Source organism: Carya illinoinensis, chromosome 3, assembly GCF_018687715.1.
Source record: "Carya illinoinensis cultivar Pawnee chromosome 3, C.illinoinensisPawnee_v1, whole genome shotgun sequence".
Classification (NCBI taxonomy): Eukaryota; Viridiplantae; Streptophyta; class Magnoliopsida; order Fagales; family Juglandaceae; genus Carya; species Carya illinoinensis.
Window position 1 is genome coordinate 32,341,055 of NC_056754.1, and position 144,179 is coordinate 32,485,233.

General features: G+C 37.0%; 1 protein-coding gene, 1 long non-coding RNA gene and 1 other non-coding gene across 7 annotated transcripts in view; 1 reads left to right on the plus strand and 2 right to left on the minus strand.

Annotated features, from left to right (window-relative positions):
* The first annotated feature begins 30,273 nt into the window (after positions 1-30,273).
* LOC122305866 lies at positions 30,274-30,378 on the plus strand. The gene has a single exon (XR_006241292.1). It is a non-coding gene; the product is annotated as a small nucleolar RNA R71 (small nucleolar RNA).
* A 14,576-nt stretch (positions 30,379-44,954) lies between these two features.
* LOC122304130 (5'-3' exoribonuclease 4-like) lies at positions 44,955-87,204 on the minus strand. 5 transcript variants are annotated; one of them, XM_043116212.1, is made up of 23 exons: positions 86,709-87,204; positions 86,212-86,288; positions 85,948-86,130; positions 85,750-85,869; positions 85,595-85,657; positions 85,319-85,468; positions 84,704-84,868; positions 83,790-83,867; positions 79,721-79,798; positions 70,287-70,379; positions 70,119-70,187; positions 69,934-70,029; positions 68,347-68,417; positions 61,822-61,950; positions 61,649-61,725; positions 61,521-61,561; positions 60,793-60,867; positions 50,116-50,273; positions 47,633-47,737; positions 47,463-47,538; positions 46,899-46,981; positions 45,993-46,389; positions 44,955-45,854 (listed from the first exon to the last, which is right to left on the minus strand). In XM_043116212.1, the coding sequence occupies exons 1-23, from the start codon at positions 86,992-86,994 to the stop codon at positions 45,522-45,524; spliced, it is 3,003 nt and encodes a 1,000-aa protein (XP_042972146.1). In that variant the 5' UTR covers positions 86,995-87,204; the 3' UTR covers positions 44,955-45,521. The 5 variants fall into 5 exon arrangements, 4 of the variants coding, with proteins under 4 accessions (XP_042972146.1, XP_042972147.1, XP_042972145.1 ...); XM_043116213.1 differs by having other exon boundaries at positions 44,955-45,772; positions 45,911-46,389; XM_043116211.1 differs by having other exon boundaries at positions 44,955-46,389.
* Positions 87,205-142,985: 55,781 nt separating this feature from the next.
* LOC122304131 overlaps positions 142,986-144,179 on the minus strand; it is a 2,382-nt gene continuing 1,188 nt past the window's right edge. Inside the window, exon 2 of the long non-coding RNA XR_006240923.1 lies at positions 142,986-143,291. This is a non-coding gene — a long non-coding RNA (uncharacterized LOC122304131). The remainder of the gene's footprint in view (positions 143,292-144,179) is intronic.

Here is a 144,179-nt window from a genome sequence, read left to right on the forward strand (position 1 = left end):
TATGTATGTTATCATATATGCCATGCCATGCTATGTTATTACATATGATTTATTCTGTCATGAAATATTTATCTATTACACAATCTATTATGTCACTATGACAACCACGATTAACCTAAGGCTCTTAGTTTATTTTGGTGTATTATTGTGACACTCATCACTAGTAGAGAAGGGTTTCTAGAAGGAAAATGATGAGGTTATGCAAAGTGGTGCCCAGGAAAGACCAAGGGACAAAGGCACGGCAATTATGGAGAGAGAGGGTTTTGATTTCTAAAGGAGGTTGCCATGTGTCATGCATGCAAGATGGAAGATGAAGGGTTTTGCTTTGGGAAGGGGCGAAATCTACAAAGAAGATGGAGAGCCATGCCTCGGGTTTCTCAATCACACTTTCTCTAAGGCTTTAGGAAGATGAAAGATCACCTTGGGAGTTGAAGGGGTTTCAGTAGCCACCTACACACACACACACACCTCATTTGCCACTTGGTACGCATGCATACAAGTAGAGCTTCAAGAATGGTTTAGGGTATTAAGATTGACCCTTTTGCCACTAGATACAATGGACTTAGACACTTGAAGAAGGGCTTAAGAGGGATTAGGGTTTCAATTTCAGTAGCCTACATGCCACTTGTCCAAAAGTTGGGTTTTGTTCCCAACACAATCTAATGATGGGGGAAGGGGAAGAGACACACACAGTGGTGATTCCATTTGGCATCCATGCACCAAGTTTCCGATTTTCTAGAGTGAAATCATGCCTATAAAAAGGGGGAGCCAAAAAACTACAAGTCTTTTTGGGTCTTTTTGAAGAAAAGCTTAGATATTTTTGTTTAGTCACTTTCTCTCTACTCTCTACCATTTTCTTTTCACCCAATCACCATTCATGCCACCCTCCATCCACTTAAGCATTCTTCTAGGTGTTTACAAGATTAGAGTCATCTTTCACTAAAGGGAAAGCCACGAGGTAAGGAAAAACCAAACACTTCTTTTCTTGTTTCTCACACACAGCCAATAGAGGGAATGCTTTGAATTCCACAAGTTCTTCATGAACAAGTGATCAAGACACACACACACACATGAACAAGAGAAGAAAAGAGAAATACTTTCAGTTTTGATGAGAAATTTCCACACAAGCACACACACACACACACACACACACACACACACACACACACACACACACACTCGAATACTTAAGGTTTTCTTCTTCAAAGAGTGAAAATCCAAACTATCTTTTGGTTAAGTTTTGAGGATGAATACTTTTAAGAGAAAGGGAGGCCACGGCCTAAGCATTCATTTGAAAATTGGGGTTTTTATCCTTTAGAGTTTTGGATCTATGGAAGAACCTTGAAGATTAGGGATTTATTGTCTTGAAGAAAAACCTAGGGCACACTCACTCACCCACTCATGCACGGATTAGGGTTTATGAGGAGTTGATTCTTATGAGTATATTTTTCAGCTTGTTTATTTTATTGAACATTGGATTTTTGTAAGTCGGCCTCTAACTTACTCTCAGATATTCTATGTATATGTTATGTAAACTTGTTTGCTTGTTTGTTTATATGTTTGTGTTGAAGAGATGTTACTGCACCATGTCTTACGTTCGGTTCTTTAAGGGTTTAATTGCCATGTTATTTGATTGGTTGTTGTTACTTGATTTACATCATGAAAATGAGATGTGATGCCATGTTATTTAATGTGTTTATGAATACTTGATACCTAACTGAATCCATTAGAGATTTGAGTCCATGAAATACTTGCTTTTCCATATGTATATTCACGTGCATGATTCAGCTATACATGTATATTTATTAGTGATACTTCACCAAATGCATTAGAAGATTCTAAGTTCATGAAAAGATTGTGTATCGTGCATTTCAATTGTTGACATGTTTTGGCCATGACTATGAGTAATGTGTTACCAATGTATGTTTGAAGTTTTAAGTGCATAAAATGAATATCCATGCAAATTAGGGTTTTCATGTTTCGGCCAATCATAGTATATGTGAAAATATAAGGGCTTTGTTCCTTATTTGTTGTTCAAATGCCTTGGAATTATTGATTAAGAACATAGTCGCATGTTCTAATATATTCAAGCTATAATGCAGAATGTATATGGTTGTGCATGATTACATGATATGTGTTTTGTGTTAAGTCTCGGCATGCATTAGTACATGTCTCATGAAAATACATGTCACATACATTAGGTGTTATAGTCCATGTCACATACATTAGGTTTGTGAAATTATTTCTAAAAGGAACAGAGTCGTTTAAAGTTTTGTCATGACGCCAAATACTAGGATGGAAGAATGCACTAGTAGAACTCCTTTGTTCACTCAGGAGTGATTAAAATAGAATGGTAGCCTCTGGGTCGATGAAGTACAGTCGATGGGTCTCGAATGATTCCTAAAAGGAAAGGATACAAGAGCGGAATTGTACCTAAAGCTAGTGGGTAGCATATAGTGAAGGGGAAAAGGCAAACTGCCATACTAAGTATGATTAAGAATAAGACATAATCACCTTAGTCAAAGTGGGCTAACGGTTGATGCGGTCACTAGCGGGAAACACACGGTGCATAAGGGAACTGTGAGGTATACAATCATATGTTTAAAGTCAAGAATAAGGCCTTGACCTCAAAGACATGTTAGGCTATGATATATGAGTGAGAACCCAAGCTCATATGTATGTCTAATGTTAAAGAAAGAAAAGATGAAAAGATGTTTTTTGAAAAAGTTATAAAAGCTCCGTTACACATTGTGTTTTTAAAGGTCAAAGTGCATAAGTAAAAGTTCATGTCCATGCATTAAATTTAGTTTGTTCTCATAGGCTTATGATATCTATTTTACGTTATTTGTTTATTTATTGAGATTTTTCAAAATCTCACTGTGGTAGTTTCCACTACCATTCCCCAGAATGGTAGGAGTTATAACAGGATCCCAAAAAGAAAACCATAGGGAAGCACAAGAGACCAGCTCCCCCCATACTTAGGGAGACCCTAAAGAGCCCCATAGGCTCATTGGAGCCCACCATTTTGGAGATGTTGGAAGCCACCTATCAGTTCATTACCAAAGTTTTGTAGCTCTTTGAGGAGCTAAGAAGGATTTTGAACTACGATAAGGCTAAGTAGGAATGGCCTAGCAAAAAGACGTTTTGCAATGGACCATTAATGTTTAGGAAAAGGAACAATGTTTTTGCTACCTAAAAATGATGGTCCCATGTTTTGGAAGTCTTTTTGAAACAATCATGCTTGTTAGAAGATTTTATGAAATTTGATCTTTTGGGATTTTGTACTTCAGTACCATGATAATTACTTTACCATCTGACCTAAGTAGAATTTTTCTCTACAATTTACTGCATACTGTTAGATTAATAGGTGCATTGCATCTTAACTGTCATGTACGAGCGGTATGTCTTGTGTTACATGGCCCGATGCTTTAGTCACCGTCCAATTCCAAACGGGGGCTGGGAGCGTCAAAGTCACGTATTGTTATCTATTACAAGTATGTCATGTTATGTTATGCCAAATGTTACAAGTATGTCATGGCACATAATATTCATTGTTACATGTTATGTAGTATTATGAAATTTTGTTTGTTACATATTATGTCATGTTATAAAATATTGTCAGTTACATGCTATGTCATACTATAAAATATTTTCTGTTTCAAAGTACATCATGTCTTTCATCTTACATTCATGTCATGTTATGTTCACGTCAAGACTTCTGTCCTTTTGTTTCATATCACGTTTCATCTCCAGTACAATTTGTTTATCTTGTGAACAACCTTTCAAGTCATGTCAAGTCTATTTATATCTATCACGACCCTAAGTGCTAGGATGAGATAATATCCTAGTGGAACTCCTTTGTTCATACTAGAGTGTCTAAATTAGTATAAAATTCTTTGGGTTGAAAAAGTACAGTTAACAAGTTGCAAATGGGGCCTAATTAACTGATCACAGAAGCACACTAGGCACTAACACTGATGGCGCCATATTTCATTTCATGTTTTGCATACTCGTGTGAGTGTAGATACCTGACACGGGATACATACAGTATGTGTGTCCACAGCAAGTACAAATACTTGTAAATTGGCACATACTATATGTGTATCCATAACAGGTGTAGATACCTATGAACTGGCACATATGTTAAAACACTCACAATTGGTGCAGACACCTATATTGTGATGCGGTAATCGATAGAGACACATGGTTCAAGGGGACCCATGTAGCATCTACATTTCAGTTTTATTAATCATGCTTATTTATTGAACAAGATTTCAAGTTCATGTATTTCATGTTCACGTCACGTTTCAAGTTCACGTTCATGTCCAAGTCATTTCATGTTCAGTCATTTTCAAGTTTACATTCAATCATGTTCAAGTTCACGTTTAGTCATGTTCCAAGTTCACGTTCATGTCATGTTTCAAGTTCATGTTATTCAGATTAAGTCCAAGTCATGTCAAGTTTCAAGTTCAGTTCATGTTTCAGTTTAAATTATATCAATTCATGTCATGTTACATGTCAAGTTATGTTATGCTTACTTATGATTTTGATTGTGCATTCGTGGATTTGTTGCTATGCATGCATCATTAATCTATGTGGAAGTTCTCCATTAACTTGCTGAGATTTGTACTCAAATCTCACATTAGTAGTCACAATTACCATTCTCACCAAATAGTAAGAGATGTATTAGGATTAAGACAGGGAGTGGAGCCTAGCAAATTGGAGGATGTTGATTAGACACCGCCGATGCAACGTAGAACTTACGACCTCTATAGTTAGATTCTTAGATAGTATTATGGCATCACTAGTCAAGTTACATGAGTTACTCAATAAACTAGCCTAGTAGTATATTTGATGTTGTAATTGTAGAGCTTGGTCTCCCATACTTTTGACATTACAGTCTTTTGAGACTCACATTGTGATCATGTATGTTTATTTCTCCAAGCATGTATCAATTATATTTTAAATATTTGGGATATCATCAGTTTGGTGCATAGTGTTGTTTAGAGAAAAACATTATCCGCTGTGATTATTGCATAAGGTTAGATGCTTGTTAGGAATATTGCATCTTATATGTCATGAATAGGGGCAAATAATCTTGTGTTGCATGTCTCGATGTTTCAAATGTCCTTTTAGTCCCAAGCAGAATTTGAGGGCGGTCACAGCACGAACTCTGATTTGGATCAATGATGCCTAAGACCTCCTCTAGTCGGGCAGGCTCTACTCAATCTCTTGATTCTTGCTCACTGCTTAGTATTCGGGAGAATTGTAGTTAGAACAATATTGGTAAAATTTGAATATAAATCTCATCAAGTTAACAGAAAACTTTGACATATGCATACATGGCAGTGAAAGCATGAATGCATAATCATAATCACAAATAAGTATGACGTAACTTGATATAACATGACATAAACTTACATGACTTGAACGAGCATATAGACTGAACTTGATATAACATGAACTTGAATATATATTGACTTGAACATGAACTTAACATAATCTAGGTAACTCGTCAGCCAAAATTTCATAAAAGTCTTCAACTATAGGTATCCCACGGACTTCTTCACTCCCAACTATTTTCTCCATAGTCACTAGTAGAAATGTTGAGACTTCATCCTTGATACACTTCTTGGCCTGTAAAGCCAAAATCACTGGAGGGGTGGCCTAAACCAGTGCTCCTGCATAACTCGTCTTGTCTTCAATTGGGGGTTCGAACACAACTTCTCACTTCCAACAATCTATCTTCGCAGTGCTTGAATACCCAATCCATCCCCAAGATTAGATCAAACTCCATCTGGCTTAATACTAGCAAGTCAACCTTCAACGTTCTTCCTTCCAACTCCAGGGAACAATCCTTAACTAAATGGGTACAAGCTATTATATTCTCGTTAGGAATAATCACTACAACCCTTTGAGGTAATAGCTCAGTTCGCAAACTACAAATTCGTGCAAACTTTACAGACACAAAGGATTGCAACGCATCCAAATTGAATAGTGCACAAGCCATGAACCTTAATAGGTTGACGTTTCCTAATAATATATAATGCAATACTTTTATTAATATTGATCCTATCATTCAAGCTAACAAGATTGCACAAATAATTAAGGAAATACTAGTGATGACACTAGCCTCCTCAACCTCTGATGCATCAGCATTGATATCACCCGAGGTTACTACATACACGGGCACTTGGAAGTGGGGCCTTGGCTTATTATCATCAGCTTCACTACCTTGTGTGGTGTTGGGACAATCTCAAATCAAGTGTTTAGGCTTCTTACATCAGAATAAAACTACATATCCATAGTGGCATTCTCCGGGATGATACTTTCCACATTTGGGCACTGCGAGTGAAAAGATGGCATCTGTCTTCCTATTGCTATTCCCTTGCCTTTAGCCGGGTTGGGAAAAAGATCTTTTCTTCTCAACACTACTACTTAAAGCAAACAGCTTAGTCCTCTTCCATTCAAAATTGATCTAGATCACCAAACCTATCTGTTCTACTTCTACTATTGAGGCTAAGTACAGCAACTCCTGGTAGGTCTCTATTTTGTGGCAAGCTACTTAGCTATGGATCCTAGGCTGAAGTAGTGCTTGAAAATTATGTGCATACATCCTTTCTATAGAGATTAAGTGTGGTGCGAAACTTCACAATGCCATAAATTTGGCAGCATACTACTCCTGCTGTTAGACTGCTTGAATTAAATACACAAACTTTGACGACTTCTATTATTTAACAGAATCTAAGAAGAATCTGTTGTGAAACTCCTCCTTGAATCTCCCTCATGTCAGACTCCTGTGCCTTCAAGTTCTCTTATTAGAAGCTACCTCTGGTATCCCAGCATATTCCAACTTTTCCTTGGAATAGGTATCCAGCATATATTACCTTATGGTCTTCAATGTGACCACATATCTTGTACATCCTTTCGTGATTTGTAATCCACTTTTCTTACCCCAAGGGCCCTTCATTACCAAAACATTTTGGGTAACAATGGATCAGAGAAATCTCACATGAACAAACCCTAACTTTGAGTCTAAGTGCACACACTTGCTACTGTTGCCGATGTTTAACTACGTTAGCCAACAGACATATTGCTTTAGTGAATCCTTGTTCCCTATCCATCGTGGGATTCTAATTCTCTTACTTGATATCTCCTCCAAGGTTCTAAGGTATCCTATCACAAGTCATGTGTTACTTCTTGAAATACACAGGCACACATATCAAAACCATGTACTAGCTCTTATACTTCAAGAAATTCAAGCATAAAAAAGACTAAAATTTCAAGCCTAATATTTGGTGCAATTCCTAAAGACATGTAGTTTTAACCAAGAGACGTATTGCTCTAATACAAACATGTGACACCCCTAGATTCTATTTCAGATTGGATGAACATTTAAAACATCAGGATATGTAATACAAGGTTACTTGCCCCCCCCCCCCCCCCGGCGCGGGTGGGGGTTCATGAAAGTTAAAGATACAATACACCCAGCATGCATTTAGCAACATTCAATATTTTCAACGGATAATTTTTTTTAGCAATATTATACACCAAACTAATAACATCATAAATAATTCTAAAATGTATTACATAAAACATGAAAGTGATACATAACCATTGTTACAGCACAAGTCCAAAACATATGTAATCTTAGAGGTACAAGAGATAGAGCATAAGTACATTCACCAAAATAAAACTACTAGGCTAGTCCATCAAGCAACTTGTGCAACTCGACTAGGGACTTCATAATGCTATCTATAAACCTAATCATGGAGACCCCGAGCTCTGCATCACATCGACATTGCCTAATCAACCTCCTCCAATTAGCCAAGCTTCACTCCATCTCTTGATCCTGATACATTGCCTACCATTTGGGAGAAATGGTAGTTGGAAGTCATGGTGAGATTTGAGTACATCAACAAGTTAACAGGAAACTTTAACATGCAGTTTACTGGTGCATGCATGGCAATGAAGGCATGAATGTATAATCATAATCACAAAAGCATGACATGACTTGACATATAACATGCATAAACTGACATGACTTAAACTTAAACATAGACTAATTTTAGAACTGAACTTGACATGATGTGAACTTAAACGTGAACTGGCTTGAACATGAACTTGAAATGAATGTGAATTAATTGAAATTAAACATGAACTGAACTGAACATTAAATAACATGAACATGAATGTGAAATACATAAATTTAGAATCTTGCTCAATAAATAGGCATGATTAATAAAATTGAACATATGGGTGCTACACGGTTCTGCTTAATCCGTGTGTCCCTACCGATTATCACATCACAATACATGTATTTTCACCAGCTATGAGTGTGTTAACATGCATGCCAGTTCACAGGTATATGCACCTGTTATAGAACACCTAACGTACGTATCCCATGTCAGGTATCTGCACCAGCATAAGTATGTATAACATGAAATTAAAATATAGGTGTCACCATTAGAGTTAGTGCTTGACTTTACTCTGGTGACCTATTAATTAGGCCTCATTCGAAGCTTATTGATCTTTTACCTTGTCAACCAAAGGAATTTCACATTAGTTTAGATACTCCAGCATGAACAAGAAATTTTCACTACATATTACCTCATCCTAGTATTTAGGTTCGTGTTAAACATAAACAAACTTGACTTAGAAAAACTGTTCTCAAGTTATACAAGTTGTACTCGAGACATAATGTGAAATCAAACAAAATGACAGATACTTGACGTAACGTAACATGACATGTACGTGAGCTATATATATAACATGATGTAACATGAAATAGACAAACATTTTATGACATGGCATAACATGTAACAAACAAATGTCTCATCACATGGCATAACGTATAACATATAATCCTTATGTGACATAGCATAACACATAATAGAATAACATTGAGTGACAGATTATATTATGTAACAGATAAATATTAGATGACCAAATAGATCTAAGCATTATACTCAAGATCATATGGCCATATTTATATCAAAACATCCATATACCCAAAAACCTCAAATTGTGACCTAATTGAGTCTCTCCATGCATAAAAAATCATTTCTTTAAAACCAACATAAAAAATCTTCAAACTAATATCCTAACATGTAGATCAAAGACTTAGGGATCATCATATAAAAATATCAAAGCTATTGGAGCATGATTTTACTACAACAGATCCAAGTTTTGGCAAAATAGAAACTGTTTTTCTCCTTCCAATTTTCAACTTTTTAGATTTAAGAAAAAATTTCAACAAAAGCTTATAACATGCAAAAACTCCTCATCCAAATTTCATATAACTGTCAAATATATTCCATAAAAAAAACCAAGCCAAGATTTTTCCAGTAGCTTGGTCAAAAAACACCAAAATAACAAGCATTGTCCAGTTTGCCACTCAGAATGACCTTTATAAGCTTAAAATAACTTTTGACTAATCAAATGACCATTAAAATTGACACAAAAGATATTCACAAAAATGATATGCAAAAAGTAACAACTTATGGAAGTGAACTTAGTGATAAAATACTTACAAAAACTTCAGAAAGGTTGTGTAGAGTGACTCAAGAAAACTATCTAACAGAACCTTTAGGTTTCTCTCCAAGTAAAGTATTGGAAATGGATGAAATGAAAGGGAATGGACTTGGATGCCTTCTTACAAAACTAAGGGGTGATTAAAGGGCTGTGAATGATACTTGAGTGATGGTTGTGTAAGCTAAAATGAGGGGCAAAACCAGTCCCTAGTTTTCTACCATTGGACTACTGAGTGAGGGGGTGGTGATGAGGTGTGGCCTTGGCCATCAAATCAAGTATAACTTGGTGTTGCTTTGGTCAGTGTTTGGTCAACCATGGTAGGGGGAAAATTTCTCTACAAGCCTTGCAAAGGTGGCTTAATTTCGTGGGCCTTAATCTAATGGGCCTCAATTTGGGGTTTAAATAGGGTTTTGCTAGGATTGGGTTGCTATTAAGCCCAAATCTAATTTTTCTCATCCCAATAAAATTTTTAAGGTTTAAAGGATTTAATAAAGATGTCATAACATGAAGTTTAGTGGTTAATAGCATGTGGAAGTAATTTAATCAAGTGATTAAACACTAAACTAGAAACTAGATCCAATTAGGGTTTGGAAGCAAATTTTGGAGTTTGGGGTAACCATTTAGGGTTTTGGTTTCAACCAAGCTTTTGGAGTTTGATTTCAAATTTTTAGGGTTTCTCTAGGGTTGAAACCCTCTTTCGTTTGGCATAAATTCGATGGTGTAATGGAATAGTATTTTACTTAGATGGCATAATCTCAATGTTTGATTTCCTACTCATTTCCATCTTATCACACTTCCGGCACCATAGTGAGTGGCAACACTGACTATATTGACAGACTAAAACCTAAGCGATTCGGGTTTTCATGTGTTTTTGTTTGAGAGGGTGATTCCTTGATATGCACTAACAAATGCATCCACCCATTTTGTTACATGAAACTTTTTATTGCATATTCACGAGCATTGTTTTTCATTAGCGGTCTTATCATAGCTGCTTAACCTACCTATGGTTTTGATATTGGAATCATAAGTTTTGATGTAGAGGTAGATCTAGGATTGATACCCAAGGAGGAAGAGCCAACCTAGCTTGAGCAATAGCCGTGTAGTCTTGTTCCTATTGTCTAACCAGTCCACTAATGAGAGTTATATTTATAATTATCAGTCCAGGTGACCTTATGCATTCAGTTGTCCTTATTTTGGGTGTACAAATCAAACAAGTAGATATGTATATAATTATTTAAGGATGAAGTCACTTGTAGATATTGTAAGAATGTATCCACGATTTTTAGACTTCTGGTACTATAACGTTTAGCCTTCAGACTAAACCTTTACTTTTTCACTACAAACCAGATATTTATTTCCTTACACATGTATTTCCTAGTGAACATTCCATGCCTAATCCAATTTGAATCTTGGGTGTTGCTGACTAGCTAGCAACCTTAGCACTATATCCTCACTAGGTCCTTTATCGAGTAATGAGACACCACACGTTTCCCCAATGTAACATGTACATTTCTGTGTGTGTTTGATTGTTTGAAACAGGCAAATCAACTTGCATGTTGGTCGGGGGAGAGTGATTCCCTGAGTCGAATGGTGAAATGATTTCCCTTGCTTAACATTTTATGCGATGAGATTTTATGAGATGAGATTTTATGTGATGAGGTTCTATATGATGTGATATGATGGGATTTTACATGCTTGAGAGGAGGGTGATTTATCACCACACTTATTTACTTGTGTTTTAATCAGAGAGTGATTCCTTGACATAATTATGAATGCATGTGTTTTGTTTCCCAAATCTTGTCCATGAAATTGTGCTTTGTCTCATCATGCAGATAGTCTCTCATTAGTAGTTTTGCCATAATTATTTAACTTACCTATGACTTTAATTATCAAAATTGTAGGCTTTGATGCAGAGGTAGATGAGAGGTATCTGAGGAAGAAGGATACCAGAGCAATAGATGTGGAGGCTTGTCTCCGTTGTTAGTAACTATATTGTTTCTTTGGTGTTTTATTCTTTAGGTCGGCGACCACTCATGTTCAGTTCGTCATATTTGGATACAAGGAACAAACAAATGGTTATGTATACTATTGTACGTGTCAGCTGCCAATATTTACAATAGAAAAAAAAATATGGGATTAAATAATTTGCTCAAAATGACTTGGAGCCTGTTCCGAATTTTCCAAAACCAATATCCGTCTAGAAAGGAAAAATGAAAAATGAAACAGGGTAGTAAAAAATAAAAACAAAAAAAGTTAATATCGGATTAACTAGATATTTCTGGGATTCGATCTTTCACATTTTGGAGACAAACTTCTTCTAGACTTTTCTAGGGAAAAAATAATTCAAAATCAATTATTATCAATGACCGTAGTGTGTTCTTTATGTTACGTTCCAATGATGAGATGGATTTTTAAAACTTTTCATAATTTTTTTTTTCAAAAATTACTTAAACACAAAATATTTTTCAATGCAAAATTTTCATCTAATTATTACAACTTTAACAAATTTCAAAACAAAGCACAAAAAATCAGTACAACTTTTTCAAACTTCAAAATAAAAATCATAGTGTATAGCAACACTGACTATGCTAACAGATTAAAACTATGCGATTGAATCGATTCGTGAAAAATTTTGGGTTTTGATCACAAGTTCCCTAAAGCCTAAAGAAATTCATTCCTTGAATTTCTGGCAAACTATTACAATGATTCATCACCATGTTTACGAATACATGTGTTTTTCCTTAAGAGGATGATTCCTCGATATGCACTAACATTTGCATTCACCCATTTTATTACATGAAACTTTTTTATTGCATATTCAAGAGCATTGTTTCTCATTAGCAATCTTGTCATAGCTGCCTAACCTACCTATGGTTTCGATGTTGGAATCATAGACTTTGATGTAGAGGTAGATCTAGGAGTGATACTCGAGGAGGAAGAGCCAACCAAGCCTAAGCAATAGGCATGTAGGCTTGTTCTTGCTGTAGAGCCTATCGACTTATGGGAGTTATATTTTTAATTATTAGTCCAAGCAACCTTATGCATTCATTTGGCCTTATTTTGGGTGTACAAATCAAATACCTAGATATGTATATAATTATTTAAGGAATGAAGTGACTTGTGGATATTGTAAGAATGTATCTACAGTTTTTAGACTTTTGGTACTATAATGTTTAGCCTTCAGACTAAACCTTTACTTTACCACTGCAAACCAGATATATCTTTCCTTACACATGCACTTCTTAGTGAACATTGCATGCCTAACTTGATTTGAACCTTGGGTGTTACCGACTGGCTAGTACCCCCTTAGCACTATATCCTCACCAAGTCTTTTATTGAGTAACGAGGCACCACATGTTTCCCCAATGCAACATGTATATTTCGGTGTGTATTTAATGATTTGAAACAAACGAATTAGCTTGCATGTTCGTCAGGTTTGAGTGATTCCACGAATTGAACAGTGAAGTGATTTCCCCTGCTTAGCATTTTATGTAATGATATCTTATGAGATGAGATTCTATATGATGTGATATTATAAGATTTTACATGCTTGAGAAGAGGATAATTCATCACCATAATTATTTACTTGTGTTTTACTTAGAGGGTGATTCCTTGCCATAATTATGGATGCCTATGTTTTGTTTCACAAATCTTGTACATGAAATTGTGCATTGTTTCATCTTGTACATTATCTCTAATTAGCAGTTTTGCCATAATTGTTTAACCTACCTATGGCTTTATTTATCAAAATTGTAGGCTTTGATGTAGAGGTAGATCTAGGATAGGTACCCGAGGAAGAAGGACCAACCCTGCCAGAGCAATAGATATGGAGATATGTCTTCATTTTTAGTAATTGTATTGTTTCTTTGGTGTTTTATTATTTAGGTTGGTGACCACTCATGTTTGGTTCGTCATATTTGGACATGGAACAAACAAATGGTTATATATACTATTTGGGAAATTAAGTGCCATACGGATATTTGGGAGATTAATGAATGAACCTATTTATGGTTTACACTCTGGTACAAATAGTACTTGGGCTTGGTTTGAATAGTGAGATGAGATGAAATAATTTATGAATAGTAGTGAAATAGTTTGAATTAAAATTTTTATAGGTTTTGGGAAAGGAGAGAGAAAAAGTGTTGAATTAAAATATTATAAAGTTAAAATATTGTTATGATATTATTATTTTTTATCTGTAAAAGTTGAATTGTCTTGTGTGTTTCATTTGAAAGTTTGGAAAAATTATAATCATCAAAATCATAAAAATTTTGAAAATTTGAAATTGAAAATTTTTTATGTTTGTGGTGTTTGGATATTGAGATTGGATGGGATGACATGAGATGAGAGTATCTTGGTATCCAAACCAGGCCTTAACCTTTACTTATTCTGTTGCAGTCTAAACGTCTATTTACTTACATGTGCACTTCTTTATGAACATTACACACCTATTCTCAACCTAAATCCTAGGTGTTGCTGACTAGCTGGCACCCTTGGCACCATGGGTCCTCCCCCTCCTTTACTGAGAAATGGGGTACCATGTACACCCTATACAAGCCTAAAATAATACAAGAGATGAAAAAGCAAGTCAAGCCCATACCAAAAAAAAAATGGCAATGGAGCAAAGTAGGTAGAAATAGGGTACCATGTACACCCTATACGAAGCCTTGTGTGGAAGTGTAGATTGCCTCTATGTTGAGATTAAGTTGGAGAGGGCACTCATCGAGCCTAAAATAATACAAGAGATTAAAAAGCAAGTCAAGCCCATACCAAAAAAATGGCAATGGAGCAAAGTAGGTAGAAAAGTCATGCCGATATAAGACGAAGGGAATTGACCTTCAAAGAGGGTGATTGGATATACCTTAAAGTATCGCCCATGAAAGGAATAACAAAGTTTGAGGAAGGAAACCTAAGCCCAAGATATGTTGGGCCCTATCAAATATGGAGAATTTGGGGTAAATGTTTGTGAGTATATTCAAATTTTATGTCTATTCTGTATTTCACATCCTTCTTACTTAAAAGTGCCTTCTTTCTCCACTATACTTATTAGCTATCTTTATGTTGTGATTTTGAGATGATTTAAGATGTGATTTGTGACTATGTTATTCCAAGTATTATGTCTTATCATGTGCCTAATAATTCTTGATGGGTTGAGCAGTCCCTGTGTCATTCCTACGGTTTGTTGCCATGAGTTCCATATAGGTAGATAGATTTTCCATGATAATCGGGATGAAATGCCTTCGTATTGGCCTCACTTGATAACACGAGTAGTTAGAGTTTCTGGGTTGATCATGCGTGGTGTCATTTGCTATGTGTTGATCGAGTAGAGTGATTCCCCTTGTCAGATGAGTAGAGTGACTCCCCTTGTTAGATGAGTAGTGATTCTCCATGTTGAATTGATGGAGTGACTCCCCATTGGTACTTATACGATGAGATGTTGTGATTTTAAAAGTTTTGATAAAAGGATGATTCCTCATCATCCTTGCCATAACTAAGAGTACATAAGTTTTCCCAAAGGGTGGTTCCTCGGCATGCATGATATGTGTGTTCTTAGTTTTATTTACATGAAATGGTGCATGCATATTCATCTCCATTGTCTATTATTGTTAGTACTATCATGGATTTCAACTTATTAAAATTTCTTAAAAATCTCACTATAGTGGTCCCACCTGCTGTTTCATTTATCAAAATCATAGATCATGATACATATTTAGTCCAAGAGAATTACCACAAGAAAGAAAGACCATTTCAGCCCAAGTAATAGATACGGAGGTCTATCTTTGAGTAATAATCATTTGTATTATGCGATATTTATTTTAGTTTGGTGACAAATGTTTTATGGTTCATTATGTTTTGATGTGATGAACTGATAATGGTGTACAATATCGTTTGAGTGAAGTGATGGTGACTTATGGACACTATACTATTAATGAAGATTTTTCATTTGTATACATATCCATTGTACTTAACATTAGTCTCAGACTAATCTTCTCATAGAAGAAAGCACCATGCATGTTCTGTGGAATTGCGAGGTAGCAAAGGATGTTTGGGGCTTATGTTCCAAAAAATTATAGAAAAGCAGCATCTCTCACCTATCTATGCTAGTTTTCTTTTGAAGCCTCGATCGAAGTACTTAATGCAGAAGAACTATAAGAATTTGTGGTGGTAGCAAGACAACTTTGGCTAAGAAGGAATTCCTACATTTTCAACAAACACTTCTGCCTCCTAACTGTTTGCTCAGAGAGTCAAGACTGAGATTGGAAATAATGTTTGAAGAGGGCCAACCTCAGATACAAAGCAAAAACCATCAGACATGCTCTTCAACTGAAGTATGGTAGGCTCCACCGTTGACTCGGTTCAAAGTCAACTGGGATGGGGCAGTGGATCAAGCTAAGGGAATCATTGGTATAGGGGCAATTATAAGAGATGACAAAAGTCAGACCATAGCAACCATGAGGCAAAAGAAAATCTTCTTTCCTGACTCCCATTTAGCTGAATCCTATGGAGCATAAGTAGCATCTCAATTTGCTAGGGACCCGAGTCTGTCTCAAATTGTTTTGGAGGGGAACTCTTTACAAACAACAAAGGCTTTTCAAGAAGAAATGGAAGCTTGGAGTAGCTCTAGTATGTTCTTATGTGAGACTCGATTTTGCCTCAAATTTTTTGCTAAGTGAAATGTTTTTCATGTTAAGAGAAATGACAACACCTTAACCCACTTACTAACAAAAAATACTCTTATCATTTATGATCTTATTGTAATTATGGAAGAACTTCATTCTTATATCTCTTCTTTAGTTCAATGAAATGACCCATGGATTTTCCTGAAAAAAAAAAAAAAAAAAACAGACTAATCTTCTCACATATTTATTATGCCTGTCACATATATATAAATATATATATATATATATAGTACGAACACACGCTTTTTTCCGATAGTGAGTAGGGAGTTGCCGACCGGATGGCATTCCTGACACTGCTATCCCTCGTCGGGTACGTTAAAGACGACACCACACTTGGAAATTGTACATGTCAACCGCCAATATTTGCAGGAGAAAAAATAAATATTGAATTATATGATTTGCTCAAATTGACTCGGCGCCCGTTTAGGATGTTCCAAAAACAATGAAACAGGGTAGTAAAAAATAAAAGCAAAAAAATTAATGTCGGATTTAACTAGATATTTCTGAGATTCGGTCGTTCATATTCTGGTGACAAACTTGTTCTAGACTTTTCTGGAAAAAAAAAAAAAATTAAATCAATTATTATCAATGAGAGTAGTTTGTTCTTTGGGTTACGTTCCGATGAGATGGAAAATTTTTAAAACGTTTCAGAATTATTAATTTTTAAAATGTTTAAAAATTATTTAAACATAAAATATTTTTTAATTTCAAGTCTATAATTTTTTTATCTAATTATTACAACTTTAATAAATTTCAAAATAAAACAAAAAAAATCAATATAATTTTTTCAAACTTCATAATAAAAATTGTATTTAAGATTTTTTTTAACTTTATAATATTTTTATTCAATTTTTTTTTTATATTTTCTTAAAGCTTAATAAAACATCCTAAGTTAAACTATTTGATTTTTATTTGTAAATCATTTCACTATTATTTATAAAATTATGAGATATTTCAAATGTCAGAATGAGCCTTTCCTCTATTAAAATATAAGATAGCTTTCGGATCGGAGTTTTAGATTCAGGTGAACTTATTAGTCCAAGTAAAACTTTGAATTAAGCTTATTTTATGTATGATTCTTTTCTCCAGTTTTATCATACAACGTCGTACGTGCAAATATAGAGCAACAAATTAATAATGTATAAGAGCAAATTATATTTGTTTTCTGGGGACCGGCCCGACAGTAATTAAACAATGTAGATGTAAAGTGGGACGTAAACTTTTCCTTACACGTTACTGCACAAGATCGACGCTACAAAAAAAATAAATATTTATAATGAATAATTTGGATAATAACTATTTGAAATAAAAACATATTTATTTTCATAGAAAATATTCATTTTTCGTAATAAATAATTAGTTACAAATAAACAGTTTTCTTATACCAATGATCACGTGTTTCAAATATAAAAATTGGTGCAAAACCAATGACGCGGCTTTCAAAATGATCAGGTACATAGAGTATAAAAATGTATGATTTTGAAAGAGAGGGGCAACTGCGATTAGTAATGGCCAAACAAATTAGTTTCAAGTCAACCATCTAAAGGAAAGGAATCTTTCCTTGATTGCTACTCTATTAAGAAATGCTAAAAAGCAAACCTTCATTGAGTATATAAATAAAGAAAAAGTCAGATTCCTTGATAAGAAGAAAATTCTCAAAGTCTTTTAGAACCATCTTCCCAGAGACAAATTAACAAAGATCAATCAGACAAATTAACAAAGAGACAAACTAAGCTGGAAACCAGGATCGATGCGTGGAACCTGGTGATGGCAACCATGTAAGAGTTATACTACAGTTGGCAGATTTTTTTGCGAGGTAAGGGGAGGAGGGGATAATTAAATTGTACATATGATGGATCCGATGAGTTACCTTGCTGAGTGTGTGGTTTACTCCGTTTGAATTTTCTTGGTTTACCTAGTACTCGGTTTTAATGATAGTTAATAGTTATTTTATTTTGTTTCAAGAAAATTAAATAGGCATGTTTAGCTTTATTTATTCTCGTTATTTAGTTTATTGCTTTATTTGTTTAGATTATTGTATAGGTTGGTTTTTTATTCAGTTGTTTTTTATGTTTGCGATGGTTTTTATTGAATACGATTTAGTCTCAAGTGTTCTGCATGTTACCACAGTATTCCTCTACCATAAACGAGGGCAATCAATAAAATTGAGATACCGTTCTCTTCTATAAAAATATATATATTATGGTAAAATGAAAGAATTATATATATAAGCAAGCATGCATGCGTTGAACATGATTCATGTAAAGAAAAAAACAGAAGAACGTGGGAGAAATTAAACACATACATTGTTTGGCAATAGGTGGAAGAATTTTGTATGTTTGACTGGAAATAAAAAATAAAATAAAATAAAAGAACGAAAGTCTTATATATAACGTCCAAAATAATAAGTAATTATAACTCCATGCAGCAGCTTGTATATGGAGAATAACCAAACCGTGGAAAGGGCGGTCCCTCGCAATATTAGTGAGTTTGGCCGTAATTAATATAATACGATCGATAATAAGTGCTCGTATCTCTCTCTCTCTCTTCTAAATTCATCGTCAAAACAAAACACCTCGTGTCTATACAATGACTTTCAACGAATAACGAGAAAGACGTGGTTTTATATTCTACTTTTTTCACTTTCAATTCCTAGATCCTGTGTGCTAAATTATGCTTGTTTTGGCTGTGTTTCGCACTCTACTTGTAGCGCCCACCACAAACTTGCAATACGTTGATCGAGAAAGGTTTGAAGGGTATTGAAACATTTCCAATGTCTAAGTCGGACGACTTGAGTTAAATAAAGAATAGAAGTTCCATTCAATTTGCTAGTTCGTCTCTTCTCGTATATAGAGGTCAGGAAGAGTCTGCTGTTCTCATCTTTGTAACAATCTTATCTCTTACTCAAATTAAGTTAGTGATTTGAATCTTCCTCCTTATCTGATCTTGTTCGATTGCCAAGGATTGATGTATTTGAATTCATCCTGATGATGTAGAATCTGTTGGATCCCTTTTATGTAGGTGACATGTGGATCTTGAGTGGGTGGCCCACACGACATTTGGAGCTTGTCCTGAGTTCTTTACTTTGTACCTGGGATCTTTAAGCTGCATAGGTGGGCCTAGAGGCCCGGGGGAGACTTTGGTCTCTCCAATGTTAATAACAAAGAAAACTACACTCAGCACTTGGGGTAAGCCAAAACCCTTTATACCCTCGATCCTATCAAAAGCTACCACATCATTATTTCTTACATCACAAACTAAAAACACTTATGTGCACATGATCAAGACTTACAAAATGGATGGTGTCTCCGAAGAAGAAACTAATAAAAAGATGGACCTAGAAATCTCACCACACCTTTCACTGTGGGAGTCATATTGTATTTATATAGAAAACTGTATACAAGATTGATTTGAGCAATCACTGTGTTGAGCTATACAAGGCAATGAACAACCTGTGTATTCTATACAAGGTAACAAGTAGTAAATTACAAGGAGTAAAATTAGCACTATAAATCAGCCCTATGACTTTTGATGAAATTCAAATAAATCGGCATGTAATCTCTTTGCTAATCCTTCGACTTCCATATCTTCTGTTTCCATTTCAGAATTCTTATCAATTGAATGTTGAATGTTATCATTCCACCCCCCCCCCCCCCAAAAAAAATCATGCATGGTAACAAGGCAGAGTTTGTGCTTGAGCTTTTCCAAATCAATTATGGTTTATGGCTTGGTGAAGACATATGCGATTTGAGATGAAGTTGACACATGTCGAGTAACCAATAACCCAAGTGAGACTCTCTCCCTAATATAGTGATAATTTAGTTCAATGTGTTTGCTTCTAACATGAAACACAGGATTTACAATCATGAATAATGAACTTAAATTATCGCAAAATAAAACTGGTGGTGTTGATAATGGAACTTGAAGGTCACGAAGTATAAATGCAAGCCAAGTAATTTCTGTTGCAGTTTGTGCCATGGCCCTATACTCAGCTTCTAAGCTTGAGCGAGAAATCATAGGTTACTGCCAAGATAAGTGCAGAAACTAGTGGTGGAACACCTGGTTTGAGTACACCCAGCCCAATTGGCATCTAGGAAGGCATACAAATCCAAGGTACTTGACTTTTGGATATGCAGGCCATGGTGGACAATCCCTTTTATATATCTCAGTATTCTCCTCACCATTGTAAAATGGTCTTGTGTTGGAGCATGCATGAATTGAGAAACATAATTAACACTCATGGAAATGTCAGGTCATGTTAAGGTTAAATACTGTAATGCACCAACTAAGGAACGATAACGATGAGGATCACAAGGTATAGTAGAAGCCATGATTGTTTTAAACTTCTGAGTCATTGTAGTATGAATGGGTTTGTAGTCTGTCATCAAGGCACATTCCAAAAGATCAATAGCATATTTGGACTGATGTAGAACAAGACCATTTGAGACATGAGAGACTTCGATGCCCAGAAAATAGTGAAGTGTGCCTAGATCCTTCATTGCAAATTCAGTGTGTAACACATTAATAAACTGAATTGATCTGATGAACCTGTAAGGATGATATCATCTACATAGAGAAGTAGGACTAAGGTGCCACAAGCAAAATGATTAATGAAAAGACTTGGATCTTTTGTATTGCAAAAAAAAAAATCAGTTTCAAGTAAGAATAAGCTAAATCTATCAAACCAAGCTCTTGGAGCTTGTTTTAATCCGTAGATTGCCTTATGAAGTAAACACACATGATCAGGTATATCAGTGTTTACAAAGTCAGGTGGTTGATCCATGAATATCTTCTCTGACAAAAGGTCATGGAGGAATACATTTTTCACATCTAATTGTCTAATACTCCAGTTTCGAACCACTGACAGTGAGAGAATTATCTGAATAGTTGCTTGCTTAAAACTAGTGAGTAAGTTTCTGTGAAGTCTATCCCATCCATTTGATGGAAGCCTGTAGCCACCAACCATGCTTTTAGGCACTGCAAAGACCCATCAGGATTGAGTTTTGGTGTGAACACCCATTCTGACCCAAACACATTCATTGTCCAGCGTCTGGGAACAAGGGACCAGGTATTATTCTGCTGCAATGCCTCTAGTTCCTCTTCCATAGCTTTCCTCCATCCTAGATGTTTAATAGCTGATTGAATTGTCCTTGGTTGCTTTGAAATAGCACCATAATCATGGAGAAGAGCATACTTAGGATTAGGCTTATGGATTCTAGATTTTGCTCGAGTTTGCATGATATGAGATGGAGTAAGCTGTAGAGAAGTTCTTCATGAATTGGCATGAGCAGGTCAGATGCCTCAAGAGTTACTGAATTTTATAAGTCAGCAAGAATAGATGGACTGTTAGGCAGTAAATCTGGAACTGAAGAAGGTTGATGTCCTGCACGACAAACTAAATCAAATAGAGTTAATCGCTTATTCAAGGGTGCATTGGGAGTTGGGTTCTCTTGTGGTTGATTTGTTGAGGTAGAGGAATATGGACTTGGAGACGATGCAAGAGAATCCCATTCTGTAAATGTAGAGACCATAAGTTCTGATTGAGACTTGTGATTCGAGATAGAGGATTTAAAATGGAGAACTCCCTCATCAAATGCTACATGACATGAAATGAAAGTCCGTCGTGTAGGTGGATAGTAACACACATATCCTTTATGTCGATGACTATAGCCCAAAAATACACAAGGCAGTGACTTAGGATCAAATTTGTTTGTTTTTGGGTCCAAAATATATGGGTAACACCTCGAACCAAATACACGAAATGATCCATAATCTAGTTTTCTGTGGTAAAGCATATAATAAGGTGACTCCCATCCTAGTGTAACAGCTGGATTAATTTTTATTCACCAACCAACACGGAGGGGCTTGCCCTACTAACAGAGAGTTTGTGAATACTGCCCTAATGTTGGCAGAAGCAGCTTGACAACTAGACGAGGCCATGGGCGGGATCCTTCAACATAGAGATTGTGAGGAACCTAGAGGGTGCTCTTTTGAAGATTTTTGCATGCATCATTATCCCTCATTTGATGGGTAGTTAGGGCACCAGCTGTAGAGAGTTGGGTATCTAACATTCAACGATTGTTCAAATTGAAAAACTGTATAGAGGAGCAAAGAATATTGTATGCAAGTTGCAAGTTCTCTAGAAAGGTTGGAAGATGGTGGCAAGCAAAGAGAGAAGGCCAATTTTTGAATTAGGTGTATTGGCAATTGTCATTTGGGAACGATTCAAGAAGGAATCTTATGATAGATTCTTTCAAAAGGCCCAATAGCAAAAGTGGTCTTGGGAATTTCTAGACTTTGGTTAGGACCACATTAAATTGAGGGAAGCAATCCCCTCACGCAAGGAGAATGATAGTGGAAAGGATGAAGTTAGATAGGTAGTGTTCAACCAAGGACACTGTAAGACAATTAGAACAAAGAGAACAACGATGACTAAGAGGTTCACTTTACATCGAATGAGCAACATGCAAAGGTAAGCCCGATCTGAAGATTGGGAGCACTTCAAGATAACACGGAGGAGCTTAGATGGTAGCAGGTGATGTACCAAGGCCTATGCTTCATCAATGACAACACAACATAAGCATGATTGGGGAAGGAGGAATACGAACCTACAGACTATACGTATAACCTCAAAAGTAAGGCCTACTACCACATGGGCATGTCTTATAAGGAGAAGGATTACAAGCTTGGTTCCAAAGCAAGCTACAAAGACGTGCACACCTTGTCCCATCAGTGCACTTTGTCTTTACCATTCTTCAATGCGAAGGACACATGAAAGATCAAGATTCAAGATCACCCTTTCAGTCAATCAGAGGTCACGATCCATCAGGACTATGACTAACAATCATGTCATATAAAAGATATTGGACAATAGTCAACATCTCAGTTTTGAGATTGTGAAGTGCTTCAACACACTTTCTTTTCTCCAAGGACTTCAATGAGGCCAAGAGCTTAGAGTTTTCATCAACAAGGAGACCGAGAATTTCAACACAACCTCTTCACGTCCCACCAAACCTTTTCTTCTCCTTGAAATAAGTAGCTAGCGTATAGCATGCTCCTCCATGCATATGCATATTTCAAAGGCTCTCTCAATGTCTTTAATCCATTTTCCTACCTTCATCAACCCTTCATTCCCAAAGAATCCCGGATATCGATATGCTAAGACTCGTTCGTATCTACAACATCTTTGCTCCACGTATTGGTGGTTAACTTGTTGTAGTTATAGTTGTTGTTGAAAGCATTCCTGCTAAAGCTACAACATGTTTGTCATACAGTTGATCACTTGGGTCATTATGTGCTTTTCATCATTATAAGGTTAATACTCTTTGTGGCGCCCTCGACCCCCATATATGATTTGGGGGGAGTGGCGATGTTGAGGTGCTAACTGCACGAATCACACATCCCCAACATAGTGTGCAAATGTGTGAGCACATGTAATATATATATAGTTATAAAAGCAACGGAAAATAATAAGGTAGTCTAGATTAAGTGATGGGCACCATGGTGGACCAAGCCTTAAAAATCACTTGCATGTTTCAGATGGGCCAATCACTAGGTCAAGGGCTAAGAAAATCAAGGAAGTAATGCAAGACTTGGTGCAATCCACTTGGGATTAGTTTGCAAATTCACCTAGCAAGATCCCAACATTCAAGATGGGCTTGAAAGAAGAAGAACCAGTTTTAATCAATGTGATACAAGCTATGGAAGGTGGCGACATGCCTTAGGGATTTAGTGTAGATTTTTATTTCAATAAGTATAGGTTTGTGAGCCTATTGTTATGTTTCTATGGTTGAAGGCTTTGGACCTATTTAATTCATTAAAGGGACCACTATTATTAATTATAGGAGTGTAGTCTAGGTTATTTGGGTTTTAAGATGCTCGGCCCATAGATTTTATTTTGTTAAAGGCCTTATTTGGCCTAGGGTTTTGGGGAAGGGATTTTATAAAACATTGTAGCCACACATGGCATTTCAATTAACATGATTAAGGTATTTCCAGAGAGAATTTCAATTTTCTCCACTTGTTCTTTTTTTTTTTTTTTTTTTTTTTGATAGGAAAACATACTTCATTATCATTAAATAAAACTTACAAGGTACTTGAATCACTCCAAAGAATATTAGAAATTACATCAGGATAACCTCCCCACCATAAACTAATATTCTGAACACTTAAACCAAACTTGGCAAGTGAATGTGCTGCTGAATTGCAGCTTCTAATAACATGTTGAACCTGACAGGTACTAAAACATGTCATCAACTCCTTAGCTTCGCTAACCACATTACCAAAGGTTGCCTGTGAAGATCCTTGTCTATTGAACTCGTTAACCACCAGCAAGGAGTCACTCTCAATCACAAGATTTTGAATATTAAGATGAATGCAGAACTGTAAGCCTCTGAGAATAGCTAGAGCCTCCACCTCAACAGCTGTCATAATAGAAACTTCTCTCTTTGCAGCAGACATTATAACCTCACCCTTTGAATCCCTGACAATAGCTCCAATTCCAGCCAATGAACCCGTAGAAGAAAAAGCACCATCTATATTGAGTTTAAACACACCAGCTTGTGGGGCTTCCCATCTACACTGCTGTCTAACTACTGAAACAGATTTAATTCTTAATTCCTTATAGGACTTCTGCATTGCTAATGCATTTCCAACAATGGCCTCGACTCTAACATCCTTTGCCTCAAACTTCTTCATATTTCTTCTATACCAGCAGCTCCAGCATATCAGAAAGAACAGTTCAAGCATATCAGGACCCAGATTTAGTTGCATTCTCTGCACTAAGTCAAGAAAAGTATCATGCTCTCTTATCTCTACTCGTGATGGGAAATAGAGAGACCATACCTCTTTGATGGAAGGACAAGAACAAAGTGCATGTACAATATTTTCTGTTTTTGCATTACAGCAGTCACAACCCTCCTCTGTTAATACCTTCCTCCTCAGTAAATTGGATTTAGTTGGTAGAATCCCAACTAAGAACTTATCAAAGGAAAAAATCTTTGTGGTGTTCTCACCAAATCTAGATTCTTAAAACAAGATTTCAACAGATCTAGATCTCATTGGCTTGATATTGGCTTTCTTGGGTAAGTTTTCAACTTGATTGTGGGTTCAAAGGATTTCGATCCCACGTGTTCACATCACTAAGTACCAGAAAATCTAAAATACAATCCAACAAAGTTCTCAAAAGATTATTATAATTATCTAGCTAAAACAATAAAATAAGAATCCAATCAGCTACAATGGGGATAAACCCTAGATTACCACTCCTCAAGTAGGGTTAGTCCTCCTCATAAACGTCATCTGCATCAAAATCTACGGTTCCATGAAACAGAAATGCAAGTGAAAACACCATAATGAGATTTTGCAATCTCAACAAATAAATCTACAGATCAACCACCAAGAAATACAAATGATGGAAAATAGACAACCACACGCACATACAGGCATAAAGGTTATTCCCAAAATTTACTTTACCTTTACCTTTACTAGAAAATTTTTAGACAACCCACTCACACCAAAATCCCATTTTATATGCAGAAACAATATTTATTTCTTACGATATACATCATGGTCTCACCTAGGGACCACCCACACACTTTGGCTCCCTTCGTCACACCACGGGTAAAGACTGTATGTGTGACTTCGTAATGAGCAATGCCCAGCTCCATGCCCAATGCATACGTTGTTAGGCATCCTCTAGCCTCCGTCAGCAGAGAGGCCACGGAGTCGGCATAAGAGCATTATCGTCTCGTCTAAGCTCATTGTCGCCCAATGACAACCTAGGGGATGTCACTCAGTTTTACACGTAACCGAGTGAGAAGATAAGCTCCATCGAGATAATGCCCCATCTCGACTTGGGATCGTGATACGCACCTACCCACGAAACACTTTTTTAGACCTTCGACACCAAAATCACAATTTTTCCCAGTTTACAGCACAAACACATAACATAGTTAAATGTAAATATGCAAATATGCAACAGGTCTATATTGGATGACATGGCACAACATAGTTCAGCATACAACACAATGTAGCACACAGTTCACGATTTTACAATTTCACAACGACCCTAGATTCCCAACACTTCACCCGGCCCTCGACCAACAATAATCCACCAACTATTGTTATGATCCCAATGCTCCCCAGGGCCTCTGGCCACTTCTCATTAAAAACTAGATTACGCCTCTTAGTGGTGGGTCACAGCACCAATGCAAACCTTAGAAGAGAGAATTTGCAAATGGAAGAAATAGGGGATCTAAGAAGAGAAGAAAGCTAGACCTCAATGTAAAGGGAGAGATTGATTGAGAGGGAGAGGAAAGGTTAAGGTTGTGAAGGAGGTGTAGACAACAGCAGATCTCGGAGAGAGAAGGAAGAAGAAAAGGGTAGGGTTGTTAACCCTCATACCCCTAAATGACGTGTATAGGGTATGGGGCTAGGATTTGGTTCTTGCTATGGGCTTCTAATTAGGCCAACTCACAATAAAGTTAAAGCTGAACTTAGGTTTAGGGATGGGCTTCACACTCTTCATGATCGCCACCAGGTTTTCCATAACTAGGGACTCTCAGTCGCACTATATTGTGTTCTTACAAAGTAAACTCAAGCCTATCACACTCACACTCGATCCAAAACTACCAAGCTTCAAACTTACTTACTAATAGATCAAAATTATGATATTTAGTGATTCAAGACTAACATGCTAAAGATCGTAGCCTAAAACTCTGGCACTATACCTAAGTGACGTTATGGATTTACCCAGAGCCGTAAAGCCCTAATACCAAGTTGTGGCACCCCATGCTCCACTTTCGATCATTACGAGGGAACGATGTCCCTAGGATGCAAGCCAGGTAGCTAAATCTCTTGAATGCTCATGTATATCGAAATTGTAGAGGAATCAATAAAGCGTATTAGTTAGAGACAACACTAGTGCTACAACAAAAATTGTACAACACTCATTCGTTAATGAAAATATCCATACGTTACTATTTCTTCATCCCAAATATAGTTACATACTAACATTAGTTCATTGCCCAAATCAAAATATAAAACACCATAAATTTTTTGTTGCCTAAGTATAATAAACATCTTCCAAAAATTTACAAAAATATTAAACTTAATGGGGATAGACCTCCATGGCTATTCCTTAGGCCAAACTAGTTCTTCTTCCTTGAGGTAACCCCCCTAAGCTACATCTGTATCAAGTCTATAGTTCTAAGGAGTGTAACCATAGTGAGACTACCATAGTGAGATGACTCACTCAAAAATGAGTAGCACTAAAGCTATCCCAAGTGCAGGAGGATGTAGTGTAATAATTAGGAATAAATTCCTAAATCGTCTCCTCAGGGAAAGTTACTTAAAAATCAAACTCGTTGAAAAGGGTGAAAAAATTCACAAAGAGAAAAAAAATTATGGTATGTGCAATGGATGGAAAAGGGTACTAGTCATGGACTAGATTCATGTTTTTAGATTTTTATTGTCGGATTGGAATGTAAAGGACTAATAGATTAAACTCAGAAATTAATAAAAACTAAATTAAGAATTAAACTAAATTAGGAAGTAATTGACAAAACATGCACTGAAAATTGAAAAGCCCCAAATTCAATGTTCTAGGGTTCATCATTATATTCAAATCACAAATTCTCAAATTAAACCACCATAATTGTAATCAATATTAAAATGAAAGCTTAACGAAATGATAAAAATAAATAACATGACTTAAATGAATAACAAATAAATTACTCAAGCATCTAAATCAAAATTCTCCAAAATAATTCAGAAGCTCAAAACTGAAATGAAATAGCAAGTAGGGAATTGAAAAGATCAAGCCAATTGAATAGAGATAAAGATTCGAAGCGATGGAGGAGGCTGAGCTGCAGTGACAATTGGACCCCTCAAGGAGTTCTTCAATCTGCTGCAATGTGAGTGAATGATCTAGTGGAAATTGTGTAGCTGCGTGAATGATCGATTGTATGAATCCTCCTCTCCGAATCTGAATGAAAATCAATGAAAAAAATGAATTCTAAGTGTTTCTCTACTCAAAACCGAGTTTTCCAGCCAAAGGTTATCCATAAGATGTAAAAAATCATTTATATACTCTAACGGCGGAATAAACCCTGATCTATAAAATACGATATTCGCTCGAGCGGAGTGTCGAGCGAACATCAAGCGTTCAATTCTGCCTAAGTTTACTCGAGTGGCCTGTCGAGCGAACATCGAGCGTTCGACTCTGCCTAAATTCGCTCGAGCAGCCAAATGCCTCCGCTCGAGCGATCTCTTTTCCCGCAACTCGCTCGAGCCCACTGTCGAGTGGAAGTCGAGCATTTGAATCTGCCTGAATTCGCTTGAGCGGCCAAAAGCCTCCGCTCGAGCGATATGTACCATAAACCATATTAATCAACAGTTGATAAAATTAGAGCAGAAATTCATGTTTTTAATCAATTAAAATCACAACTTTGATTTATTCATTTTTCCATATAAAACCAATGATAAAGTAATGAAAGAATTAATATATATTGGTTCCAAAAACATTAAAAATGCAATAATTCAGCTCAATCATGAGATTTCAACAAAACCTCAATAAGTTAAAACATATACTTCACTATGAGAGACAATGGCAATAAATGTGAATACTAACAAGATAATAAAACCAACAGGATAATAAAATTTGTCAATTTGAATCAAAACATCCCTAACTATCCCTCTCGATTTCTTAACTGAACGATCAACTAACTGAAGCACAACAAAAGTAGGCTTAATTTCACCCAAACCAAGCTGCAAATAAAATGGAATAAGGCATCAAATTAACACTAGCTCCTAAATCTAGCAAGGCTTGCCCAAATTCATGATTCCCAATACTACATGCAATCGTTGGACAACTAGGATCCTTGTACTTAGGAGGAATTCGCTAATCAATTAGAGCACTAACTTGCTTTGTCAGAAATGCTGCATTCTTAACATGGTGCTTTCTCTTAACTGTACACAAATCTTTAAGAACTTTTGCATAAATGGGAACTTGTTTAATAACATGCAAAAGAGGAAGGTTAATCTTTACCTGCTTGAAGTTCTCCAAGATTTCATTACTATAATCCAAAGTTTGCATACCAGATTTTAAAGCTTGAAAAAATGGTACCTTAATTGGTCTCTTTATTACTTCAGCTTCCTTGGGGAACACGATACTATCCTTTGCTTTATCAGTTGTTAAGATGTGTAAGGACTTACCACTTCTTGTCACAATGGCATTGACCTCTTTAAAATTTCCTTGCGCCATATGTTGACCTTGGGGTGTGGATTGAGGTTGAGAAGGGAACTTGCCACACTCATTCACACTCGAGTAGCTCATCATCTTGGATACATGGCTCTTTATCCCCTTGTTTTTTTCAACAATCTACGTAATCAAAAATTCAAAATTTTGATTAGTTTTACCATGTACCTTAATAAAAGCATGTAAAGTATCTTCTAAGGAGTTCCTAAAAGAAGAAGAAGCATGATATGGTGTAGGATATGATCTAGGGGGTTGTGCAAGTGGCTGGTTTTCAGACTTCCAGCAAAAGTTTGGGTGATTTCTCCAGCCAGAACTGTATGTATCTAAGTAGGGTGAAAATGGTTTTTTATACATGCCAAGAGGAATGCAATGTTCCTCATACACTACTCTCATCTCATTAAGTGTTAGGCAATCTTGTGCAAGATGATCTATTCCCTGACAAATAAAACAAAGTTTAGAGGGATCAACTTGGGGAATAATACGAGCTACCGTAGTTTCCTTCATCTTCATTGTCTCTAACGCTCTGGTTAGGCCCTCCATCCTTGCCTGCAAGTTATCTTCTTCTTTGAGATGATAGATGCCTCCACTAGAATGAGTTTGATTGGAGCGTGCTCGATTGGTACCGACAAAAGCATTTGGTTCTGTCCAAATGTGAGCTTTTTCTGCAAGCTTATTCAAATACTCTATTGCCTCATCCAGGTCCTTCTGCAAAAACTCACCATTACACTTCATTTCAACAAATTGACGCTCTCTAGGAACAAGACCTTCATAAAAATAACAAACTAGATGCCAGCTTTCATAAACATGATGGGGACACAAGCTAAGTAACTCTTTAAAACATTCCCATGCTTGATACAAAGTCTCACTGTCATTTTGTGTAAAAGTTAAGATTTGCCTTTTCAAAATATTAGTCTTATGATGAGGAAAGTATTTATTGAAAAAAATTTGGGTCATCTCAGCCCATGACCCAATCGACCGTGGTTTCAATGAATATATCCAACTCTTTTCCTTATCCTTTAGTGAGAAAGGAAAGAACTTAAGTCGAACAACATCTGCAGTGCCATGTTGACCATGAAATGTAGCAACAACCTCTTCAAACTCTCTAATATGCACATATAGATTTTCACTCTCTAAACCATGAAAAGTAGGGAGAAGTTGTATTATACCTGGTTTGAAATCCATTGGAGGAATATTTGGTGGAAATATAATGCATGATGGTGTTGCTATACGTGTAGGGTAAATGTACTCATGTAGAATCCTAGGTTGATCTTCGTGCACACTCATTTTTTCAGGACTAGATGGATTATCAAACAAATTATTAGAAAAATTAGACTCTGACTCTAACTCTAATACATGTCTACAAGCAAACCGATCCAAGGTGTCTCTATACCTATGCATGCAAGGTAGAGAAAAATGCAACACTAAAAAAAACTACAAAAAGAAAATAAAATAAAATAAAGATGCAGCAAGCTAAAAGAGAGAATGAAGTTACCATTTTTATAAACTGCTAAAAAGAAAAACTATCTAGCAATTCTTCATTGTCTCCCCGACAACGGCACCAAAATTTGATTACGCCCAAAGAATAAGACAATAGTTGTAACATAGCTTTGGGTGTCGATTTCACATGGAGACAAATTAAAAGAATTGTAGAAGGAACAAAAAAACTAAAGAAAAATATTAAATTATTAATAGAGAACAAAGATTGATTTTAAAGGCAAATTAAAGTGAAGAAAATTTACTAACAAAAGAAGCAATCAAATTGACGCACAATAGAGCGTCGGGAATCCCTTGAACAAATTCGGTATTTTAATTATTCTTAATTCATTAAATACTTAATTGGGAACTCAATTTTCAAAATTTCCAATCGAAAAGTATAGATTTATAAACTAAAATTAAACCAAATGTAAACATTTGAAAAATCATTCACCACTTTTAAAATACGTAAATTATTATCCCTATTGAGAAAATCTAACGACGACAATATACTCAGGAAGTGATATTGTAGTAAAGAATTAAATCAATATAGATAAATAATTGATCCAAACATAATAAAAAAACCAATCTATTCAATATAAAAAGCATGATTGAATCCATAAATAGAATAAATTCTATAATTATTTCGAGAAGAAAACATCAACAATGAATTGAGAATGATAAAATAAAAGAGTTTTAGTAATTGAAAATCAAATATATAAATTAAAAATAAATAAAAAATACCATCTAATGTGCAAGTTCATCCCTAACTCCACTTGAGTATTTAGTTACCCATAAATATAATGGACAACAAAAATTTTCGTAGAAAAATAAAGTAAATGACAGCCATGGAAGTGATTTTTTCGTCTCTTCAAATCTGCCTATTGTGACTCTCCTCTCCTTGATGTGAACCCCAATCGACTCGCTTTGAGACCCAACAACAATATTGGAAAAAACAAACCCAAGAACGCCAAACTCAAGTCTATGGATGGAGAATTTAGACCCGTTAAGATCTCGTTTCAAGAACCTAGATTATATTAAAATCTAGACCCAATAAAATCTCATCTCAAGAACCCAAATTACAAGGAGGAACGCCACAAAGGTTGTGATTTACCTTTGATAAGTTCATGAGTTCAATTAAGAACAAGAGGAGAAAACTCACTCACAATGAAAATTCAATAAAAAATGTCTTACCCCCTCATATGAGGCTACAAGTGGTTTAAATAAACAATCCCCAAAATCCTAAAGTGAGGTGTGGGTACTGTAGCGTGAACAGTGTCCGGGCTACAGTACTTCTAAAACCCTAGTTCATTTTAATTTATAACTTTCCAAATATGCCCTTGGCCAAAATACAAGGCCTTCCCAAAAACCTAGTTCATTAGAAATAAGACATATGTGTGGGCTAACATCCTCAAGCCCACTTATTCTAAACTAATAAGATAAGCTCTTTTAATGAAATAAATAAATTCATGGTCTTCATTAACAGTAGGCCCAAGTCGTGTCTTCCATAACTTGGATCAAGTGGATCAAAACTAGTTCTGGCTCTTGCTAGCTTTATCCCAATTGGATTGTACCAATCCTTGCATTGCTTCTTTGATCTTCATGGCTCTTAATCTTGTAATTGATCCTTAAGACTTGGTCCATCTTGGGGCCCATCATTCCCCCTCTCCTCAAAAGGATTCGACCTCGAATCTCCACTTGGATTAAAGGGAAAAAGATCAGTAACAATGAAAATAGCAAACACGTGATACATACCTGGAAGATCCACTAGGTATGAAATATCATTAATTTTATCAAGAATTTGGAAATGTCCACCCAAGCTACTTCTGTCATCCACAAACAAAAGTATTAGAGTTAAATGAGTAAGTGGATTAAAATCATAAACAACTTCAAAAGGAGAATATGAAGTAGTAGTATGCAAGGTCCTATTATATACAAACTCTTTAAATGGCAAACAATCCTCCCAAGTTTTTAAATTCTTATGAAGAACAGTGCATAAGAGCTGGGTATTAGAAACAATCCTCTTAGGTACACCATGAAGTCGCACTATCCCCCTGAAAAATAAGTTAGCTATGTTTGTGGTATCATCAATTTTATGACATGGAATGAAATGTGACATTTTGCTAAATCTATGCACAACCACAAAAATAGAATCACTACCCCTTTTAGTTGTACGCAGCCCCAAAACAAAGTCCATAGATATGCCTACCAATGGTTTACTAGGAACGGGTAAGGGTGTATACAACCAATGTGGCAAAACCTTAGACTTGGCCTTCCTACATGTAATGCACATGCCACAAATGCAATTGACGTCTCTTTTCATTTTAGGCCAAAAGAAATGTTCATCCAACAATTCAATGAATGGCAAATGATACTCCCACAAATGTTCATGAAACACATCTAAAGTTTTCTTTGTACCCAAATGACCATTCCAATTATATGCAAATTGAATGAATGGTAAGTAGTACTCCCACCAATGGTCATCCAACACGTATAAAATCCTCTTTATATCAAAATTTCCCAACAGACCACATCTATGCACAAGCAACTCACGCATAAGACTAGTAGGCACACAAAATCTTTTCTCTCTAAACAAGTACCAATCTAGTCTATATAAATGAGAAAACGATGTTTTCTTACGTACTCCATACACACTAGCCATGCCATCATCATTATTAACAAACAAGTTCTTATCATATTCAAGTCTCAATAACTTTGCATCTATAATGATGACAAGGACGTACCTTCTTGCATAAGCATCAACCACAAAATTTTCTTTACCTCGTGTGTACTTACATAAGGAAATGTCTCAATGAGTTGCACCCACTTGTCATGCATTCTATTCAACTTACAGTGTCCTTTCAAGTGCGTCAAGGACTCATGTTCTTCAAAGAAAAGTCGAGTAGGTATTGTCGCACTTGGCATAAAATCAATGTAATGCTCTATCTCTCTAATAGATGACAATCCACTAAATACTCCGCTAGGAATTACGACCTTATATCCCTGCAACAAAGAGATAACAATACTAGGCAAAGATTCATTAAATCTGTTAGTAGTAAAATTCGCCTTAGCATAAAAACTCATTTCTCTCTTTGTTTTTCTCTCACTTTCTTCACTCCAGCTTTTCTTTTCACTCTCATTTTTCTTTTCACTCTCTTTTTTTCTTTCACTCTCTTTTTCCTTTTCACTCTTTTTTTTCTTTTCACTCTCTCTCTTTGCTTCAGTCTCTTTATTTTTTTCACTCTCTATTTTTTCTTCACTCTCTTTGTTCTTTTCACTCTCTCCTTCTCTTGAGGTTTTGGCCTCACTATTTCTTTTTTGATCAACCTCACTTTTCAACTTCAGTTGGTCCTCATGGACCTGTGTTGGAGTTAAAGGAGCAAGTTTGATTCTTTTTCCATCCTTTTCAAAACTGTACATGTTTCTAAACCCATCATAGATCACTCTCCTATCACACTGCCACGGCCTCCCCAACAAAATATGGTCAGCATGCATAGACACAACATCACAAAGTACATCATCCTTGTACCTCCCAATTGAAAAAGAAACTAGCACTTGCTTATTTATCCTAACCTCCCCACAATCATTCAACCACTGCAACTTGTATGGTCTAGGGTGTTTCAAAGTAGGTAAATTCAATTTCTCAACTAAAGTAGTGCTAGCAACATTAGTACAACTCCCTCCATCAATAATCATACTACATACCTTGTTGTTGATGTGGCATCTAGTACGAAAAATGTTCTCTCTTTGCTGCTCTATACCATCCATCTTAAATTCTGTATTGGAGCACGCTTAACAAGAGACTCGCCATACTCTTCATTCTTATTGTACCTATTCTCAATACTAGGCTCACATCTCCTCCTATCTCTCCCACTTTGCAAATTTCTAATCAATGCACCTTGTTGTTCCATCTTATCCATCACTTCCCCCAACTTCAAATTTAACCTTTCAAACTTTTGTTGCATGGACTGCAACAAAAAGAATGAATTGTCTGACATCCCCTTTGGTTATGAGTCACTTTAATGAGACATTGTATGTGCTACACAAAAAAGAATGTTAGTGGAAAAAGACCTCACACGCTCTCCCTCACGTGTTTACACTCAAATAATGGCACTCCACTCGTGTTTCACTCTTAATTGGCTTTTTCCCGATAATGATCTCACACTCTCTTGTCTTTTACCTCAAGAGTTTTCCCACTCAAGTTCTTTCAAAACTAATTGAACTAAATCAAGGCAATACAACCTTGTTTTATCCCAACTAATAATTAGATCCAAGAAACAAGAACAAGAGAAACACGGAATGAATAAAATGACAAGGGAATCAAGGAAATTATTGGAATGGTAGGGTAACTATAAGACAAGATACCAACTAGAAAGAGGTAACAAGAGGTAATTCAGCCCTTTTAAGGACAAGACCCAATCAACAAATTTCTTTCTTTCTCTTTTATTGTAACTATATAGCAACCACTGAATATGCTATCTCTACTTTCCTTCTCTCTCCTTTTTTTTTTTGAATTTTTTTTTTTTGAATTTTTTTTTCTTTTCTTTTCTTTTCCTTTCCTTTCTTTTCTTTTCTTTTCTTTTCTTTTCCTTTCTTTTCCTTTCCTTTCTTTTCTTTTTCTTTTCTTTTCTCAAAAATTCAACCACAAACAGGAATATTCAATTGTGATAATCAAACAATTGAATTCAAACACATACAAATTGACAAAGAAATGGAAGGAAATCAATGAAATCGTAGAAATTTCAAACCCTAGATGGTGCAAATTTTGGCAGCCCTAGGAAAAACGAATTTTTGTGCTTTGTTTTTTTTTTGGGCAATTCTAGAACATTGAATCTCTAGAATTAACGATACAATAAATAAAGACAGAATCAGACCTGATTGGAAACCTTACTCTGATTACCAAATGATGTGAACCCCAATCGACTCGCTTTGAGATTCAACAACAATATTGAAAAAAACAAACCCAAGAACGCCAAACTCAAGTCTATGGATGGAGAATTTAGACCCGTTGAGATCTCGTTTCAAGAACCTAGATTATATTAAAATCTAGACCCAATGAAATCTCGTCTCAAGAACCCAAATTACAAGGAGGAACGCCACAAAGGTTGTGATTTACCTTTGATAAGTTCATGAGTTCAATTAAGAACAAGAGGAGAAAACTCACTCACAATGAAAATTCAATAAAAAAATATCTTACCCCCTCATATGAGGCTACAAGTGGTTTAAATAAACAATCCCCAAAACCCTAAAGTGAGCCGCGGGTACTGTAGCGTGAACAGTGCCCGGGCTACAGTACTTCTAAAACCCTAGTTCACTTTAATTTATAACTTTTCAAATATGCCCTTGGCCAAAATACAAGGCCTTCCCAAAAACCTAGTTCATTAGAAATAAGACATATGTGTGGGCTAACATCCTCAAGCCCACTTATTCTAAACTAATAAGATAAGTTCTTTTAATGAAATAAATAAGTTCATGGTCTTCATTAACAGTAGGCCCAAGTCGTGTCTTCCATAACTTGGATCAAGTGGATCAAAATTGGTTCTGGCTCTTGCTAGCTTTATCCCAATTGGATTGTACCAATCCTTACATTGCTTCTTTGATCTTCATGGCTCTTAATCTTGTAATTGATCCTTAAGACTTGGTCCACCTTGGGGCCCATCACTCCTCCTCTTTCGTGTTAATGATATGCTTATATAGAGTATGAAAGAAATCCTAATGCTTTCATAATTCTCGCATTAAAAAAAAAAAAAAATTGCCTAAAATTTAGGACTAATCTTGGAAGCCACGTATGCACTTCATCATTTCGAATTTGGAAATCCTTATTAGAGACCAATTTATAGCCCTTTAAGTTATATTACTAACGCAGTAAGAATCGTATCAATCCAATATACGAGTAGAAAGTTACGGTCAAAATACTAAAATATATCCAAACTGTCTCTAGCAAATTTCGGACTTGGACTTCTTGTAGTTTCATTTTGTGATTTTTTCTCTTTTTTTTCTTGATCCAAATTGCCCTCAAACCCCATGAGAGTCCTCCTTTGAATTTGACTGGGTTTTAACTTGCTCTTTTATAAACTCTAAAATTAAACATAAAAAACTGTTTAGAAATATCCCAATGTAAATAGAAACTCAATTCAAGAATACACATTAATTTTTATGATTTTTATTCTCATTTTAGCATTTTAATCTAATAATATGATATTTAGAGTGCACTTCCGTTTGCTCATTAGTGATGTTGGCCTTTGAGAGGGAGCCTACGCCTGCTGTCTTGTTTGTAGTCCAGGAGACTGAGCAGGCTGTCGTGGTACTGGAAGATGAGCCAGATGAGAAGTAGTCAATTTTGGTTGACATTGCTTCCGAACCGGAGCCAGATTTACGCCCTGAAGTTTTTCCACAAGATAAAGAGTACTTAACAGAATCTGAGGCCAATGAAGGTAAAAGAAAATATAAGAAAAATATGTTTGTTAAAATGAGAAGTTCTTCTTAGGTTCTTGCTCAAGTCTCTAACCCTCTCAATGATTGATTCCATTTTAGTATGGAACGTTAGGGGAGTTGGGACCTCGAAAGGTAGATTAAAAAAGTTGCTTAGTAAGTTGAGGCTGAAAATTGTTGCTCTTTTGGAGCCTTTTCAAACTCTTGATGTTGCTAGGAGATTGGGACGTGTTTTGAAATTTGATAACTTCATTTCAAATGAGGTTGAGAGGGGGAAAATTTAGATTTTTTGGGATAGTATTCTAGAGGTGAGTTTGGTTCGAATGAGAGGGCAATATGTTTCTCTCCAAGTAGGCAAAGGGGCTAAAAAGTTTCTGCTTACAACTATTTATGCAAAATGTACCATGGCTAAACGGCGTATATTGTGGGATGCTCTTAGTATTTAGAATTTGGGCTCAGACCCGTGTATTTTTTTGGTGATTTTAATATTATCTAGAATGATTCAGAGAGACGAAGAGGTAGGCCTCGGCCTCTTACAGCTATGGAGGATTTTAATAATTGGATTCAATAGGGGGTTTGATTGAAATGGCACCGAATGGGAGTGCTTTTTCTTGGGGCAATGGGCAATTTGGCCTTGCTCGTTCTTGGGCACAGTTGGACCGTGTTCTGATGGATGTCTCTTTTCTTTCAGTATTTCCTAATGCTATTTGTTCTTATTTGCCACGATCTACTTTGGATCACCCTTTCTCTTATGGTCTAGCCCCTTTTCGTTTCCAATAGATGTGGGTGGAACATCAAAATTTTCTGGATTGTGTTCGACATGCTTGGTCATCTCGAAAGGGTGGTTCAGACATTAAGCATTTGGTTATGAAGTTAAAACGAACTAAGGTCACCTTGCGGGAATGATTAAAGGGTATTTGGTCATACGTTGGGCCGGATTACTGCTCTCAAAAATCAAGTTGAGAAGCTTGAACTATAGCTTCAATTAAACTAGGATGAAAATCTGTATAGAGAGTTACAGGTAGCAAATGTGAATTTGGCGACTTAGCGGTGTCGGCAAGAAACTCGTTCGAATCAAATGGCAAAGCTAAAATGGCTAGTGGATGGTGACCAGAATTCCAAATTTTTCATGCTTTCTTAGCCAATAAAAGGCATAAGCGGGTACTAGATATGTGGTCAAATGTGTTTGAGTCCCTGGAGAGCATGCAAATTTTCTAATAAAGGTCAGGTTGAGGTTTGGTTTCTCATCTCAATTTTGTGACTTGATCTTCATTTGTATTTCTAGTCCCTAGTATTCGGTTATGATGAATGAGACAATAAAAGGTTTCTTCCCGGGAGGTCGTGGCCTTCGACAAGGTGATCTCCTATCTCCTTATTTTTTTATTATCCAGCAGGAGATCCTCTCCCTGATGATTCACCAGAGTGTGGCTAAAAATAGATTTGGACACTTTCATTAGGCCAAAGGTACACCTATTATTTCTCATTTAATGTAAACTGATGATGTGGTTATTTTCTCTAATGACAGCCAAAGGTTGGTTCGAGTGCTTCTAAGTATTCTAGGCCAATATGAAAGATGGTCGGGACAGGCAATCAATAAACAAAAGTCTGCATTGTATTGTTCGAATATAATCTCCCCTACTCGTAAGCGGCTTGTTCTCCGTAGCACCGATTTCATGGGAGGACATTTTTCGTTCCAATACCTTGGAGTGCCCATTATCCTCGGTTGTCTTAAGCAATTACATCTTGAAGGCATGGTGAATAAAGTGAGGCAAAAATTCAGTGATTCAAAAATACGACTATTGTCTTCTTGAGGGAAACTGGTTTTGTTACGTCATGTTATTTCGAGTATGGCCTTCACCTATTTGCTGTTTTATAGGTCTCTCAAGTAGTAATCAATAAGATCCATCAGCTAATGAGCTCTTTCTTTTGGAGCAATTCAAATGGGAAAGATAAAAAGAAATGGATAGCTTGGAAACATATTTGTAGGCCTGTGGCATAATGCGGTCTCAGGTTGAGACATCTCCAGGACAGTTAGACAGCCTTGCACATGAGGTTTGTTTGGAATCTTCTACAAGGTAACTCTCTCTAGGAAAAAAATTTTAAGGCTAAATAGTGGGATTGAAACCTTTGTTCCTGATAGACATTGATAAAGACTCGAGATTTTGGAAAATGATTGCTCATTGTATCCCTTTGATGTTGAATAATTCCAAATTGAGAGTTACAGGATGAGATACTTTTTTTTTTTTTGGTATGATAAATGGAGGGAGAATGGCCCCTTGATTAATGACTTGCCATTTGTGGGTCAGCCTTTGTTGAAAATTAAAGAATGTCAATTGTCAGACAGTTGGGACATGAATCTGCTAGAGAACTTGGTTGGTTTGGAGAATGTTGATGATATTTTAATCTCTTTATCTGGGCATAATTCGAGTAGGATGTTCTTGTCTAGACCCAAATAGAGACTGGTATGTTTTCCACTAAATCTGTATGCCATTGAATTAGAGTCCAAGGCTCCTCTCTTGATTGGCATTCTTGGATTTGGCATAAAAGTCTTTCCTTAAAAATGTCTATTCAGTTTTGGAAGGCTTGGCACAAGGCTTTGAGTGTGGATGATCAGTTGCATCGTATTGGCATTCTAATTGTTTCGAAATGTAAGTGTTGTGTTGCAAGTCAATATGAAGTTATTAATCATGTTCTCTTTGAGGGAGATTTTCCAAAAGAAATCTAGTCATTTTATGGAAATCTCTTTGGACTTTCACTTGGTAGTAATTGGAAACACTAAGCTTCCTCTTGGTTCCGGCGTGCTATTCTCAGGTGGGTGCTATAATTGGTCTTATGCCTATCATAGTTACTTAGAGAGTTCGGAGGAGAAGATGTCTAGCTCCAATGGAGGGCACCTTGGAATCGCATGAAGCTATTGTCAAATCTATTTGAATATGGATTGGTTCCCATTGTCAGATGATTGATAATTCTTATAGCTTGTCCCATTTTTATAGCATGATTCTTGAGACCTTATAGATCAAACCCGCTCCTTTAAAAGAGAGGCGCTGCAAAGTAGTCAAATGGCATAAACCTCCATCAGGGTGGTTTAAATTGAATACAGATGGTAGCAGTTTTGGTAACTCGGGTTCTAGCGGTATTGGTGGTGTTATTCGAAATGACCTGGGACGGCTTGTGCAAGCGTTTGCCTCTCCCATTGGTTTTGGTTCAAATAATAAAGCAAAACTTCTTGCACTTCTTAATGGCATGCGGCTGTGCAAGGCACTTCAGCTCTTCAATGTGATTGTTGAGGTTGACTTGATGGTAATTATGTCTTGGGGCATAGAGAGCGGTGTGGGGTCTGGTACCTGAAGGATTTTTAGGAAGTGATTGTTGGCTTGGCTCAATCTATTAATTGTTGTTTTCAGCATGTATTACGTAAAGGAAAAAGGTGGCAGATTGGTTGGCAAAGGATGGTGCCAATGGTGTTGATTTGGTCAACACAAATAGTTCTATATTGTCTCGAGTCCTTAGAGGTTTGCTTTGGTTGGATTTATCTGGTCTTCCTTCCTTAAGATGTCAATAATTTTGTTTCTATTTTTTACTTTTCATTGCCATCTTTTTCACTATTTTCATAGGCTTGTCTAGGGTCTTTTCCGGGCTTGGGCTTTTTGAGGTTTGTTCTCAAGGGCCTTGTTTTGTTTCCACAATTTTCCTAAAGGTTTTATTAATAAATTTGGGAGGGCGTCACTATTGGACAAGTGATTGCCCACTCTTTATTTTAAAAAAAAATGACAATGCAATATGAATGATAAGCTTTCCTCAACATCTTTGTTCCCTTTTCCCCCGATTTATCCTCATTAACTATATGCCACAGTTCCCTTTAATAGTTGAGCACATGTTCTATTTCTCTTTATCACCTCCATGTAACACACGTCAGTGTGACTTTGTCTCAAGAACACTTAAAGCTTCACGTGATCATCCTTCACATAATCCTCTCTAGTGTCCACCAGCAAGAAGGCGAACCCTTTGACCCAAGACTATTACATCTCATCCAAAGTCATTAATAGCCCAGAGTCAATCCAAGAGGACACCAATCCATTCTTAAAGAATCTGAAGTGGCTAGAAGAGTTCTACTTGGATAATTTCTCATCCGAGCCTTGGGGTCGTGATTTTCCCACCAAAATATTTTCAAAAAAAGAGTCAATAGTTTATGCACATGCTTATTATGGAAACACCTCAATAAGGAAAAATTATGGCAATTGATACAAAGGGCATAAAAATTTAACTTTAATCATATTAATAAACCATACGACCTATAAGTATAGTCGAGAGGCAACTGTCTAGAAATGCTAAATCGAGCAAGGTGTTGTATGGTTCGTTGTTTAGGAGGAAATAGGGTTCAGTTAAACTACAGTGTAAGGTGACAACTTATTTGAAGATTGAATCAAGTAAAACAAGAAATAGACTACAACTTTGGCATTGCAACTAAACCCTCAAGGAAAGTCAAATTCACATTGAGCCCTAGGTTTTGCTTAAATTGTAATTTGTCCCCAATTCTTTCTAGACGCTGCCTACTGTCCTAAAACTTCAAGATGAACTCACCTTTGGACCTACTTCTATTTAACACTAGGAAAACCACTATCTTTCCCAATTGACTGAGACACTCCTTAACCACGACTAGACTAACTTCTCCAAATCTTGAACCCTCCTTCAGAAGCCTTCCTTACGAGGTATGTCCTATAATTGGTCCTTTTAACAACAAAAATTCTCCCTTACTGGGACTTGCTCAAAACCCCTTACATTAAGGTTCAAAATGACTTCATTTCAAAATCCTAATTTTTACTTTGTCAAATTGCCCCCTTAAAGAAATTTGAAACATTCATTTTTTGTACTAAAAACGTAAACATCAAGGATTCGAAACAGGATAACCTAATAGCCTCAAGGGCTATTCCATCCGAGTTTTGCACTTAATGTTATACTCAATCTTAAACAAATGCCACCCTTAATTTATTGGAAGTGTTGTATGAATTGAACCAGGCCTAGCCCACTCTATGACAATCCTCAAATGCAGAAGGAAAGGAAGGAAGAGAAGGAAAAGACAAAAGCTCAAGGAGGTGAAAAGCAATAGAAGTTAAGCCGGACACATAAAGGAAAAATGTGAAAGGGACGTAAAGCTAACAAGAGATCAACCACTCCCAAGAGGCCTAGAGAAAAGGAGATTTCCCTATCAAAAAGACGTCATCGCCTTCGGGCTCCAAAGACATCTTCTCTATGAGGAAAAGGGGGTCTTATTCGAACTCCATTGTACTAAGAGACAGGAGAGTCATGAGAGACTATAAAAATCATTAAGCATAGTGGATTTGCCCCCAAACATCTCATGGACATAAATGTTTATGCCGAATCACATAAATTTGTGTCTCCCTCATCCATATTTCTTACATAAAATGAAACTCATCTGAGTTGTTTTATATCATTCAATCACACAGGTAATTTTGGATCATAAAACAACCCTGGCTCCACGAAAATCAATACCCCAATTTCATCCAACTTAATCATGATCCAACTCACATTTCATACATTTAACAGATAAATAAAGAGCTTCCATCTTACAATTTCCCTCAAGGGTCTCGGGTTCATAAGTAATAATTAAAGACCGAACCCCTTTCTTGGTTACTACATAGACCTCCTTTTTAGCATAAACACATTTTCATCATATTCCAAAACTTCAAAGATGGTCCAAACAAGATTCAATTTACATACAAATAAACTTATGTGTATATCTACAAATTAAACCCAAGATTGTCATTATCACCATCTCACATCAGGCTCATGATTTTCCCAAAATATCAAAGCACTTATTCGTACATAGAGAAGCTGACGCCATCAACCAACTAAGACCAACTTTAATTTAACAAGTCTATATGCATCACCTTTTAACACAAATCATACATCCAACACAAGGACTATTTCATTCAAGCCCTTAGTAACATTCTTGCAATTACACTTATGCATATATAAATAAACATAGAAACCAAGACTATCATCAACCCAAGAACCCAATTTTTAATTTGCAAAGTCATAATCTACCTAGGACATGATATATACACATAATCCAAATCATGATTTTTATTCATAATATTTCAACCCATAGCTCATTATTCGAGCCATTATACTAAGCTCTAGTAACCTATACTTCAACATAAAGAATTTGAGATTTCGTCTCAACCAAGCAACCATGAAAGCTTTAACTTTCTAACATCAAATTTTATGAAACACCTAACACATTCCTCAAGAGGATTAGTTCTCATGCAACCCAAACCAACACTTCGAATCCCAAAACCCCCAAGTTCAACCGAAAAGATCTTATTGAAGGCACAACCATTACGAAGCATCTAAAAGCACAAAGATCAAGGTTAGGGAAAGGGCTTATACCTCTTCAAAACTTCTTAGGAGGAGCTCTTTCTTGTCCTACCAAGGTGTTGTGAGGATTCAGAGTTTGATAGTGATATGGATACTTGATGATGATGGAAGCTATTGCTGCCGAGAAAATGAGAGAGATGAAAAAGAAAGAGAGTGGTCAACAGACGAGATAGATGGAGATAGAAGGGTTTGAGTGATGTTTGCATTAGTTCTAATTGGGTCTAAAATAGGCACCAATCCAAGTGTACAAGTGTACTGTGTGTCTATGTGCTTAAGACAAAGATCAATAAACAATGGGGCTGCAAGGCAAGCCTAGGGACATTAGGCTAAGGAGCTTAGAGAGATTGGTGCTTAATGCCATGAATCTCATGCCTTGAGGACTTGGCATGTGGCTAAATGGGGTCTAAAAATGGTCAGACTTGGCCGACATGGGCATGACCTGCACTGTGTAGTTGTTGGGGACCGCATGACAATGCTGATGTCGGAAGTTAGAATAAATCAAGTAGGTGTACAAAACAATCTTCCAGAACGCAGTCAGTATTTTCCATATGTTGAGTTAGATCGAAGAAATAGAGGGTGAGGATTTGGATGATCTTTTTGCATCACAACGTTGAGTTAGATGAGGATATAGAGCTAGAAGAAAGTCTATACACTACAACAAATTAACATTTTTCCTGCGAGCGTTATTGTCACAATTAGTACATATTTTTGTAATGACTTTTTCCTACCACTTCAAGTCGTAGCTAAGTCCCTAGAAATGCATGCCAACACACAGTACTTTCACCCCGAATGAAGCGTATACCGGAAACTCTTTTTTTTGGCAATTTTCGCCATCGCAGAAGTGTGAAAATTCGTCGCAAAAAAGTGTGCCAACCATGGTTAACTGGAGAAGCAAACTTGTTTAGCAGCAATTTTTTTCTCGTTGGAAAAAGTAAGTAATAAGGTTGAGTTCGAAGAAACCTATTTGCTAAAATCGGCTCAAATCTATATGCATTTGCCACTAAAACTTAATTATGGTCTCAAATGTTATATGTCGTGCTTAAAATTGACATCAATAGACTTTTGCGACCAAAAGGTAATTATTTCTGGTGATTAAGGCTCACCGAAAATAATCTTTTGTGAAATTTTTTTTTAAAAAAAAAAAGAGTAAAATAGGAGCAATATTTTATGCAACAGCATTTAGCAACATTTCTACCAACATTAAGCAAATACACAATAGCAATACCCAATATAACAGCAGTAGTAGCGGTAGCTAACATTCAGCAAATACACAATAGTAGTACCCACCAACATGTTTAACCGATTTTGCAAAAACACTTCACTATCATAACTACCCACCACTGGCTCCTTTCCAGTTGGGACAACAAAGCTCCTACAAATTACAATAAAATTATAGTAAGAGTAACACAAATCAGACATGCTAACTAGCCAATATGATAAGCTTACATCCTTTATTGAGATTTGAATTGAAGCCACTTGTTCAATAGTCAATCTATATGCTGTGATTGTTTTTGTGAGGAGAAAAGGCCCCAGGCCCAATGACCTGATCTAGAACCCCCAGTAATCCTGGACCAAAGTAAGTTGTGGAATCAATAGCGACTCAGGGTCGAAGCCCGCTTGACAATGATAATGGGGACTCGAGGTAGGAAGGACTCAGCACACCCCCATAATCTTCCTACCCATTAGAAGGGCCCTCAGATCGGGGCCCTAAGTTGGGCGAGAGGCCCATTACGGGCCTAGATCACTCAAGGCCACGTCGGATAGCCAAGACTTGACAGAATGTACACAACCAGGTAACCGAGTAGGGCATTGGAAATGAGACATGCCCTGTTATCTGGGATTACAGCGGCACATGCCAATCCATGTGCTCCTGTCTCACCAACATGTGTATCTGGAACTCCATTACAACCAGAAATGTTATCAGCTTCAATCCGCAGCATGCTAGCTGCCGGTTCCAAATTCGAAGGCCATGCCAATTTCTCAGCAGCTACATTATTTTCCAAGGTGTTTCTCACTTTGCTCCGTTTTCGTCTACGTTTTCTAGATCTAGCATTAATGCAAATTTTATCATTTCCAGCCTCGCAAACCGGTTCCAAATTCGAAGGCCATGCCAATTTCTCAGCATCTACATCATTTTCCAAGGTGTTTCTCACTTTGCTCCGTTTTCGTCTACGTTTTCTAGATCTAGCATTAATGCAAATTTTATCATTTCCAGCCTCGCAAACAGCAACTGTTTCCTCTAAATTTGAACATGTCAATCCAGCATTAACTATATGGTTATCTGCCAGGCCAGGCATACCATCCAAGCATTTTTTATCACCTTCAGCCCTGTGCATACAAACCATTTCTTCTAAGTTCAAATGGCACGCCAATTGATCTCCACCTAAATGGTTTGTTGGGATGCTACCATCAATGCGGTTTTCACTGCCTCCAGTCTCTCCCACATGATGAGTTTGTTCCAAATTCAAATGGGATGTCAATCCATGTGTATCTATGGGTTCACCCAGTTGCAAGGAGCCCCAAGACTTTTCGCTCTTTAGATGATAACATTTAGACAGGAGTTTATGAGATAATTCTGCTAGACGATGGCCTGAGATTGACTTGTGAATGGACCTGACAAAAGGTTGAACTCAGTTTTATACAACATATTCAAACCAACAAAGATATTTGTCTAACTAAATAGAAAGCATAGCAAGCATAAGCAATGATCCTGACATCATTGTTCATCATAACATAAGATTATGTAGGATTTCTGCAAAATATGAATCTGAATCATGCTTATGTAGGACTTCAGAGTCGAGGTTACTCGGCCACAGATTATCATTTGTTTTAGTAACTTCTTTATTGTCCATGAAGCAGGTTCCCAATGCTATGACACAGACAAATCATATAATTCATTAAATTTATGAAAACTGCACGTTCAAATCCATGCAAGCCGTAACTGATAAAAAAGCAAAGCCTGATGTAGTGCAGGTAATGCTTGTTATTTTTGGATATGGGCTGTTACTTACCTTGTCAGGATCATTGTGATCGGGAAAGGTTCAGGACAGGCATAGTAGAAAAGATTTAATTAGAGTTGCAATTTTCAAAACCGGAAAAAGATAACTGGTTGAAATATTCACCTTTCAGAAAATATTCGACCAAGGACAGCTGACTTCTCATGCCACAGAATGGGCGAAGGCAAAATGTCCTGCTTCCTGACAGACTGAAATGAAAAAGTACGGAAATACATTATTCAGAAAAAGAAACCTCAATTTGGCATCTGGAACGTCAACAGAGGAACATAATGATTTGGCTTTTTCTTTTCAAATGGTCAAGTGGATACTCTTTAAATGCAGAAAATAAATTGAAAAGCAATATGAGCAAATGATTCTAACTTACTTTTTCTTAAACTCAATGCGAAGATTGTCTCCAAAAGAAATATATCAAACTATCAATAACCCCCATATCTTCTTGCACCTAAAATTCCTTCTATTTTTTCAAATCAAATTTATCGAATGAAGAAATCCCACATACGACTCGACCAGTGGCATTTAAATAGATAAATCAACTATTCCAAGCGTAAACATTAAGCTGCTAAGAAGCAAAGGTAAGGTCCTCTGCAACTAAGACTCAGGCCTATTGAGGTTGGCATAAGAAAATGACTGATTAAAAAATGTGCCAAAATTAAGCGAATCACTAAGTACCTTGAGAGGCAATTTTACTCCATTTAATAGCCTGGGTATGTGAGAATGGAAGGGTGGGCATCTGAACAAAACAGATCTGAAGAAGACAGAAAACCTTATAAGTAAATATGAAAAACGTGTTACCATATCAGTCAAATTATCCTACATATGAAACCAATCTATGAACATACAATACATCATTATTTGCAATCATCTCCATGCCCTCAATTGGTGAATATATTTCCGCAGGTTGCACAGGTTGTTCAGAAAGGTACATATACCCATTCATTCCACCACTGAAAATTACAGAAGATACCTTCTGATTAGCAATAAAATTACGGAAGGCATTAAGCTGGGACCTGAAGAGCAAATATATATTACTGAATGTAACAAGAAGAGAAATAAAAATATCTGGAGTCCATTCAGGATTATATAGGAACTTCTATATTATATTTTTAAAAATGAAAATATTCCTATATAGTACTCATTATTAGAACATATCAACCCATTATTTCTCATCATGAAGGCATTTAGCAGAATGATGCCTGCTGGGGTTGGTGGCAGCATTATGTCAGGTTTTTCAGTTGGTGACACTAATCGGGGAAGTGGGAACCCATAACATTTCCCATTTGTTGTTTGCAGATGAAACTTCGATCTTTTGTCATGCAGACAAAGTCAGATTCGTTCACTGAGGGCACTTCTACACTTCGAAGCTGTTTCTGGTTTGAAAGTGAACTTATCAAAGTCGGAATTGGTTCCAGTTGGAAATGTTCATAAACTCCGGACATTGGCTAACACTTTTTTTATCGGTGACATTGACTAACACTTTGGGATGCAAGGTAGACTCCCTTCCCATGATATACCAAGGCCTTCCTTTGAGTGCCACTTTGTCAAGGCTAAGGGCTTGTTTGGACACACACAGAATTCTCAAAACTCTCAAAACTTCTCATAATTTCATTCACAACCATCACTGAAGGACAAATTACTTTTTAAATTCAAATTTTCAACTTTTTCATCTAATCATGGCCTAATCATTATTCAAACATTGGAATCAATACAACCTTTACAAACTTCAAAACAAAACACAAAATCAAGAAAACTTATACAAACTTCAAACAAAAATAATATTAAAAAATTATATTCAAACATTTTTTAACTCTAATATTTTTGTTCAACTTTTTTTCTCTCTTTTCCCAAAACCCAATCAAATATCTTCACTCAAATATTGTTAGAATATAATTTTTTAATATTGTTTTTGTTTTGGGATTTGAAAAGGTTGAATTGTTTATTGTATTTTGTGTCAGAGTTTAGAAAAGTTGTAATGATTAGATGAGATGATTGGATAAGGTATACTCTCAATCTATGCTGGTGGTTTGGGGATCAGAAACTCAAGGGTGTTCAATCAGGCTCTTCTTGGTATCCTACGGTTTTCAGGATACCGCAAGACCAAGAGGCATCAGTGGCTGACCAAATGGAGATGTCAGATGGCTCACTTCAAGGAAATTTGAACGTTAATAGGGCGGCCCAAGATTGGAAGTCAGTACTTCATGAGTTTGAGGCTCAAGGGTAGACAAGATGTGGTCGAATCCCCCTAAAAAAAGTAATATTTTCCGTTCATTCCTTCTATAAGACCCTGAACCAGGACAATGGTAATTTTCCATGGAAAAGCATTAGGAGAAATAAAGCACCTTCAAAGGCTGCATTCTTTACATGAACAGCTTCAATGGGGAAGATTTTGACCATGCACAACCTACAGAAATGCCGAATAATTGTTGTTAATTGGTGTTTTATGTGCAGGAAAAGTGGTGAAACTGTGTATCACTGTTACTCCATTCTGAGGTTGCCAGGCTTTATGGGATGATTTCTTTGTTAGAATGGGTCGCCAAGCCAGCTGGAGAAGCATTTGCGGTATTCCACAAATTGCAAGTGTGTGGAAGATGGTTCCTGTTTGCATTCTTTGGTGCATATGGAAGGAATGAAATGATTGGAATTTTGAAGATAGGGAGTGCTCACTGGAGGAGATTATATTATTCTTTTAAAATATGTTATTCCTATGGGCTAAAGCTATTGGGTTTGATGGGCTCATTTTCATGGTTTCCTTGCATCTATTTCTTCCTCTTAATTAGGTGTCTCTTCTTGTATACTTTTTGTGCACTTGAGCTATCCCTGCTTTTCCACTATGATTAAAATATTTTACTTACAAAATGTAAATATTACGGTCATTTACACTAATGATAGTCATATACATCAATAAGAATAGAGAGAGAAAATTATCTAGGCAATTCGTATGTAAAATAATTTTAAAAGAAAAAAGTTATTTAGTCAACGTTTTGTGCGGATTGGTTTACTTCCTCTTTGCTTTACTCTTAAAAGCCTCCTGCCAAATAAACAAGACAACTAGAGCTCCATGCTGGTTCTATTATTTTTACAGAGAACAACGACAAAAGTTCAAAACCCAAAATGTATGTCCAGAAAAAAATGGCATGAAAGCTTTTACAAAGTCAAAATATTTCCATCAAAATGTTTTTGCTTCTCTAGGAAGAACTCCAGAAACTTTAGCCCAAGCATCTAGAAATTTCAAAGAAATTTATAATCTAACAGTGTCATTCCCAAAAATGGTATTATTGCAAAATAGCTAATCTCAACTACACTTTGTGATGTTTCAATTACACACCTGAATTTCGGATTAATTTTCCGCTTGACCTTGGCATTAGACAACTTTGGATGACCGACTTTTCTTTTGCAGAATGCCAGTATCTTCACCGCCAAAGGATGTGATGTGTGGACAAATAGTGCATCCAGACTAAAACTATTCCTTTGTCTCTCTTCATCCTAAATAAATATATTATGTAAGAAACACTGGAAGAGGAAAATTGAAACAGTAATAAACATCTAAAGAAGTCATTGAAATGCATCTTTGATCTCAGTATGCAACTGTCTGTAGGTCTGTAAGAAACTCTTGAAGCAGGGAAATGAAGCAGTAACAAATATTTAAAAAATATTATAAATTTTTTCCTTAGCAAGGAGTTTCCTGCAACTGCATCCAGGTAATTCAAGAAGAATTCTCCCAATCTAATAGCCCCAACGGTGAAAAACATATAGAATTATTTGCTTCACAAACCACCCAAAAAAATATATCCATCCACCCGACCATATTTTCTACATGCCCAACCACTACTATAAAACTAAAAACCCAATTCATCTCAGAAAATCTTCATGGTGATTTTCTTAAAACACAAAACTTTCTTAGTGATTGCAGAAATTTTCAGGAAAAAAAAATACCATCTTCAATCCAAATAAGGCTTCTAACTTCCCTAATTAAGGACTAGTTTTCTAATCTAGGAAAATATGATCTTCGTCATTTGAGACTAGATTCCTAACATAGGACAACATCCTTTCCTTCCGTTGTACATGATAGATCTTTCAAAGAAACATTGCCTGATATGGTTAAATGACTTTCTAAGGGTCTTACATCAGGAATTGAAATTTTTCAGCCAATCTCGTCAACCAATCTGGCAAGGATGTGTCAAGAGGAATCACCTCTTAACTAACCAGTCAAGGTGCCTAACTGCCTCAACAATGAGGGGTGTGTGATTATCTTTTCAGGAGTGTTGCTCTCAGCCATTAAGCTTGCTAGCATGTCAACTGAAGTTCGGAATGTGAACAGTGCAAGTCACAACAGGTTGGGGATGGGGTGGTCATTGCCCCAAAGTCATTGGAAGCTTCAATGATCCTGATGCCACTCTGAACACTTACCACATCATCAATGTTGGCTTGTATCATGAATGATTTTCATAAATTAAAGCTGCTGATCCTTGCCAGATAATTTTGTAGACAATAATGCCTTGGATGTCTAGTGCCTCACAGAGGCTTCTAGAGTTTGTTTTATTTCCGTGCTTTCTGTGTTTGCAGACAGCGAGGAAGACAGAGGTAATGTAGAATGGGAGAGAGAGGCATAGAGACTGAGAAGGGGGGCCAAGAGGATGAAAGATTGGTCAGCTAACACTCAGCGTAAATTTTCTAAGACTTTAATTTAAACTCAGAAAGGTTACCACTTAGTTACACAGACAAATATTAGTAGTCATCAAAATAAACTCAGAAAGGTTACTACTTAGTTACACAGACAAATATTAGTAGTCATCAAAATAAAAGGGTTTCCCATGAGATAAAAATAATAATAACAAAAAAAAAATACAAAAAATAAAATAAAATAAAATAAGAAAAGAAAAAAAGGAAGTCTTAAAACTACTATGTAACAACACAAAGAAAACTCAAGCCACGGTTAAGACATTCTCCGAAAGGACTGGTTAAGGTTACAATTGTAGACCTCTGAAATCACTATGAATGGCAAGAACTCCTTCCCTCTCGAGAATGTGGCATCTCTTTCACCAACCTCTTATAGTAAGAAGATATTAATTTCTCCCCTCCCCTCCCATCCCAAGCAGTGCAGGAATCCTATTATACCTTTTTTCTTTTTTTAATATGAAAAGTATACCATCTTACACTAAATCCGGGATACACCACAATAAGCAACACAAAGTCAAATTCCACAAAACTCCACGATGATCACTACTTAATGGGTGTTTCCACCATGTAAGAAGATCCAAAACTCTTAGGGATGACTTAATTTTCCCAAAAAAGGCAGTTAATTCTACAAAGCCCCAACTAGGTCACAATGAAGTCAGAGAGATGGCCCAATCTACTACAAAAGTCTCAAACTTAGGCCAGGCCATGTTTGGTTCATTCCAATTTTAAGATTTCTCAAAATGAAAAAATCAACTTCAAACCAAACATCTTCCAATCTAAAAAATAAAATAAAATTATTATTTCAGCTTTTCAACTTTTTATCCAACCATTTGCCTAGATTTCAGTGAAACGTCAAAAACACAAAAAACCAAAATAACTTCTACAAAAACCCAAACAAATTTTTAACTCTACCCATCTACTTTCACAAAATCTCAATACAAAGCATATTTCAAAAAAGATTTTATTCAAATTTTCTAAACTGCCTTCACAAAACCCAACAAAATTTACATCTCAAAATTTCATTAACTAAACATGGCCTTATATTCTACAAAGCCCCAGCTAGATCAGAATGAACTTATTAGAAAGTCAATAGATTCTCCGCTATTTTTATGCATACAACACCAATCAACCCCAAATACACGAGGCTTCCTTAGAATATCCAGAGTGAATTATTCCCTAAAATATCAAATAATCTTCCAAGGATAAGTAGTTCTAGCAAGAGGATAAATGGTGTTACTTCTAACTTCAAATACCCTAGGCTTGGGAGGAACCCACCAAATCTTTTCTTTGCCACCTTCTCGATCTCTCATAACATAAGGAATAAAAAAAGAACTGAAAGATCCACATCCCAATTATGGGCCACCCTCATAAAAGAGATTCCAATGATGAGTCACTACAAAGTTGTAAATTATCCTAATCAAAAACACCAAAACGAAAGTTGCAAATTATCCTTAACAAACGTCCTTAAATCAAACAGTGCATAATAACAATGGAAAAGCCTCATTTAGAAACCTATCTCCACAGCACACATCATGCCAAAAACAAATTGTTCTACCATCTCCCATCTTGAAGCTACAAAGCTAGGGAAATCCTTCCACATTGTGACACCCCAGCCCAAGCTGGGTCCTTAAGGTTTAGAATTACTTTTGTTTGAGCCTAAGTGAATATAGTCCCAAGGGCCATAGAAATTAGAACCTTAAGAGGTGAGATTAATCTGTCTTTCGATGGTTAGTGAGTAGGCGCCCAAGGACAAGGGAAGGCCCTAGGCCCAATGAATTTTGGCCACCAAGAGGAAAAGGGCATGAGAAAGCCCATTAGGGTTTCTAGAACATGGTGGAGGCACCACTTGGTGCCAAGCAAGAGGGAAACCTCTGGGTTTCCAAGAGCCAATCATTAGGCATATGGGAAATGAGGATTTCGGTTTTGCCAAGGGACATGCCACTTGGCAAACATACGAAAGGCATTAAGGTTTTAAATTCAAGGAGGCACACCACCACCTCCTCCACTCTTGCCACATGGCATTCATGCATAGGGATCTTAGGACTTCGAGAAGGTGCAATCATGAGGAAAGATGAACAAAGCTTGGATTCCTCAGGGTGCACGCCACTTGGCAAGCACGCAAGATGGCTTTTGAAGTTTCTAGAAGAAAAATGATGAGGGAAGGAAGAGTCAATTTCAGCAAAGACAAGGGATCCCAATTGGTAACCATGCACTTGTGTATTGGAGTTTCAAGAAAAGCAATAATGGAGGGAAGAAGAAGAGTGGTCGGTTTGGGGCAAGGAACACGCCACTCGTCACCCATGTATGAGAATTTTAGGGTTTCAGACATGCAATCATGAGGAAACAGAGGGGTTTCGTTTTTCTATGATGAACACACCACTTGTCCCTCATGCAAGCTAGATTGGGGTCCTAGAAGAATCTGATAGTGGGAAGGAGAGTTAGGGTTTTGGCCAACAAGCAAGAGGCGCCACTTCACTTGTCCTCCATGCAATGCAATTTGTGAGTTCCAATACAGACAATGATTGAATAGGGTAGCTGGAGGGATTTTCAGCTAGAGCAAGAAGGGCCACTTGGCATCCATGTGGGTAGGTTCTTGAGGCTCTTCATTTTTCCAGAAATAAGTGATGATAGAAGAGAGAATAAGTGGGAGCAAGAGAGGGTATATTTTTGTTTATTGACACCGGGTGTCCAAGAACGTCATCCAAACTAATCCCGGGATGCATATGCCCTCGGCAAGAAGTTTCCCGCAAGTGCACCTCGAGTAATTCAATGAGAAAATCCCTCAATTCGATGGCCCATAAAGATTGTTTTGCACCCAAGGGAATTTATACCTTAGACCTGGGAGGGAGCATACCCCGAAACCCAAGGCTTTTACCACTTGAGCCAACCCCTAGGGTTCAAGAGAGGGTATATATAAGGCCATTAATGGTCGTCACCTATACACATGAGAGAAGGGAGATCAAAGGTCATTGTTGCAATTTTAAATTTCTCTCCTCCTCTCCTCCTCTCCTCTCTTTCTCACCCACCCTAGGAGAACCAAACACCATTTTCTCCAAACACCAATCTCATGAATCTAAAGGAAGAAAGGATTCAAGAAGTCTCAAGTGGAGATCAGCACGGTAAGAAAGCTCGACCCTAGTCTTCACCAAGTGCACATCATTTCTTATTAGTCTCTTGTAATCTGATTCCATATAATAATCTAGGTGGACACCTAAAGGCTACCCCTAGGAATCGTGGGCTCCCTGCTAGTTACCGCATCACATTGCCATGAGTACGTCTTATACAATATGATACGGCTGCTCGTAATTCACCTTCACCATATTTATAATGTGTTGCGCCCACTAGTTTTAGGCAAGGCATTGCATTGAGGACAAGTTGCGTCTCTTGCTTGTTTGCTGAAACCCTATGTCTCCTTCAGATTCTTCTAGAACTCTAATCTAGTTTGCATGAGGGACAAGTGGCGTGTTCATCATTATAAACTGAAACCTCTCTATCTTCCTCATGTTTGCATGTCTAAAATCCTAAAATCCTCATGCATGGGTAACAAGTGGCATGTTCCTTTCCCCAAACCAACCAGTCTTCTTCTTCCCTCCATTATTGTTTTTCTTGAAACTCCAATACTGTAACGCTCCAAAGGAAGATCAAAACCATATGATTTATACTTCAAAAAGACTAGCCAATGATACAATTGGTGCTTCATTAGAACATTATAAAGAGCAAAAACTTTTCCTTTCCAAGCAATTTGGGATCTCATACACCACACTCTTATCCTTATCATATGAGGTATCACAATCTACCCTCATTAAATCCCAAGTCCGTCGTAGGTGGCATAACTCAAGTCCCACATTTATGGTTGGGATAAGATCTGATACCATGAGTAACACCCCAATGGAAGGCCCAAACCAGATTGCCTATACTCCAAAAAAACTAGTCAATGATACAATTAGAGATACATTGAAACATTATAAAGAGCAAGAACTTCTCTTTCCGAAGCAATGTGAGATCCAATGCATTGCATACCATTATCCTTATCATATGGGGTATCACAAATACACAAGTGCATGGTTGCCAAGTGGCATCCCTTATCTTTGCCGAAAATGACTCTCCCTTTCCTCATCATTTTTCTTCTAGAAACTTCAAAAGCCATCTTGCATGCTTGCCAAGTGGCATGCACCCTTAGGAATTCGAGCTCCGTTCATCTTTCCTCATGATTGCACCTTCTAGAAGTCCTAAGATCGCTATGCATGAATGCCATGTGGCCAGAGTGGAGGAGGCAGCGTGTGCCTCCTTGAATCTGAAACCCTAATGCCTTTTGCATGTTTGCCAAATGGTGCGTCCCTTGACAAAACTGAAATTCTCATTTCCCATATGCCAAATGATTGTCTCTTGGAAACCCAAAGGTCTCCCTCTTGCTTGGCACCAAGTGTCACCTCCACCATGTTCTAGAACTCCTAATGGGCTTTCTCAAGCCCTCTTTCCTCTTGGTGGCCGAAAATCATTGGGACTAAGGCCTTTCCATGGCCTTGGGGTGCCTACTCACTAACCATCAAAAGTAAAAGATTAATCTCACCTCACAAGGTTCTAGTTTCTATGGCCCTTGGGCGGCCTATATTCACTTAGATCCAAATAGAACTAATTTTAAACCTCCTTTGTATACGTCTTGTGTACTTGGGCTTATACCTATTTCTTGGGAATAAAATATTTTATTACTTATAAAAAAATAAAAAATAAAAATAAAAGAACTAATTTTAAACCTTATGGACCTAGCTTGGGCTAGGGTGTCACACCTAGTCAAAGCACCACCCACCATAGGTTCTCTCATTTATTTGCATAATGGCACAACAATTTTCTCAAAAAATCTCGATTGAACAAGAGTAACTTTCAGACAACCAATCTACTTACAAAAATCAAGGACCTACCTCTGACAAATTACAAGGCAAAACTTCAAGTACTCACCCACACCGGCCCACAACAAATCCCTTTGAAACGTCTCTTAACAAAATCAAAACACTGATAAGGGAAAAGAGAGAAGAAAAATAAGTAGATAAATTGAACAAAGTGCTCTTAATCACCATGATCCGACCACCTTTGGTAGTTACATTCACTTCCAATCAGCACACCGATACTCCTTGTTAGGGGTGTACAGGAACCGCCGAAACCGGCCAAGAACCAATCAGACCAGCCACCGAAGCACAGAACCGGTCAACAGGCGAGAGGATTTGAGGGGAAACCGATGTCAGCAGTTCAGCACCGGTTTGAACCCCTGGAAAATAGCTGAACCAGCCAATCCTTTATATTTATTTATTTATTTTTATATATGTATATAAAATAGCGCCGTTTCACTTAAATGAGTAAATGTCGTCGTTTAGCCAAGTGGAAGTTAAAAAAATACATATAGAACGGCGCCATTTGGCTTTTTAATTAGGTTTAATTAACCTCCCCCCCCCCCCTCCCCCCCAATCTTCTTCTTATTCTTCCTTGCGTCTTCTTCTTCACGTACAGACTATTTCCTCTACAACCCTAAAGCCTTGTACTCTCATTCTACAATGGACGCGGCATCCCTCTTTTGTCACAGAGACGCCGACAAAAAACCGAAAAACCGAACCGCTTCGCGTCGAGATCAATTGTAACATCCTACTTCTTTCTCTCATAGTTATGAGCCTCATTCTGCATGCCGAGCTTCGATGGCGTGTTTCAAAAGATATCAAGTGATTTTTAAAGCACGCCCAGTATTTTAAAGTTTACGAATATTTTAAATGACCTAGAAATATTTATATAGGATATTTCTAGTATTATTGGACTAAGCTTGATTTTAAATAGAATAATTATAATATTTTTGAAGAGCTCTAAAAATATTATAATTGTGAAAAATTATTTAATTTAAATGATCTAGTCATTTAAAAATATTCTGAGATTTAAATTATGTTGAAAACTCTAAATTAATTTAAATAGTTTTATTCTCTTCAAGTAATTAACAAAACTTCATCATTTTAATTAATAATGAAGGAATATTATTTTATGAACTTAGTTTATAAAATAATATTCTATCTTAATTCCTCTTAGTGTTTTAAATTAAATAAGTGTTTTAATCTTTACCGTTAGATCGTTTTGTAGATCCTGAGACTAAGGGCCTGGATTAGATACTCAAGCCCCTACCCTTTTCCCCTCACTTTTCCCTTTCCCTTCTCTCTCCTCTCTCCACTTGAGCCCGACTGGTAGCAGCTCTCCCCCTAGCCGAGCTTGCTCTTCTCCTCCCAGCTCAGCCACCGCCGACCACCATTAGCCACGGCCACCACTGGAGAATTCCCCAGCACCTCCTCCCTACTCCATGCCAGTTTCCTTCCCTCGAAAGTCTCTCTCTTCACCACGGTAGCACAACCCAAAAATGGGTATAGGACACAAGTTCTTCACCCATATACCGCTGTACACCGCTGCTCAAGCCACCATACCTCACCAACGGCCTCCTTCCCTCACCGGCGACCAACCCCACTAAACCCAGCTCCTCTCTCTCTCCATCGCGCACACGCACACAACCCAGAAATACCCATTTTTGCCCACTATAGCGCCACCGTATATGGCCAACTGGGCCACCGAGCACCTCCAGCCGCTCCACCACCTCACTGGCTCCACCTCCATGGCCTCCCTCTCCATGGCCTCCCTTTCCCCCAACTCTCTCCCTCCGTTGGACCACCTCACACACGCACACACGGCATGCACGAGCTCTCCACCCACGGCCTCCAGCTGCCACCAGTAGCTTCCCCTGGCCACCGGGAGTTCAACAGACTATAAGTTGATCTTAGGTGATAAAGGAGTAAGGTACATGTGCATTTGGTGAGACGTGTACCGGACGGATTTGCTATATATAATGGGTAATCTGTCCTAATTATGGCTACATGATGTTTAAGCCTCAGAGTTGGCTTAAAGTCGTGGCATGTATGGATGGGAATGAGGATTTAATATGTGCTAAGGTGCATGAAGGTAGTAATAGGTACGTTGTCTAGGATTGGGATGCGTGACTTAGTCAGCCTGAGTCATTCATCTAAATATGGTCAACAGGAGAGTAAGACGAAGTTTTAGTGTCTTAACCCTAAGGTGAATCATTAAAGTTCACTTTAAATGATAGGATCTCAAAGTTGAACGTTAAATTTGAAAAATGTGACCCAAGTGGGTCCCAGAAAGAGGAAACGTGATATGGAAGATATAGAAGACAGAGGTAGTAACTGTTAATGGACCCCAAAGGTTTTATCATAGTAAATGGCACATAAGAACATAGGGATAGACGGAGAGTGTTCAAAGTGAAGTGCAGTTCTATTTCTAGTATAGTTGCTTATGTACTAGATAGAGAATGACGTTGAGGTTATGTGTATACATGTAGGTTGCCATCTGACACGCACATGAATGAACTACATGAAATGAGTATGGCATAGAGTCCAGGTAAGTATTACCTTTATACTCTTCTAGAGTTTTCTAAATAAATGAAAATGAAAACGAAATACTTTTACTTATGATGCTTTAAGAAATGACACAGACTTTACTAAATATGTAATGGCCCTCTTTAGCAGTCCCTTTTTATGCACTCAATGTATTAAGTGTATGCATGTGAATGGATGGTATATATGGTAAGTATTATATGTATTTTCACGAAATGAAATGCGAGGCTAAGGCCTTATGCTTTAAGCGATACTTTAAAGGAGGCGAAGAAAATGTTTTAAAATGCCCCTACGAAAGATGATGCTTTAAATGATGCCATGAACTAATATTTTAAATGATGCCATGAAAGATGATGTTTGAGATCATGCTTTTAAATGACTTTTATGAATGAATGGACTGCAGGATTGAAAAAACTGAAAAGAAATGAAATAAATGAAAGGACTGAATGCTTTAATGTATGAAAATACTTAACAGCCACATGAATGTATGAATGGGTACCAAAAGGACTGGAATTGGACTGGGCAAATTGTAATGTCAGGTAAGTAGTACTATTAGTACACCCAGTGCTGCGCTCTAATGGAATGGATGCTTAACCCATGGCCACGGGCAGAATCAAGGTCCAAAAGACCGCTAACCTCGCACACAGGGCGTAACAGTGTGCTACAGCCAATGAAAGTGATAAGAAAGAATATATACATGTTAAGAAAGAATGCATGTATGGTCAGACTCTTTAAAAAATGAAGGCAACAAGGCGTGGGGTACTATTTTACGAAAGAAAACGATTTAAAAAAAAAAAAAAAAAACCCCACCTCGTAACGTTTTAAACGAAGGAATGTTTATATATTGTATGTATGGAATGATAAATGCATGACTGAAAACTTATATTATGATATTTTAACTGTATGAAGTAATGCTTATAAGTCATTGACTTATTTTAGATTTTATATGTGCCCTCCCTGGGACAAGATGAGCATGACACGTCAGGACGGACACGGCCCAAGGGGAAGAGCACGGAAGCCTAGGCATGATATTTGTATGAGAAACTTTAATTTGTAAGCCTCAATAATTTCTTGCATTTGAGAAATTTACACAATATTTTCCAACACCACATCTTGAACATGTTAATTCTCACTTCAAAACTTATTGGTTGGATACCATCACCAATGAGAGAAACTGTAATTCCATTTATCACCACCATTATCTCAATGAATTGGAAAACAAAAATTGATTAACTTTCTTTTGAATCCAAAGGACATCATTCCCAGTTATCTTCAAATATTTTGGCACACCTCAAAGCGAGAACAAGTGATCGTTCAAAAACCAATAGCATCTTTCACTGTGAACCACTTAGAATCCTCCTTTGAAAAGAAGAAATCAGAGATAGTGAAAGAGGAACACACAAAGGCCGAGGTTCTTGAATACACAACACTAAATTTAATGATCAAAATCTGAAATTTTGTACACTTGTGGGATCTCAAACAACAAAGCCTAGGACTTCTACTTTGACTAGTAAACACATTTCCCAAAAAAATAAAAAAGAATTTATAAAAGGCTTCTAAGAATGTAGAGATTCTAAAATAATCTGGCCAAGCAATATAGATGCCACAATAATTACACAATAAGCACATAAAAATACAGATAGCAAAAACCATTGATCAATTAAATCAATTTAACTCTAAAACACTTATAGCCTATGATTTGAAAGCGTATATATCTTGCTTGAATCAAATGCTGCACCATGATCCCACACATAGAAAGCTCTTAAGTTACAAAAACTTTTTTTTTGATAAGTAAATTTCAAAAACTGAAAATCACTCTAACTAAATTTCAACTGCATCAGTACCACTCCAAACACTCGAATTAAATTCCATGTAACAAATATTTCAAGCATTACCGTCAATGTGTGCTCCACTTTTGCAATCTCTGAAAGAAGGCGTGACTCCTCAATAAATGGTAACTTGCAGATGGCCTGCCCAAACAGAGAAAGATGGACAAAACACAGAATTCAGAGGTTGTTATCCAAGATAAAGAAAGACTGAAATCCAAAAATTTACAGGACACATCGAATTGTTGGGTAAGAGAATTTATGAAAATAATGGCACGTTAAAAAAATGCCAAAATTCATTCTCACACAAAACACGCTAATGCAGGAAATCAAGAATTATAGCATATTATTTATACAAATCAATGGCAGTGAGACCAATTCATACAAAGCCAAAAACTGGAAATATTTTAACATCTTAATTATATTATCAGATTTTTCACAACAAAGCCAAAAACTACAAAAATCTCACCTTTAGATTACTTGCATCAGATTCTAAATCCTATTGACACAATATTTTTTTTCTTATAGGTGCATTGACACAATATATATATATACACCGTATATAATCCTAACCCATTGTTTCACAGTATGGACCAGATGCATAAGATGTTCCCTTCCTCTTCATGTACTATCAACTTATTTAAAGCTAGAAAAACTAATCCATAACTTCTGCATGCATGTGACATGTACTACCATAAAAAGACAAACAAATATCAATCATTTTGCAAGCTCATACATAATTAATTTTATGGCCAGACTGTAAACACTAAAACTTAAAATGAAGTGTCAAAAATCACCTGCCACGAGAAACGTTTTCCATTCATGTCAAGCTTGAAATCTGCCCCAAAAAATATTATTAGATGCCACAAAGCAGTGACTTGGAATCAATAACTCCACAAAAGATAACTACTCAGCAGAAACCTACCAGTAGGGTAAAAATCGAGTAATGGTGATGACATATCTGTCATCAGTTCCCTGTAGAACAAAGGTAGAGCATGTGCACTGCATGTGCATCCCCATTGGGATCACAACCTTATTACAAAAACAAAACTAGAAAAAAAAAAAAAAAATTGAATAAATAAACATTAAATTGAAAACCTCGCAGCAGGCAGCACACCCAACAACTGGTCAAAGGGCTTCAACGGTTTCCCCAGCGTGAATTCAATGTTTAACTTATCAATACCATGGAAGTCTGAAGCAAATGGAGCATAATGATAAGGATAAAACCTGCAAATTAAAAAATAAAAATCATCAAGCAATCAAGAAAGCATGTTTAGGGAAAAAAAAATAAAAAAAAAAAAAAAAGACAAACACCCAAGAACTGAAAATGTCTGGAAAAACATTTATGGATTGGGATTATCAAGGGCCAGTTTCCTCTGAAAGACAAATTCAAGTTAGTCAATAAAGGATATAAATGGGCAGAGAACACGTGATGTGTACAGGCACATGTGGACAAGCAAAACACTAGTACCATGTTCAGGAAGTATTTATGGGAATGATTTTTTTGTTTATTTGTTATAAGTACAGGAATGAATTATAGTAATAATATTAAGTAAAACTACAGTAATTACAGCGATGAGAGGGAGGAGTTATCATCTTTTATACTAGGGTAAGCTTTAATACTAACGAACTTGACATATCTTTGTCTAGTCTTGCTGTCTCTTTGTTGCAGGTATATGAGGTCATGATTCATAGCGGTGTGTTTAGTGGACTGTCACCTATTAGAGAGATAGAGCATTACATTGATTTTGTGCCAGGTGCGACAATTCCCACCCAACCTTTCTTTGAAGAACACAAGTCCTTGAAGCACTAGAAAGGATAAGGTAAGTGGGATAGAATGTATGCCAGGTGGGTGGGATTCATTGAGACTTTTCCTCGTGTAATCAAATGCACACGAGGTAAGGGAAATTTTGTGGTTGATACTTTAGCAAAAAGATATGTCCTTGTCTTCATTTTAGATGCAAAGTTATTGATATTTGAATATGATAAAGAATTGCATGCTAATGATGATGACTTTCAGAGTATGTATGGAGCGTGTGAGAAGGCATCATTTGGTAAGTTCTATAAACTAGATTGGTATTTGTTTAGAAAGAATAGATTTTGTGTACCTAATAGTTGTATGCGTTAGTTACTTGTGCGTGGAGCACATGCAGGTGTTTTGATGGATCAATTTGGTGTATGGACGACTTTAAAAGTGTTGCATGAACGTTTGTAGGAGTATATTTTGCCATTCATTGACGTGTTGCATGAACATTTGTGGGAGTGTTTATGCTACTACTAAATTTTCACCTTGTGAAATTGATTAATGCTTTAATCCAATTCTTCCTTCAGATATAATGCCTTTACTTGTTATGACAGGAGTAGCTTGAATGGACTTTTCCAAATTCTTGAGAAAATTAATAATAATTCATATCAAGTGAATCTTCTAGGTGAGTATCATGTTTCTGCTACTTTCAATATTTATGATCTTTTTCCCTTTGATGAAGGTGGAGATTCGAGGTTGAATCCTTTAAGGAGAGGAGGAATGATAGGCACCAAGGTGGACCAAGTCTTAAAGATCTTTTGCAAGTTTCAGATGGATCAATCACAAGATCGATAGCTAAGAATAAGGAAGCAATGCAAAAATTGGTGCAATCCACTTGGAACGAGTCTAGCAAGAGCCCAACATTCAAGATAAGCTTCAGACAAGGAAATCCAGTTTTGATCCAGTTGATACAAGCTATGGAAAACATGACTTAAGAGTTATTATTTGGGTCTATTGTTATTGAAAGCTTTCAACTTGTTTAATTCATTTAAATAACTTATTTTATTAGTTTAGAATAATTGGGCTTGAGAATGCTTGGGCCACATATGTTTTATGTTTTATTAACTATGGTTTTAAGGGAAACTTTTTTATGTAAACTTAATGGGGGGCGCCAGCCACATGTTTAGTTTAGGAAGTTTTAATTTTTCAGCTAGGGTTTCTTTTGGGAGGACCAAGGGTAATTTTGGAAAGAGTTTTATTTTCAAATTAGGGTTTAATTCTTAGAGGAACTATTGTAGCCGCACCACCTAGGGGTATTTTGGGAAAGAATGCTTTAAATTTTTAGTCTAGGGTTTATTTTGTTGGGAAGGTATTTAAACCCCTTGTAGCCACATTTTGCCAAAGTCTATGAAATTTCATGAATTATTTTCATTATGAGTTGAGTTTATCTCCTCTTGTTCTTGAATAAACTTTTAAACTTATTAAAGATAAATCACAACATTTATGGTATTCCTCCTTGTAATCTAGGTTCTTGAGATAGGTTTTTCAACGAGTCTAGATTCTATAATCTAGATTCTTGAAACAAGTTTCTCAACGGGTGTAGTTTTTCCATTGACTTGATTTTGGCTTTCTTGGGTGAGTCTTCGAATTGATTGTGGGTTCAAGAGATTTCAATCCTACAGGTTCATATCAGGCACTGTTTTACTTTTTATTACTTATCCATACCCAATCTCAGGCCCTCACTCTTGTGTGCTATTCTTTACAATTTCCCCATTATTGCTCCCAGTTTCTTAAAGAACATATGCTTCAAAAAATAAATGCATTCTCTATGTTTTTTTCTTTTTTTCTTTTTTTGTGGTTATAAACTATGAGATTTTTAACAATTTCTTTTGTGGTTATAATTGATGCTAGAAACTTTTCGCTTTTGAATGATTTAGTTTGTGGTTTTTTACCCATACCCACTCCATGCCTATCTACATCAAAACAGATTAAGGGTTGATCATTATTTTTATTATTTTATTTACTATCATTAATACTTCACCGTAGGACTTTCAATATTCAAGTGAGTGGATTTTATGCATATCTATTGCCCATCAAATCCATAGTAATTTGCTTATGGAAGGTTGGTTATGTCATGACAAAGCATCTTGTGATTGGTTTGGGTTGAGTAATTTTTGCATTTGGTTTCCAATTGTATTTATGGAAATTTATCCTATGGAAATCACTTTCCGGTTGTACACAGGACGGGTATAGTTTGGGTGATGCCGAAGGAAGTGGTCGTTCTTCTTGCATGCTAGAATGGTTTTGAGGGGAGAACACGTGTGGCTGCTATATGGAAGATGATTCCTTTGTGCTTGATGTGGTGTCTTTGGCTGGCAAGGAATAGGAGATGCTTCGAAGACAAAGAACGCTCATTGAGAGACTTTAGGGATTTTTTCTTTTGTACTTTGTGTTTATGGGCCAAGGATCTTGTAATGAATGCTGATAATTTTCATGAATGCTTTAGGCTCTTTTTTATTCTAGTGTGATGTAAGTATTTCCTTTGTATACGTCTTGTGTACTTGGACTTTGCCTATTCATGGTAATAAAATTTTCTTATCAACTATAAAAAAAAATATATATATTAGTTGGAGGGCCTATCTGAATTCTATGGACCATATTGGATTTGTTTGATGTGACTATTATAAAGAGGATTCAGAATTTGGAAAATAAGTCTAAGGCCTCTTGGCCTGATATTATTTCAGAAATGCTAGTATGCTAAATGAATATGTTGTTTAAAGTGACTTTAATAAAGAGGATTCAGATTTTGACAAAGAAATCAGAGGCCTCTTGATTTAATAGGTTTTTCTGCTGCAGTAATGGCCATATTTCAGGAATGCTAGTGATGCCATATGAATGAGTTTCACATGAGATATTTCAATGTTCTTGATGATTGTAATATAAACCCTTCGTACTTGATAATTGTGACCAACCACTCATTTTCCTCTCGATTGGTCACAAGTCTCACCTGTACGTTTTATATCTTGAATCCTTGTTTTTAAATTTAGCAGATGATTTTAAATGGAGTCAAGTGTTTTAAAATCTTCTAAATATTTAATGAGTCCAAAACATATTTTAAATGGAATGTTTTTAGTATTATTGAACAAGCCTAATTTTTAAGTAAGCCTCTTTATATTTTGGAGCCCCGAAAATTATATAGCTTTAGAAAATCATTTTATTTAAATGATTTTATTTTTTTAGAAATATTATTTAATATTCATCATTTTATTTATGTCAAATACTCTATTTATTTAGATGCTTTTATTTCTCGAGAAATAATAATGAAAGCTCGTCATTTTATTTCATGATGCAAATATTATTTTTGGATCTATACAACAAAGTTGCACTTTTTACATTTAGTCTATTTCCCTTTCCTTTCTTTTTTTTCCCTTTTTTTCATGTTGGGGAACCTCTCCAAGGCAAGGCCTTTTGGACCCACCCCTGCAGAGTAAACTCTAGTCCCGTGCACCGCACCCTCGAAAGTTTTCCTACACAAAACTGGTTAAATCACTAACTTTTCACCAGAGGATGTGGCCTCAAATGATTGTTTGCACCCATGAGGAATTAAACATTGGACCTTGAGGGAAGTGAAACCCCAAGACAGCCTTCACCACTTGGGCCAACCCCTAGGGTGAAAGGGTCTTTCTCTTTCCTTTATAATTTCTTTATGTCTCTCTCTCCTATTTAAAAGTGTTTAATCTCCACTTTTGGATCCAGATTAGGAACCCCAAGATGTAGGGTCTAGATTAATTGCCCTAAAACCCTAATTCCCTCCATCTTTTCCTCTCTTCTCTCTCTCCCCCTTCCCTACACTGTCACCCCCCCCCCCCCCCCCCCCCCTTTTAAGCTCTCTCCCTTATCCCTCAGCTCCTCTCCTCACGGCACAAGCCCAGGCCACTGCCATAGACAACGCCCCCTCCTTGAGCACGCCGTCACCGGCCAACCTGTCACAACCCCCAGGAGATTTGCCTGGAACCACACCTCGACACGACTCATGGAAGGTCAGGACAGTCACATGGCCAGCCTGCTTGCATGCCTTGACTCAAACCATGACACGCAGAGGGCAACCATGGAGGCCACTGGCCGCGAGCAGACCATGTGTGCAGGCTTGCGCATGCCCTTAAGCGTGCACCTGCGCGCATACATGCGTGCCCTAGCACCACTTAGCGAGGCTAGTGGCGTGCCCTCACAGGCACACCATCCAACGCACAACACCAGCCCGTGCCTTGCAAGCAAGGCTAGTGGCGTGCCTGTGCGCACGACTCCAGTCTGTGCCTTGCAAGCGAGGTTAGTGGCCTGCCAACCAGCGCATAGCTCCAACCCGTGCCTTGCGGCCCCATCGCTCAGACCGTCAGCTTGGGCCATGCATGCTCATCACCCAGGCCACCAGCCCGGGCCATGCAGGACCACCGCCCAAGCCACTTGACTGGGCACCACAGCAACAGCACAGCATCACCCTGTGGCCACCATCAAACCTAGGCTTGGCACCATGCCACGCCCACCATCAGCAAGCCATGCACAACGCCATGTCGTGCCCACCACCAAATCAACACGTGGCACCATGCCATGCCATGCAGCGAGCCGCAGACCGATCCATGACTAGCCTAGCCTTGGACTATGCACCACCATAGTCCACCATAGGCCATGCATGCCACAACCACCATGGCTAAATTATCATTTTTATTATTTTTATTTATTTTATTTAAAGACTTGATTAATTATTATTTCATTTGTTTATTTATTGTTTGATGATTTGTTAGGAAGAGTGTGATGAAAGTGATAGTTTGTCTTAACCTTTAAAGTGAATCAATGAGGTTCACTTTAAAGAATAAAATCCTGAAGTAGAATGCTATGTGTTGGGAAGGTGACTTCAAGTGGGTCCCAAGCTACGGGTTTGAGAATTTAGAGAAGGGTGATAAAGGAATGCATAGAGGATGGATTTGATAATTGAATGAGTCTAAGTGAAGGAAGTCTTAAGTCAATGGTAGTTTTATGCATTTCTAATTTTAAGTTGCATATGCACTTGAAAATGGAATTATGTTAAGGTTATGTATGCTTGTAGGTTGCCATCTAACACGCACATGAATGGACTGCATGAAATGAAAATAGTATAGAGTCCAAGTAAGGGGATCTATACAAACATCCCTTTAGTCGCCTTCCATGGTAGTAGTTCAAAAGGCAAACGTAACACTCCAAGTGGCCTTTCATAGTGGAAGTTGTGAATCTTTGAAATCAACTCATCATGTCATTCTAATTGTTTTGTGAATTGTTGCTACAACTCAAATGGAAAGCCATCTGGAACAGCTAGTCACATCTCTTTTCTTCATATGATTTTCATTCCATTCCATGGAATGACCATGTTCACTCCAAACTTACAAGCGATCCATTTTCTCTTCCATGGATACACTTGCTAAGTAGTGCACCTACATGTCTCTTAAATTTGCTTCATACAACCATGAGAAATTCCTTGTTTTTCCTATTTTTTAAGTTAGTCAAAAGCATTCAAAGTGATGTAGGCCATGAGGACTGCAGCAGCAGGGTATGCCCCATACATACAGGGGCCTCAATGGCAAAGGCTGCTATACCCTATGAGCCAACTTGAGATTTTATGTTTCTTTAGACAATAATCATTGGTTCCAAAAGTGTAAAACTCAAGCCTTAATAAGCCAAGTTTAGAAACTAGGGTCCTAAAAGCATAAAGGTGCAAAGCACATGGCAGCTATGATACAAAATAATACCATTCATAGAAAGCACCAATCTTAATTGAGCTACAGGATGAGATATATAAAAAAATACACATAAAATAACTGAAAGTAAAGAGGGGAGACTGCACCACCTACCATTGCCAGGAGCATACTCCTTCATAGTAATAATGCATAACCCAACATATCCCTTCAATATATTTAGAAACCTGCATCAATTGCAACACATTATGAGTACCGCTACTGGGCCAGCATAACCCAACATATTTCTTCGCTCAGATGCCCTCTTGACGTGGCATCACCACGTAGTGGCACGCAGTTTATTAAAAAATAAAAAAAATTATATTCAAACCAAAAGGGTGTCCGAAAATATAGAAAGAGGAAGACTGAAACTCTAGGTTCCCTTTACTCCTTCTGTAATTGTGTTTTTAATTTTTTTTAATAAACCATGTAGCATCACATGGTGGTGCCACGTCAAAAGGAGCATCTGAGCTATAAGTTTCAGATGGCCAAGTAGCATATTAAACCAAGGTTTGAAAAAAAATCGAAATTGGGTTCAGAATCAGGAAAGGACTAATTCAGAATCAGGAAAGGAACTTGGATTCTACAAATTGAATCAAGCGATTCATGACAATTTTGAATCAGTTATTTCAGTGTCAATAAAAAAATATTGAAGATATATAATGCATTTTAAGCATTTAAAGTCATGTATAAAAGGAATATAAAAAATTAATTCATTGATTAGTTTTAATAAGAATACAATAGAAATCTAAAAAGTTTCAATGGTAGTGTTTTGTGCATAGTAACAAATTTAATACAAAATCCTCATTTAACTTCTTTTTTTTTTTTTTTTGTCCAAAAAAATAAAGAACTCCATATTTTATCTTTCAATTGTTTTACCCTTCTTATTAAATATAATGATAAAAAAGTTTATATCCGTTAAGTTTTATCATACTTTAATACAAGAAAAATCAAAACCTATTTTTCAAACACAATTTTGAACCGGTTGGAATAAGCTCAAATCAGTCTGAAAACAACTTGAATTAGTCCGAATCTTGACCGATTAAAGCGGCTTGGTGAAAATTAAAAAGTTGCACTAAAATCGACTCAATTCAAGTTTTAATTGGCTGACTTGGTCTAAATAGTACCATTTTTTCGAGCCCTGCTTTAAACAAATGTTTTGGTTAAGAAAAACAGGATAATAACCATAAAGAATCCTATCTTACAGAACCCATGTAGATTAAAGCTACGGTTGGGAGAAAAAGTAAAAAAGAATGCGACGAACATGTGAAATTGAGAAAATACATGCAAACTAAAAATACAAGGTTAAAATCTACATGAAAGGGCACAATCCAAGATAGCCACTCAATCTTAAAATAAATTGAAATGAAAATAAAAACAAAGAAGCCCAAGACACCACACTTCCTCAAGACCCACATTTTCAAATTGCAGTAGAAATAAACTTAATAGTTAATACCTATAAGAGTCTATACAGTAAAATAAATTTTCACCTTACACTGAAACGATAATTAATAATGAACATGTATCACATGTGCCACAAGGTCAGCCCAGATAAAGCAGATATATTTTTCTTTTCAGAGTGACCATTTTAATGAGCATTCAGCTCAAAATTTTTAAACACAGATAAAAAGATATAGAGGAGCAGAACATAAAGTCCACACCACTGATATTGTAAAAGATAAGTTTCAAAGTAGATTTTCTAACCGCATTTCTCAGTATCCTCTTGCACTCATCTTCAGTTTGAGCCTCAAACTTTTCAACATAAAACCTTTCCTTCCAACCCTTTTCTCCAAGCTTAATCTGTCAAAGCAACAAGAGCTTCTAGAGCCCATAGGAATAACCATTCTCACTACAATTCAATGATACCTTTATAAAATAAAACCACAAACCTTGTCCACATTAGCATTTATGCCAGTGTCTATACGGTGCATTTGTGTTTGAATGTCCACAGCACTGGACTGGTTCAATGACAATCAAAACGTCATTATTTTTCTAGTTTACACAAGTTTGAACTAAATTTATGGCTTTAGATTAAAAATAATGAACAGAACACTCACATTTAGTGGATTTTGACTCATGGGCTTACTTGAGTAACTGCTAGGCTTATTTCTTGAAAAACGTCGAAAGCGCAGTTCTCTTTCCTTTTCCATCTGAATAATGGACATTGTTGAGAGGTTCTGTTAGTCAATACAACTACACACCTACAAAATTATTTGATATACAGATGCCTTGGCAGTATAACACAGGTGCAGCAAAATCTTGTCAGAGACTATTGAAAATCTCTCTACCATATAAATAAACAATAAAATGTGGATTTTCCCCTCAAAGTACTGAAATATTAGGCAAAGCTGGATTAGGATGCCAAAATATGAACAATAAGACCTGGTTTGGTTTCACAAACCATCTCATCTCATCTCAACATCCAAACACCATTCAAACAAAAATATTTTTCAATTTCAAATTTTCAAATATTCAAATTTTTCATCTAATCATTACCTAATAATTACAACTTTCCCAAACTTCCAAACGAAACACAAAAAACAGTTCAACTTTTTCAAATTCCAAAACAAAAATTATATTAAAAAATTATATTCTAGCCCTCTTTTAACTTTATAATTCTTTTATTCAACTTTTTCTCTCCTTTCCCAAAACCCCATAAAAATCTTAACTCAAACCATTTCACTACTATTCACAAATTATCTCACTACAATTCACAGATTTCTCATCTCATATGTGTAACCAAACGAGGCCTAAAATGAGGGTTATGAGCAGCTCAAAATTACTTAGAGCATGCATAGACCCATAAAGTGAAGCCGAACCATTTTAGGGCCTATTTCAGTTTATCCAGAAGCTCAGAGGCACCAACCAGCTTGAATTGAATTCTCCAAGAATGACTACACCAGGCCAAAAGCTAAAAAGAAGAATAAAGAACCTACAGCCAGACAGCACAAGTTTTAATTCAATAGAATTTAAGAAGCAATTAGCTGTAATTCTTTTTTTTTTTGTAATCGAAGGTTTTACGCCGATGAGCTGGAATAAAATTGGCACTTTATCCTCCTATAACAATGGGATGAAGGGCAAGGTTGTGGGTTCAGGACCAAACAGGTGCATGTACAATTAACAGTTGAGAGAGAGAGAGAGAAAAATAAAATAAAAAGCCATGCAGACATTGAGCAAGAGTTTCCTGAATACCAAAAATGCTTTTCTGAACCTTCATTAAATCAAACGCTACCAGGACAAATGCCAAAAGTGAACAAAATAACAGTTTGATGGTACCCTTCACAAACTGGAAAGAGGGGATAAATTGGTTCTCTTGCACTATCTCTATCTCATTCCCAATCTGTTTTGCGACCTTAACCTCTAGCCCTGATTATATGTTAATCGGCCATTAGATAACCTCCTAAGCTCCAGACCAGAAATTCCAATGAGTTCGGCTTCTTCAGAAACTTAGAAACAACGTATGAAGTGTCCTTCCAAGCCTAATCAGACTACCACACATGCAGTCATTCACTTCCAAATTCTTTACTTAACCAGCACATACACTGTATCATGTCAATATGACTTGAAAAATATAAACAAGAAATTGTGCTGTGACACCACAAAACATCCAAGCAAAAAAAATAGGATAGAAGATCATAGAGCAAAGTTCTAATGCACGATTATTAGTTGCAGACCAAAAGAAGGAAATTAAACTCTCTATGACTGATCATGTGATATCCAGGGTATCACAGATTAACAAAGTAATGATATGATGTTAGAGGAATATGACAAGTGCAGATTTTGGTATTTTAGTGGTAGCACCAAACATAAGCAAATTATAGATCTCCATCAGCAATCACCAGAGCAATATTAAGATAATTAAATTAGGAAAAGAGTAGGTTTGGTGATCTAAGCCTGTAAAAAATTTTCAAAAATAAAATACACGAAGGAAAAGACCGAACAAAACCAATCATCACACCAAACCAACCCATGTACCACAGTTTGGTTACATCCATAGTCTGGCATCACATCCATAGTCTGGCATCACATCCATAGTCTGGCATCACACGTCACAAATGCACAGCAAGCCAGGGCAAAAACTTATGATCTTGTTCCCTTTTCAGCTTAGATGTCTCTATATCACTAGTGAGCACATGCACTTTGCTGTCCACAGTATGGCATCACAATTCACAAGTGCAGAAACTTATGATCTTTGTTCCCTTTTCAGCTTAAATATGCTGTATATGACTACCAAGCAAGTGCACTTTGCTGCCCAAGTAACTTGGACTTGTCAAAGTGGGAACTGTACCAGAGACTATATCACAACTAAACAAACACAATCAAGTACACTGGGAGTATCAACAAGGAATTTTATTAATAAAATTACATCAACAAATTTTATTTAAAAACGAAAGGGGCGATAATCAGTAGTACACTAGGTAAATGGGAGAACAACTATCTTAGGGCATAAAAAAGAAGTCAGTTTACTTTAAGTTTGAATCAAAATAAAATACTAAACCAAGTACAGCGACACCTAATTAACAATAACCATATAAACAGTGGGGAAGCACAGCATAAATCCAGTTCTCAGGACTGTAGAGGGCATCCAATAAAAGTAAAAATCTAAATTTGTAACTAAGATATATATATGTAATGCAATAGTGAGAGGGTAGGACAGTTTTACTGCCCATCATTTCCTCTAAACTACATCGTATCAGGGCAGGAATAGTGTCTCTGTTTTGGGGAAAAAAAAAAAAACAGAGAGAGAAAGATTTGGGTGTGGTTGCCGTCAGTCTTCAGTTTGTAAAGGTCAGTTGTGGTTGCCATCCCTTTCTATTGTGGTTGGTGGCGTGGCGGTGCCAAAAGGGTGAGGCCGGAACTGGTTTTTCCAACCTTGCCTCTTGTTTGATACTGTTTCCAGCCATTTCTGGTCTCTGCTGTCGCATCCAGTATCAGCTGCTGGATTTAAGTTCGTACTTGTTGTCTGTGCCATCCGGTGAGTTTCCTGTCTTCGAAGATTGCCGGCTGTGCCATTTGTCACTGGCAATGTTGAAACTAGGGAGTGTTTGGTTGCAGTGCTCAGCTATTCAGTTAGAAGCTGGGTTTGTTCTTAATCGGGATTAAGTACCTATTCTTATACGGAATAGCACTTCTTTGACAAAGAGAATAAGGTAGTCCCTATTCGTATCCTATACTTATCCGAATAGGGGCATACTAGTACTTTAATATGCATCTTGCACCAAACTTTAATATGCCTATGACTTTGTTGTGGTCAAAATCTATTGAAATGTTTTTGAAAGGCAAGGGTTCTTCGTACCCACTTGGTTGATCTAAAGCCCAACTCAACTAGTTCTACATTTGCTCATTGGGAGCAAGAAGAACCTCAAATCTTGTCCGTGATGTTGACCAATATTGAGCCTAATATTCGCACTAGCTTAATACATTTTGACACGGCTCAAGAGGTGTGGAGGCATCTCAAACAGAAGATGTATTCGGGTGCTGGGAACATAACTCATATTTATTATGAGTTGTGTCACCAATTCTTTGGATTGGAACAGGGTGCTTTGTGCCTGGAAAAATATTATTCTCAAGTGATTAGCATATGAGAAGAACTCAAAATGTATCAACCTATCACTTCTAATATTTGAAGTATGCAACAACAACATGAAGAGTTTAATGTTATTCGGTTTCTTGTTGGGTTAAAACTTGAGTATGAGTTGGTACGTTCTCAAATTTTGGAAAGTCCACAGCTTCCCTCATTTCCTAATGTGTTCACCCCGACTTCATTATCTAGACAAGGATCTTAGTTGTCTTCTTATCAGAGTAATGAGAGATACGTTTTAGTTGCCTCCGATTTTGCTCCTAGTGGGCATGGAGACAGGGGTAGTAGAGGTGCACGTGGGGGACATGACGCTAAAGGTAATCGCACTCAAGGTTGTGAATCTCGTAAGTGCAGCCCTTGTGGTCACACTAACCACTCAGTGGACTATTGTTGGGGATATACATGGTAGACCATCTAGGTCCGCTAATCAAACCATTTGCCAAGATGCTACATCATTGTCAATGAGCTCCAACCAGACTCCAAAGATGATTAGCATATCAAAGGATGAGTATGATCAGCTTTTGGGTTGCACGCGGGCAGCTTTATCTTCCATAGCTACTCTTGCCCATTCAGGTATAGTGTCCGCATGTCTTGTCTCATCTACTCAGAATCCATGGATCATCGATTCAAGAGCTAATGAACATCTAACCAACTTGTCTTATTCCTTATCTAAGTTAGATACTATGACATCTCCAAAGAGTGTTACTCTTACTGATGGTTATCTTGCTGAAGTTACAGGCATTGGATCCACTAATCTCATTGATTCTATATCCTTATCATATATTCTATATGCTCCTAGTTTTCCCTTTAGTTTTCTTTTCATTAGTAAAATTACTCAAAATCTTCAATATTCTGTGACCTTTTATCCCTATGTATGTATCTTTCTTTCTTTATAAGTAATAATCATTATTGAATAGAATGAAATTAGGCAATGCCCAAGTACACAGGAAGTATACAAAGTGAGACACCTAATTACATTCTAGTAATTAGAAAAAAGACAAAAACTCATGAGCATTCCCACCCTTAAATACAATAGCAGAAAACCATTGGAAAAGAGAAAATAAAATAAAAAATCCAGATTTCCCCCACTACACGATCGTTGTTGTTAAAGCACCTATCATTCCTTTCCGATCATAAACACCACATTAAACACAAAGGTATCATCCGCCAAACTGCTGCCAATTGAGCCCTATTGTGAGGCCTACTCCAGCATGCTAGTAGATCCACCACACTTTTAGCCATAACCGAACTCAGCCCGGCTTTAATAAGGATACCAGCCCATAACTCCCCAGCCAACTCACAATGTAAAAGCTAATGATCTATCGATTCCCCACTCCTTTTACACATGTAGCACCACTCCATGGCAATCATACCTTGCTTTCTTAGATTATCAACCGTTAAAATCTTCCCATGTGCAGCTTCTGTATGTATCTTTTAGGATCTCAAAACAGGGAAGAAGATTGGTACATGGTATGAAGCTAGTGGTTTGTATTACATTGATGTCAAATAGTCACTCACTTGAGCCATCACATCCTCATCATCATCTGCTTTTGAATGGCATTGCTGCCTTGGACACCCATCTCTCTCTCTTGAAACGTCAAGTTAGGAATCTTGAAAATGTGTCTTCCTTTCCTTGTGAAGCATGTCAACTTAGTAAACACCATTGTGCGTCTTTTGTACCTCGTATTAATAATCAAGCATCTAGTCCTTTTGAATTGGTTCACTTTGATATATGGGGACCAATCAACATTGTATCAAACAAATTTCAATATTTTGTTATATTTGTTGATGACTATTCTCATATGACATGTTTGTTTCTAATGAAGGCACAATTTGAACTTCTTTCCATATTCAAAGTCTTTCGGGAAGAAATTAAAACTCAATTTAGACAAAAAGTTCAAATTTGCATTTTGATCATGCTAAAGAATATCAATCTAGTGTCTTTGCTACTTACTTAAGTAATAAAGGAATTGTTCATCAAACTTGATGCTCTTATACATCCCAACAGAATGGGGTAGCTAAATGCAAAAATCGCCATCTGTTAGATATAACCTGAGCACTTTTACTACACATGCATGTTCCTAAATGTTTTCGAGTGGTGTTCTTACTGCATGTCACCTTATTAACCGTATGTCTTCATCAATCCTTGATGGTTCCTCTCCCTTCTCCATCTTGTTCCCATCCTCTCCATCATTTTCTCTCCCTCCAAAAATCTTTGGGTGTGTTTGCTATGTTCATAACCTTGGCCCAGGCTTTAATAAGCTTGATCCACATGCTACCAAGTGTTTCTTTGTTGGTTATTCTCGGACTCAAAAAGGATGTCACTGCTATAGTCCTATTCTTAAACGTTACTTCATGAGTGCTAATGTCACCTTCTTTGAGTCCATACCCGATTTCTCGAACACATATTCGGTTGTTGAGTGTGATCATCTACCATTACCTACTCTTACCCTTTTTCTTGCACACTCACTCACTTTTATCCTACCCTCCTCAATGCCTTCCCTTGTTTTCTTTACAGGTGTACTCGCGTTGCTTGCGGCCCCCGACTCCCATGCCTCCACCAACCTTGTCTCAATCTTCAGATACTAAGTTACCTAATGCTTCTAACTCTCCACCTATTGCTCTACAAAAAGATAATCGTTCTTATTTTACTCAACATCCAATTAGCCAATATCTCTTGTCATGCTTTATCTCCATCATTTTCATGTTTTACTTTTCAACTTTCAAAATTTTTTGTTCTTAAGATAGTTCAAGATGTTTTATCTGATCCGGGATGGATAGCTATGAAAAATGAAATAAATACTATTCACCATAATGGGAGATGAGATCTTATTCCTCTACCACCTAGTAAACAACATGTTGGTTGTAGATGGGTATATACAATCAAATTCCATCCTGATGGTTGTGGAACGTTTGAAAGCCCGCTTGGTTGCTAAGGGTTACACTAAAACTTATGGTGTTGACTACAACAAGACTTTCTCCCTGGTTGCCAAAATTTCTTTTGATCGAGTATTGATCTCTGTTGCAGCTAATTTGGATTAGCCCTTATTTCAGTTGGATGTTAAAAATGCATTCCTACATAGAAACTTAAATGAGAAAGTGTATCTGGAGCAACCACCTGGGTTTGTTGCTCAGGGAAAGTGTCGAGGTACTGTGTGCAAGTTAAAAAAAGCATTATATGGTTTGAAACAATCTCCTTGAGCATGGTTTAGGAGGTTTTCTAATTCTGTATTGGCATTTGGTCTTCATAGATGCCAAACAAACCACTCAGTATTTCACCTACATAGTTATGCAAGTCATATCGTGTTGGTTGTATATGTGGATGACATTGTAATTACTAAAAGTGACTCAACTGAAATTGCTAGGCTGAAATAATTTTTACATGATCAATTTCAAACAAAAGATTTGGGCAAACTTAGATACTAAGTTGGAATTGAAGTCGGTAGATCTAAAAAATGTATTAACCTATCTCAGAAAATATGCACTCTTCTGGAAGAAACTGGCATGTTGACTGCATGGCCTATTGACACTCCTATGGACCAAGTAGGTATCAAAGACTTGTTGGGAAATTGAATTATCTTACTATCACTAGACGTAATCTCTTATGCAGTAAGTGTAGTGAGCCAATTTCTACAAACGCCCACAGTCTCACATTGGGATGTTGTAATCCATGTTCTTCATTATCTTAAGCAAGCTGCTAGCCTTGTTTTGTTGTATAGACCAAATAGACATCTTAGAATTGAAGCCTTTTCAAATGTTGATTGGGCAGAATCTCCTTCAGATAGAAGATCCAATACGGCTGGTATATTCCGTACTGACCACTGGTCCGATACAGGTATTATATCTGTTTCGTACCGCCCCAAATACTGGTTGTACTGGCAAATATTTCGGTTTATACCGGCCGGTATTTCGGCCTTTACTTTTTTTTCATTTCTTCAAACTCCAAGCTCATTTTTTTACCCCCAATTCAGATCAAACTATTTATAATTTATATATATGTATTTATATATAATTTATTTATATAGAAACTATTCTTTTGGAATATAATTTATTCATATATCAACTATTCCGAAACAGTACACGAAACAATACAGGTACCGAAATATTTCGTCCAGTGCCTTGACCGGTACAGCCTCCGGTACGGTATTCAAAACTTTGGTTGGATCCACTAAGCTCACCAAGTCTGTCTTTGACATTTGTTTTATATATGTTCCTGGTTTTCCATTTAGATTGTTGTCTATTAGTAAGATTACTCAAAGCCTCCAATGCTCAGTGAGTTTTTACCCCTCTTTATGTATCTTTCAAGATCTCAAGGCGAAGAGGAAGATTGGTAAAGGGCATGAAGTTGGTGGCCTGTATTACCTCTATTTTTAACCTTCACCCCCTCAAGCTCTCAAATCATTGTCATCATCCTCTTTTGATTGGAACCATCATCTTGGTCATCCTTCCCTCTCAATTTTGAAACCAAAATTATCAATCTTGGTCATATCTCTACTTTGCCTTTTGAAGTGTGTCAACCTAGTAAACATCATCATGTGTCTTTTGTCCCTCGTATTGATCCCCCCCCCCCCCCCCCCATATTCAAGTCCATCTTATTTGATTCATTCAAATATTTGGGGGACAATATATATTGAGTCAAATAAATTTCATTATTTGTCACAATTGTGGATGACCATTCTCATATGACAGTAGTTTTTTTATGAAAGCACAATCTAAGCTTTTTTATCTTCCAAATTCTTTGTAAAGAAATTAAAACCAAATTTGGGGACAACTCAAATCTTGCGTTCAGACATTGTGAAGAGTATGAAACTACTTCCTTTGCAACTTACTTAAGTAGTGAAGGATTGTTCACCGAACCTCATGTCCCTACACCCCACACCAAAACAGTGTTGCCGAATGCAAAAATCGTCACTTACTAGATGTGACTCAAGCCATTTTTACCCGAAAATCGTCTATTCTTATGATCAATAAAATCTTATTTACCGATAAAAAATTATCCCAGAGGTATGTACTTGACTATTGGAAGAAACTGGTTTATTGGGTGCTCAACCTATTGATAACTCCTAGGGATCAAAATCATAAACTCTTTAAAGATGAGGGGAGAGTTTTTTGAAGATCCAAGCATCATCAACTTGTTGAAAAGTTGAATTATCTTGTTATCACTAGAAATGACGTTTCTTATGCAGTGAGTGTAGTGAGTCAATTCCTAGAAGCTCTACGGGTCTCGCATTGGGATGCTTTAACCCATATTCTTCACTATCTTAAGTAAGCTCCTAGCCTTGGAGTGCTATACACAGCAAATGGACATCTTCAAGTGGAAGCTATTTCAAACGCTGATTAGGCAGGGTCTCATTCAAATGGAAGATCTACTAGTATACTATACTTTTTTTAGAGGTAATTTGGTTACATGGAAGAGTAAAAAGTAATATTAGTAGCTCGTTCTTGTCCAAAAGCTACCAATGAGTTACCATCGTTACGACAGTTCCTACAAGAGGTTGGCTTCCCAGCTCCTACTACTCTCCAATTGTTTTGTGATAATCAAGTCGCATTACATATAGAGATTGATTGTCATTTCATTCAAGATATGATAGCGGTGATATCTCCACACCATTTGCAAAGTCTATAAAACAACTTGCACATGTATTCACGAAATCCTTGTCATAGTCAATTGAAATCTATTTGTTTCAAGCTGGTTTATATTACATAAATGCCCAAGCCTAAGCGGTAGTTTTAGAGGACATAAACCGAATAAGAGTATAAATGTGAAATGTAACTAAGGTATATATGTAGTGCAAATGGAAAGAAATAAATGAATACAAGTTCTTCAGGATTCACGAGCAGTCATTGCAGTGAAAAATCTTATATATCATAAATAGGTGTGTCCCAATATTTAAAAGCATCCAGAAATACCTGGGTGCGTCTTCTAAAAATTGCGCATTCATGAAATCCCACTGCTTGCACAAAGTGTTCCACACGTTCCAAATTTACCTATTAACGAAAGATGGGATGAAAATATAAATGAGCTAGAGTGTAGAAACAGAATACTAATTATATGAGAGTTTTCACAAAGAGAAGGCGTGCAGGCAGAAGCAGGGGCAGATTGTATTATTACACACTTATAGCATTCTTTCTGCAAATTTGAACAGCTATAGCGTTTTTATGGTAAGTAACAAATCTCTAGTAATAAGCATGAAAGGCGCAACTCAAGCACACAAGGAATATACAAGAGATACACCTATTTGAAAATGAATAGTATCAATGCATGGAATTTTTGTCCATTAAAATCCATAGATACAATCTAAAGGAAAAGAGTGCGGATAAAGAAGTTATTGAGCTCCTCCATAGTCTCCTAATGGTCCTCAAAGGTTCTATCATTCACTATTCCAAATACACCAAATGAGGCAAATATGGACCACTTCCATGTTGCTGCAATTTGTGGGCTGCAACCTAGTCTTCTCCAAGAATAAAAATTCTCCACAATTATTCTGGGAATGACCCAAGCCAGTCCCACTCACCTGAAGAAGTCACTCTACAGTGTGCTTACAAAAGCATAATGAAGAAGAAGATGATTGACAGACTCCACTTTTCTTACACATACAATACCAACCGATCACGACTACATGTCTCTCTTCCTTATATTATCAATTGTGAAAATCTTCCAAAGGTTGGCTGTCCAAGCAGAAACAGCTCCTCTAGATGGGATCTTTGTCCACCAAATGCTCTTACACAAAAATGGATTGTTAACATGAGAACTAATAATGTCATAGAAAGAAAGAACGTTAAACCACCCTCTATTGGATGGAGCCCAACAATTTTTTCTTCACCACCTCTTCCCACTCAAATGGAATACAAGAGTAGTGCAAGAGCAACAAAAAAAAAAAATTGGTTGGGCACACAAGCCAACTAGAAGTTTAAGATATGGTCATTTTAACATGGAGTTCACTTCTAATTGTCACTTTCATGATCCCTATTTGTTTTCTTTTATTTTCCTTGTTCAAGCTTGTTGTATAGCAATGATCTTTTTAGAAGGTATATGTTCAAAAGTATTTTGAAAGGAAAAGACAGACAAATCACTTTTATGATCTTGAAGGGCTAAGATTAAAAATATGCATAACAAAATGGATAGGTTAGTAGCATAGTTGTAATCGTTAAAGAATATTGGAAGAAGTTTTCTTATCTAAGTTAAGAATTGAAGAATTAGCATCTTTATGGTTTCATTTGAATTGGATCCCAATTTTTTTCCTTTGATGAGTTAAAACTGAGATTTGAGTTTAATCAAAATTCTCTCCCCATCTTCAGACTCCAAAATGCTGCTCTCCCTTCTTTTCTTCTCCTATTTTCCTTTTCCACCACCATTTTTCTTTTCTTTTCCTTTATCTCTTTCACCAATTTTATAACCACGGCTTAAACATCATAAGGTTACATTCCCCCTCACATTCTCTTATCTTTTTTTTTTCTTTTTTTTTTTGTAGTATGATAAGCAAATCAATTTTATTAAAATTGCAAAGAAGCACAACCTAAGTACACAGGTAGTATGCAAGAGAATGTACCGAACTAAGAAGAAGAGGGTAAACAAGAAGACAAAACATCAGTATAACTAGAAAAGCAAAAGTAACCTCATTGCACACAACATTAGGCATAAAGGAACTATTTTATTTTAGTTCAAGGTGTCTTAGCTTTTTAAGCATTATTTCAAATATTGATTATTTTTCTCAATTATCGTTAAATTCATTTATTTAGTGTCCTTTTTCTACTATTATCAATTTGTTCTAACACGGCATGCTGACAATGAATGTCATATCTTTCTAAACACTTAGCATACTTTTTGGCACGTCCTCGAGGAATTGGCTTTAAGATGACAAGTGGAGAGTACATTTTTTTTTTTATCGGTAAATAAATGACATTAAATGAGTAGGCAAATAGCCCAAGTATACATGACATATACAAGAGCAACACCTAGGAGTGTTAGTTTAGTGATACAAGGAAATCATGGAAGGTCATGCCATGAAAATCAATTACTATCAACCAATGGAGTAAAGTATTGAAAAACAAAGTTCTAAGCTCATCCATTGACTGCTCTTGGTCTTCAAAGCTTCTATCATTTCTCTCCCTCCAAATGCACCACCATAGGCATATTGATACCATCTTCCATATGGATACAATTTGAGAGTTTCCCCGAATGCCTCTCCAAGAAGCTAGGATACTCTTCTCAACATCACCCAAGCTAATCCCCAACAAGCAAAACTCCATTCCACAAAGTTATGGCAATCTCACAATGTAGTAGAAGGTCAACGGACTCTCCACTCTTCTTGCACATACAACACCAACCCATGACTATGATTCTACATTTTTTAAAGTTGTCTAGAATGAGAATCTTCCACAATGAAGCCTTCCACGCAAAAAATGATGCCTTTAGAGGTACCTTTGTCTTCCAAATGCTCTTCCATGGAAATGAATTTGTGTTGTGCATGGTCATGGTGTGGTAGAAGGATCAGACTGTGAATATCCCTTTCTTAGAGGGGCACCAAAATATCTTGTCTTCACCTCCCCCCACTATTCGGGTGGAGTACATATGGTCAAAGAATTCCTGAAAAACTTCAATTTCCCAATTTGGTGCATCTCCAAAGAATGTAACATTCCATTGGTGAAGACCATTGGAGATGATTAAGGCCCGATTTTGTTACACAAACCATCTCATCATTTAATCATTATAACTTTTCTAAATTCTCATACAAAATACAATAAACAATTCAACTTTTTCAAATCCCAAAACAAAAATTATATTATAAAATTATATTTAAACAATATTTTATTTAACTTTCAACTTTCATCTCATCTCATCTGTGTAACCAAATGAGGCCTAATAGATCCGCAATTGAGGCTTCTTTCATTCTTGCTAAGCCATAAACTTGTGGATAAACTTCCTTGGGTGCTCTATCGCCGCACCATACATCATGCCAAAAATTGACCTTCAATTCATTGCCCACAATAAAGCAAGTATTTGTTGCATGTGTCCCAACCTCTTCTTATATAATTCCATAGCCCCACTCCATAAGGCCCACTCACCTCATTAGAACACCACCCTCCCCATAATTCCCCATGCTTCAATGAGATGACGATTCTCCACAAGGCCATTCATAGTAATATCTCTATAACCATTTGCAAAGCAAGGCTTTGTTGAAAGATTTCAAGTTCCCAATTCCCAAACCTCTTTCTTTAATGGGAGAGCAAATTTTGGCCCATTTCACCAAGTGGAATTTGAACTCGTCATTTATCCCCCCATAAAAAATCGTGTTGTAGTTTCTTCATGCAATGAGTCACCTTGGCAGCAAGGCGAAATAATGACAGAAAATAAGTTGGTAAATTGAAAAGATTGTTTTTTATTAGGGTCACTGTACCACCTTTGGATAGATATGTCCTCTTCCAACTAGCGAATTTTTTTTTATAGGTAATTTCATATCAATTTTTCTAGAACATCGTCCCAAATAGCTTTCGATTTGAAAGTAGCACCCAACAGGAGGCCAATATATTTCATGGGCAGCTGAGATACCTTACAACCGAAGATGGACGCCATACTCTCCACATTAGAATCATTCCCCACTGACACTACTTCTGACTTGGCCATGTTCATCTTAACATTTTCCCACATAGTGTTAATGGGCATTGGACATAGACCACTCTGAATTGCAATGTATACCACAAATAGTTTTCTCAAAACACATACCCTACAAACAAGTTTGAAATATGGTAAAACCCCAAGAACCGATGCATGAATTTACTCTTAATTAAACATGAAAGGAGATAAATAAAAGAGAGGTAATCAATGCTTATGCATGAACATGTTTGGAGTAATTGAAAAGAAGTAACACATGAACATGTTTGGAGTGATTGAATACAAGAAGTAACACGAAGGAGACTAAAAAGAATATAAATATGATGGTGACGATGATTACGATGATCCCAAAATCAAGTTATTCACCTTAGAAGAATTAGTCAGATAGCCACCCATTTTAACAAATTCCTTTTTGTAAACCATCATGAGCAAATCAATAGCCCCCTGTGAAAAAAATAAGCACCAGGTAACCATCAACAACTATAACTACACTTGCTAGGTTCTGTTTAAAAACAAACGTAAGAGTGTGAAGTAGCATGAGAAGTATAATTTATTTTTTTATAAGTACGAGAAGTAAAATTTATTGCCATTGAAAACCTACAAAGGTGAATTTCAAATGTCACAATATTGAAAATTATTCTTAGGCCCCATTGGGATACAAAAACGGTTCCATTTCATCTCATCTCATCATTACAACTTTTCTAAATTCCCACACAATATAAGAAATAATTCAGTTTCTTCAAATCTCAAAACAATAATAATGTTAAAAAATAATATTCTAACAATATTTTATTCAACTTTCATTTAAAACCATCTCATCTCATCTCACTATCCAAACTACACCTTAAAATTACCCCAATAAATTTTAAATATACATGTGTTTCACTTTGGCCGTTACTGTCAAACAGACTTATCAAAAAGAGACCGAAAAAATTGAAGAAACAAAAAATAAGTGCAAAGCACAATGATCAATTAAAACAACCCCTCATGAATTCATGTAATCCCCTTTAATCCTAATGAAGTTATTGTGAATACTCTAGGAAACGAGCAGGATAAACAAAATAACTTCCAATTGCATCCAACAACAGTAATTCCTTGAAAGAAAATAAAAAGGATGACTTATAATGTGACATGCATTCATTAAAAAAATCTATCAATAAGAACCATAAAAAGTCAATTCTTGACCAGGAAAAAAATGCCTAGCATAAAAGGAAATAATTAAAGAAACAAACCAGTACATCCAACAATTAATTAACAAGAAAGAATTGCAACTGTTCAACCTCCGATATTTCCAGTGAAGGAATGTGGGGTAGAAAGTCATTTCCAATGAAAAGGCACATGAAGACAAAATCATCAACCAGGCGCTCTAGTTTTGCCTTTGTTTTGAAGCCTCTGACTTTCATGTCAATTGCCAAATACTCCCTAAGAACCCAGATGTTGAGAAACTGTAACAGATGTCAACAATAAGACAAAAATGTTTAACTATAAACATGTCACAAACTCAGCACTAAAGCACAACATAAGTAACTATCCATCGCCAAAACCAACCGATCATCTTCCAGTCAGGTATTAGGGCATCATAAAGAAATTTCTCAACAAGAATTTAAACGAGGTCATCTTGCATCCCTTTTGTATTTCCAAAAGTAAAGAAAATTGGTTTCCTCCTGTAACCCCAAGTGTCAAACTTTGGAAACACCCCAATTTTCCACCCAATTGGCACCATGTTGCTCAAATTTTCATCATGACATATTTCTTTATCAAAAAAATGTCAAGCTAAAGTAGGGAAGATTGATGATCATTCAATCAACAAACAAGTAGAAGATGTCAGTACAAAGGAAATGACAGAAGAAAAAAATGGAATAACAAAAATAAATATAAGCATAAAAATTAAAAACCTGAAATTTCTGCCTTGAGACATAATCTTCTACATTCTCGTCAACCACTTCCATTGGCTTAGAATATTCCCTTTCTCCTTGCTGACTCGCCAGTAAAGAATCCTTTGCACACTTCACAGTTTTATCATTTGGGCCTGCTCCACGGACATCCTACATAATAAAAGCCAAAGACATGGCATAGACCATGGTGCTTGTATTTATGAGTATTCAGTTTACCGCAAATTGTGAGTAGAGTCTCAACAAAAATGTCCAATACATATCCCTGAATAAACAAACCTCTCTCAAAATGGAGAAATGGATTTCATGGGTGGCCAGTGCAAGCATGATAAGATCAGCATCCTAAGAAAACACACAAGGTCAGTTGCATATTACAACAACCCTCACTATCTGCATTAAAACTCGCATATCAACATTTACAATATAGCATTTACCAATCCGTACAGACAATGCCGAGTGTTTGGATCATATCCTGGAAGATTTCTTTGTAAGCGAATGTAAGACATTATCTTATGCTCTCCCTCACCAGGTACATTGGCATCAGAAAGAATGACCTAAAATACTCATGAACTCAGATGTTAGGTCAGATAGAGAGGACAGAAAAAGGCCATGCTTAAACACTTCCCCATTACCTTGATTCCTTGCCACCCAGCATCTTTGTTCATCCTCAGCCGTATATAATAATGGAGAGACGATGACAGCAATTCCATAAATTCAGTTCCGGGGGTGATTACATTTGAGTCCAGCTTCATAGACTGCTCTAAAGAAGTTGATTTTTCCTCTTCTGATTCGATTTTGCTCTCTCTCCAAGAGGCCTGAGAAAACGTAAGGCAAACAAAACCAATAATAAGTATTATACTAACATGCATAAAGTTTTTAAATTTCACCAGACTCACTTCATCTGCTGCATCCTTGGCAGCCCGAAATCGCCTTGACCGTTGTTGATTCATTTTAGCTCGGGGTGCAACACCATCTGCATAACAATGAATGTCTATAAGCACTACAATACCAATTGCAGTTTTGAAAACGAATGGAAAAAAATAACAGAAAAAAAATACTCTTCGTCGTCAAAATCTATGGAGAAGACAACCTACTCATTCACTCAACTCCCAGTTCCCTCGTAAAATGATGTGGACGCCGATTACATTTAAGTTTTGAAAGGAGAAGAAAACAGCCTAAAACTAACAACGTCGAATGTCATATAAAAGCTTGCGCTTTGGGGCAATTAAATTTTGTTTGTTTTCCAAGGAAAGAAACAAGGTTCTAATCTATATAAAATGATAATACCCAAAAATATTCACAGACGGATAAGAACCCACGCCGCACAATGGAGAAGATACGTAGCTGCCATATCAATCAAGGAAAAAACACGAAAAAAGTGGCACTGACTGACCGATTGCGAGGAAGAGAAGTTTGCGGGGCCGGACAATGGAGAAGATGCGGTCAATGTAGTTGAAGACGGCACGGAAGACGTCGTCGTAGCTCTTGGGAGGAGGCAGGCCCTCGGGGTGAAAGCAGGGATGGACGATGCCGTTCATGTCGAGGTAGAGGTTGTCGAATTCGTAGCCGTTAGGGTTAGGACCGGTTGTATCCAAAAGGGGCGGTTCGTCTTCGATGACGCTCACCGCCGCGCGAGGGTACCTTTCCACCAGCCATCTGTAGAAAGCCGGTATTCCCATTGATTTTCACTGTTTTCTCTCGCTCACAGTGTGTTTGCTTTCGTCTCCTTATTCTTCTGCTGTGGATGTGGTTGTGGTTAATGGCACATTTGGAACGGAAAGAGCGTATAGATTGAGGAGGTTGTGGTTGTTGATTCAGTGCTGTGACTGCAATGAAGGGAGTCTGCACTTAGACAAGGGTTTTTCTATTTACTAGGGTTTAGAACTTTGGGATGTGTTGGGGGAGTAGACTTTATTATTATTTAATATTTTTTTATTATTTTATTATTATTTAATATTATTTTATCATTTTTTCATTAGTATACACAAATTATTTAATATTACCTCAATATTTAAACACCGATAGTGTTACATACAATCAAAAAAGGGGGGAATCAAAATAGAAGAAATCAGTTTTCTTCTTCATTTTTAGTCTCTCCTCAATGCAAGTAATCCATTTTTAAATTTTCCCTTCATCTCCTCCAAATCTCTTCCTCTACGTCGACAGTGTCCTTTGCACGTGACATTCTTCTCTACACGCAACAGTCTCAAGTAGCGTCATTTATTTCTTACAACATGTCTCTATGTTCCAATTTTAGTGAAAATGCATATTCTATGCCTATGGATAATAGTGGTAAATTTGATTTTTGGGTTTCTAGTCGGTCAAATTATGAAGTGCTTATAGGAGAAATGAAAGTCCAAGAGTTAGTTGTCGGTTGTTGCCAAGGTAATTATCAGAAGTGTTTTTAGTATATAAGCGTGATTATCAATAGTTCTATGTCATATATGAGCGTGAAACTTGAAATAACGTGCCTTCTCTTTTTACTAATAGAACAGGGGAATATGCAGTATAATGCAAGGGGTCTAATTAGTGAAGTGGATGGCTTTAAATATTGTCATTAGTCTTAAATCAAACTTGAGCTTGTAATGATAAATGGGAAGAAGTGAGAAAAAAGAAAATAGAGCCTTTGAAATTCTTCTCATAGTATGGAATTGTAAATTCATTTATCAGCAGCCAAGTAAATATACACATTAGCTAAGTGCTCAAGTAATCCAGTTTTTTTAACCCTATTGTTGGACCTCATGACTACACAGTGGAAATACTTGAAGTTATGGCTCAATTGAGTTTTTCTTGTTTCTTCTTCTGGCAGCATTCACAGATAAGGGAAAGTTTCTCTTGACAACACGAAACTATAGGAATGGTGCTCACACTGAGTATATTATTTCACTTGATGCTAATGACCTATCTCAAGGAAATAATACTTATGTTGGAAAGTTAAGGTAAAACATTCTTCTTTACAACAGTTTAGATGAGGAATTTTCTAATTTTGCATGTGACTACACGGGCTCATACCCAATTGTTGGACTACACCTCTAGTTATCTATTAAGTCTATTTATTTATGTATTTTTGTTTTTAGTTCTATAGAACGCGTCTTTAAATGTGTCTTTACTTTCTCAGTGGATAAATTTTGGGATTTTGAAATATTTTACTACAAGTGTGCATCTTCAAGTTGAACTTGTTCTGGTATATGGGCCATTTGGTAGATTTGTGTTATAAAGTAAAGCAAAAACATGTTAGGATTTTTTTTTTTTTTGTAAGCAAAAACAAGCTAGGTTGTTTGAGGCAATACAAAACTAATTTTATAAACAGTTCTATGCAGTCTATTTTGCTTTTAAATTTTTAGAGATTAAGCTGATATGCAGCTAATTTGATTGTTGCAAACAAAGATTAGCACTCTATCATCCTATTGGATTGTGGTTTGCAAAATGGTTATTTATGTGCCTTTAATTTATAATGTATGCTTGCCTTGGAAACTTCTGTTGGCTGATTTTTTTTTTTTTTCCTGAAAGTGATAATCAGTCTAATTTGTATGGTAGAATGACAGAATATGGTGTGATGTCTGGATTCTATTAAAAATTGTTTGAAGGATCTGTCAAGTAAAAAGAAAATAATCTTTATATTCTTGTTTAATTTGAAATATGTTGCAGTTTGGACCTTGACACGAATTTTGCAATTTATAATAGCCAACCTCCACATAGTGGTGCAAAACCCTCAATTAGCCGAGGCAGTCTTCGTTTTGCAAGCAAACAAATTAGTCCCCAAGTCCCAACTGGGAATTTTGAGGTTGGGTAGGTCTCTTATAAGTTCAACATTTTGAAACCTAGAAGACCAAGGAGAATAGTTTGTTCGTCATAGTGTTGGTTTTTCTTGGGATTGTATACTATCAATTAGCTCTTCACTTGAGGCTTTATTTTTTTATTTTTATTTTTATTTTTTGGTTCTCCTAAAAGTTCTTATTTGTTCTAAAATATTGGTAAATACCATATAGATGAAGAAAGTGAAAGGGAAAGAGCTTGCATCTCCTATAACGCATCTTGCCACAAATCCATCAATTAATCCATCAACTTAGGTATGTGGAGTATTCTCACATCTTTCAGTTTTTTTGCTCATTATCATTGTGACGCCCCCAGAATTTTTCTTATTTAATACAAAGCCATTCAAAACTTATATATTAAAATATTACAAGATACAAATATTATTCAAAGCAACAACAAGATATTAACTTCAACTCAGACCTCCGGCGGAGCCGCATCCTCGGACTTAGCCTCCTCCTTTTCTTCGATCCCTGCACCAAAATCTACGGTACCAAAAATGGAACCGCAGGTAAGTAAAATCCAAACACCACTAGATAAAAACATAATAAACTCCACAATATGCATGAAAGAATGCAAATGCTCACATCTCATCAAATCACACTTTTTTTCCACGCACGCCAAAATCCCATTTGGCCCTAAAAACGTATTCCTCACCAACTCATGCCAAAAATCTCATTTGGCCCAAAACATATCTTTTAAACATAACCTCACCATTATCCCCAATAATGGCCCAAAAACCAAACCGTCAGAGCACTGTAGGCGGGAATCGCAGGCGGGACTCTACCACCATCCCTGCTCACCACTGTCCCTACACGAACACCTTAGGCGGGAATCACAGGCGGGACTCTACCACCATCCTTGCTCACCATCGTCCCTACGTGATCATCGTAGGCGAGAATCACAGGTGGAATTCTACCACTGTCCCTGCTTACCACCATCCCTACGCGTGCCTCTGATTCAAACCAGTCAGTCCAACCGTTCACATATACCATAAATCATTTATCGCTTACCAGCACAGCTTTCATTTTTCAAACACATGTACATGCATGCAACTACACGAAAAACCCGATTTTTCCTTTTTAAACATGAACATGCGTGCACTATATAAAGCAAACATCAAGGTACAAATATCTTAAACAAATAACAACATCAATCAAACAACTCCGTCCTCAATCCATCCGACCTCCGAACTCCTCGGACTCAGTCCAGAATCAACCAACTAGCAGATAAAAATTTATTGTAAGAGCAAAATACATTTAAATCTAAAAGTAGATATTGAAAAATACTTACAGTACTATATGGTATTTTTCGAAAGCTCGCGGCGTTGCAAACAGCGGAAGAAAAGTAACGTAACAGTGTAATTTACACTGTTTCCGTGGGTAATAAATTACCCACTTTCGAACAGGGACAAACTAAGATCCGAAATTGATAGGGAATGATCTTGAGATATTTATGAAGCCAAAGAAAACGAGTTTTGGCCGTGGGTGGTGGTGGAAACGGCGGAGGAAGCGAAAAAAGCTCAAATCAGAGTTGAGCTCGTGGGAGTTGCTCCGGCAACGAATCGAGGCTGGAAATGGGTGGTTTAGGTCGGCAAGAGGTGGGGGAAGAAGCTGTGAAGAGATGGTGGCCGGAGGTGGTGCGACGGTGCCATAATCGGTGAAAAACCGTGTGGCTTGGAGGAGCTCGTGGTGGCTAACGGTGGCTCGGATGGAGGTGAAACTTGGTGGGGATATTCACTGGTGAGAGCGGAAGAAAACTGGGTGGGTGGTATAGGTCACGCCGCCGGCGAGCGGGGGTTCTGGGTTGCGAAAGCAACTGGCGACAAGGGAAAAACAGAGCAGGTGTCGTGACTTCCAAGGGCTCGTGGCGGCTAACGGTTGGTTCGATTGCTCTAAAAATTGGTGGGGATGATCTCTGGTGGGAGGGGAAGAGAATGGTGGGGGTGGTGCACTACACGGCGGCCGGACAGCAGCGCACCAGGCTGACAAATAGGCAGCGACGGAAGGAGAGAAAAGGGGCTGCTGTGCGTACGCGAGAGAGGAGGAAGAAAGAAGAAGAAAAGGAAGAAAAAGAAAGAAAAATAAAAAAAGAAAAATAAAAAAAGGAAATAAAAGATAAGGGAAAAGAAATGAGGTCCAGCCCTCATTCCGGAAACCAAAACAGATCCGTCGAAAATGATTTTAAAAATCGTAAAAAGACTAAATAAATTAAACACAACATCAAACAAATTAAAAACTAATTAAAATACATCAATTTAAAATAAATAAATCAATATATTAATTAAATTAAAAACAACCATTCAGTGAAAATACACGCAAAAGCGGGTTATCACATCCGCCCCCTTAAAATAAATTTCGTCCTCGAAATTTGCAAGATCAACCATCAACGCCAAAAAGATACAAGATACAACTCTGAACCTAATTGAGAGATACATATCATCGACAACTCCCAACAAATCCAAAGGTTATTATCTTCACACCATAAATTACTAATATCAACGACATCTCTGCTTTACCTTCCAAACTTTCATCCCATTCCAGCTTTGTTAACCTAATAGCCACTTCCAAAGTTAACCATTCATAAACCAAATTGCACTACCAAAAGATTAATCTCCCATTAAAACTTCGAATCACTATTAATTCCTCAAAATCAATACAAAATTTGAACTTCTAAGAATCTCCAAAAATCATGCTTTCGCGCGCACTCTGATAACTCACCAAAATACATAAAGGCTATATCCTCAAAAATTAATATCATGAAGAACAAGCTCAATCCACACCTAATCACAAGAAAACTTTTACCACATTTCCATAGAAAATCATATACCTCCAAAACCCACAAATCTCTATTCATTCCTCAGTTGGCCACCGCTGCCTTAAACAAAAACCAACATTCATCAAAAATACATACATTGATTGATGACAGAAACTGGTACTAATCAACCTCCAGGCCCCAATTTGAAAACACATAACCTCATCCCAAAATACACCTGTCTCTTCTAAAGATAAGGAACATCTCCAAAAGGCCCAAGTCCTTCCCAGCCAACCAACGAGAGCGCCTATAACCTCTATCCGATATCCCACACTTCAAGATCATTACCTATATTTTGAATAACATCTAATCTTGCAATAACTAACTCACCATAAACTACCATTGACTTCACCTAGACATAATCGAAACGCTCTTGGTAACTCACCCACCTACTTGTACTCTCAAAAACTTTAGTTTTAGCACAACTAATTCCTTCAATAGCACTTCACAAAAAAAATCTCAAGACAGGCCATACTGTTTAAATCTTCAATCCATCAAAAACTATTAAACAACATTCAAGGATCCTACTGCTTTATTACTTCATACATATGATCATGCTACCCACCTTTGATGCATAAGTTTCAACTTCCAAGATTTATTACTTCATACACCACATATGGTGACCTAACGATCTCTTTTCAAGTTAAATAACTATATCCCCAATTCTTCCAACTGGATACTTGATCTCCAAAGAAAAGTATAGCCTCACCAATTTAAATTCCTATGACTTCAAGTCGCAATTAATTTTCAAGATAAACACAACAGTCGTTTCAAAACATCATCCCAATGGGTAACCCGCTTCGACTGCACATTGATTGAGCTGAAATATTACATGTTTTAGCTATTTAAAACCAATATATTTTAATTTCTTCATGATATTATTATTGGTTTTAGATGGAAAAATAGTTAATAAGCATAAATACGAGTTGCGATTTTTAATTGATTAATATCATGTTTATGTTTAATTTTATAACTATGATTTAATGGGACAATATTTCCTCACATATATAACATATTTGTGATAATCTATTTTTTTTATTTTAATTTATATTTGAGTGTTATTTTTATCTACTTATTTTCAGCTTGAATAAAATTGGATTTTCAGTCAAAGCATTTCTACGGAATCAAGGTGGCTGTTGAAAAGAATTGTTGAGCTTATGCGGGACCCCATGGAATAAATAAAGACAATGGCAAATGTAAGACTCGGCAATACACATGCAGCAGGAACATAACATGCAGAAACTCACTCGGACTTCGTACAAACACAGTTGCAGAAAAATCACATGGCTGGACCCACAGCAGCTCACACATGCAAAACACAAAGCCGGAAAATAATGGAGGCATCGGTCAAGTGATATGTGGGAGATGGAAAGCAAGTGTGGAATTAGCTGGAGATTGATTGATTAGTGGTTGTGCCGTGATTGAAGTGCTAAATCTGATTACGTAATTGTGAATATACATATATATTGATGCGAGATTAAAAGGAGGGACTGGTTGTTAGCTGAATGTCATTAAAGAAAAGCAGCCGAGTGAAAAAGTGAAAGAAGAAGAAAAAGTGAGTAATGAGTGTTAGCTGTAATGAGTGGAGCTGAGGGGACACGGAAATGAAAAAATAATTTGGAATAATTTGAGTGAGAATTGTGAAAGGAGAGGGGGCCACGGGTTGAATTCTGGTGATGGACGTGGGACATAGTTTCGGTGGGGAGTTGGATAAAGAAAAGAGCATCATTGAATTGAAAGCAGCCGATTGAAGGAGTGAAAAGAGAGAGAGTGGGGTCTGAAGTTTGGAGAGTCAACAACCGAAAGAAACATTGACGGAAATGATATGTGGAAAGGGTAGCTGGAGTAGTATTAAAGAAATCGGCCGGCTCATTAATAATCGGCTGATTGATTTCCGTGATTGAAGAAACGACAAGCGAGATTGAAGGTGGAACGTGGACGAAAGATAGGGTGAGCTGAACGTGAAGCAGCCGAGTCAAGAGGTATCGGTGCATCAGATTGGATTTATTCCTGTGAGAAAAGCAGCCGGTGGATTAATTTGATTGGGGGAGTTAGGATGAGTGAGGTGCCGATTGGTGAAAGGAAAGAATTTAAGTGAAAGAAAGAAAAGGTGTCGCTGGAGTTGATTACGGAAGAAAACAAAACAGAAAAGAAAAAAAAAAATAGATTACGTTCAAGGGAAAGTGGGACGGAGAATGAATATAAAAACGAGAAGAGAGGAAGCTAGGGGGGGACTTCACTTCGGCTGGGGTGAGACCAGCTGAGGCTAGAGCAGGTTACGTGGTTCCTTCTTCATTGGGTAGGCTGGAGTGAGACCAGCTTGGTGAGAGAGGGAGAGGTGTTACGTGGGGGTTGTCTTGGTTCTTGGAGAATTTACTCTGAAGGAAGCAAAGGCACAGCCGAGACACACGCTGGAGAGTAGTAGACGGGGAGAATTTACTTTGTTATTTTAATGGTTGGTGAGGCTAATCTGGTCGTAGGAGCTGGGTAACGCTGCATTAGAAGGACTGGGAAGGACTGGGTTGGACGGAAGAAGAGCCACGGAACGTGGAACGGACTGGTCTTTAGGGGAGTTTTCTTTGTAATTCAATTTCCTGTTTTATGATCTAATTTTCATTTTAGCTTGAGTTTTATTTTAATATTATCATGGATAATGTTTGGAGTTGTAACTTTTATTTTATTTTATTTTCTTTTCAGTTTTATGTTATTGTGTGGTTTCATTGTATTTTATTTTAATTTTATCCTGAACAATATTACTATAATATTTGCAATGAATTTGTTTGGCTAAATTTTCATACTAAGGTTAGAGGTGAAGTTTAATGATTTACATATTGTTTCCGAATCGACGTAAAATCTATTTTGCGAGCTTGATTGATTGAAAGATTTTTATTTGAAAAATTTGATTATCTATATACTCGTCTTGATTCATTGTGATTTCCGAATACAGTGAATGCTTGAGGAATCCCTGTGATATTCAAATAGATTTGTAAATGTTTTAATCATCAATCGTTCACGCTCAATCATAAGCGTCTGTTTTTCTCGATCTTAAATGCTAAATCTACCAATTAAACGGAATCATTATTCTAGTTTAATTGTAGTAAATTGATCGGAAACAATATCATAAATTATTAGACGGATCCTCGAAACCTTAGTCTTTTTCCATTCATTTTATCAATCTTCATTTGATTGTACGTTCCTTTTCGTAATTTTGTTTCATTGTCTGAATGTCATTTATTTTTCTTTCTCCTTTAAATTTCAGTCTATTAATTTGAGCAATTTTAATTTACTTTCTTGCATTTTAATTCCTTACATTTCATCGCTGCACTTAAATCCAACAAACAAACATGAATCTGGTTCACGACCAGTAAATTTTGATTTTCATTACACTTCTCCATCCATTGTACATATCATCCTCTTATTTTCTCTTTGTGAAGTTTTTCACATTTTTCAACAAGTTTAATTTTAAGTAACCTTTCCCTGTGGATTCGATCCTGTAAGATACTACAACGCCTGTATACTTGCAGGTAAAACTGCACTAGATTTTTGATTCATTAATTTGAGTCAAAGTTTAGTCGCAATCACACATTCCGTTCAATTTACGAAACAACTCAAAGTCAAAAATCTCTTGAATTTAATATTACCACACAGATTCCTCTTCAACTCCTACCAAGTCAAAAATAGATGAGACTAGGACTCGCACTCCTCGGAATCCATACGCACTTACCATTACTACTCATTGATCTCATGTACTCTTAGCCAACACCACAAATCATTTAAACATACAAGTGATCCATTATCACATTTCCATCACCTGGACTTATATCCTCAACTCAACAAAAATCATTCCTGAATCTACTCAACTTATATCCTTAAATCAGCAACTAGTCATTGCTTAAAGTTTGGTACCAAGAATGACCTTAAACCTGCTAAGAATCCATTCCCAAAAGTCTACGGATCGTATAGCCTCAAATTCAATCGTATTTAATACCAACACAAAATCTACTATTTCCAACACCCTGATGGACCTATATCTTTCGAGTCGATAGAATCATTTCCTAAAATCTGCTACTACAACCTCGGGTTAACAATAAATATTTTTCTAAACTAGCTCGATATATTCAATCCTCAAAGAAATACACGAACTAGATCATTACCTCCAATTCTCAAAGGAATCTACTCTAGAAAATTTTCATATTAATAACTCAACTCCAATTAACCTCATTTTAATGATTACAAACTAATCACTCACTAGAGTAGATCAAGCTACAGCACTAAGTCTGTAAAACTAAGAACTCAATTCTTATTATAAGCCAGTCCTTCAATTCTGCAATTCTAAAACCTTAAATCAAATAAGGATCATCTTCCGAAACTTCTAAGATCAAGGAACTTATATCCCATAAAAGAAAAATCGACTCTCAAATCCTTCAAATTCTAAAACATTACTAGATAATAAATCATTTTCTGAAATTCTTAAGATTGGTAGCTTTAATCCAAAACATTCACATTAAAAGCTTGTAAAATCTAAAGCCCAAATTACCACCAAATTATTCATCCGAATCATGAAATCTAAAACTCGAAATTTAATTATTCCCCTCAAAGCTTGTCGAACCTAACACCTTAATTACCATAAACTTATTTTCCTAAAATCTATAAGGCCCCAAACTTTAAAACTTTAATGAAACTTCATAAAATCTATCCTTGAAATTTGTTGAACTTACAATCTACTACGTTATAGACCATTTCATAAACTCCACGGAACTAGAGAACTCAAGTATTCTACTTCCCTAAAAGATCACCCAGATCATGCCATTCTCTCCAAGTCTCGATAATAAAAGAAAACAAAACCACACAAGGCATTCATCACAAATGATTAAATTAGACCCATACTTGCCATAACTCCAGCATTCTGAGTCTCCGTAACCTCGCCTCCAATGGTACCAGGAGTCATTGCGTACATTCGAGCCCGAGCCAATTGCCTCTGGTTAGCTCTACCACTGCGACGAGCTCCACGGCTTTCTTGAACTCGACTAGGGCATTCACGAGCAAGATGTCCCGTTTGACCGCACTCAAAACATTGGTTACTACCCAGACGACACTCGCCTCCGTGAGTTCTATTACATCTTCCACAAACTAGCACTCGTCCTCCCATACGCACTCCCGAGGGTGCTAATGGTCGAATCCTGGTCCACTGAACAAACTTTTGAGGCGAACCCGAACTACTTCCTTCACGAGAAAAACTCCGCCTCTTATGTCCTGGAGGGGAGCCCATTCTCAAATTATTCTCTCGCTCCACAAGAGTGGCCACATCCATTAAATCTTGAAAAGTGGATATCCGGTGGCTGACCATCATACGGCGTATATCAGGACGTAGACCCTCCTGGAAACGCTCGGCTCGCATTTCCTCTGTGGCGATGAGGTGGGGAGCAAATCGCCCAAGTTCTATAAATCTTTGGGCGTACTGTTCCACAGTCATGCTCCCTTGGACCAAGCTTGAAAACTCTCTTGCTTTTTGCCGCCTCACGGAAGCAGGAAAGAAGCGATCATTAAACTCTTTCTTGAAGCGTTGCCAGGTCACAGCGGCGAAAGACCCCAGTTCTGATTCTAGCATTACTCTCTTGGTATCCCACCACTCAAAAGCGGTGCCTTGCAATAGATAGCTAGCATAGAGTACTTGTTGCGCCTTAGTGCAACCACACACCTCAAAAGTTCTTTCCAAGTCTCTAACCCACTTTCCAGCTTGAAGTGGATCTTCTTGTCCAATGAAGTGTGGAGTTCTATGCGCCAGAAAGCGCTCATAGGTGCATCCGGCTTGCACCATGCTACTAGGCCCTCCTGGGTATAGCCAAGGCCCTCCCTGATGTGGGCAAGGACCTCCTGGTTATGGCCAAAGCTCTCCTTGTTGCGGCCAAGACCCTTCTTGTTGTGGCCAAGGACCCCATTGTTGTGGCCAAGGCTCTCCTTGTTGGGGCCTAAAATTCTACTGCATGAACTCCGTCATCTGCCGTATTGCTTGGGCTATAGCATCATCTCTCGGTGTATCGTCTCGAGGCCCTTGAGTAGATTTCCTTGGTCTCACCATTTTCCTGCCACAACACAACCTTTGACCCCCTTTAAGAAAAACAAATAAAAACCCACAACATAAAACCAAAAACCAAAACCAACACCACATAGCTAGAAACAAAAGAAACCAGCATGCAATAACATAACTAAATAAATAAAAACAAGCAAACAAGTTCAAATAAATAAAACAAATCAAATAGCAACTTTACTTAACATAAATTTTAAAACACAACTTTAAAAAACATTCTGGTATTACATACGGGACATGTGGTTTTACCTAGAGCCAAACCGCTCTGATACCACCTGTGACGCCCCCAAATCCCCACGCACAGACACGGGGAGGTCGAGACATCCGGGTGATGACATCACGAGTCACCACCCTATCGACGAGTGCCAAGTGTGTGTATAAGCAACAAATGTACACAAAAAAACACGCAGAGGATAATGAAAGTCATAACTAAGTACCATAATTTTTCTTGTTTAATACAAAGCCGTTCAAAACTTATATATTAAAATATTACAAGATACAAATATTATTCAAAGCAACAACAAGATATTAACTTCAACTCAGACCTCTGGCGGAGCCGCATCCTCGGGCTCAACCTCCTCCTCCTCTTCGATCCCTGCACCAAAATCTACGGTACCAAAAATGGTGACGTAGGTAAGTAAAATCCAAACACCACTAGATAAAAACATAATAAACTCCACAATATGCATGAAAGAATGCAAATGCTAACATCCCATAAAATCACACTTTTTTTCCACGCACGCCAAAATCCCATTTGGCCCAAAAAATGTATTCCTCACCGACTCATGCCAAAAGTCTCATTTGACCCAAAATATATCCTTTAAACATAACCTCACCATTATCCCCAATAATGGCCCAAAAACTAGACCATCAGAGCACTGTAGGCGGGAATCACAAGCGGGACTCTACCACCATCCCTGCTCACCACCGTCCTTACGCGAGCACCGTAGGTGGGAATCACAGGCGGGACTCTACCACCATCCCTACATGAGCACCGTAGGCGGGAATCACAGGCGGGATTCTACCACTGTCCCTGCTTACCACCATCTCTACGCGTGCCTCTGACTCAAACTAGTCAATCCAACCGTTCACATATACCATAAATCATTTATCGCTTACCAGCACAACTTTCATTTTTCAAACACATGTACATGCATGCAACTACACGAAAAACCCAGTTTTTCCTTTTTTAAACATGAACATGCGTGCACTATATAAAGCAAACATCAAGGTACAAATATCTTAAACAAATAACAACATCAACCAAACAACTCCGTCCTTAATCCATCCGACCCCTGAACTCCTCGGACTCAGTCCGGAATCAACCAACCAGCAGATAAAAATTTATTGTAAGAGTAAAATATATTTAAATCTAAAAGTAAAGTTTGAAAAATACTTACAGTGCTATATGATATTTTTTGAAAGCTCGCAGCGTTGCAAACGACGGAAGAAAAACAACGTAACAGTGTAATTTACACTGTTGCCGTGGGTAATAAATTACCCACTTTCGAACGGGGACAAAATAAGACCCAAAATTGATAGGGAATGGTCTTGAGATATTTATGAAGATAAAGAAAATGAGTTTTGGCCGTGGGTGGTGGTGGAAACGGCGAAGGAAGTGGAAAAATCTCAAATCAGAGTTAAGCTCGTGGGAGCTGCTCCGGCCACGGATCGAGGCCAGAAATGGGTGGTTTAGGTCAGAAAGAGGTGGGGGAAGAAGCTATGAAGAGATGGTGGCCGGAGGTGGTGTGTCGGCGCCGGAATCGGTGAAAAACCGTGTGGCTTGGAAGAGCTCATGGTGGCTAACGGTGGCTCGGATGGAGGTGAAACTTGATGGGGATGTTCACCGGTGAGAGGGAAAAAAATTGGATGGGTGGTGTAGGCCACGCCGCCGGCGAGTGGCAGTTCTGGGCTGCGAAAACAACCGGCGACAGGGGAAAAACAGAGCAGGTGCCGTGACTTCCAGGGGCTCATGGCGGCTAACGGTTGGTCCGATGGCTCTGAAAATTGGTGGAGATGATCTCTGGTGGGAGGGGAAGAGAATGGTGGGGGTGGTGCACTACATGACGGCCGGACGGCGGTGCACCGGGCTGACAAACAGGCTGCGACGGAAGGAGATAAAAGGGGCTGTTGTGCGTACGCGGGAGAGGCGGAAGAAGAAAGAAGAAGAAAATGAAGAAAAAGAAGGAAAAAGAAAGAAAAAGAAAAAGGAAAAAGATAAAAGAAAAGAAAAGATAAGGGAAAAGAAATGAGGTCCAGCTCTCACTCCGGAAACCAAAACAGATTTGCCAAAAATGATTTTAAAAACCGTAAAAAGACTAAATAAATTAAACACAACATCAAACAAATTAAAAACCAATTAAAATACATTAATTTAAAATAAATAAACCAATATATTAATTAAATTAAAAACAACCATTCAGTGAAAATACACGTAAAAGCGGATCATCACAATCATAACATGGTTGTTGACATCTTAGGTGATACCAAGACCATTTTATACATATTTGTCAACACCTCCTAACACAAATGCATCTATCAATCCAATAACCCAAGTACTTTGAATATTAATTTGAAACCATAATTCTATTAGTGTCTATATTTATTACTACATCTTTAGTTAATTTTCATTATTGATCTATATGTTGGTGATACCAATATCTTTTTATCCAAATTTCTCAAGCTATATGCATGGGGGCTATGCACCAATGCCACATACTTTGTTACCATCTTTATTACCTCGTCCTAATGACAACCCATCTTCATGGACTTGTCAGGTGATGAATTCATTCTTTAAGTAGGGTGTGTATTTTTAAAAATACTTTTTATCAATTTAAATATTGGTTTTTATTATTGTAAACTGTAGGAAAATCTTATGTCAAAATTTCAGTCATTAGCTCCTCCCTCTTTGATTGGTATTCCATCTACAAGCTCCAGCCATGTTGAAGAAATTCAAGAGCCCACACTTGACTCGAGGGAAGTTGAAATCTTGTCTACATCCTTTGAATCTGAAGATGATAATGAGGTCGAGATAGAAAATACAGTGCATAACGAGAGGGATGATATCAGTGAGGAGCCGAAGGTGGGGATGGTCTTCAAATCTCAAGACGAGTTAGTTTCTTATTATAAAGACTATGGAAAACAATGCAGTTTTGGGATAATGACACAAAGGAGTCATAGGTTTGAGGATGAGAGCCTCAGATATATCACGCTTTGTTGTTCTCGTGGTAAGAAGGCATAGAACTAGACGACAAATATTGCGAGGCCACGTCCGACATCAAAGACTGACTGTAAGGCAAAGATAAATGCTACGTTCATGGATGGAGTGTTGAAGTTGTTGAGTGTTCACAATTCTCACAATCATGACCTAAGTCCACAAAAGTTGAGGTTCTTTCACTACAATAAAGAAGTGAGCGAGTCTGTTAATAGAGTGTTATATACAAATGATTAGGCTGGCATCAGATGAACAAGAGTTTTGTAGCACTTGTTTACGAAAGCGGGTGGGTTTGAGAACTTTCCATTTCGTGAAAAGATTGTCGTAATTATATTGATAAGGCATGCCACCTTCGACTTGGGAAAGGTTGTGCTGAAGCCCTCCATTAGTATTTTGCTAAGATGCAATACAAGAATGATGGATTCTTTTCAGACATCGACCACGAAGATGATGGGAGGTTGAAAAATGTCTTCCGGGCAGATGCATGGAGTAGGGGAGCCTACAAATATTTTGGTGATGTTATGACATTCGACACCACATGCCTGACAAATAGGTATGGGATGATGTTTTCACCGTTTGCTGGTGTAAACCACCATGGTCAGTCAATCCTTTTGGAGGCAGGATTGATTTCTAGCAAGGATACGGAAACATTTGTATGTCTGTTTCAGACTTGGCTAAACTATATGGATGGGGAAGCTCCAAAGGCCATTATCACAGACCAAGATAAAGCTATGAAGAATGTGATTGCTCTCATCTTTCCCAATACCCGACACAGATATTGTTTGTGGCACATACTTAAAAAAGTACCTAAGAAACTTGGTTCACATCATGCATACAAAACTGGGTTGAAAACTAATTTGTTGAAGTGTGTGTATGACTCTCAAACCATAGGGGAGTTTGAAAATAGTTAGGAAGTTTTAATTACCACGTACAACTTGCAGGAGAATGCTTGGTTGCAGAGTTTATATGCTGAGCGTTTGTATTGGGTACCGGTATTCTTGACAGAAATCTTCTAGGGTGGGATGAGTATAACCCAATGAAGCAAAAGCATGAATGCTTTCTTCGATGGCTACGTACATTCAAGGACAAACTTAAAAGAGTTTGTCGATCAATTTGATAATCCACTGCAAAAGAAGATTAAAAATGAAAATGTGGCGGACATCCATTCATTCAACGTCATAATTCCCGTCGTCTTGATCTCTTCACTTGAAAAGATATTTCAGAACATATACACTAATGCTAAATTTAGAGAAGTTCAAAAGAGATAATATGGATGCTTGGTGTTCTTCCAACTCTACATCGAAAAGATGGTGTAATCATAACATATCATGTAGAAGTTGAAGTCGTTGTTGATGATTTCATCAAGGAGGTGACCCAAACGGTGTACTTCAATGAGGCTGAATGTGATGTAAAGTGTTCATGGGCACTGTTTGAAATGAGAGGGATATTGTGTAGACATGTATTGGCTATTATGAGAGTTAACAAAGTGAAAAATGTACTAGAAAAATACATATCAAACTGATGGAGAAAGGACATAAAAAGGATATACACTCTTATCCGAAGTTCTTATAATTCAATTGATGCAAGGCCAGAAGTGAGTAGATATTCACGTATCATCAAGGTATGCTGCGAGGTTGCCACAAATGCAGCGTCATCTGATGAGAATGCTGAGGATATGATACATAAGTTACATAGAATGAACATCGGCTACCTCTTCAACAAGTTGCCCCTTCAAACTTGTTCAAATGCTGCAGTTACAACTGTCAATACTACTATAGAGGGGAGTTCAAAAAAAATATTAAGTCCCCTTCCAGTGAGAGGGAAAGGCAGACCGTCATTTCTCAAGAAGAAGTCAATTATTGAGAGGGTCAGACCGACGACAAATGTGATATCCCATTTTTATGTGTATTTTCACTGAATAAATATTTTAATTTAATTAATATATTAGTTCTTTTATTTTAATTTATTGTATTTTAATTGGTTTTATTTTAATTCATGTGGTGTTAAATTTATTTTAGTCGTTTTATGGTTTTAAAATCGTTTTCCGCAGATTAGTTTTTGGATTCCGGAGGTGAGGATTGGACCTCATTTTCTTTTTTCATCTTTTATTTTCTCTTTTTCTTTTTCCCTTTTTCTTTTTTTCTTTTTTCTTTTCTTCTTTTCTTCTTTCTTTCTTTTCTTCTCCTTCTTTTTCCTTCTTCCCCACGCGAGCTGCTCTCTCTCCTTCTCTCCCGTCGTAGTCCAGCAACTCCACCCAAACCCACCGCCGCCGGCCGACGTGGCCGACACAGCCCCCACTTGTCAACTCCCCTCCGGCCGATGCACCACCCCACCAAAAACTAGCCTCATCCGAGCTACCGTTAACCCCCTACAGCCCATCTAAGCTGCACGGTTTTGGGCCATTTCTGGTATCGTCGCTCCACTTCTGGCCACCACCTCTTCACCACTTCATTCCCTACATCTTGCCTTTCTAACTCATCCATTTCCGGCCCCGATCCGTTGCCAGAGCAGCTCCCACGAGCTGAACTCCAATTTGCTTTTTTTTTTTTTCGCTTCCACCGCCACCTACGGCCAAAACTCACTTCCTTTAGCTTCATAAACATCTCTAGGCCATTCCCTATCAATTTCAAGTCTTGATTTGTCCTCGTTCAAAAGTGGGTAATTTACAACCCACGGCCACAGTGTAAAATACACTGTTACGTTGCTTTTTCTCCACCGTCTGCAACGTCATGATCTTTCAAAAAATACCTTATAGCGCTGTAAGTATTTTTCAAACTCTATTTTAGATTTAAATATATTTTTTCTCTTACAATAAATTATTGGACTGGTTGGTTGATTCCGGACTGAGTCCGAGGAGTTCGAGGGTCGGATGGATTGAGGACGGAGTTGCTTGGTTGGGTTGATTTTGTGTTTGGATGGTTAATTTGTATCTTAAGGTGTAGATTACATGGTGCATTCATGTGCATTTTATTTATTTGAGAAAAACGGTATTATTTGTGTAAATGGACTTTCGGGTGCGTGTGTATCACGACCCCAAGCCGGGATGGGGTATTATCTCAGTGGAGCTCTTGTGGTCATTTGGGAGTGGATAATATTGAGTGACATCCCCTGGGTTGTCGCTGGGCGACGACCGGATTTCACGATACAGTAACGCTGTCGTGTCGACTCCGTGGTCCCTAGAGTGGCGGGGACTAGAGGATGGCCTTGTCCAGGTACGCGCTGGGCGAGAGTACTAGGCATTACTCGTTTAAATGTCACGCGCGTAGTCGTTACCTGTAGTGTGGCACAGGAGCCAAAGTGTGTGGGTGATCCCTAGGGAAGATCATGGTGCATGCAATATTGGATTGGGTATTTGGATTTTGGATACGGGCCATTTTCTGGGAAAATGGCGAGGTTATGTTTGAGGCTATGTGATCAATTTTCTGGGAAAATGGTGGTTTATCGATTTGAGCCATTATCTGAGATAATGGTAAGGACTGGTTTAAAGGATATGTTTTTGGGCCAAAATGGAATTTTGGCGTGCGTGAAAAAATGTGTTTTATGGGACATGTGCATTTGGCATTCTTTCATGCATATTGTTTGAGTTTAATATGTTTTTATCTTGTGGCGCTTGGATCTTACTTACCTGTGGCACCATTTTGGTACCGTAGATTTTGATGCAAAGGTCGAGGAGGAGGAGGAGGCTGAGCCCGAGGAGGCGGCTCCGCCGAAGTATTGATTTGAAGTTTATGCTTTGTAGTTTGGTTTGGAACGATATTTGTGGCTTGTAATATTTTTTTTTTTTTGATAACCAAAAAACACTTCATTCAAAACAGAAAACCAAACATTACAAGGATAAATCTGCCCACATAGCTTGGGATATACAATCTGGGATTTAATCCCACCAAATAACAATATCATTGAGATTCCATGCATAACGTGCCAAAGAATGAGCCACACCATTAGCTTCCCTTTCTTTATGTTGCATTTTCCATGATGGACGCCTATTAAGCAGAGACTTAATTTCTTGAATTAAACTTCCCAATAAAGTAGATGAGAAATCCTCTTTTTGCAATTCCTGAACAACAAGTAAGGCATCTGTTTCAATTTGTAAATCTAAAATGCCTAAAGGAATGCACAGCTGCAACCCTCTTAGCATAGCAATTAATTCAATTTCCATAGGATCTGCAAGAGCTTCTTCTGGTTTACTAGCAGCAAACAGAACTTGTCCTTGATCATCTCTTAGAACCATACCAATTCTAGACCTGTGTTGATCATTGAAAAGAGCACCATCCACATTGAGTTTTAACACACCCGAAGGAGGTGGTTTCCATCTACATCTATATCTTAGTACAATTTTCAGTGCCTCTGCAGCTGCCTTATGTTCCTGATATAAAGACATTGAATGCTCTATGACTTGGTCTGTTGACAAAATAATAGTTTCATACATCCATTGATTTCGCCTATACCAAAAACCCTATGCCATAAGAAACAACTTCTCCAATTCACCCTCAACTTTTCTTGTAATAACAGAAAGAATAAGTTGTAGAAAATCAACCTTCTGAGCAGATGTTTTAAGAGATGAAAAAAGTTACAACCAGCAATCAATAATAAGTGGGCAATAAACCAGAGCATGATTAACATCTTCTTCCTCTTGTTGACACCAAGTACAACGAGCATCATCAATCAACTTTCTACCCTTCAAATTTCTGAGAGTAGGAAGTATGTTCTTACAAACCCTCCAAGCAAAAACTTTAACTCTGTGATATTGTAATAATATGTGGCTTGTAATATTTTATTATGTATATTTTGAACGGGTTTGTATTAAATAATGAAAAAATTCTGGTACTTAGTTATATGACTCTATTTATCCGCTGCACGTTTTTGTTGTACACTTGTTGCTTGTATACACACTTGGCACTTGTCGATAGGGTGGTGACTCGTGTTGTCATCATCCCGACGCTTCGATTTTCCACGTGTCCGTACGTGGGAATTAGGGGTGTCACAACAAAGAAGGCTACTCAGCAGGGAAAACGTAAACAGGTCAACTTAGTGCTCCATTCTGATAATTTTAGCTTTATTTATATTGTGTAATTGTTTGTTAGACTTAACTTGTTTTTAATGATTTATAGCCGCATGGAAGAGACACGTCCAGAAATTTATTTTGACATGCAGTTGTTTGGACTTAAGAGATTGTTCACATACAGATGTCATATGTTTTTAATGATTTAAAGCCGCATTCTTTAAATTAATCTATTTTTTTTTATCTATTGTTAGTAGCCACAAAATACTACAGAAGTGTTGGAATTTAGTGAAGATCAATTTGGTTTTGCAGTGAGTGAGACTCAAGAAAGTGTAATTTTTTTAATTTGGTCACTCTCTCTAAAGTGAATTATATAGTTACATGTGGATGAGTTTTTAACTATTATTTTAATGGTTCACAAGTACAACTTGGGATAAATGGAACCAGCCGAAACAATTGTCTGGGACACAACCTTGTTATAAGTCAATATACTTGGAGAAAAGTGGGTTTAGGAATATTGTAGTGATGTTAGATAAACTTTGTTGCTTATTTTAAGTTAGCAAAAATAAATGATTGCAACCACAGATTTTTTGATGGGTACTGGTGCTTGCTATGGTGTTGATGGGTTATGCCATTATGAGGTTTTATGGTTGCTTGTATTTGAACTGTTATTTATGAGGTATTTACAGATTACATTTTTTATGTGGGGTTTTTACATGGATTATGTTTGCAGTTTAGGTTTGGAGACTGCCTAGAAGAAAATCATTGAGCCTCTACCAACGACCTGGCCTCTATTGCAGTGATCGTCATATTGATGCACTTGTTTGCATGCCAAGCTAACAGCACCTTTCCATTTTGATATGTTTTGTGTCTGATGTTGAGGGGGGTTAAGAGAGTGTGAAGTCATTAAACTGGTTTGCTTTTGGGATTTGTCTTGGGAAACTTTATCTTATGTCAAAAATTTGTATTTCATGTGTTAGTGTTCCAATTAAGAGCAACTTATGTAATTGGGTAAGTGATCAAATTATAACATTTTATTTATAAATATATAGTAGTTGACACAGAGGAAGACCATGGGTACTTCAATGATGTTAGTGGATTTGTCAAAAAGAATTTTATTTATGATGAGCACTTGACATGCTTAATAATTGGTCTTACATTGGTACAAGTTTAGCTAAATTATATAGAGTAACCCAAATTAAGGTCTCATGTAGATTGAGTGCTACTAATGAGGTGGGAAAGTAGAAGTGTTTAATTCCAAAAATAAAATGCTTTAAGAAATGGGTTATAATTGGAGTCACAAATACCATGGATGCCATTAGAGCACCAATTGCAACCACTAATGAAAGAACAAAATCTAATTGGTTAAGCCCCTTCAACATTATATTTCTAATTCACAAACTTCTTCCACACATAGAGTTCCTAGCTACATACACAGAGTTACAACATACTAAGGTCGCTTTGGTGACTACATACACAGGATCTAGCTTTTGTTCAACTACATCAACCATATATCAAGCTGCATTGATAAGTGGGTATTCACTGTGATAGTACGAAGTACAATAAAATTAAAATACAAATCACACAATAGATATGAAGAAGCATGCGTTCATGTCTAATGTCTGCTTGTTGTCTTTAAATATCCAATCGGTCATTGTGAACTCCCAACTCCCTCTTCACAATCTCTTACTTTCTTTTTCGAAGCTCTTGCTCATTTCTTATCCTAAAAATTTCTAACTTCATACGTTCTATTTCTATTTTCTCACTGATATCTACCCATTTGAAATAATTGTAATGTGGTAATCCCTTAAAGAAACCAAAAAATTAATTATGTATAAAACAAACAAACAAACCACATGTATGCAAAATAAACAAACTTTTCAAAAAACTTTCTACTTATTTATTATATTTTGGACACACAAAGAATGATTATCCCTGATTTGTGGGCGTATTTGAAGTTCTAAGTAAAGCAGGTTGGCCACAGGTGCATATTGGGTTATTCGCCAAAGTACGATTAACATGAGAAGATGAAGAAGTTGACGTTGACATCCTATCAGCTAAAGAATCAGAATCAGTATGGTGAAGAGGTTTGTGATGCCAATATCAGTAGCAAGAAAAAATAAAATAAATCAGTAGCAAGAAGAGGTTTGTAATTCCAATAAAATAAATTAACTCCCAACTGCTAACAGTTAACTCTTGGGCTCTAAAAAACTTAAATCAAATTTTACACTTTCTTTTTCTTTTTCACCTCATCAGATATGAGAAAGTGCACATATACATCATAAATCCACTAGTGGATATATTTTTTCTTTTGAAAAAGAAGGGCCTACTTCTCTTGCATGGACACTCAATAGTCCCTCAATCACAATGCTACAACCAGCTACCTTCCAGGACATGTGCCAAAAGTGTCAGCATCATTGGATAATTGAATCTCGCCAGCGCAATCAAACTGGACACATCATTGATCCACATAGCAAACATGTGTATAAATGAATCCGCATGGTGAGATGCTTTGGGCCATATAGCACAAATTTCTTAGATTATATTTGCCACATGGGCTTTGCAATAGAATTTTGATGTGCTTTACTGAAAGTTTTAAAGAAAATAAAAGATATTCTTCAAACTTTGCACTTTATTTTTTATAAGCCTCATTTTGCTGTCAACGCTGAGGATAACTTTTATAACCAGTTTAAACTAAACTAGACAAGCATCACTTTCAAATTTTGTGGTTGATTCATAGTTTTTTATTTTTTATTTTTATGGGTAAAAGTTTATTCATAATTTAAGAACATTCCTTTTTGTCCTTTAAATTCAGTAGCCAAGATGGCAAAATTTTTGAACTTCGGGTATTCAAGAATATGCTTAATAAATTCTCAAGGTAAGCAAAGCATAGAAGATTGGCACGAAAGAAAATAAATATCATTATCAATGGAGACACAGAGAGCTAGAAAGAGGCAAAGGAGAGGGATCAACACCTAAGAAGGCGCCATTGAAGGGTGACCACACCGTAGGAGGCGTGACGTGGAGGAGAGCGGAGCTTGGCCTTGGCTCGATAGGAAGGGGCTTTTGGACGACGAAAATTTATAAGCAATGGACAAAGTTAGGGTTTCCTAAAAGATTTGGGAGAATGGTGCGGAATGGATGAAGGAGAAGGTGAAGGGTGTGGGAATGGATGAAGGAGAAGAGAAATCTAGGGAAAATATATGAAGGATAAGGGGAAGGAGAAGGAGAAGGGTGCTGGAAGAGAAGGAGAAAGGGAAGGGTGCAGGAGGAGACGAAATCTAGTGGGAAGGGGAAGGAGAAGGGAGGAGATACAGAATACAAGAGTTTTATTAAACACACCATTTCAATAAAATAGATTCAAAACATTTGAGATCCCGCTTTATTTTTGCCACTGCCTAAAACCACACCACAAACCACACCGTTTCATTAATCTAAGTTGACTTGTTGACCTGCCACGTTGGATTGGTACGCTGTGGGTGCGCATGCTTGTTTACATCCAGAATTTTCCTTTAAACATACTGAGTGACTAGTTTTAAATCCTTTGCCACATTAGCACTGATGCGTCTGTCCCTTCTTAGTTGTACTCATTTTTTTTCTTATTAAAATAAATAATTTTATTTAAAAATCTTTAAACATATTATTCCTGTGACTAATTTTATATTAAAAAATAAATTTTAAAATATAAATCTTACTAATTAAATTATATCACGTAGATGATATATGGTGTAAAGGATTTCAAATAACATTACTAAAAAAATAGCTACAAGTTATACATAAATTTGATAGATGATTACATACATTTCACCTTAAAACACTATTCATTTTTGTATCAACTTCTAAAATGTTTAAATTTATTAGTGTATCTTATTAATTCGTTTATCACTCTTTCATACTCTTTATTCTCTAATGACCTTAAAATGGAATCTTGAAAATTATTTGTAAGATAAGAAATTCGAAATGAATGATATTGAGCTCCTTGAAAGCTAATTTTATATGTAATGCTATATACACTAGGGTATGCAAATCACGTGCACTTTTTTTAAAAAATGCTAGCGTCCACATTTAAAAAGTGATTTTTTTCATTGGTCTCATATTTATCAATTTTTTTAAAAATAAATGCATGTAGCTTGAACACCCGAAGACTGCAACTATTATTTCTATTTTATATATTGCAATGTCTCAATTCTCATGTTATCTACACAAAACTTTAACTAGTTGTTTAGTTTTTTATCTTATCTTACAAATTAAAAAACATCTATGTAATATTTCGCGATCATGGTAAGTTTTCTCCTACAAATATTAATATCTATTAGCTGCATTATAAATCATTTTATAGCATTTTGATATAATCTATGTGATATTATATGGAATACAATTTTATTAAATGAATTCGATATATGCTCTTGTATGATATCTCTTAGTTTGATATTGAATACTACTTGCTTATTTGATTCTTGATATATTTGTCATAGATAATGTCAAATATTACAAAACATAAATTTATTGCCCTTGGTTTTTTGGCAACAACTAATTTCTTAGGTTTTTTTTTGTTAAGATTCATTTTCATACAATTGTGACATCCCAAACCTCCATTTGAGATGAAATGGAGATTTGGAGTGTTGAAACATGCAACACAAGATTACATATAACGTTCATGATAGTTAATATGCAACATGTCCTAGTATGCAACAAACAATATGCAATAATCACAACATAAATAATGGTAATAAAAATAATTGATGCTAGAATGAATTAAACATCCAAATAATTTATAAACCATAAATAGGTACTTCCTCACATAAGAGGTCCACTTGAGTTCAACATAACATGGGAGATAGAATCTCCATAAAACAGAATATAAGTAATTAGACTAACTCTCGCATCCACTTTATAGTATATAAAGCCATTGCTACGAAAGTTGAAATCAAGTCCAACCTCCTATCCAGATCAAGCTCATCCTCATCCATCTGAAGTCAACGGTTCATCTTATTTTTTGAATGCTAGTTTTGACACAACTTTTATCATTCCCTTTGAAATGGTAGTGGGTCCACAAAGGTGAGATTTACATGAAATCTTAGTAAATTAAACAACCAACTTGCACAGAGATAATATATGTATAATTAATGATAAATATGAGATGCATGGTATGGAGAAAAATCTATATTTGTCTCCCATTCAAATTCCTCAACATTTTTTAAAAAAACTTTAATGCATATTCACTTTCAGAGAACATTTTTTCTTCAATTCTTTATTTAAAAAACATGATATTTTGAAAGAGAACATTTAATACTTCATCATTATGAAAATATAACATCTTTTTTTATTCTTAACATCACTAACATAACATATTGTAGCAACACAGTTCCCCCATATGCACCGTGAGCACCTACCAATGACTGTGGCACAACTCATGTTGACACTACGCTTTTGTTTGTAGACATCATAACTCAATACATTGGAATCATAACATTTCATCATGCTTATATACTCAAGCCGTTCAAATTAACCATAGCAAGAGTATTCATTCATAGTGGTAGCCACCAGCATTAGGCACCATATTCATACAACAATGCATGCCTTGAAATCCTTCAAAGATGACCCAAGGGTTACCACTCCATTTTTACTCACTCTAGATTAGACGAAAGAGTTCCACTAGAATAATTCTCAATCCTAACCTATAGAGTCATGACAAAATTTATTTTCATACTATTCTTAAAAAAATGTATTTCATAACATGTGTATATGTAGCAAATTTCATGTGAAAAATGATAATTATATGCAATATGTTAAAAATGGTGAAAATCTCACATGTCATGTAAGAAAATAATCAAATACTCAATTGTGACAATCAAACAATTGAATTCAAACACATAAAAATTGACAAAGAAATAGAAGTGAATCAATGAAACCCTAAATGATGAAATTTTTAGCCCTACGAACAAGGAAATTTCTGCACTTTTTATTTTTATTTTTTTGCAACTCTAGAACAATGAAACCCTAGAACTAAATTTTAAGATGCAAGAATTAAAAGATATAATCAGACCTGATTGGAAACTTTGCTCTGAATACCAAATGATGTGAACCCGCGGGAATGGAATCCCTGAAACCTACAATCAATTTGAAAACTCACCCAAGAAAGTCAAACTTAAGTCAATGGATACAGAATCTAGACTCATTGAGAACTCGTTTTAAGAACCTAGTTTATATTAAAATCTAGATTGGTTGAATAACTCATCTTAAGAAACTGGGTTACAAGGAGGAACGCTATAAAGGTTGTGATTTACCTTTGATAAGTTCAAAAGTTCAATAAAGAACAAGAGGAGTAAACTTAACTCACCAATAAAATTCAATAATGTCTGACTTTCTCAAATGAGGCTACAAGTGATTTAAATAAACAATCCCCAAAAATCCTAAGTGAATAGTGCCGTGGGTACTGTAGCATGAATAGTGCCATGCACTGTAGCATGAACAGTGTTGCGCTATAGTAACTTCTAAAACTCTAGTTCAAATAATATAATAACTTTTCAAATAAGTAATTTGCCAAAATATAAGGCCTTCCCAAAATCCCTGATTTATAAGAAATAAGACATATGTGGGCTAAGCATCCTCGAGCCCACTTATTCTAAACTAATAATAAAAATCTTTTAAACAAATTGAAAGCCTTAACAACGACAGGTCCTATCTCTAAGTCATGTCTTCCAAAGTTTGGATCAAGTGGATCAAAATTGGTTCTCCTTCTTTCAAACACATCTTGAGTGTTGGGCTCTTACTAGCTTCATCCCAATTAGATTGCACCAATTATTGCATTGTTTTCTTGATCTTTTTGGCTCTTAATCTTGTAATTGATCTGTGACGCCCCCAAATCCCCACGCCCAAACATGGGGAAATCGAGACGTCCGGATGGTGACAACCCGGGTCACCATCCTATCGACGGGTGCCAAGTGTGTGCAAAGGCAACATATGTGCACAAATAAACATGCAGCGGATAACGAAAGTCATTAAATAAGTACCAGAATTTTTCTTAACGTAATACAAGCTGTTTAAAACTTACATAAATAAAATATTACAAAAACACAAATACAGTTTTAAATCAAATATAAAACATATCATCAGCAACCCGGCGGAGCCGCATCCTCGGGCTCAGCCTCCTCCTCTTCGTCCTCAAACTCTGCACCAAAAGCTACGGAACCAAAAATGGTACCGCAGGTAAGTAAAACCCAAACACTACCAGATAAAAACACATAGAACTCAAACAATATGCATGAAACATGCCCAATGCACAAAGCCCACAAAACACGATTTTTTCCACACACGCCAAAAACCCATTTGGCCCAATAAAAACATAATCTTAAAAATCACGCCTCGCCATTATCCCAGATAATGGCCCAAACCACCATTTTCCCAGAAAATGGATCAAAAGCCTCAAAACCAAAACTCGCCATTTTCCCAAAAAATGGCCCGCATCCGAAAGCCATAAAAACAAACCGGTTATGCATGCACCATGATCTCCCCTAGGGATCATCCGCACACCTTGGCTCTGTGCCACACCGCAGGTAACGACTACGCATGTGACACCTAAACGAGCAATGCCCAGACTCGCGCCCTGCGCGTACCTGGCCAGGCCATCCTCTAGCCCTCGCCAGCGAAGGGCCACGGAGTCGGTGAGTAGAGCGATGCCCAGACTCGCGCCCCGCGCGTACCTGGCCGGGCCATCCTCTAGCCCCGCTCCCGTCGTCGCCCAGCGACAACTCAGGGTACGTCACTCAGTATTATCCACTCCCGAGTGACCAGAGGAGCTCCACCGAGATAATAACCCATCCCGGCTTAGGCTTATGAGACACACGCACCCGAAAATCCATTCACGTCAGCAAAACAGGGTTTCTCAAATAAAATAAATACACAAGCATGCGCCATGCAAATGCAATTGTTAATGCTCCAAAACAAACAATCAACCATAAAACAATAAATCAAGCAACTCTGTCCTCCATCCATCCGACCCCCGAACTCCTCGGACTCAGTCCGGAATCAACCAACCAGCAGATTAATTAAATTGAAAGAGCAATATATATTTAAGTCTGAAAATAGGGTTTGGAAAATACTTACTGCGCTATATGGCAATTTTAGAAAACACGCGGCGTTGCAAACGGCGCCGAAAAAGCAACGTCACAGTGAAAATTCACTGTGGCCGTGGGTTGTGAAAAACCCACTTTTGAATGGGGACAAACTAGAGCTTGGGATTGATAGGGAATGGTCTAGGGATGGTTGTGAAGCTATTGGAAGTGGTGGTTGGCCGTGGGTGGCGGCGGAATCGCCGGAAAGAGGCCGGATTTCTCAAAAAGGAAAGCTAGCTCGTGGGAGCTGTTCCGATGGTCGTTGGAGGCCGGAAATAGGTGGGTTAGGACGGCAAGGGACCGATGATGAAGTGGTGAAGAAATGGTGGCCGGAGGTGGAGCGACGGCGGCGGATCGGGGCAAAATCCGTGCAGCCTTTGGAGAGCTTTTCCGGCCAAACGGTCGGCCGGATGGGGGTGGAAATCGGTGGGGTGGTGCGCCGGAGGGAGGGGAAGGTTTTGGTGGGGGTGGTGTGCCGCACGGTGGCCGGTGGCGGTGGGTCTGGGCTGAGGAAGCGTTCGGCCGTGAGGGAGAGAGAAGAGAGAGAGAGAGGCCGGGGGGGTCGATGCGGGGGAGAGGAAAAAAAGAAAAGAAAGAAAAAAAAAAGAAAAGAAAGGAAAAAAAGAAAGAAGGAAAAAGGAAAAAAAAGAAAAAGGAAAAAGAAGAGAAAAAGGAAAAGAGGTGTAGGGAAAAAGATGAGGTCTAATCCTCATTCCGGAAAACAAAACAAACCGCCGAGAAGAGATTAAAAACCACAAAACAACAAAAAGAAATAAAACACAACATCAAATAAATAAAAAACTAATTTTTAAAACGCAATTAAATTAAAATAAATAACTAATATATTAATTAAAATAAAAACAACCATTTCAGCGAAAATACACTCAAAAACGGGTCATCACATCCTCCCCTCCTTAAAAACAATTTCGTTCTCGAAATTGCAGATCAACCACCAACTTAAAGCAAGCCACAAGTAAGCACATAAACCAACTGTGATCAAGATTAATATACATACCTTCTCTATTCGAACAAGTACGGGTACTGCTCCCTCATGTCCGCTGCTCGCTCCCAAGAGAAGTCTTGAGCTAACGGATCTCCCCAAGCCACTTTAACCAAAGGTATCGTCTTGGACCTCAACTGTTGCTCCTTCCAATCCAAAATCTGTGACGGAACAACTTCATAAGTGAGATCCGGTTGCAACTGAATACCCGCTGGGTCGACGAAATGTGGCTCTTGCTGTCCAAAGCTCTTCTTCAGGGATGATATGTGGAAGACATCATGAACATCCCCAAAATAATCTGGCAAAGCAACTCTATAGGCGACGGATCCTACCTTTTCCAGAATCTGAAAAGGGCCGACATACCTCGGATCCAACTTCCTCTTCTTACCAAAACGCTTAACACCTCTCATGGAAGAGACTTTAAGGTAAACCCAATCACCAACTTCAAAAGACAACTCTCTTCTCCTGGTATCAGCGTAGCTTTTCTGGCGACTCTGAGCTGCCGCCACTTTGTCTCTGATGATCCGGACTTGGCTTTGCATTTCTTGAATTATTTCAGGTCCAATTATCCTACTCTCCCCAACTTCATCCCAACACAAGGGCGACCTGCACTTTCTTCCATAAAGAGCTTCATAGGGAGCCATCTGAATGGTCGCATGGAAGCTATTATTGTAGGCAAACTCGATGAGCGGCAAATGATTTTCCCAACTCCCTTGGAATTCCATGACACATGCTCGCAGCATGTCTTCCAGGGTCTGTATTGTGCGCTCTGAGTGGCCGTCTGTTTGCGGGTGATAAGCAGTACTGAACTTCAACTTAGTACCCAAAGCTGCCTGCAAACTCTTACAGAACTGCGATGTGAACCTCGGGTCTCGATCCGACACTATACTCTTTGGTATGCCGTGCAGCTGCACTATCTCCTTGACATACAAGCGGGTCAACTTACCCAAAGAGTCGGTGTTATTAACAGGCAGAAAATGAGCACTCTTCGTTAATCAGTCCACAATCACCCAAACAGAATTCTTCCCACTAGGCGTTCTCGGCAAACCCACAACAAAGTCCATCGTGATGTCATCCCATTTCCACTCAGGAATAGGGAGGGGTTGGAGCATACCTGCAGGTCTCTGATGTTCGGCCTTCACCTGACGGCATGTGTGGCATTTCTCAACATAAAAGGCAATGTCCTTCTTCATTCCATCCCACCAGTAACTTTTCTTCAAGTCTCAATATATCTTTGTACTGCCGGGATGAACTGAATAAGGGGCCGCATGAGCTTCCGCCATGATCCATTCTTTGAAATCTGAGTCCTTGGGGACCACTCTGCGATCTCGGAACCGAAGTATCCCATCGTTATCCATGCTATAATGCAACGGCCCTCGAGATTTTCTGACTCTTTTTCTGATGTTCAGCAGCTTCGGATCCTTTCTTTGGAGAGTCTTCAATTCTTCAAAATCAGTTACCCGAATATCAAGAATTGAAGATAAGATCTCTACTTGCTGCGAACTCTCTATAAGGAGCCTTCTCATCCCACAAAGCAACGAATCCACTTCCGACGGCTCGGCTTCATCTTCCAAATGTGACTTCCGGCTCAAAGCATCAGCAACTATATTAGCCTTCCCTGGGTGGTACTTAATCTCACACTGATAGTCACTGATTAGCTCCAGCCATCGCCTCTGCCTCATATTCAGATTTTTCTGGGAAAACAAATGCTTCAAGCTCTTGTGATCAGTAAATACCTCGCAAGCTTCCCCATACAAGAAGTGCCGCCAGATCTTGAGGGCAAAAACAATCGCAGCCAATTCTAGATCGTGCGTCGGATAATTCTTCTCATGGTCCTTTAGCTGACGAGATGCATAGGCTATAACCCGTCCTTCCTGCATAAGGACACAACCCAACCCAAACTTAGACGCATCACTGAAGACTACGAATGGCTTATGCGGTTCTGGGAGTGCTAACACTGGTGCCGTCGTCAACCTGTTCTTTAATTCTTGGAAGCTTCTCTCACATTTATCTGACCAAACAAATTCTGTATTCTTCCGAGTCAAAGCTGTGAAAGGTCCGGATAGGCGAGCAAAACCCTCTACAAATCTTCGGTAATACCCCGCCAGCCCCAAGAAACTCCGAATCTCGCGCACTGTAGTCGGGCGCTGCCATGACAAAATGGCTTCTACCTTACTAGGATCAACAGCCACTCCGTCTCGGGAAATCACATGCCCAAGAAATTTAACTTCTTCCAACCAGAATTCATACTTGCTGAGCTTGGCGTATAGCTGGTGTTCTCTCAATCTCTCAAGTACCAGACTAAGATGATACACATGCTCTTCAACATCTCGGGAATAAATCAGTATATCATCAATGAACACTACCACAAAGGAATCCAGATAAGGTCGAAATACTCTATTCATTAAATCCATGAAAGCAGCAGGGGCATTAGCTAACCCAAACGGCATCACCTTAAATTCATAGTGTCCATACCTCGACCTGAAAGCAGTTTTAGGCACATCCTGGTCTCAGATTCTCAGCTGGTAGTATCCCGACCTCAGATCAATTTTAGAGAACACGGCTGCTCCTTGAAGCTGGTCAAATAAATCATCAATCCGAGGGAGAGGATATTTATTTTGGATGGTCACCTTGTTCAATTCCCGATAGTCAATGCACATACGGAGGGTTCCATCTTTCTTTTTAACAAATAAAACTGGTGCACCCCACGGCGACGTACTAGGCTGAATAAATCCCTTCTCTACCAACTCTTGCAACTGAGTCTTCAACTCTTTTAATTCAGCTAGTGCCATGCGATAAGGAGCTTTATGCACAGGAGCCGCTCCAGGTTCCAAGTCTATAACAAACTCCATCTCTCGCACAGGGGGTAGTCCGGGCAAGTCATCCACAAACACATCGGGGAATTCTTCCACAACTGGAATGTCTGCCAAGGACTTCTTCTCAGACGGCGTGGACACCATCTGAACCAAGAATGCATCCGCTCCCCATGCAATCTCTCTCCTTGCCTGAATCGCCGATATAATCATCGGCTTTTCTTTTAATCTACTCCCCGCAAATTCCAGACAATCACCATCTGGAAGCTGAAAGCTAATTATCCGACTTCTGCAATTAATACTCACAGAATATCGGTATAGCCAATCCATCCCGAGGATGATATCAAAACCCAACAGCTTGAACACCACCAAATCAGCATCCAGGAATCTTCCCTCAAAATTTAACGGGCATCCCAAAGCAACCTTGGAACACCACACCATCTCACCATCGGGTAGAGCCACTACCATAGCCTTCGGCAACGGTTCCGTGACCAAATTACACACCCGTGCAAACGTGGAAGACACAAACGATTGTGAAGCACCGGAATCAAACAAAGTACAAGCATAAAACTCATACAAACGGACTCTTCCTGAACCAAACACACAACCCATGAAATCCAAAAAAAACAAAGAAGAAACCAAATACACCAAAAATTAAATCTAACTTAAAATTAAATTAATCCATACCTGTGATTACTCCAGCATCATGGGTCGCTGGTGCCTCATCATCCACCTCTCCGGGTGTGACAGCATAAACCCGGGCTTGCACTGTTTGTCTCGGGTTTGTTCTTCCACCGTGTCTACCTCCACGGCTTCCTTGAGCTGCTCTTGGACATTCTCGGGCAAAGTGACCCTGCTGGCCACAATTATAACATCGAGCCCCACCAGAAGGGCACTCACCCACATGGGCTCTATTACAAACTCCGCATACAGGCACACGTCCTCCCATGCGAACACTTGAGGATGCTTGCGGTCGAGTCTCAGTCCGCTGAACAAATTTCTGAGGCGAACCCGAGCTGCTTCCTTCACCAGAAAAACTCCGCCTCTTATGCCCTGGAGGGGAGCCCATACTCAGATTGTTTTCTCGCTCCACAAGGGTGACCACATCCACTAATTCCTGAAAAGTGGATATCCGATGGCTGACCACCATACGGCGTATATCAGGGCGCAGTGCCTCCTGAAAACGATCAGCTCGCATCTCCTCTGTGGCGATAAGGTGAGGAGCAAATCGCTCAAGTTCTATGAATCTCCGGGCGTACTGTTCCACTGTCGCGCCCCCTTGGACCAAATCTGAGAACTCTCTCCCTTTTGCTTCCTTACTGATGCGGGAAAGAAGCGGTCATTAAACTCCTTCTTGAAACGTTGCCAGGTTACCGCAGCGAAAGATCCCAATTCTGATTCCAGCATCACTCTTTTGGTATCCCACCAATCAAACGCCGTGCCTTGCAAGATATAGCTGGCGTAGAGTACTTGTTGCGCCTCGGTGCATCCACACACCTCAAAAGTTCTCTCCAGGTCCTTGATCCATTTTCCAGATCGAAGCGGATCCTCTTCTCCAGTGAAGTGTGGAGTCCTATGCGCCAGGAAGCGCTCATAGGTGCACCCAGCTTGCACCATGCTGCTAGATCCTCCCGGGTAAGGCCAAGGCCCTCCCTGATATGGCCAAGGACCTCCTGGTTGCGGCCAAAATCCTTCTTGTTGCGGACAAGGCCATCCTTGTGGCGGCCTGGGACCCCCTTGTTGTGGCCAAGGTCCCCCTGGTTGTGGCCAAGGTCCCCCTGGTTGTGGCCAAGGCCCTCTCTGTTGAGGCCTATAAGTTTGCTGCATAAACTCCGTCATCTGCCGTATGGCTTGAGCTATGGAGTCATCTCTTGATGTATTGTCCCGTGGCTCCTGAGTAGATTTCTTTGGCCTTCCCATCTTCCTGCCACCACAACCTTTGACCCATTTTTAGAAAAACAAAAACAAATAAAACCAACCTAGAGCTTGGGATTGATAGAGAATGGTCTAGGGATGGTTGTGAAGCTATTGGAAGTGGTGGTTGGCCGTGGGTGGCGGCGGAATTGCCGGAAAGAGGCCGGATTTCCCAAAAAGGAAAGCTAACTCGTGGGAGCTGTTCCGGTGGTCGTTGGAGGCCGGAAATAGGTGGGTTAGGACGGCAAGGGACCGGTGATGAAGTGGTGAAGAAATGGTGGCCGGAGGTGGAGCGACGGCGGCGGATCAGGGCAAAATCCGTGCAGCCTTTGGAGAGCTTTTCCGGCCAAACGGCTGGCCGGATGGGGGTGGAAATCGGTGGGGTGGTGCGCCGGAGGGAGGGGAAGGTTTTGGTGGGGGTGGTGTGTCGCACGGTGGCCGGCGGTGGTGGGTCTGGGCTGAGGAAGCGTTCGGCCGTGAGGGAGAGAGAAGAGAGAGAGAGAGGCCAGGGGGGTCGACGCGGGGGAGAGGAAAAAAAGAAAAGAAAGAAAAAAAAAAGAAAAGAAAGGAAAAAAAGAAAGAAGGAAAAAGGATAAAAAGAAAAAGGAAAAAGAAGATAAAAATGAAAAGAGGTGTAGGGAAAAAGATGAGGTCTAATCCTCATTCGCCGAAAAGAGATTAAAAACCACAAAACAACAAAAAGAAATAAAACACAACATCAAATAAATAAAAAACCAATTTTTAAAACGCAATTAAATTAAAATAAATAACTAATATATTAATTAAAATAAAAACAACCATTTCAGCGAAAATACACTCAAAAACGGGTCATCACATCATTAAGACTTGGTCCGCCTTGGGGCCTATCATTCCCCCACAAGAATTCAATCTCGAATCTCCACCTAGATCAAAAAGAAAAAGATCATAAACATTGAAAGTAGCAGAAATATGGTACTTATCTAGAAGATCCACTTGATATGAATTATCATTAATTTTCTCAAAAATGTGAAAAGGTCTATCCAAGCCACTCTTGTCATCAACAAGCAAAAACATCAATGCTAAAGGAGTAAGTGGATTAAAACCATATATAATTTCAAGATTAGAATAAAAAATGGTAGTATGCATAGTCCTATTACATGTAAACTCTAATAAGGGTAAATAATAATCCCACAAGCATTCATGCAACAAGTCAATGAAAGGCAAATGATATTCCCATAAATGTTCATGAATCACATCTGAAGTCTTTCTTACACCAAAATGACAACTCTGATTTTATGCAACCTCAATGAATGACAAACTATACTCCCAAAAGTGTTCATACAATATGCATAAAATCTTTTTTAGACCAAAGTGACCACTCCAACTATATGCAAACTCAATGAATGGGAAACAATACTCCCACCAATGGTTATGCAACACTTCTAAGATCCTCTTTATACCAAAATGTCCCAACAAATTACAACCATGCACAAGCAACTCACGCATAAGACTAGTAGGTTTACAAAATCTATTATCTCTAAACAAATACCAATCTAATCTATAGCACTTACCAAACATTACTTTCTCATGTACTCTATACACACTAGTAAAGTCATCATCGTTAGCATGTAATTTCTTATCATATTTATATTTCAAAAACTTTGCATCTAAAATAAAGATAAGCTCATACCTTCTTACTAATGCATTAACCATAAAATTTTCTTTACCATGTGTATACTTGATTACAAGAGGAAAAGTCTCAATACATTCCTCCCACTTGGCATGCATCCTAGTCAACTTACCTTGTCCTTTCAAATGCGTCAGGGACTCATGTTTTTCAAATAAAGATCGGGTAGAGATTGTCGCACCTGGTATAAAATCAATGTAATGCTCTATCTATCTAATATGTGGCAATCCACTAAACACACTGTTAGGAATCACAACCTTATATCCCTACAACAAAGAGACAACAACGCTAGGCAAAGATACGTCAAGTTCGTTCGTATTAAAACTCATCTTAGCATAAAAACTCACTTTTCTCTTTATTTTTCTCTCACTTTCTACACTCTTGTTTTTCTTTTTACTCTCTTTTTTTCTTGAGGTTTAAGCCTCATCCTCATTTCTTTTCTCTTTCATTTTTTTTATCTCTCATTTTTAGTCTCACTATTTATTTCATCCTCAATATTGGAAATAGAAGTTCATTGGTATACCACCTTACATTTTTGCTCATAAGGTAAAAGATGAACTTACTGATACTACTAGTTTGATTTATTACGATAATTTCACTCATAATGATATTATCAATACTATTAAAAAATGGGTATTAGTATGTATAATGATAAAAACAAATGTTACGTCAATGGTTGAAAAATACTAAAAAAACCCAAATATGAAACAAGAAATTCCTATGAACAATTTAGCTTACCTCCTATTGCCTCTTCAAGGCCAAAAAAAAAAAAAAAAAAAAAACCATATTTACATAAATTCTGATAAGTTTTAGAAATCTAGGAAACACACGTCGAAAAAATGTGATGATTTTGTAAAAAGAAACTTGTTTACAAAAAATATTTTACTCAAAACCCTACTAAAGGAAAATGTTTTAACTATAGTAAGTATAGTTATTTTAGTAAAAATTGTACTAAAAACCCTAACAAGATGAAAAACCAAATCGATTAGTTAGATAATGATAGCAATGCTAAAGAAAGACTTATTTATATTTTTTAATCAAAATATTCTGAATCATCTTATATCAATAAATTCAGTTCAAGTGATTTTGATTATCACTCTACTATTGAACCATCTGATACTCTGAATATTAAAATTAGTTGTAATTGCCAAACAATAAATGTTTTATCCAAAGATAAAGAACAAGACAACTTTTAGATTACCTTGATTGGTCAAATCACTAATCACAAGCTTAAGGAATAATATCTTCAAACGCTCAAGAAAACCATGGTGAAAAATAATAGGAACAACACAACTAGAAGCAGTAGGAGACATGGAAGAGGTCTATTCTTCTTCTTCTTTTTCTTCTTTTTCTTTAACAACTTTATCTTTTTTAGATAAATCTGTATTTTTAGTAGTATAATAAGCAGTGTTAACTTGGGAAGCATTGCTAGCAACTCCTTTTAGCTTTAAATCAAGCTTAACATACTTTCTAGAAAATCATTAAAATCTTGATCTCTCCTTACTACATTTTTTGAAGTAGTAGATCCAGCGAAAGAATTTCTTAATTGATCATCAAAGGTTTATTAACCATATTATCAAAACTTATTTTAACAGTTGCATCAAGATAGTGTTAAATATAATCAAGATTTTTTTCATCAGAATCAAACTTAGCAAGCTGAAATTCATGTTCCCAAGTCAAATATAACACATATCTTAACCAATCCTCTACTTCTCATGCCATAATGCTCTCTCTGGCCTGACAGGTCTTACCATTCGGTTATGGGAAGTCACTTTATGACTATGGTGGCACCAACAGAGACAATAAACATACACAACAGAGTAAAGTGATCAGAATAGAAGAACAGAAAATTGATCAATGAAAAAAAAGAGTAGAAACAACACGACTATTATTAGCCAAATCAGGTTTGGATGTGATATTGTGACCAACAACTATTTTTCCTCTCGATTAGTCATGAGTCTTGCCTTTACATTTTAAATTTTGAATCTTTGTTTTTAAATTTAGCAGATGATTTTTAAATTGAGCCAAATATTTTAAAATCTTATAAATATTTTTATGAGTCCAAAACTTATTTTAAATGGGGTATTTTTAATATTATTGAAACAAGTCTAATTTTTAAAGTAAGTCTCTTTATTTTGGAGCCTCGAAAATAATATAGTTTTAGGAAAATCATTTTATTTAAATGATTTTATTTCTTTAGGAATATTAATTTATATTCATCATTTTATTTTATGTTAAAAACTCTATTTATTTAGATGGATTTATTTCTTTTAGAAATATTTACTAAAACTCATCATTTTATTTATGATGAAAATTATTATTTTTAGATCAATAAAAAAAAAAATGATTTTAAATCTAGCCCCATTACATCTCTATTACATTTTCCTATTATTTAATTAGTTTACTCCTAGTTAGATCTCCACCTTTGCATCTAGGTTATGAACCCTAAGATGTAGGACCTAGATTAATTCTCCAAAACCCTAATTCCCTCATTTTCCTCTCTTCTCTCTCCCTCCCTTCCCTCCAGGCGGCCCCCAGCACACCTCCACCACAACCCAGCAATGCCACCATCAATCACACCGTGTCCTCCATCGCACATCGTTTGCAACTAGCCCCGCCTCTCCCTTGGCTTCGCCCTCACCCACGTAGCTCTCTCTCTCTCTCTCTCTTCTCCCTCAATTTCTCTCCTCACGGTACAACACCACCAGCCATGCCTCTATGTGCAGCCTGGCTATCATGAGCATGCAACGGCTGACAAACCTCCTCTCTCAACCACCTCCCTTTTTCCCCCGCCCTGCATCTCGCTCCCTCTCTTCACCACACACACACACACTCTCTCTCTCTCTCTCACACACAATAAACGCCGTGCATTTCCACTGTAAGTAGACCCACAAGCACGCTGTAGAGCCTCACCTCAACCAACCATTCTTCCTAAGCCCCTCACTCTCTCACCATCGACTTGTCTCTCTCCCTCAAATCTCACTAGATCCTTTGTTCTGTCACCATCTGCCGCTCGCAGCTGCAGCATCGCCTATATCTCAGCCCAACTCTACCTTTCCATTCCCCCCACCGTAAGCAAACTAGCCCTCTACTAGCTGATAACCCACTCCTTAGTGTAGATCGAAACCCCTCTTTGTCACTCTCTATTCACCGTGCACAGCAAGCCCAGCTACTATCCAATACAGCCTAACCCTAACAGAAGCCCTCACAACATGACCACCAACAAGGGATGAGCCTCTACCATACTTGCACCATGAAGCCCCACAGCCACCAGCCCTATGCCCAAACCCAGGGTCACCACTGCTCAGCCCACCTCAAACCACCGAGAACCGCATCGACATCCCTTCAATGTATGGTATATTTTTCATCCCTTACCTTAAGAAATATTGTATTTGTGAAGCTTAATTGATATTGTGGAATGTGTTGTGTGGTGCATTGTGAATTATGAATATGTTATGTTGTGAATTGTGAATGGAGTAGTTTGTGATGTGGTTGTGTAGTTGAAGTGATGGACATTATTGTGTAGTTATGTTGTGGCTATAAGTAGTATGAAGTAACGGGTTTGTTATACAGTTGTGATGTAGTTGGTGATATAGCAACATGTTATGAAGTGTTGGCGTGATGCCTCCAGATTCCACTTGGGACTAAATAAACATTTGAAGGATTGGGACGTGCAACACAAGCTTATTCGTCCCTGTTCATGACATATAAGATACAATGTTTCTAACTTACATCTAGAATTATGCAATATTCGTAGTAATAAATTTTTATTTTTTGAGTAATACTATGCACCAAATTTATAATATTCCAAATAATAAAAACAGAATCCATGCATACTTAACAAAAGGAACATCCACGATTACAGTACGGGTCTCAGAAGATTGTAATATCAAAACAACGGAGATCGGGCTCCATAATTACATTACCAAAATATACTATTATGCTAGTTCATCGAGTAACTTGCATAACTTGACTAATGACGCTAGCATATTAGCTAAAAACCTAACCACAAAAGCTAAAAGCTTCGTTTCGCATCTGCGGCATCTAGTCAATCTCCACCAATTTGCCAATGCCCATTCCCTGCTTTGGTCTTAACACATTGCCAACCATTCAGAGGGAATGATAATTGGGACTATCACGGTGAGATTTGAATACAAATCTCAGTAAGTTAATAGTAAACTCCCACACAGGTTAATGATGCATGCATGTAATGCATGAATGCACAATCAAAATCAATAATAAGTATAACATAACTTGACATAACATAGCATAAGATGACATAACTTGAACTGAAACGCGAACTGAACTTGACACTTGACATGACATTGACTTCAAACTGAGACTTGACTTGATGTGATATAGCAGGAACGTGAACTTGAAACATAACATGAATGTGAACTTAAATAAAACATGAACGTGAACTTGAACATAACATGAACATAAAATGAATTCTAACAATCAAAATGATTTCGCCAGTGGTTTCATCAGGAATAGTGAATAATCAAAATGATTCTATTCAATATATTCTGTCAGACATACTCAAACAATCAGAATGACTACACCATGAATATTTTAAATGAGATACCCTAACAATCAGAATGATTATATCAGGAGTACCTAGTGATATTTTGACAATCAGAATTATTACGTCACGAGTATTTTAAACGAGATATCCTAACAATTAGAATGTTACATCAGAAGTACCTAGTGATAATCTGATAATCAGAATGATTATATCATGAGTATTTGAGTAGAGGTATTCCAACAATCATAGTGATTATGTCGGGAGTACCTCCTGTGAATTACAAATGAAGATGTTTGGACAATCATAGTGATTACATCAGGAGCATTCTAGATATGACTGATTTAACATGACTTGAAAGGTTGTTCCCGAGATACACATTGTACTTAAGATCAAACGTGATATGAAACAAAATGATAGAAGTCCTGACGTAGCGTAACATGATATGAATATAAGATGGAAGACATTTCATATCATGATGTAACATGTAACAAACAATATGTCATAACACGGCATAACATATAACAGACAATATTTCATAACATGACATAACGAATAAAAAATAATATTTTATAACATGACATAGCAAGTGACAGAATATTTCATAACATGGCATAACATGTAATATGGAATGTTATGTGACATGACATACATGTAACAATTGTATACATAACATGACATACTTGTAACAGATAGTAATATGTGATAAAATATATTATATAACAGATAAACATTTCTGATAGAATAATTCGTATAATAGATAAATATGTAATGACGTGACATTGCATGGCATATATGATAACATACATATATAAATTGTAGTTTCCCAACCCATCACACATACACAATAAACTAATAGTAAGTTAAAAGCTAACTTATCTTGATTATCGTATTCTACGATAAAAAGTGCAAAACATGAGAAAATGTAAGAGGGTATTCTAAAAGTTAGAAATTTAATTACTAATAATTAGAAACGTATAAACCATTTTACCCTCTACATGTGGAAAAATAATCATTTTATCCCTAACTTAAGAATTTCACATCCTAACTCCATAAATTATCAAAATTTACATTTCTTATGTAAATTTGGTCCTAAATTAAAATATCAATTTAGAAAAAATTTAAAACAATTCACAACTATGATAACTCACTAAGGCCGAAACATTCATATGTCATTTCTCTTAATTTTTGTAGCAATTTCTTCCAACTTCACAACTCGTGATTAAACCAAGATTTTGTAACAAAGATCTTCATATCCTAAATTTAAAAACATATTAAAAATTTTCATTAAGAAAAAACTAATCATCAATACCAAACTTTTTGTAAAAAGACCCAAACTTTTCAACAAAAAGCAAACCCTTGAATTACAAGTTTTGACCTTAGTCAAAACATTTCTAAGAATTCCAAAAAAATAAAATCTTACTTCTAACATATTCATAACATCATCCTAAGATCAAACATATTTTAAATCATCAAACAAAAGTCACCAAAAATCACAAAACAACACTTGGAGTATTTGGTTTTACACTTAGTCCAAAACAGAAACTTTTTCTCAACTAACTCTGATCAATCTCTTGATACATGGTTTAAAAAGATGACATCTTCAAACTAAAACATCACATAGTTTAAAAATGTGTTCTAAAGAAGATCCAACCATCAAACTTAAAATCACATGGATAAAATCAATAAAACATAGATTTAAGCCAAAAACATCAAATTTTAGGCCTTACCGAAGTCGTCTTGCATAGAAAAATTATATATTTGAAACAAATACTAAATATCTTCAAAATAACATCTTAACATGCAAATAAGAGACTTAGAATCATCACATAAAAATATTAAAGTTTTTGGAGTAAGATCAAACCACAACATATCAAACCACAAAATATTCAAACTTTCTCAAAACAAAAACTGTTTTTCCACTTCCAGTTTTCAAGTTTCTAGATCTAAGAAAATCTATCATCAAAAAGTTTATTTATGCAACAAAACCACAATGAACATTCATAAACACATGCTAAAAATACTCTATAAAATTCTCAGACCAAGATATGCCCACTAACTTAGTCAAAATTTCAAAACATAACATACTCTCCAATTTCATACCCAGAATAACTTTTTCATAGTTAAAAATACTTTTAAATGATCAAATGACCATGTAAGGAGACAAATAAGATATCTAGGGAAAATAAATTCAAATATAAACAACTTTTATGAAAGAGTTATTGTGAGAAAATATTTACAAATGGTAAAAAATCTCCACGCAAAAAGATCTAGAAATCCACCCGAAAGAGCTCTTTTGGGTTTCTCCCTAAGAATAGGGTGAATAGGTGATGCATGAAAGTAAAATGTGTCTTGCACAACTTTATACCTATGGAGAGGGAAGGTATGGGCTTGAATGACCCTTGATTGGAGGTGGTTATGTCACATAAAGTGGAGAATAAGATAGACAAGGACTGCCTACAGTAGCTGTGAGGTATGGAGGGTGATGAGGTGGATTTCTTCTTCACATCAAGGCCCTATTGGGTATAGCCAAGGGTAGTGGATAGCCTACCATATTGGGTAGGAAATTTCTTCAAGAATTTTTACCAAGGTGGCCAAATTCGTGGTCCTTGGTAGGCCCCAACCAAGGGGGCTTGGTTGGGGTTTGGGATGCTATCAAGTCTAAATCTAATTTTTCTTGATCTAATCAAATTTACAAGATTTAAAAAGTTGGATAATGATGGAATAACAAGAGGTCGATGAATTAATAATATGTGAAAGTGATTTAATCAAGTGATTAAACATAATGTTAGAAATCAGATCAAAAATGGTTTGAAGGCTAACTTTAGGGTTTGGGGAAACCGTTTAAGGTTTCAGTTTCAACCAAGTTTTTTGGATTTCAATTGGATTTCAACCATTTAGGATTTTACTAGAGTTGAAACCCGATTGATCTAGCACAATTTGATTGATCAGATGAAAGAATAGGATTTTGCTTAGATAACGTGATCTCACACATTGATTCCTTTACAATCCATATCATGATTCCTCTTTGTGCCAAGTATCCAAAATTATTCACCGAGTGTGGCTAAGATCTTTTCAAGTGTACAAATAAAACTTTCCTAACTAATTTGGACATTCTGCATTGTGATTTTAAAAACACTACGTTAGGTGCTACTATTGAGGTTACTATTCACTTTGGGAGAGTAAAAAAATAAACTTTTCACTGTAAAATTTTAAATATTCATACAAACCTAACTGTGCAATTTTTATTTTTATTTTTATCAAAACTCAATGCTGAAATGCCTCAAAAAAAGCAAAACGTGTTTTTGAATAAGCGTATCATCCAAAAACTGAAAATGAGATTATTGTACCATAAAATTCTAAATAATCAACTAACTCAATTGACGTAGACCATAATGCATTATGACACTTCTAACTACCTAGAATAAATAAAATTACACTTCTAACACCACAGTGAGTGATACTGACTATGCTGACAAACCAAAACCTATGCGATTAGTCGATTGGTGAAAACTTATGAGGTTTTCACTAGGTAATTCCTAAATCCTATAGAAATTTCACTATTGAATTTCTAGTGGGTCGTTACAGTTGGAATTAAATGTGAAGCTGTGATGTGATTGTGAATGGTGTAATTATGATGGGATTATGATTGTGTAGTGGCGTGATTATGGTGAATGTGCTCTATGTTGTGAACTGGAAATGTGAAGTTGGTGTTGTGTCCCTGTGCAGTTTAGAAAGTGGTTGTGAATAGTGTGAAACGATGGGATGTGGTGCAGTTGTGATGTGGTTGTATATCATGTGAAGTGTCGAGATAAGCTATGTAGTTTGGACTTGAGGTGTGAAAGAATGTGTTGGTTGAGATTGTGTTGGCTTGTAGGACCTCATAAAAACAAGTGGATGTTTTTGTAGACTATATGTTGATCTTAAGTGATAAAAAGATAGAGTACATGTATAAATTGGTTGGATGCATGTGCAAACAAATTTACCATATATAATGGATAGTCTGTCTTAAGCATGAGTACACTTTATTTAAGTCTCAGAGTTGGCTTAAAGTTGTATATTATACTTGGCTTGTATTAAAATAAAATGTTAGTTATTGTCTATGAATAAAGGAAGGGATGTGTGTATTAACTACAATTAAGATATATGACTTGGTTGATTCAAGTTATGCATCAGAAGAGATTGCTTGGAAGGAAAAGTGTGATGAAAGTGATAGCATGTTTTAACTTTTAAAATGAATCAATGAGGTTCACTTAAAAGGATAAGAACATAAAATAGAATGCTATGTTTGGAAATGTGACCTTAAGTGGGTCCCAAGCTACCGATTTGGCAATTTAGAGAAGGGTGATAAATGAATGCATGGAGGATGGATTTGATAATTAAATGGGTCAAAGTGAAGAAAGTCTAAGTTGTGAGTAGTTTATACATTTTCTAAGTTTTAGTTGCTTATGCACTTGAGAAAAATGAATGATGTAAAGTTATGTATGCATGTAGGTTTCCATCTAACATGCACATAAATGGACTACATGAAATGAGAATAACAAGGAGTCTAGGTAAGTATTATGTTCATACGTTTTAGAGTTTTCTAAATGTTATGAAAATGAAAATAAAAATGAAAAACTTTTATGAAAAATGTTATTTTTATGTAATAAAGGAAAATGAAATGATGTTTTATGAAAGTATGTTAAGTATTAATATTCTAAGATATATGTATGTAATGGCCTTCTTTGGCAGCCCCTATTGATGCATCTCAAAGAATAGTTGCATGCATGTGAGATGAATGCTATATGTAGTACTTATTGTCTTTATTTTCCATGAAATTAAATGTTGAGGTTTATGCTTGATGCTAAGAAATGATATTTAAATGATGCAATGAAAGGATATTTATATGAGGCTATGAATTGAAGTTTAAATGATACTATGAAAGGATGTTTAAAGCATGCTAAGAAATTATGTTTATTGATGGTGTTTATGTTTATGCTATGAAATGATGCTTAAGGGATGTTATGAAATGATTTTTACTGATGATGTTTATACTTATGCTTTGAACTGATGTTTATGAAATGAAATGGATTGATGATTGAAATGAATGAAAAGGAAATGAATGAAAGGAATGAATGAATGAATGTTTTAATATATGAAACTACGTAACGGCCATGACTGAATAAATGAATTATCATACCAATGGACTTAATAACTTACAATAGAGGGTAAATAGTACTAGTAGTACACATAGTACTACCCTTAATGAAAATGGATTCCCAACCTGTGGCCATGGGTGGAATCTAAGTCCAAAAGACGGCTAATCCCAACACAAGGGGCATAATAGTGTATAACAGCTGGAGGAAAAGTGATTAGAGTTAAATTGAATGTTGTGCAATCATTTAGCTCTTTATGAATAAATATACAAGGTGTGGGAAATGTTTTGTGAGAAAGGAAAAGCTTTTTTTTTTTTAAAAAAAAATAAGTCCACCTTATAATGTTTTAAAAGGAAACGAATGTTTTATATAAAGTATGTAAAGGAATTCTGAATACATGAATGAAAACGTATGTTAGTATATTTTTAAAGTATGAAGTAATGCTTATTGAGTATTAGAATCATTTTGCTTTTATGTGTCCCTCCTCATTCTAGGAACAAAATAAGGATGAAGAGTCATATGAGACATGACTCCAAGGAAAGAGCAACAGAAGCCTAGGTATAAGGGTGTAAAAATAAATTGGAAAACCAGCCCAGATCAGATAGGCCCGTTGATTCGGTCTGGCTTTCAATCGGTTCGGTTCAGAATCGGTTCATTCATTTAAAAAACCGGTCAAATTTGATCTGGAATCAGTTTTACGTTTTCTAACACCAGACCAATTCACATATTATATATATTTATTAATTTTTTAATATTATATATAATATATAATTATGTATAAAATAATATATAATAATTTATAACATAATATTTTAATCTTAAATATGAATATTTATTTGATCATATGTTTTAAATATAAAATACATATATTAAATATATTTTATTACCTAATAAATTCTCAATATATTTTTTTTGATAAATACATTAGTAATACTAATATTCTTAATATATTAAAACTGAAAAACTGGACCGAACCTGACAGAAACCAATAAAACCGGAAATACCGATTTAGGGAAGTAACCGGTGTGTAATCGGTTTTAAAAAATGCAAAACCGGTGTTATCGGTTTGGTTCTAGATTTTGTCCAAAATCAGACCGGTTACACCCCTACCTAGGTATATTTATGTAATGTATGAAAGAATATTTTTGTAAAAACACTTTTACTTTAATTTAATGATTTACAATGTAAACTCTCTTTTAATTTATAGAGCAGGTTTTAATTTTAAATATAAAATCTTTTATATCCTAGGAAGGAAATGAAAAAGTTTTAAATGGTATAGTAATTCCCGTCTCATTTTTTAAAACTATTTTTTAAATTCCTACCATAAGGACTGGCATTACAAGGCAGTATCAGAGCACAACCCAGGTTATGAAAGATTCTATAAAATTTTCCAAACTAAAAGAGAGAATTTTACAAAGAAAGAAAATTTTACAATGAAAAGAGAACTGAAAGTGAAGGAAAAACCTAGGCTAAAGTCTTCCTGAGGCATGTCTTGTCTTGTAGTAAGTATATGAAAGTGTTTATGTTTCGATGTTATGATATTTTATAGTATGACATAGTCAATGCATGCATGTCAGAATGGCACCTACTAGGAGAACTGATGTTAAGTGCGTGAAATGAAAGAAGTAATAAGGAATGGAGGTAGTTAGAAGAGAATGAATGATGAACTATGAAATGCTAGGAATATGTAGATGTAGCTACATGTGTATGTGAGGAACAATTAGAAATGATGGATAGACTACGATAGTTACAAAGTGCATGGATGACCATGAGTTACGTTAGAATCAAGTTGGAGGATAAGAAGGTAATTATAAGCTTTTTAGGAAGGATTGTATTATGGAAGGTACAAGTGCTACATGATGGATTGCATTAAGTACTTGGAAAAAACTTGAGTATGTTAATGGAGGATTGACAAGACGCAAGGAGGCAAGGTGCTATGCAAGGAGTGATTCAAGCAATGAAAGTGTATGAAGGCATGAAGACGACGTGAGGACAAGCATGAATGAATTTGAATTAAGTATAAGCAAATTTCAATGACATAATTTTTATAAGGAGGGGAGAATGTGATCAACCGCTCATTTTCCTCTCAATTGGTCATGAGTCTTACCTTTACATTTTAAATTTCAAATCTTTGTGGAAGGCTTGCTTCTCTCCCATGGTTATTCTGTCATTTTTTCTGTAATTGATAGACTAACGAAACATGCACATTTTTTTTCCACTATCACACCCTTATATTGCCAGTAAAGTAGCCCAAGTTTTCTTCTCCAATGTATTTAAATTGCATGGTATCGCCAAGACTAGTCTTAGATAGAGATGCAATTTTTACCAATCTGTTTCAGAAGGAGTTGTTTCACCTGCAAGATACTACATTGGCTTTTCAATTTTGCTTATCATCCACAAACAAATGAGCAAGATAAAACTCTTAACGAATGTCTTGGGGGCTACCTAAGATGTTATATTGGGCCTAAGCGAAAGGATTGCGCTATGTGGCTTCCTATAGCTGAGTGGTGTTCTAGCACTATAACTCACTGTTCTTCTAGCATGTCTTCTTTTGACACCTTAGTTGGATATTCACCACCAAAGTTGCTTTCATATGTTTCTGGCACAACAACAAATGAGATTGTGGATCAACAACTTAGATCAAGAGAATTTAAGCAAGGCCTAGCAGAGAATGAAATTGTTTTCGAATAAGAAGAGCACCAAAAGGGTTTTTGACGTTGAAGATTTTGTGTATTTGAGATTGAAGCCATATCAACAGAAGAAAGTAGCACTTCATCATAATCTTAAGTTGGAAGCATAGTTCTAAGGTTCTTGCAAGATTTTGGCAAAATTGGGGGAAGCGGCTTGTAAATTTGGTCTGCCCACTTCATCCAAGATACATCCAGTGTTCGATATTTATTGTCTAAAAAAGAAACATGGGTAGTAGATTGTTCCTTTACCCACCTTGCCTCCAATTGACTGTGGAGGAGTTATTCAGCCAAAACTTGAAACAATTATAGGAAGGAGAATAAGGAAGGTGAATAATCAAGCCAAAACAAGATATCTAGACATCGCAAACTCTTCAGATGTCATTGGGGTCTCCTAGCGTGTGCTGAGGAGTTTTCTTTGCATTAGGTAGGACTTGTCTCCTAGTTTATTCTGAGGAGGGTGTGTAGTAAAAGTGAGGAGGTTTCTTCATAGGAGTGAGTGTCAAAAGGGATGTCGGACAACATTATTGATGTTGACATGTGTTGCAACATGTGTTGCAAGTTGACATCACTAATGAACCCAAGGTTGTCAGACATGGACAACTTAATCTTATAGGCTTTATTGTATCAGAAAAGAAGATTAACATAGTGGCCTTCAAGACCACTATGCAGAATGTATGGAAGACAAAGGGCTAGACTCGTTTCAAAGATGTGGTTGATAATCTTTTCATCATTGAATTTCAACAAGAACAAGATCTACAGAAAGTCCATAAGTGTAAGCCATGGACTTTTGATCGTAATCTCTTGTGCCTCAACCATTTTGATGGTTTTTCTGCTCCAAATGATATTCGTTTCACTGAGAAAACTATGTGGATTTAACTCCATAACATACCTTTTGGTAGCATGACTAAGGAAGTGGGTGGGCAGATAGGCGGAAAGATTGGTATGGTGGAAAAAGTAGATGTGGATGAGGATGGGATTTGATTGGATAGGGTCCTTATTTGAGAGTTAAGGTTGCTGTTGGCATCACCAGACCACTGATGAAAGGCATCCTCCTTAACTTTCAAGGTAAAAAGTATTGGATTGTGTTTAAGTACGAAAGACTGTCTAATTTTTGTTTTAGATATGGTGTTATTATGCATGGCAAGGAGGGTTGTTCAAAAGGATTTGGTAGTAGAACCATGCATGGAGGGTGATGAATACTAGTATGGGCCATGGTTGCGTGCTCCAATAAAAAAGGCTTTCATAAGGAATCAAACAAGAAACTAGGGTGGTAGGGATACACCTGAGTCATAGTCCTTCGAGCAACAGGATGAAGATGAAGCCAATTATGGAAACATTCCTTCTCATGGGAAGGATGCCAATTTACTGGGTGAACTGGTTGATTTTTAGGAGGATATATGTAAGGAAGAGGATTTTCAGGATTATTGCCTTCCAAGTAAGGAGGAGACTTTGAAGGGTCAATGTCTAAATATGGAAACTATGACTAAGATTGATGCACATTCTGTGGAGGTAGATTGCACAATTTTGGGCAAGGAAAATGGCATGACAATAATTGATATGGAAACTAATTCAGTAGAGAATTATGCTAGAAAGGAGGTTCTAAAAAGGAAGGTTACTAAAGCATCATAGGTTAATAGTTCTGTTACAATAAAGGGTATAGATGAAGCCTGTTGTAAAAAATAGACTAAGTGGAAAAGAAGGGCCAGAAATAAATAGCTCAATGAAATTGTGTCTATTCAGCCTGTAACTGCAATCCATAAAAGGAAAGTTTCACCTGTTGACGACCATATTGCAGCTGATAACTAGCTACTGAATGAAGGAGGGCTTGTGGCAAAGAAGTTCAAATCTAAGGAAGTTGTAGACCAAATGCAAGATGTTTTATTGGCAAAGGCTGGTCACCAGCACTGCCAACTCAAATGAGTATCTTAAGTTGGAACTTCTGAGGGCTCCTCGACAGTTAGAGTCCTTAGTCTTCTGATTAGGAGAAGTGTCCCAAGTTGGTTTTCATTATGAAAACCAAATGCATGAAGGAAAAGCTGGAAGTCATTAAAGTTAAGCTTAAATTTGACTATTGTATGGTAGTAGAGAGCTGTGGCAGTAGTGGAGGACTGGCTTTGCTATGGAAGCATGGATTGGATGTGCAAATCTACAATTTTACCATATGGCATATTAGTGCTATTGTTAAAGATACTCCAAGTGGTAATCCTCAGATTTTCACTGGCTTCTATGGCCACCCTGAGACTTCAAAAAGGGAATGGAATTGGATGTTACTTAAGAGGCTTAAAGATGGCATTTTGATGCCATGGTTATGCATGGGTGACTTTAATAAAATTGCATGTCAGAGTGAAAAGGTGGGTGCATCAGTTAGATCTTACAGACAAATGGAAGCTTTTAGAGATGCTATTGGGTATTGTGGCGGATTGCCTTTCTAGGGACAAAATTTACTTGGTCCAATAAAAAACAAAGAAGGGGCTTTACCAAGAAGAGGCTAGATAGAGCTATGGCAAATTCAGAATGGTAGTAGATTTTTCCAAATTCTATCTGTCAGATTTTGCCTATTGTGAAGTCAGATCATTCGCCACTTCCTTTATACCTTTTACCAGCAACAACCATAGGTGTAGGGGGAAAGCATATTTGTTCATATATGAGGCTTTGTGGGCCTTGAGACCCGAATGCACTACAAAAATAAAGAAAGCTTGGAGCCAGGTGGTAGAAGATGGCCCCTTGGATTCAAGGATCAGGGAAAACTTCTCAAGTGCAAGCAGGTTCTTCAAAAGTGGAGTGTTGACTACAATAGGAAAACACCTACTCATATTAAGAGAAACTTGAGAAGAATTGCTAATTTGTAGCAAGAAGGGACTAGAGATCACATCAGCACTATCCAATAGATTCAAGAGGAAGTGGAGACCCAGTTAGCAGAAGAAGACTTAAGATGGAAGCAGTGTGTGAAATAGCATTGGTTGCTACATGGTGATAGAAACACTAAATTCTATCACATGTATGCAAACCAAAGAAGGAAAACCAACTCTAGCAGCAAGATTATAGACCCAATTGGAAAGCTGATCACAACCGGGCTCAAATTGGTGATGTTTTCATGGACTTTTTTACTTTATTATTTACTTTATCTAACCCATCTACTCTTGAGATTTGTCTGTGTGGCATGAATTCCAAAACTTTTGCTGAAATGAATTCAAAGCTAATGAGGAGTTTCTCTAAGCTGGAAGTCAAAGAAGTAGTCTTTCAAATGACCCATCTTAGTTCACCTGGACCTAATGGGTTCCCTGCCCATTTGTATCAAACCAATTGGGATACCATTGGGGAAGAGATCTGTCATTTTGCACTTCAAGTTCTAAATCTGGGTGCTACTTACAATTGTTGGGGTTAAAGCAATGGGTTCTTTTAAAAAATATTTGGGACTTCCAGTAGTGATGGGAAGATCAAAAGTGGTTGCATTTCATTCTATGGTTGACAAGACTTGGGCTAGAATTTCAAATTGGAAGACCAAGTTCTTATCAATAGCAGGAAAGTAAATCCTTTTGAAAGTTGTCCTTCAAGCCTTAACAACATATACTATGAGAATTTTCCTGCTTCCTCATTCAATTACTCAAAGGCTCAACAAACTCTTAAAAAAGTTTTGGTAGGGCTATAATGATATCATTCAAAGATCCAATGGGTCAAATAGAATTAGATGGGACAACCAAAGGATAGAGGGGGTTTGGGGCTTAGAGATTTCAGAAGTTTCAATGTAGCTATGTTGTCAAAACAAAGCTGGCACATCTTTAAAAATCATGAATCCCTTCTTGCTCAGGTATTAAAGCAGGAATATTTTTCGAAGGTAGATTTCCTTAATGCTAAGTTGGGACCTAGGCCTTCTTTTGCATGGAGGAGCTTGATTGTAGGACATAATCTTTAAAAGAATGGCTTAGTGTGGAGAATTGGCAATGGGCAGCAAGTCAGGATATGGGAAGATAAATGGATTCCAATGGCTCACTCTCTTTTGTTTCAATCTCAAAAAGTGCCTAATGATGAGTTTAAGTTAGTGGCAGATATTATAGATGTTGATACAAAGACATGGAAGGAAGATGCACTTTCAACTCTTTTTACCCCCTCAAAAGCTCAAGTCATTAAATCAATTCCAATCAATCTTGATGGCAGAGAGGACAAGCTTGTTTGGAATTATACAACAAATGGAGTGTTTATGGTGAAAGGTGCATATTTTCACCATAAAGATATGGAAACAAAACTTGCTGGAGAATCTTTTAGTGGGAATGTGCACAGTGATATATGGAAATCCATTTGGAGCCTAAAAGTGTCTAATAAAGTGAAGATGTTTATTTGGAGAGCCTGTAGTGATGCTTTACCCATGTTTGAAAATCTGTGGAGAAGGAAGGTGATTAAAGAGGCTCATTGTCCTATCTGTAACCTGTTCCCTGAAACTACTGAGCATGTTCTATGGTCTTGTGCAGCAGCTTGAGATGTCTAGAGCCAAGGCTATTGAAGAGTTCAAAAAATGAAAGGTACCAATGATTCTTTCTTTGAGATATGGAGGATCTTATTCAACAACTTGAATTTGGAAGAACTTGCTGAAGCTGCAGTTATAGCTAGATTAATTTGGTTGAGAAGGAATAATGTGATACATAGTCAAGCTTTTTCTCATCCAAACTTGCTACTTAGCAAAGCTTAAGAAGAGTTATTGTTGTTTAAAGAGATGCAAGAGAAGCAATCAATTAAAGCATCGACAGAGCAAAGTAGTTTGTGTGTATGGTAGAAACCTCATGTTGGTATTTACAAAGTGAATTTGGATGCTACTACAAGTACTGCTGCTAGAAGAATTAGAATAGGGGTTATCATATGGGATGCTAATGCAAATGTTAGAACTCTTCGAGCTTCATGTGACTTAGCTATAAACCCTTTTACGGCTGAAGCATATGCACTCATGTTAGCAATATTATTTAGCCGAGAGGTGCGAATTAAACAATTAATCATGGAAAGTGATGCACTTCAAGTGGTGAATAACCTTAGTAAGCTTGCTACTAATTCGAGACAAGGTGGTCTATTGATTGAAGAAGCAAAAGATATGCTCAACTCATTTGCCCAATGGTCTAGTTGCCACATTAAGAGAGAGGGTAACAAGGTTGCTCATGGTTTAGCTAGAGATGTACTTAGTTTGAATGAAGACCTGTATGATTTGGAAGAAATTCTTTCCTATATTTAGTCCATTGTCTTAAATGACACGATATACGTTTTCTTTGAGTAATAATATTACTTATTTAAAAAAAAAAGAAAAGAAAAAAGAAACCCAGAACAGAAGTGTTGATGGCCTGATTTTAGTTTTACAAACCTTTCAAACCATCTAATCTCATATCAACATATAAATACCATTTCAACACAAATATTTTTCAATTTCAAAATTTTAACTTTTTCATATAATCATTACAATTTTTCTAAATTTCCAAACGAAACATAAAAAATAATTTAACTTTTTCAAATCTCAAAACAAAAATAATATTAAAAATTTATATCCTAACTCTCTTTTAACTTTATAATTTATTTATTCAACTTTTTCTCTCTCCTCTCCCAAACCCCATAAAACATTTTAACTCAAATAATTTTGCTACCATTAACAAATTATCACACTATTATTTACAAATTTTTCATCTTACCTTATTTCATCTATGTAACTAAACGAAACCTAAATAGAAAGGAGCACCATTTGAGGATAGCTCTTAGGAGTTAGTGTGCAAGCTATAGGAATGATGGGTCCTAAGGTGGACCAAGCCTTAGAGATCCTTCGCAAGTTCCAGATAGAGCAATCACAAGATCGAGAGCTAAGAAGAGCAAGGAAGCAATGCAAGCATTGGTGCAATCCACTTTGGACGGGTCTAGCAAGAGCTTAACATTCAAGATGGGTTTGAATGATGAAAATCCAGTTTTGATTAATTTGATACAAGTTATGGAAGAGAGCGATATGACTTAAAGGCATTGGGCACTTGAAGGTGTTCAACTTAGTTAATTCATTTAAAAAACTTATTTTGTTAGTTTAGAATAATTCGGTTTATTATGAGAATGATTTAAGGGCATGTTGGAAAAGTTATCATTTTGTTGAACTAGGGTTTCAAGAGGGTTACTATAGCATGACACTATTCATGGTACAGTAGCCGCGCCACCGTTCACTCAAGGACATTTTTGAGAGAAAGGTTCACAAATTTTAGTTTAGGGTTTTATCATATTTTAGGAAGGTAATATAAAGGATGTAACCAGCCACTTCAAAGAATTAGAAAATATTGAATTTTCATTGTAAGTTGAGTTTACTCCTCTTGTTCTTGATTAAAGTTTTGAACTTATCAAAGGTAAATCACAACCTTTGTGACATTCCTCAGTTGTAATTTAGGTTCTTGAGACAGGTTCTTCAATAAGTATAGTTTTTAATATAATCTAGGTTTTTGAAATGAGTTCTCAACGGGTCTAGATTCTCCATCCATTGACTTAATTTTGACTTTCTTGAGTTTGTTTTTTCAATCTTGTTGTTGGGTCTCAAAACGAGTCGATTGAGGTTCACATCACTACAACAAGAATATCCCTACCTTTTCACCTTGTGGGCAAGGCCTTATGAGAGGGAAGGCCTACAACATTGTGGTCAAAGCTCTCTTAAAGGGTAGAGAATGTTATGAAGCAGTAAGAAGTAATGATCGAATTGGGCCAACGGTTGGGTAGGATTATTCATCCGGGTCAGGATTTCCCAACTCGGTATGGAACCCAGTTATCCGGGTTTCGGTTACGAGTTTTGGCCCGGATTAAATCCAGGCCGGTACCTGCATCATCAAAACCCGGATCTATGTAGTTTGGGTACAATTTTGATACCCTAGTACTAGGTATACCGAGGTTTAAACCTGATACCCGTGTTGTATAAAAATAAAAACCCTAGGCCCCGACTCTCCAATACTCCCCTGTGCAGACTCTCTCTCTCTCTCTCTCTCTCTCTCTCTCTCTCTCTCTCTCTCTCTCTCTCTCTCTCTCTCTCTCTCTCGTTAGAAACTTCAGGCAGCAAAGAAACACTTTACCCATCATCGTGACCCCATCGTTGTTATCGAATCGTCATCATCTCTCTCTCTCTCTCTCTCTAGTGCCGAAATCCTAGCTTGTGTCACTCTTCCTTTGCTGATCAAAGATTTGTTTTTCATGACCGTCTTCTTCTACTTTTCACTCCGTTTGGCTAGATATGCTATTTTATTTTAAAGATTTTTTTTTTCTATTGCCAGATTTGTTAGAGGATCCCAAACCAGTGGATGCTGGTGGCTATCGAGGAGATCTAACAACTTTGGGCACTCTCTAGTGAGGTTCCTAATAGTCTAGGTATGTTTTATGAAACCCTAGCCTCCCCTGTTTTCGGTGTAAAGGGTCAACTTCATCTGAAACCCTTAATCGTAGTTTTAAGGGTTATATCTGTTTAATATTTTTATGTTTTGAAATGGTTGCTAGATCTGATTTCTTTGTTTTTAAACTTTCGTTTTTTTTTTTTCAATAATTTGGGTCTATTTTGTTCTATGTTGCCTTCTAATTTTGGTTAGACATTTTGTTTACTATACTTATGTGTAGATTCAAGGGTTCAATGATTTTTTTCCAAGTGCTTTGTTTTTTTTCTTCTTTATTTGTATGCTGTTGATTCGAGTCCATACCTACATTTTCTCAAAAATATCGTTTTTATTGTGAAACTCCTTTTTGTTTTGTTCCCAATGCAATTACCCTGCTACTTTTGCCTTGTGCTTTTTCAAATCTGTTCCAACTTGTGTACAAAATTCTTGAAGTTTGCGGGTGCCATTTTTTGAGGTCACATTTATGGATTGAGAATTGTTAATGACATGTAAAAAACCATTTCTTGGTTTATTAAGAGAAACCAGTAATGAAAGAAAACATTTATAGAAGTTGAAATTAATTGGTTGATTAACTTTATGTTGAATGCATCTTGCAGATAAGCTTAGACCAATAATGACTACTCTAAGATAGGAAATTTATCATAAACTAAATTCAATTATGGAGGAATGCATTGATTGCATGAAGCAGACATATTATCTATTGGTGGCTCTATGTAATCCACTTTTGAAATGTAATTTCATATATTATAATTTGTATTTTGTAATGTAATGTATAAATACTAAATAATGAAATATGTAGTGATTGCATTATGTTTTTTTAGATGCATTTAGTTAACAAGGTAATTAGTTTTATATAAAAGAATATGCTTTGCAATATTTTTTCTTGAAAAATTTACAATAGAATATAGGCTCCTAGATAAAAATAAAAAATAAAAAAAAATGCTTCTTGAAAGAAACTAAATAATATAGGTTTTTGTAAATTTAAAAAAAAAAAAAAAACCGATTACAGGCCGGAACCAGGATTCCGGGTTTTTTGAAACCCGGATTCAGCCAAGTTTTGGCCCAAGTCGTAACCTGCATATACCAAGTTGAAGACCGGCACAAGTTTGAAACCTGAATTCTGGGCCAAATATACCTGGATATTTAATCCAAAACCCGGATGAACAGTTCTACAGTTAGATAATTGATTATGTAGTAAAACAGGACATTTCACTTCAATAAAACGAGGTGTTTAGCTTGTTAGAATCTATATGTTAGAAGTTAATCCTTTTAGTTTTTTTTTTTTTTTTTTTAAATGTATTTTTATAACACTTTTTAATTTACATTTTTTTTAATTCACAACATCATTAAAAAATATTTCCTTAATCATGAAATTAAAAAAAATCCCAACGATAGCTCCAACAGGAGCTACCGGCGGTGGAACTATTATTATCCTAACATAAAGTCATTCTTGATTCATTTATTGTTTCTTATTTCCTTTCCTGGGAACCCTCTTAACATGCAGTCACGAGTCACCCAACCACCTCCATATGTATTCCAGACATCTTGTTGATTTTAAAGCCGTTCTATGAAAATATTGTTTACAAGAAAATCTATAATGACTTTCCCTAATTTTAAACGGAAAAATCTAAACGTAATCAAAATGATGTACCCCTTGCGCACCCCTGATAACATGTAAGGGGATTTAATGAAATGGTACAGATTGGAGTCGTGCTCAAGAGATGAAATTACAGACTTGTTGAAACGGTGCGTTGAAGCTCTCCTTCTTGAAATTCAAAGTTTGTCCTTCTTGTAGTTCCCTCCTCCTTAGTTCATCTGCGAACGGAGACACCAGAAAGCAGTTCTCAGTTCTCACTGAATCACGACGGAAAGTGAACCCACTCCATCTACTCTCCTCCAGCGATGGAAACTGAAATCTTTCCCTGCAGTCTCTCTCTCTCTCTCTCTCTCTCTCTCTCTCTCTCTCTCTCTCTCTCTCTCTCTCTCTCTCTCTGTGTGATTTATAATCTACAAAGTTAACGGAAACCAAGGTTTCCATCTTGTTTTCAATCAATCTTCATTTTTACAATTGATTAGAATAAAAAATACATTTACGTATTTAAAGATTGTGCAAAAAACCCAAATTTCGACTTCCCTCTTAATTACCGTCTTAACTGTGGGAGAAGGTTATGGGCAAATAAAGGATCTGCTTTCGATTTGGAAGATGTATGTATGAAATACGAGCAGAGAATGGCTACCTGTTTGAGTAAATTCAAGAGCCGAAGGAGGACAGTACTAAAAGTAGAGCTTGCTTGATACACCCTTTATAACCTTGATATTTATAGAGGGGAACGACAGACAAAATAAAGCAAAGAGCAATATGAACTTGATAATGGTGGCAACTGTGACCTATAAGTAGCTTGGGCAGAGAAAATAAAAAGTGGGGGAGCAAGAAAAGTTTAAGAGAGTAAAACTGAGAAATGGAGAGACGGGGCGAGAGCACGGCCAGTAATCAGGCTGGGGCACCGTAGCAGTAATCGTATGCTTCACATAAATCCAACCACACAAACACATAACTGATATCAAATGTCCATAACCACAAACTGGATCTATTTCCGCAAAACCCAAAATACACGACAAACAAAGAAACGCTAAAATAAATCTGAAACCGTGAAAATGAAAATCTCATTTGGTTATATAGTTAATGAAAATCTCATATGGTTA

What these genes read in the sequence shown, in the direction of transcription:
- LOC122304130 (XM_043116211.1), bottom strand. Translation starts at nt 86,994, where the DNA reads ATGGGAATACCGGCTTTCTACAGATGGCTGGTGGAAAGGTACCCTCGC. An exon ending in CTTCACTGGAAATATCGGAG is followed by an intron (nt 83,868 to 84,703) that starts GTTGAACAGTTG and finishes TTTTTTTCACAG; the next exon opens with GGGGCTATTGATTTGCTCAT. An exon ending in GGTCGAATATTTTCTGAAAG is followed by an intron (nt 46,390 to 46,898) that starts GTGAATATTTCA and finishes ACCTTTTGTCAG; the next exon opens with GTCCATTCACAAGTCAATCT.